The sequence below is a fragment of the Abramis brama genome, assembly GCF_963993115.1.
Source record: "Abramis brama genome assembly, chromosome: 24".
In the NCBI taxonomy this organism is placed as follows: domain Eukaryota; kingdom Metazoa; phylum Chordata; class Actinopteri; order Cypriniformes; family Leuciscidae; genus Abramis; species Abramis brama.
The window spans coordinates 19,589,196-19,707,124 of NC_139986.1; the positions used below are offsets into that span (position 1 = coordinate 19,589,196).

The 117,929-nt window shown below is 36.8% G+C and overlaps 10 protein-coding genes across 12 annotated transcripts; 3 read left to right on the plus strand and 7 right to left on the minus strand.

Moving 5' to 3' along the window:
• Positions 1-3,097: 3,097 nt before the first annotated feature.
• On the minus strand, positions 3,098-15,426 carry plcxd2 (phosphatidylinositol-specific phospholipase C, X domain containing 2). Its single transcript, XM_084103282.1, has 4 exons — positions 15,095-15,426; positions 8,833-9,299; positions 5,569-5,810; positions 3,098-3,701 (listed from the first exon to the last, which is right to left on the minus strand). The coding sequence occupies exons 1-4, from the start codon at positions 15,192-15,194 to the stop codon at positions 3,548-3,550; spliced, it is 963 nt and encodes a 320-aa protein (XP_083959408.1). The 5' UTR covers positions 15,195-15,426; the 3' UTR covers positions 3,098-3,547.
• A 2,924-nt stretch (positions 15,427-18,350) lies between these two features.
• LOC311075846 (SH2 domain-containing protein 1B) lies at positions 18,351-24,923 on the plus strand. Its single transcript, XM_084103483.1, has 4 exons — positions 18,351-18,664; positions 23,477-23,540; positions 23,699-23,879; positions 24,239-24,923. Exons 1-4 carry the CDS (start codon positions 18,531-18,533, stop codon positions 24,322-24,324), a joined length of 465 nt encoding a protein of 154 aa, XP_083959609.1. The 5' UTR covers positions 18,351-18,530; the 3' UTR covers positions 24,325-24,923.
• Positions 24,924-26,034: 1,111 nt separating this feature from the next.
• Positions 26,035-37,945, plus strand: cip2a (cellular inhibitor of PP2A). Of its 3 annotated transcripts, none has more exons than XM_084103481.1 (22): positions 26,035-26,113; positions 26,346-26,476; positions 27,330-27,477; positions 27,576-27,688; positions 28,850-28,944; positions 29,661-29,757; positions 29,857-29,979; positions 30,136-30,281; positions 30,365-30,440; positions 30,866-31,093; positions 32,019-32,178; positions 32,540-32,681; positions 33,197-33,296; positions 33,377-33,495; positions 34,376-34,565; positions 34,780-34,854; positions 34,940-35,050; positions 35,278-35,474; positions 35,591-35,704; positions 36,491-36,573; positions 36,692-36,810; positions 36,965-37,945. In XM_084103481.1, exons 2-22 carry the CDS (start codon positions 26,375-26,377, stop codon positions 37,112-37,114), a joined length of 2,688 nt encoding a protein of 895 aa, XP_083959607.1. In that variant the 5' UTR covers positions 26,035-26,113; positions 26,346-26,374; the 3' UTR covers positions 37,115-37,945. The 3 variants fall into 3 exon arrangements, with proteins under 3 accessions (XP_083959607.1, XP_083959606.1, XP_083959605.1); XM_084103480.1 differs by having other exon boundaries at positions 26,047-26,090; positions 27,573-27,688; XM_084103479.1 differs by having other exon boundaries at positions 26,050-26,113; positions 27,573-27,688.
• Positions 37,946-38,066: 121 nt separating this feature from the next.
• hhla2b.2 (HERV-H LTR-associating 2b, tandem duplicate 2) lies at positions 38,067-42,313 on the minus strand. Its single transcript, XM_084103482.1, has 5 exons — positions 42,118-42,313; positions 41,224-41,529; positions 40,832-41,089; positions 40,056-40,171; positions 38,067-39,818 (listed from the first exon to the last, which is right to left on the minus strand). Exons 1-5 carry the CDS (start codon positions 42,161-42,163, stop codon positions 39,729-39,731), a joined length of 816 nt encoding a protein of 271 aa, XP_083959608.1. The 5' UTR covers positions 42,164-42,313; the 3' UTR covers positions 38,067-39,728.
• Positions 42,314-43,664: 1,351 nt separating this feature from the next.
• hhla2b.1 (HERV-H LTR-associating 2b, tandem duplicate 1) lies at positions 43,665-54,184 on the minus strand (the record flags this gene model as incomplete). Its single annotated transcript, XM_084103484.1, has 7 exons — positions 43,665-49,258; positions 49,341-49,400; positions 49,484-49,588; positions 51,102-51,419; positions 51,618-51,896; positions 53,141-53,440; positions 54,112-54,184. The coding sequence occupies 7 exons, from the start codon at positions 54,182-54,184 to the stop codon at positions 49,185-49,187; spliced, it is 1,209 nt and encodes a 402-aa protein (XP_083959610.1). The 3' UTR covers positions 43,665-49,184.
• Positions 54,185-57,278: 3,094 nt separating this feature from the next.
• Positions 57,279-69,480, plus strand: LOC311075091 (gamma-aminobutyric acid receptor subunit rho-3). The gene is made up of 10 exons (XM_084102189.1): positions 57,279-57,456; positions 57,575-58,291; positions 61,637-61,749; positions 63,478-63,545; positions 64,720-64,943; positions 65,022-65,104; positions 65,892-66,029; positions 66,151-66,303; positions 67,096-67,289; positions 68,749-69,480. The coding sequence occupies exons 2-10, from the start codon at positions 58,152-58,154 to the stop codon at positions 69,049-69,051; spliced, it is 1,416 nt and encodes a 471-aa protein (XP_083958315.1). The 5' UTR covers positions 57,279-57,456; positions 57,575-58,151; the 3' UTR covers positions 69,052-69,480.
• On the minus strand, positions 69,160-76,555 carry LOC311075090 (uncharacterized protein). The gene is made up of 14 exons (XM_084102188.1): positions 74,554-76,555; positions 73,792-74,011; positions 73,545-73,701; positions 73,298-73,459; positions 72,879-73,001; positions 72,745-72,790; positions 72,520-72,626; positions 71,732-71,856; positions 71,293-71,564; positions 71,116-71,212; positions 70,751-71,034; positions 70,505-70,606; positions 70,285-70,422; positions 69,160-70,186 (listed from the first exon to the last, which is right to left on the minus strand). Exons 1-14 carry the CDS (start codon positions 76,523-76,525, stop codon positions 70,083-70,085), a joined length of 3,909 nt encoding a protein of 1,302 aa, XP_083958314.1. The 5' UTR covers positions 76,526-76,555; the 3' UTR covers positions 69,160-70,082.
• A 4,923-nt stretch (positions 76,556-81,478) lies between these two features.
• LOC311075004 (uncharacterized protein) lies at positions 81,479-87,328 on the minus strand (the record flags this gene model as incomplete). Its single annotated transcript, XM_084102057.1, has 16 exons — positions 81,479-81,770; positions 81,873-82,000; positions 82,085-82,119; positions 82,220-82,256; positions 82,602-82,645; positions 82,816-82,883; positions 82,978-83,022; positions 83,113-83,171; positions 83,288-83,405; positions 83,614-83,744; positions 83,840-83,877; positions 83,970-84,062; positions 84,270-84,337; positions 84,444-84,491; positions 84,702-85,160; positions 87,292-87,328. The coding sequence occupies 16 exons, from the start codon at positions 87,326-87,328 to the stop codon at positions 81,652-81,654; spliced, it is 1,527 nt and encodes a 508-aa protein (XP_083958183.1). The 3' UTR covers positions 81,479-81,651.
• A 1,413-nt stretch (positions 87,329-88,741) lies between these two features.
• Positions 88,742-99,411, minus strand: LOC311075759 (adhesion G-protein coupled receptor G6-like). Its single transcript, XM_084103344.1, has 3 exons — positions 99,182-99,411; positions 96,023-96,123; positions 88,742-90,858 (listed from the first exon to the last, which is right to left on the minus strand). Exons 2-3 carry the CDS (start codon positions 96,120-96,122, stop codon positions 90,233-90,235), a joined length of 726 nt encoding a protein of 241 aa, XP_083959470.1. The 5' UTR covers position 96,123; positions 99,182-99,411; the 3' UTR covers positions 88,742-90,232.
• A 3,707-nt stretch (positions 99,412-103,118) lies between these two features.
• ptchd1 (patched domain containing 1) lies at positions 103,119-114,997 on the minus strand. The gene is made up of 4 exons (XM_084102551.1): positions 114,458-114,997; positions 113,357-113,834; positions 110,613-111,276; positions 103,119-107,618 (listed from the first exon to the last, which is right to left on the minus strand). Exons 2-4 carry the CDS (start codon positions 113,702-113,704, stop codon positions 105,967-105,969), a joined length of 2,664 nt encoding a protein of 887 aa, XP_083958677.1. The 5' UTR covers positions 113,705-113,834; positions 114,458-114,997; the 3' UTR covers positions 103,119-105,966.
• Positions 114,998-117,929: the final 2,932 nt, after the last annotated feature.

Genomic DNA, 117,929 nt, shown 5'->3' on the forward strand with positions numbered 1-117,929 from the left:
GACATTGTGTGAGACACCATACATATCAGAAATTATACCATGTGAATGCAGAAACCTCAATACTTGGTAGACATTACACAATGACAGTAACATTTGATGGATCGTTTTTGTGTTTGAATGTGTCATTTTGAGTATAAAATGAACAAAATGTCAAGTTACTAATCCTAACATCAAAAGCAATGATAAAACAGTGTAAATACAAAAAAGCTGGAAAATCAGTGAAAAATCAACCTCATTAATTATTCAAGGTCCAGTGCATTATGGGAACACCAGTACCAGAAAAATTTAGTAATTTTACTTAATTTTATAACGTTGATATTTACGCTTGCATTTCTACACGCTTGAATTGAGTACTAAAATAGAATTTACTTCGTTTTTTTTATTCTTGCTTGAACTAACTTTTTCATGTAAATTACATTGTTTTTTTCTGTAGTATTTACTTGGCCACAAAATCATTTTTATCAGTGCATCACAGAAAACTTTTCTGCATTTAAAAAAACAAAACAAAAAACAAAACACATCAGGAAGTGTCCTCATAAATCCATGTTTACGTGGTAATACCAAAAGTCGTCATAAACCATATTTCATGAAGTGAAAATTAATTACGGTTAATTACAGCTGTCAACTCAAAATATCCACTGAGAAACTATTTGTTTAATTAACATACAGAGTCTACAATGTGTGTCATACATTCTCACCCACCGTCGTTCACACCCTACATCCAATTTGTGATTAGTGGTCATGTGTGGCTGAATTCTTTGGTAAAGAGCTGCTCCAGCGCGCACTCATCCACACTTTTCTTATCTCAGAAATGAGACCCTTTTACTAAATAAATAAGCAAGCTCTCCACGTGAAGGTTGTCTGCAATGGTAGAATAATAAGTGCTTGGAATCACCTGCTCTATGTATGTATATTTTCCTAAAACTCCATCAAACAATCTATCATTACTCTTTACAGTCCCCGAATGAGCTTGACAAACAGAGGGAACAGAGAACTGGATGACCTTTGGTCAGGTCACAGATGGTCAGTGTTGCCCATATAGCCTCCCTTCACCATGGAGCCCAGGAGAACCCTCAAACAAAAAGGCAGAAGCTACGAGTGTTAAGTGAGTTAGAGAAAACATCGCAGCATGTTGTCCACCGTAGCAGTCGTTACCCACAAGGCCACAGTGGCGTGTAATTACACTGTAGTTAGTGTCCCTTTACTTAAGTTACTGCATTGCTGCCGACATGAAAAAAACAACCCCTGACATTCTTTCATGATCTGGAATGAAATAAAGAGGGAGTGAAGAAAGGGAGAGCCCAGAGTGTGAAACAAAGGATGGAGAGAAAGAATTTTGTTTGTCAAGGTCTTAAAAAGACCACTGGTGCACACTTTCATGGAAAGAACAAAGAAGCTCATAGTTTGAAAATGTAGCTGGCCAGGTCACCATGTCTTGAGCTTCTCAAATATTTGGCATGATGTTTTTTAAGGCTTGGAATTACACATCAAATCATTGATATAGAAGGGTCCAAAAGTCTGACCACTAAAATTCACGTATTCAAAATCTAAATTTTGGAACATTTAAAAGAAAGATTTTTTTTTACAAATGAAGCTTCCAAAAGGGCACCATGATGCCATAGAAGAACCATTTTTGGTTCCTCAAAGATCCTTTCAGCGAACATTTCTTAAAAGAACCATTTTTCTTAATTTGAAGAACACTTTAATAATCTAAAGAACCTTTTCCCACTGTATGAACCTTTTGTGGAATGGAACATTTCCATGGATGTTAAAGGTTCTTCCTGGAACCATAGATAAAGAACCTTTGTTTTCAAGAGTGTATGATGTAAAATAAATAAGAAATATGGAGTATTCTGCACTATTTCTAGGAAATTGATCATGTGACTTCTTTGTACAGACAGTCAGATGTTCTTGCTTCAACTAAGCTCATTATTCTCTTTGGGACATCTCAAATCATCCTGGAGAACATGATCATCAGATGTTACGCAAACTTATGTGTTATTTAAGTTCAGAGACATTGAGTGTAACTCCAATGATTGTTACGTTGATAATATAATTTGTGATGAAATTACAAAGAAGTAAATGCATAAGTATTTGCACTTGTAGATGTTTGGACCATGGTATGACTTCTGATTCAAAACTGGACTGCATTTTATGAATATCCAAACTGAAAAACTCAAGGGGAAACATTCCCTTTGCGATAACGGCGGCGAACAAAAACTGATTTTAAAGCCAAAGAGAACGAGAGCAGATGTGCTGATTAGATCTGTCTCCGCTTTCTTTCTCTCTTCCTAAATACCTCCATGCTTTGAGCACATAATTGTTCCTTCATTGGATTCAAATGCTCTGTGTGGACTCGTTCACATGGTCCTGATCATTATCTGATGTCCTTCCCATCCCAGAGTCCACTGGAATGTGGACATGGTCACAGGGAAGGGCAGGTGTGGAAGAACCTCTTGCGCTCTCCAGGGCCCTTTATGTGGAGCCGGTCACACCATTTCTGTGAATACTGGTTGGAACAGTTTTTTTTAAATACTAAGAGCAAAAAAATAAACTGAGATTAACTAAAGATGATTACACCTAATTCTCAGTAAAAAGCATTTAATTTAAAGGGTTAATTGGGTCAATCTCACAAAGCCTGTTATGCTTATTTCACACTAAAATCAAAAATATATTTTTATATTTATAATGTCACAATAAAAAAAAAATTATAAATGTTTGTACCAATAAAAGATTATTTATTATAAATTACATTTTTGAACCAATAAGAAGTTACAGAATCTATTTATTGGTAAAAATGCAAAAAAAAAAAATTCACAACTTTAATGAGAAAAAAACAATGATATATTAATAAAATTATCCATCATGGCAGTATTTGTTATAGTGTTATATATCATTTGTTATATATTTATTATTAATCTGAGCATATCAAGGCAATTACATAAAAAATTGTACCAACAAGAATTTATTGGTAAAAAAAACACCATATTTTCATAACTTTAATGAGAAAAAATAATGATGTATTAATTAAATTCTAAATTGTTATTCATCAAAGCCGTATTTATAGTGCCAAATTTCTGAGAAAATTGAGGCAGCAGAAAATACAAAAACTCTTTATTTTTGTTCTTCACCAACTGTAAAAGAAAAGTGGTTCCTGTCGTGACCGTGGTCCACATCTTCCACTGTTAAGTGCTGAGATCATACAGAACACAGGATGCTTTCTTTTTCATGATGCATCATAAAACTCAATGAGCCTGCTTGTTCTGGCCCTGATATTGTGATTTCATACATTTTTATATGACAGAATAAACATTGAATATGCATTCTAAAATATGAATCATAATTACACACATTTTTTTTCAATGCATAAAGTATGTGAATGTGATGTTGCGGTAAAATTATCAGACTAATGACACTTAAAGCTCTGTTGAATGAAATATAAAAAATGGCCAGTTTAGAGCTTATTTGGTGCATGCAGTGACCTCCATGTGACCTCAGTTCTTCGTGGTCAGTGCAACTCCAGTCTTTGCGGTGGTCAAAGAAAATGTCATGTGCCTGACTGATCTTGAAGGAGGAGGTTATTTAAACTAATGACAGTGCTTGCGAAGTCCACAAGTTCTACGAAGTCTGAAGTGATGATATTGACCCCATCTATGCCTGGCTTTTGTGCTCCCACCCACGTCATTATGGTTGGAAGGTTCCTGTGACAGAAACAACAGAAGTGCATGTAAGAACAGACGGGTTCATTGAATAATGCATATTCTAATAACATGCTGATTAATAGTGCTCATACACAAATTAAGCCTGCATTTACACTCATTTTCCACTTTATCTCTTTAATGAAAGACTGAAAATAGTATGTACACTACCTTTCAAAAGTTTGGAGTCAGGAAGATTTTTTTGTTGTTGTTGAAAGAAATTAATACTTTTATCCAGCAAGAATGCATTTAATTGATAAAAGGTGACGAAATTTATAATATTACAATATATTTCTCTTTCAAATAAATGCTGTTCTTTTGAACTTTCTTCATCAAAGAATTAATTTAAAAAAAAATTCTACAGTTTCCACAAAGCAGCACAACTGTTTTCAACAAAAATGTTTCTTGAGCACCAAATCAGAATATTAGAATGATTTCTGAAGGATCATGCGGCCAAAGAATGAAGTAATTATGCTGAAAATTCAGCTTTGCCATCATAAATTATTACGAATAGAGAACAGTTATTTTAAATTGTAAAAATATTTCGCAATTACCGTTTTTACTGCATTTTTGATCAAATAAATTCAGCCCTGGTAAGCATTAGAGACTTCTTTCAAAACACACTTTCAAGGTTGTATACGTGTAGATTTGCATAAATACTATATGCAATGTTTAATCAACGTTACAAAACCGCACTCGTCTACAGGGAAGTAGTTGAAGTAGTTTTAGCAATCACAGAGTTAGTTCTGCTTCAGGTCAGCTCAGACTAGAAATAAACTTCCCAAGCACCACAGCCATCTACAGCAGCAGCCAGGACAAAACCAGGAAATGGGAAGCTCAGGCTGTATTTTTCCTGGAATAATAAACAATCCAACATCCACACTCAGGCAGATTTAAACAGCTTCCTCCGGGTCGGCTATCTCACTAGGATTTCCGCTAAGACGCAGCACGAGGCTCCATACTTCTGTGTTGGTCGGTATATGTGCCACTATGTCATATTAAATCAGACAGTCTAAGTTCATGTAGGCTATGTTCAAAATAGTATACAAAATGTAGTCTGAATACTATATGTACTGTATGCAAATATTAGGTATGCATTGATCAAAAGCCAGCACTTCATTTTAAGGGGCCTTGGAATTTTTTATGAGGGGTCCCCTTCAGCCAGGGTCCAATAAGTAGGCTGGGACCTTAGCGGACCCCCTCATTGTGATGACAGATTATGTTTGTGCTCAGAAGGGTTCCTCACTCTGGTCCTCTTGACACTTACCAAATATGGGGCTGCCACCTAGTGGATCATTGTTAAATGATTCCAACATTTATTGTTTATTTATTTCAATATATGTGTGAGTGTGTGTGTCATATATATACACAATTATAATTTTTGTAAAAAAAAAAAAAAAAAGAGTTAAGGTTTTAAATGTTGTGTGTTTTTGTCATTTTTATTAGTTTTTGTTTTTAAACATGTTTGAAATATATAGGTTTTATTAAGTTTTAGTTGATTTAGTTTTAGTTATTTTAGGGTGTGTGTTCACACTTGGCATGTTTGGTTCGATTAAAACGAACCCTGGTTTTAGATCAAGATCTCAGCTGGTCAAAATACCATCATACGTACACACACACAACGAGTGCATTTATCCCAGAACACAGCATTGTTTTAGATGTTCGTTAAGTTCCGTCGCAAAACATATATTTTTTTTTGTATCTTTAAGTTCGGTCTTAAAAATGACAGTGTGAACACTAATCGAACTAGGACTAAATGTCTTGTTTTCTGTTTTGGTCCAGACCAGAAGAACCAAGAGAACCAAACTAAAAGTGTGAACACATCCTAAATAATTCATCTTAAAAATGTTTCCTCAACCTAGATACTCACCTCTCCACCAGGTAGTTTCTTAGTCCCCGCACCAGGCCCCTGGCAATGGTCTTGACACGTGGGGTTAAAATGGCCTGAGATACATGAAAGCTGCCGTATTTGGCTCGTTCTCCCAGCGTGGTCTCCAGGAACTGGATGAGCTTGGTAGCGTCTGTGGTATTGGCCCAGGGAGCGGGGATTTTACTACCAGGCCACATTACAGGGCAGCCCTCAGCAGATGGATGATGGTAGAACACTAGGACCTGTGAAACCAAACACAAATGAGTGAGCCATTATTCTGTAACATGATGGGCTCTAATGATGATAATGCTAATATTATGTTCTAATTATGTTCTAGCAAGTGACCACTTAGTAAACACCCAAAACACCATAGAAACCACTTGGTAAAACCACTCAAAAACCTCCTCAATCATATAGAAACCATCCACAACATCCAACAGACCAGTGTTTCTTAAACTTATTTAATGTCCACAACAATATCCGATGGCTCCATGACTTTTCCAGTTTTGTGTGATTTACTGGATAAGGACTAAAGATTATAATAACATTTTTTATGCATTTTCAACCCGATAAAATCTTTTAAATTAAAAAAAATGATAATCGTTAAATACCCATGAAGTTCTAAGATTTTATTTTCCTAAATGAGACTATGACGTTTATGGCGGAGAAATGCAACCTCCGGAGGACGCAGCCTTCGAAATGAGACACAGCTAAATACTCCGAAATCGCATACTTCCCTACTATATAGTAGGCGAAAAACAGTATGTGACAAAATAAGTATGTCCGAGTTCACCATACTCATAAAAGAGCAGGCAAAATGTACCCGGATGACCTACTTCATCCGGCGAGATTCTAAAGAGTGTATACAATGGACAATTTACTATCCCATGAGGCCACGGGAGAGGATTTATGATTAGAGGTGAAACGACGTAACTGACGCTGGTAGGTCACATGATAATGACAGCGTGGCGAATGTAGTGCGTCCGGATTGCATTCATACTATATAGAACATACTTTTTAGCTGTCGTGAAGTAATTACTAATTCAAAATAAGTACATACTCAAGACAGTATGTGATTTTTGGATGCAGTCAACATTTGATAGCGTGTGCAAACAAAGGCAGTCGACACATGCGCTCTAGAAAGGTTAATCTTTGTCCAGCATCTGCACTATTTTTCTCCAGAAGTTATGACCGATACAAATGTCTTTCAATTCTTTTAAACTAAAGTTTCGTCTATCTCATAACCACCTCACACAAGTGCTTGTCAATGCGAGTGTCTGTTATGTTTGCAGTCTCTGGTATTTTGTTGTTGTTGTTCTGTCTCTTTAGTTTCATTTTCTACTGTGAAACAATGACCTGAGCCAAATTCTGTGTGCATTTGCGACCGCAGTTACAAAACTTGAGTGGCGAGCGTACTAGTACGCTCGCCACACAAGTTTTGTAACTGCGGTCGCAAATGCACCGTATATAAAGGCCATATATGGTGACAATTAACAGAAGTAACAAACAGAAGTATACTTTAGGCTTAAGGCTTCCTTATATATCCATGTTTTTCAATAATGTGGGAAAATCTGGGTTCTTCGTAGAAAAATGAAATTAGAGGATGAATTAAAATAAGAAATATCTTGGTTTTTAGATTTTGGCTTATTCTAAAAAGATTTAGTCTTATTCTAATGCTTGTTTTTTTAACACTTTAATTTCAAGTTATCTTGAAGAGGTTTTGAGGTTTGCTGAGGCACTGAACCACTTCCTTCATTCATGGAACTGTTACTACCTGTACAGCACAGGCAAACACCACTCACATTTTGAATTCATACTTGAATATGTAACCAGCAACTCTGCCAGAATATTTCAGATCTTGGTTCACCACCTTTTCTGTTACTAGCAGAATCAGAATCAGTTATGTCCACAAAGACTAACATGAGAATCTGCTAATCTGAATGTGTTCACAAATAGCATAGTGCTTGCAGGGGATGCGAGTGTCCAGTTGTTCCCATTTGTACACCTGTCCTCCTCCATCAGAGTGGAAGTGAGACAGTGATTAGGGTCAGAACACAGCAGGAATAGCTGACCCTTTGGTGCAGCACACCACAGACACAGCACACCACAGACACACGAAGAGTTGGCACATCAGTTCACACATAGTTCACACACAAGTTGCTGTCAAAACAGTCTGAAGTGCAAGTTTAGTATAACAGTAAAATGCAAACCCACACAATTTCCCCTTGTTTCCATAGTCATTAGTTCATGCATTCATGACTAGATTACTAATGCATTACTAGCTGGTTGTCCTTCATCCTCAATAAACAAGCTACAATTAGTCCAAAATGCAGCTGTAATTTCTTACTAGGTAAAGAAAAAAATATTATTTTAAAATTATTAAAAATTATTAATTATTACCTATTAAGTTCTGCATCAATTACAGAGTATTGTTACTGACCTATAAGGCCCTAAATGGTTTAGCTCCTGTGTATTTAACTGATCTTCTATCACCCTACAATCCATCACGCTCTTTAAGGTCACAAAACTCTGGGCTTTTGCTAGTACCTAGAATATCTAAGTCCACTAAAGGAGGGAGAGCGTTTTCACATTTGGCTCTTAAACTCTGGAATAGCCTTTATGGATCCAGCCTATTGTGAAGACTTCAGATGATCATAACACCTTTGAAGAGACGGCGACAACTCCTGCAAAGACTTAAGATGACGCAAACTCTGAATCAACATGTTCCAATGCTACAATTTTCTATATGTCATAATCATTTGTTAACAAACAAGTATTCATTACTTCAATGAGCTCATTGTTTCTGCCTTAAATTATTACAATGTTTAAATTAATACATTTTTACTGTGTGATTTGTTTATGTACATTTCTGAAATGCATAACTTAGACAGTTACCTCTGACAACAGATCACTCTAAATTGTAATGTAGGACATGCATTTTCTGTAAAGCAGTATCAGTATCATTTGTATCAATAACAGGAAAGGCGTTCTATTTTCCATTTTTTTGCCAGTTTTTCAAGTAATTGTAGTGAGTTTCAGTATGACTGATTGCCTAATCTGATCTTTTTTTAAAGCGTTAAAAAAAGTCAACATCCTTAACATCAACATTCTTATTAGTGTACTGATATTATCAGTATTCATTGTTATTGAGTACCAGATTACAAGATTTTGCTGCTTTTTCTTCTCGTCAAATCACATTTTCAAGATTTTTACTTTATGTAAAGCCTTCATTATTATCATCAGATATGTACAACGTGAGCTCACCTGGTACTTGTTCTCCCACAGATAGTTTAGAGTGATCTCCTCCACCACGTCAAGCTTGCAGAGCTTGTGACCAAACACGTCCTTCAACATCTTGATTAGGTATTGATGATGCTCCTCGCTCATTGCATAATGATGATTAAAGTCTAAAAAAACAACCTCTTTCTTGTGCACATTCAGAAAATGGTTAATGTCATTAAGGCCATCACGTACTTTGTGTCCAAACAGCCCATGTATAAAGTATATCTCGTGGCCTGGTTCTCCTGGTTTGGTGGACACACGCAGGTCGAAATAGCGTATTCCTCCCTCAAGCTGTTCCCTGAAGGTGAGGTTCTGAGTCATGGACCACTTCTTCATCACCTTCTTGGCAAGAAAGCGGAATATCGCAGCTAGGTGCTTCACATATGCTTTCTGGTCTGGGCCGACTGGAGCGTGCTCATCCACCCAGAAGCTGAAGGAGTCATGAGACCCTAAAACATGAACACAAAGGCAGAATCAATACAAATTCAAACATTTCAAGTAACAGGCTTGACAGTTCTGCAGTTAATTTAGCCATTATGTCATGACACTATAAGTTGTTTATTAGAAAGATTTATTTAGAAAAATCAAGCTTTCAATAATCAGTTACTGATTGTTAAAAAAAAAATCACAGGAACAGGTTTGACCATTAAGGCATCCTCTAAGGCAGGGTTTCTCAAACTCGGTCCTGGAGGGCCACTGTCCTGCACGGTTTAGCTCCAACCCTGATCAAACACACCTAGCTGTGAGTTTCTAGTGATCCTGAAGACATTGATCAGCTTGCTCAGGTGTGTTTGATCAGGGTTGGAGCTAAACTGTGCAGGACAGTGGCCCTCCAGGACCGAGTTTGAGAAACCCTGCTCTAAGGAAACCCTAAAAAGGGAGACATTTACATCCTGAAAGGATTATGATGTCATAGTGACATTGTTTTTTTTTTTTTTTTTAGATTACAGAATGTGCTTCAAGAAAGCAACCATTCATCTGTGATGTTTTCTTAGTTTTTTTATTTATTCAATTTTCTTTTTATAATCATTAATCATTTATGTGGTGGTCATTTGATTTATCATTTAATCGTTTATTCATATTATTATTAGATTTATATTATTCATCATTTAATTATTTATTCATCATTTTATATTATTATCCTTGTTTTAATATTTCATATTACTTATTTTTACATCCTTGTTCTTGCAATGCTATTTTAATCTTATGGTTGTGTGGTTCAAGAAGAGGAAGTTAAGCTTGCATGAGTAAGAGATAAGATAACCTTCATTTCAAGGTTTTCAACGTCACAGGACGATGCTGTGAAGCAGTATTTTTCCATTGTTTGTGGTCTGATGCTGAGCATGGAAACAAACACAAGTTTATTCAATAAACTCTGCTCTTTTTTTGCAGAGATGGGAAGTAACGAAGTACAAATACTTCGTTACTGTACTCAAGTAGATTTTTGAGATATTTTTATTTTACTATTTGTGCCGACTTTTTACTTTTACTCCTTACATTTTAACACAAATATCGGTACTTTCTACTCCTTACATTTAAAAAAATTGGCTTGTTAGTTTGATCGACAGGCGATCTGACCAATCATAATCCGCCATTTTGTCCGACAAAGCAGTCAGGAGAGTTAGTAGATTAACATTGGTGGATTTAAACTTGAAAAACGAAGTGTACCGACGTCTATTCGCGTAAAAAAGAAAGAAAGACATGGATATCTTGGATGGCATTGGGGTGAGTAAATTATTAGGAAATTTTCATTTTGGGGTGAACTAATCCTTTAACTAGAAGGAAGAGATGATCGGTTCACGAGCAGCTTTAACTGAGGCTCTACAGCGATCTGTCAGACACATTAAAGAGCCACAAAACGGTATTTATTGTTTACATAAAAAAAAAATATATATAAAAATAAAAAAAATTTGAAAGGTGAGAATTAGTTTCATATAAAAAATAACCTGGTCTGTCCTGTCAGCGCCTTACCACTGTCTTCTCTGCTCCGCGATGTATTTTTCACTGCGTGAGAACATGGTGTGGCGTGAGAGTGGCGTCGCTTGTCGGACATAGCAACAAAGGGAACGGAAGGGAATGGTTTGGGACCGTTCGCAAAGACCAGTTTGGATGGGAATATACGTTGCACTTGACCCATCACTACAAGACGACTTGACAGATTCGGCGGCATTCATTCGCGGAAAAATCATTACATAGCCTACATGTAGATTCCTTTAAATGTTAAAGGAGACATATCATGCTTTTAAATCGTTCCTTTTTACATATAAATCATACATTTGTAGTCTATATAAAGCGGAACTGCAATGCTTGGGTCTGAATTCCTCATTATTATAGCTCCACAGGCCCCTTTTCTACCCCTTTTCTGATGTGCGTCTGAGAGCAACTCGAATTGGTGCGGTCTCTTTAAATACAATTGAGACACTTCATACCCCGCCCCCTCTCCAGGTTGCAGAGGTGACACTCGGTTCAACTCCACCCCGTTCGGCCATTTTTGTAGTTTGATAGCAGAGATACGATTATCTAGCGGCACAGAAACGTTTTATTTGCACGATATTAACAAAATGTCAACAACGGAAGACTTGTCCAGCCAGCCTTACATGTTCGAGCCAGAGTCGGAGCCGGAGCGAGATGAAAATGAAGACGACGAACCTGCAGATCAACGTCTTCATATGGATGTATCGCAATGGTGTGTTACTGTATTTACACATGAAACTTTGGTCTTCCGACCTTTTACCACCGTGTCGATTTATTTTGACTAATATGTGCGAGGGAGAGAGGGCAAGACAGCGTCTAGTTTGGAGATGGTGAAGTCTTGTTTACACTTTCGCCTGGCTCCGAAGAGAGAGAGTGCGCGCGCGCGACCGGCTCTCTCTCTCTGCTCGTTCTTTCAGTTAAACATGCTCCCTGTCACAAGCGCGGCAGCTCATCTACATTAGACAGTGTAATGAAGCGTGTGGGTTACTACATCCAACAACCGAACATTTTAATTTACCCTCTCGTAACTTCTGCATCCTTTAGCTTGGACTACAAAATTGCAGCGAGAAATAAAAATGGCGGATTGCTCGAAGTGGTGGGCCGAAGTCAATGTCCTTATTTGGCAGTTCCGCTGCAAATACTGTGACGTAATAGTTCAAAAAACGTCATAGAGAACAGAAAAATCGGAACAGGTTGAAAAATATGACCAAAACAGAATATAAAGATATCAACGAAGCACCTGAAGAGAATAATTTAAACTTTTCTGTACTTCTAAACACTCCAAATATACAACAAAATGCATTTAAGGGCTAAAAAAGTGGATTTAGCATGATATGATCCCCTTTAAGGGGAAGATTCAAAAAGAGAAACTGGATCTGTGAATTCTCACAGAATCACAATTGAATTCACAATTGAATTCATATCTTGCTACTCAGTCAGAATCTCATTAACCTGGATGAGTCTCTGTCACAATAATCATATAGGCTAGGCCTATGTGATGTTTTAGGCCTATACCAGAGAATGTCTAATAGGAAGAGAATTGGCACTCTCTGCTTACTTCCGGTTTCTGGACTGGCTGCAGTAACACGTCTCTGTCCATGCGGGGGCGCTCGCAGGCGAGTGCAGAATGAATGGAGGTCTATGGCGAAATACCCCTCAAAATCCACTTTTCTCAGGATATAATTTTGTGTCTAGTAATTTGAATGTTGTATTCGAAAGGAGATGCAAAGAAATTACACATTGCTGGGTGTTAGATTTTTTAGAGTCACTTATTTGCTTTAAAAAGTCTTTTAAAGGGTTAGTTCACCCAAAAATGAAAATTCTGTCAGTAATTACTCACCCTCATGTTGTTCCAACCGCGTAAGACCTTCGTTCATCTTCGGAACACAAATTAAGATATTTTTGATGAAATCTGAGTGCTGGATCACTTCTCCATAGGCTGCTAGGTGACTGAAACTTGCTGGCCCAGAAAAGTTATTAAAGAGATCGTTAATATAGTCCAAGTGACTACAGTGGCTCAATCTTAAGTATATCAAGCGACAAAAATACTTTTTGTGCGCACAAACAAACAAAAATAACGACTTTATTCCACTATTCATTTCCTTCTCTCTGGGCCTCTAGTTGGTTCACGTAGTGTTTTTGCGCTGCGCGTCTGTGTTACACGTCACCACGTAGGCTCACTATTGGCCGACGCTGGTCATGTGTGTGATGCGTGATGACGTGTAACACAGACGCGCAGCGCAAAAACACTACGAGGCCCAGAGAGATGGAAATGAATAGTGGAATAAAGTCGTTATTTGTTTGTTTTTGCGCACAAAAAGTATTCTCGTCGCTTGATATACTTAAGATTAAGCCACTGTAGTCACTTGGACTATATTAACGATCTCTTTAATAACTTTTCTGGGCCAGCAAGTTTCGGTCACCTAGCAGCCTATGGAGGAGTGATCCAGCACTCAGATTTCATCAAAAATATCTTAATTTATGTTCAGAAGATGAACGAAGGTCTTACGCGGTTGGAACAACATGAGGGTGAGTAATTACTGACAGAATTTTTTGGGTGAACTAACCCTTTAAAATGTCAATGACGTCATACACATCGTACGACCAGACATACAGCTTTACGGCAATCCTTCAGTCACTTTGGTGCTTTCGCACTCTGCACTTTCTTTTCACTTGAGGCATCGACAACACAGCTGACACAGGTAAATACACGTGCTAGAAGAGTTTTTGTTTTGTTTGTTTCTGGTCCCGCTTCGGATGCCACGATGCCATCAAGCGGTATCTCTGGTCGTAATCAGTCCTTCACTGACCAATCAGCGTTCATTAGCAGAATGCTAGCGTGTTATGGGCAACAACAACTCAACCTGTAAGAAATCGAAAGGACATAAGTACTCGTTCATTCAACTTTCGACCTATAACCCATGTTGAACTTGCAAAACCTACAATAAAATCTGAGATTTCTCAACGGCAATCGGGTGAAAGATACACATTTAGCCGTATAGCCCCATAGACTCCCATTCAGTCTGCACTCGCCCGCGATCACCTCCAGTGGAATTCTAATGGAACTGCAACCAAGATCTACAATGGGGCTAATAGGGAGTGCCAAGGCTCTCCGTAGACGGGCTCTGCCTATACGCTGATTTCACGCAGCCGCCATTTTGAAATCGAAAGTGAGGCTCCGGTGGGAAAAACCATAGGGAAAAACCCAGGAAAAACCCCGGAAGTAAAGATAATTACAACAATGCCTTTGGACTACCAACCTGAAGCTGCTGCCGCGATTTACACTATTGGATGTTAATATCCAATATAGGATATGTAAATAGTTCATTCCTGCTTCTTTTTTTACTTTCTGAATTATATATAAAAAAATATTTTATTTATAAATGATTTCACTGAATTTCACTGTATATAGTCTAAAGTATGAAAGAAATGTATGTACAGTTTTAGAATTGACACAACATCATTAAACACAACAATACGCCATCGCATTCACGACTCTCCTGTGATTAAAGGCGACACTTCCGGTTTTCTTCCCACCGGAGCCTCGCTTTCGATTTCAAAATAACGGCTGTGTGAAATCAGCGTATTGGCAGACATCCATTTAAAATGTAGGCAATGGCTTATAAAGAACCTTTTTTCCATATCCACTTAAGTTTCTCAGCTTGCACTCTAGTAGCATTTGTGTGGTCCAGGTAGCTTTGCATAAAAAATGGTTGTCATTCGCAAGGCTACTTTTACTTTTATACTTTAAGTAAATTTCCAAGCCTGTACTTTGTTACTTTTACTTGAGTAAAGAAGTTAAATCAGTACTTCTACTTTTACCAGAGTATTTTTTAACACAAGTATCCGTACTTCTACTTGAGTACGGGAAGTACATTTCTGCTTTTTTTGTCCATGACTTCATCTCCTGCTTCTGCTCTTCTCTGGCTTTCCTGTCAAACTCTCAGGTTGATGGAAGACTGTTAATAGAGTTTTGGGTATCATACTTTTGTCATACATGTTTTGATAGTAACTAGGAAACAACCAGCAATGGGAACTTGCATTTAATCACTCTTTTAACTAAATAAATAAAGTTATACTGTGATAAGGCGTTTATTAGGCTATAATTATTGTTTATTAAATTATTATATAGGCTTACATCTAACTGGAAAATGACCAACTTTTGAATTCGCCACTGAATTAAATATTAAAGGAAAATAATACCTTGTTTCACTTTTGAATTCATTTTAGTATTTAAATTAAATGTCAAAGGTCAGAGAGGTTCTCTCACCAGGAACCGCCAGGTGCTTGAGGGGCAGTGATGTGAGGGCAGGGCACAGGGAGCCCATCCAGTCGGCGTTGGAGGTGCTGCCTTTGGGTCGTGTCTTCATTTCCTCTAGTAAAGCGTTTCAGTGCTAGCATGTACGATGCCAATTCAACACCGATCCAGGCCAAGCTAATCCAGCAAACATCGTTACTCCTCGCAAAATCATTACAGTCAATCGGCATCAACGCGCGATTTAAATCAAGATAACAATGATTTACTCATTATACTAACATCAATATGTGAGGCAAACTGCAGATGGAGAGCGAGCTGTTCTACTAAGTTAATCTTCTTAAACTGAAATTACAATCCTTATCCTCATCCCTGCTTCCCTGCTGGCGTTAAAACGTCTCGTTCAGGGCTGATTACCCCCGCCCTCCCTCTCCCCATTAGACAGGTAACAGATGGGACACTTCACCTCCAGTACTGCAAGTGGATATAGCTTGTAATGTTTGAAGGGCATGGACACTTTTGACTTACTGACCCCACCAATGAGTGTGATCCATTTCAGCATTTGTTGAGGTGAAGAGCTGAAATTGGAGACTTACCACAGAAATTAAATTCTTAAAAGCACTTGAGGTAGTGGTTTTGATTTCCAAGTAACTGGAATATTTTGAATCACTTAACTAAAAAAAGATTAGCTCAGTGACACTTTTTGAAAGTAACATTTGCGCCAAGCGGGAGTCAACAAGACGTGAGTGTAATAAGTGCATTCACTCAATAGATTCGTCTCCAAGTCGACCGAAGCAAATCTATTTTTTCTTTCACTGTTGAACATGACATTATTAAGTTACAGTAAATGATTAAGAGATAAACATAAATAGCCAAAGCCTTCCGCACTTCAAAGGGAAACTTAAAAGGATAGTTCACCCAAAAATGTCAATTCTATCATCAAAAGAAGATATTTTGAAGAATGTCTGTAACCAAACAGTTGATGGGCCCCATTGACTTCCATATTATTATTTTTTTCCATACTATGGAAGTCAATGGTGCCCCACAACTATTTGGTTACCAACATTTTTCAAAATATCTTCGTCTGTGTTCAGCAGAAGAAATTCATATAGGTTTGGAACAAACTGATTTTGGTGAACTATCCATTTAAGGTTGCAGTATGTAATATTGAGAGCTAGCGGTTGAAGTGGGTACTGCAGTCCAAATTCAAAATATTGGAGTAGCCTATGTGGTCTCTGCGGAACAAAAGTGGGCGTTTCTAATTTGTGGGTGTTTTCAAACTGGTGGGTGTTTATTAGCCTGACTACGTCAGACTTTGTACGTCCGCTCAACAGTGTTGCCAGATGTACGATAATTATCGTATTTGTACGATAATTTTGACCTCTGTACGATGTACGATCAATAATGGAAAAAATCGTATAATGTACGATAATTTCAGAACTGTGTGACACTTCAAATGATGGTCGTCGTTGTAATCATAGGGCTTCTCATTGATCTAGCTGTGGATTCTACGTCTACCGGCCGGAAGAACGTGTAGAGAGAGGGAGCGAGCGAGAGACCTTGCGTGTGTGTGTGTGCTAGTGTGCCTCACGAAGCGCATAGAAGGACCCAACCAATCAATTGTAAGTGCGAGAGGGCTTTTATCTATACTCCCGAACTGAATTAATTAGAACCGATTCCCCCCCCCCGTTGGAGATTTCTTGACTGTATTCTGTACAGGTTTGACTCGTGTACGATAATTTTCTTCCAAATACGATAATTTTGAGCTTCTGGTACGATACTTGGACATTTCCAATCTGGCAACACTGCCGCTCAATTTCAGTTTGCTTCTGTACTCAGTCTGAGATAGCGACCTATCTCCCAGTTTTCCTCCGGCCTCAAAACAGCCGGCCAATCAATGAACAGAGGGCGGGCTGAGAGCCGTGACGTAGACGCTAAGCGTTTAGAGGCCCTGATTGTACCGTGGATGCGTAGATACTTCACATAATCTGCAAAAGTCATTCACAGCCATGTTCACTCCGGTATTTCGCTCAATGGTTTTGTTTTCGCATCATACATGTGTTTACAGTGGAAGTTCGATGCGGTAAGCAAACCAATGATTTTAAACTTCAGACAAGCCCCCCCCCCCCCACTGCGAGAAAGAAAACGCTTTTCAATTATGCCCTTTCAGACTCTGTCTACGAAGCAAAGCGAAGTAGCAGAGTTTGGTATTACCAGGCTAGGTGTTTATAACTCAAGCAATGAAAATTATGCCCTTTACCTGACCCCACCCCTAAACCACCCTTACTGTGACGTGGGCAAATCAGGTAACTCGGTCGAAAACGCCCCTCTGTTTATGGCCTCGCCCACTGATTTAGTAACTCATACTACTGTCCTGCAGAGACCTATACTTAAAATATTCGGAGAGTCATTTCCCCCGCCCCCTCCTCCTCAGACTCGACGCTCGCGCTGGTTGCCAAATTGAGGACAATCCGGGTAAATTGGCGGTGCATGGGCGGAATCTTACAGACCAAAACAAAGAGACAGTCTGACGCGGAACACACATTTCAAAGTATTGGCTAGCATTGTTTTTCAGAGAAATGAGTATGTGAACTTAGCATGTTTCCTAAATATCTGCAAACATATGGTATTTTTATGCTTTAGCACTGTCAAAAAATTACATACAGCACCTTCAAGTGAACCAGAACGAACTGTTCACTTAAAAGATTCGTTCAAATTCACCACTATTAGGAAAGCTGAAAGTTAAGGTGCAGACAGTCCCTTTTTTTTTTTTTTTTAATGCATTTAAGGGGTATATAAGGGGGGAAATGTATATAGGCCTAAACTGCGATTGAAAACAAAAGCTACGTCACATGATCATGTGACTGAAAACTTATGATGCCCAGATAGTAGCATACTGGAATCCACATGCAGATGTTGCCTGGATCTGGGCCGGTGTTGAGATGTTTGACAACTCCCCTAAAGCACATTTTTGAAGTTAACATTTTAAATATGCATCCAAATACATATACTGTATATATGCAGCTATATCCTACACTGTAGGCTATATTCTATATGTTTAAATACACAATATTCTCTTATCTTATTTCATGTAAGTTAAATTAAAATTGGAATTTACAATGCTTCAGTCGTGATCTTACTTTTTACTTTGACATACTTTTTGACACTTCCTTGGCTTTGACCACTACTAAGCTCTCTCTCACACACGCGCGCGCAAACCGACTTCCGGTGTGACATTAGTTGGTTAGCGTCTGCATTAGGGTATTCCGTCAGACGGAAAGATGCTCGGACTGCCTTAAAGTGTCTCATGATTTCTGAGTGTGGGCATTAAGGACGTTTCCTTTCGATTCGGTTCACTAAACTGCCCGTGGACTTGCGGAAGAAGACGTATTTTGAGCAAACAGCAGTGACTTGAATTGGCAGCACGCTCCTCATATGTGCGATGTGAAGCATGGACCATCCAGCGTATCATGGTCCGATAAGCAAACAGAGATGCGAGGAGCTGCTTGGCAAGAAAGCAAAGGACGGAACTTACCTCATTCGTGACAGTGAGACCATTCAGGGAGCTCTCTGCCTCTGTGTATAGTAAGTACTGTTTCTTATTCACTATTTTTTTAGGAACTGACTGACAATTGAGTACTTTATCAAGGAAAAGTTTTGGATAATGTAACGTTAGGCCTGTTCTTTTGGGTATAATCTCCTGATTTTTCCATTTCTCTCTACCATCATCATCAGATACAAAAATAACGTCTTGCATTTATTTGAATGAATGAATTGAAACTGCAGGATGGTTCAAGCTGATTTTCTGATTTATCAGTTGAGTTGTCACCACCATCAAATTTGACACATCAGCAATGACAGCTAATAATGTTGACAAAAATAACTAGCCTACATTTTGGATGTCACACAAATGTAGTAGGCCTAGCTGTGTTGCTGACTAAGACCTATTATGGAAATAATGTAAATCCCAGACATTTTCTTCAGACATTCGCCAATTTTGGAACAGAGTTAATATAATAGAAAATATAAGCGTGATTAGCTAAACAAAGAAAAACAACAAACTTCACTCACTAAAGTTTTTTCATTAATCAAATATAGAAAGCAGTCTTTAAGAATGAAGGCTGACTTTGATATTACCTTTTTGAAAGTTTTAATATCTGATGCAGTTGAAAAATGTGTGGTTTTATCCGAAGTGAGTGAAAATGTAAATTCATAATTCATATATATTTTTTATAAAATAAGGAGAAAATCAGTGAGCTCATTGTTTCTGCATTAAATTATTACATTGTTTAAATTAATACCTTTTCCGCTAACTGTGATTTTGTATATGTAGGCTACATTTCTGAAATGCATAACTTAGACAGTTACCTCTGATAACAGATCACTCTAAATTGTATGCGTTTTCTGTAAAGCTGCTTTGAAATGATGTGTTTTGTGAAAAACGCTTTACAAATAAATGTGAATTGAAAATCAAAATTATCTCTAATTAAATTCCAAGTGGAAATGTTATTACTTTCAAAACTAAGGGTACATATATGAATATATTGGAATATTTTGGTAAATTGGAGTATATTTTGTAAATTGGAATATATTTTGTTATAAATATGTTTAAATCTATATCTCTTATAACCAGAATATGTATGAATAATTAAGCAGTGAATCAATGTGTAATTTGTATACAAGTATTTGTAATTCTTTCTTAGAAGTGTATTTTCACCACAGTATTATTTTGAAATTGGTCCAGTTGACGCATTAAACTTTTAGGAAATACTATTAACGGAAATCATTTTGTGGCTTTTTGTCATTTAGAGTAATGAGAATGCCTGCAAAATGTTGACACTGATGTTTTGTGGAACATGCGCTTAAAATTAAAATTACGGGTACCATGTTTGTGGGTCAATTTGATATTTTTCATATTTCATCGTTAAAGGCCACTTCACAGATGCAAAATAGACCCTAGATATAGACCAAAATAGATAGACCAAAATGTCAGATCAAAGATAGAGATAGACCAAAATGTCAGTTTCTCACATCCTCTAAAGGTATTTACATTTTACATTTATACATATTTACAATACTGTTTAGAATATTCACAGTTTATGAAATTCATTGTGGGAAGTTGTCTAATTGGAAAGACACAAACACAATATATAATTAGATATTTATTCCTTAAAATTTTGCTCGACTTCCCAGCTAAGCTTTGCATTCAACAAATGCACATTTACAAAAGGGGAAATTAGCAACTCTTTAGATACAAGCGGTAAAAGGGAAGCGGTAGTTGTAGTTCATAGGCCTGTCTAACTACTTCTTGTTGTGCGATATGTTGTCCCAGAAATAATTGCGATAAACAATATTATTGCCATTTTATGCCACTGAATATAAATCATAATATAGCAGCATAATAATGCAAATAGGCCTACACACTTTCAAATGACAACAATCATTCTTTAGATCATGGAAATAAAGTGTCAAAAAATTTAATATCCTAAATAAAAAACTTGAATAAATAGTAAATATTTTCTAAAAAAGAAAAAATGCACTTGCAAAAGCACAAAAGGCACTTATTGAAATGTTCCATTTACAGATTTTTCCCTGGCTTTCTTTTCTCTGTAAAGTAAAGGTGCTTTAAATTGCAGTGTCCGTATGAATGTCCGTATAAATGTCTGTATGAACAAAGGCACAGATGCCTCAACAGGCCTTATCTGCTGCTAAAACTATTTACGCCGGGACGTTTATATTTGCACCAGAACAGTGGATTGCAGCTTTGAAATCAAGTGCATTTTGAACTTGTTCTTTCAAACTGTCTGTAGTTGTTAGGAAAACTATAACGGCCCAAAGACGCCTTTTTTTCACCTGTCGATGACCGCTCTGTGTATGAATAAAACTATCCATCATGAAGGAACTGCCCGAGCCCCGCTTTTGCCTCTGACACGGAGAACAGACAAGATGACAGCACGATAGGCAAAATGTTGGTGACATTCATTATCATGTAAACATAATGGGCGATATATTGCGTCACCAAAAATGATTGAAGCCATGTACATATATTGTGTGATAAGTCGATATATTGATTATTGCGCCAGGCCTAGTTATTCACAGCAGAGACGCTGCACTGGAAAATATATTCACTGCTCAAATACTTGAAATGGTAATCTTAAAGTGCATGGCTACTAGTACTGCACATTTTGGGGCTTTTCAGAGGGCTGTATCTTGTGATGTTAAAACTGGGAATGACTTCTAAATGTCTAAATCTGTAAAACCTAACCCCAACCCAGAGCAATATAATGTAGTCAGGGGCCCCAGAATACCTAACTTTGTTCCTGGCCGGTCCCAAAGAGTGTTTTCTTGCATTCTGCTTGCACTATTCTTTAATTGTTTGTTTAGGTGGTGCACATTAAATGCAATGAATGACACATATTTAATATGCTGTCAAGTTAGAAAAATGTGTCTGAAGTCCCTTGCGTTCTGTTCCATTCTGTTGCACTTCAAAAAACACATCTTGTGCTATTATCAGTTGCACAACAGCACCGTTTGTTATTTTTTCAGTGTGTTCTTCTGAATGTTTTAGGTGACAGTATATGATAAGACTGAAATTAGCTCCAAGCATAGGCTAATTGCTCTATAGTCATTTTCTCTGTTATTTTCAGTGATGGTAAAGTAGCCTTACATGTTGGCAACATCTTAGCCGTCTGCTTATTTATTGATTCATTGATCATTTATATATGGCAGTGTACAGAATGCACTGTATATAAGATTTTTAACATCAGCTACTAAAATAACTTAATGAAGATAGAACGGAAACGCTTGTCAATGATTCTACCAACCCAAACAGAGCATGACACTTCCTGAAGGTAACTGTACTAAGAAAGTGTCTATCAAGAATATACACAACTATGCAAGAAATGAAGGTGTCAGTTACTATGACTGTTGTCTTTTCATCTAAAAAGCTGTAAAAAGGAGAAATTAAAAAAAGCTAATAATATTTTCAGTGTTTTCATACAGTCAAGGTCATAGTATAAATTCTTACACAATCCTTACATTTAGTCAGCATAAAACTGATGTTGCAATTTTCTTTTCTTCCATTTTGTGATATGTATCCGAGTGAACCAGCTTTTTGAACAAGAAAACATGTAGGGCAGGACTTGATTTTGTCCATCAGGAATTAAATGGATGATTATGGTTTGTTATTGCTGTGATGTGAGTGACCGGTTGTTCTAGCGCCAGTAAACGCGCTATCAGGGGTGTATTCCAGAAAGCAGGTTAAGCGCACATCCTAACCTTTAAACTTTCAGGGCACACAAGTAGCCATTGCAACTTATTCTCTGAACATAACCTGCTCCGGAGCAGCTTATGTTCCAGGGTTAGTTTACTTCAGAGGTGTTCAGCGCATACGTGCCCTATTGATGAGGCTCCACTGGGCTTGACACATTTCGCACAATATTATATTTTATAGTTGTATGTATATAGATAAAACACAGACTGTTTTTTTCATAGTGATAAAAAAAAAAACTGATTAAAGGGATAGTTCACCCCAAAATGTCAAATTTGTCATTACTTACTCACCCTCAATTTGTTCCAAACCTTCTGTTGAACACAAAAGGAGATATTTTCAAGAATGTAATTGTAACCAAACAGTTGACGGCACCCATTGACTTCCATATTATTTTTTTCCTACTATGGAAGTCAATGGGTGCCGTCAACTGTCTGGTTACCATCATTCTTAAAAATATCATATTTTTGGTTCGACAGAAGAAAGAAACTCATACAGGTTTGGAAAAACTTGGAACAAAATTAAAACTTAATTTTTGGGTGAACTATCCCTTTAATGATTTTAATGACAACTGCCCCATATGTGCATGGTGAAATGCACCAAGAATGTAAATCACCATTAAACAAAAGAGGAAGAAGAAGAATGGCTCGATTCTTATTAGCATCCGTTTCCATGCTCAATTTTTATACTCCGTGTTGACTGAACTTTCACCAGACCACGGTTTTGGATCCTGCAAGCAAGCAAGGTTTGGTTTAATCAACCAAGGGTTCAGGGTATACAGCTGTGATAGAGATTATTCAACCACTAAACCACTACCACCGTTGAGCTATTTCAATTACTTTTGTTTGATTTGTTCATTGCAAACAGCTAAAAGTCAGTAAATTTAGCTAATAAACCTGATTTACAATGGGAGTTGAATAATTTCGATTACAACTGTATGTGACCGCAAGTTAACCGTGCTTTCTGGAATACACCCCAAGAGAAGAGAAGTGATGTCGGGGGCGGGTATTTTGATTAAAAGATTAAAAAAAGTATAATGATGTGCACGGATAAATGAAAAAAAAATGTCAATTTTGATTTCATGGTGACTTTAATTACTTACTTTATTTATTTATGCATTTTTACAGTAAACAAAAAGTGGTCTATACTTATAGGATCCTTCAAACCCACTCTGGATCCTACACTCTACAGGTAGGACACACTAAAATAAGATCTCTGTGGTGGATAACTTAGGCATAACAGTAGATCTGAACTGATCGCACAACAGATTTAGCATTAAATGAAATAAATAAATATATGAATAATTTAATTTACAAGTCATTAAAATGTCACAACACTATTTGTTTCAGGCTAGCTCAGGTGTAGAGGAGAAGTTCTTCAAGACGATGAAGGATCTTATTCGTCATTACAAGCAAAAGAATCAAGGACTTGCAACACACTTATACCGTTCGCTGAAAAGAAAAACACTGCTGGAACAGCCTTTGCATTGTCCAGAACCACTAGTGCCTGATGAGCAAAACGAATATGAAAGTGAGTGTCAGCTTTTATAAAATAAGAGATTTAACAATCATGAGACATTACCAATGCCATTACAAGTGTTGGCGGTAACGCATTACAAGTAACATGAGTTATGTAATCAGATTACTTTTTCAAGTAACTAGTAAAGTAATGCATTATTGTTTAATTTACAGCAAAATAACTTTTTAAAATGAGTAACGCAAGTTACTTTTATTGAATTACTTTTAAAAGTGGCTTTCTCCAACACTGGTCATTACAATGACAAAACATCATTAGACAATTACAATAACATTTTAGCAGGAATCATCTTTGAATTAGAACTAAAACTGTTCCCTTACCCTAACTAACTGTGAACCTTTTCTCTCTCTTAGATGTTGATTGCTCAGGGGACTATGTTGTTGTTCTGCCAGATGATTTAGTCACAATGTCAACCAATCAGCCAACACGAAGGACATAGATGTACAGTTCTCCTCGTAATGTTTCCAAGAACTCTCTGGGCTGTTTTACCTCAGATATGGAAATCACATTGCATGTGATCACATTACATGAATAACATTTTATCAATTGTATGATTTTGTGCATGGTAAATGTGTATTTCAATGCTGTAATGTTGTGGATTTTGTAGTCATTATACATTTTCTTTCTATAAATTTGAGTTTAAAGTTTGGTTTGGTTTTCTTAATATTTGTTACATTTTGCTCTAATGATAAATGATTTAATACACAGAGGATTTCACACGGTCAGTGTTTCAAAACCTAGAAATAGTGCTAAATATTGTTTATTTATTTCACAAAACTGTGGCAATTCTATATTTGTAGAATCTATTTGTGTCAAACAGAGTCTATAAGTTATGCAGTGTAAATATTTTGTTCCTAATTAATGTGCTGTCTTGAGGTTTTTACATGTAAATATTTTCCATTTACTTTACCACTTAAATGTGTCCACATAAGAACAGTTTCCTATGCATTGTTCCATATGGTCAAAGACATAACTGATGTCACTGCCTGAATTTAAGTTTGGTTGGTGTCTTTTAATAAATCAGTTTTAAAAAATCAACTTGTTTGCCATATTTCTCCAAGTGCTTAATTTCTTATAGGCTAAATGACCAAAGCTTTTATTTTCTTTAAAAAGAGCAGAGGCCAGTTGCATAAGCCCAGCCATGTTAAGACTGCATCTTAAAAACTAGTCTGACCACAGACTCTTACTTTTTTAGATTTTAACTGATTACATTTTTATGTATTTGTAACTAACTTTAAGTTCACAACCAAAATTAAAGAAATAAATTGATGACTAACTTACAGTTTGACTAGTGAAAGTAGTTTATGCAACTGGTAACAGATTACTAAAGGTTATTAATTAGATTTATTAGATGGGGCATAAAAATAGAGGATTTATATTAATGGTTTAACATCCAACAGGAGTAACTGTCGACGCAATAAGCTTTCTGAAAAGGATGTCTAGGTACTAACCTGGAATGTATTAAAAATAGGCTACATAAAACCACAGCTGCCCAACTCACTGCATATTAAATGTGCAGCTCGACTCAGTTACCTATAGAAGATCCTATTGCTATAGATAGCCAAACCTATGGTCACTCATGCCAATGTCAAATATCGGTTTCATTGGTGCTAACAGTGCAAATCTTGGGCCATGGATAATTTCTAAGCCAAAATGGGGTATTTTGGAGGAGCAAGCAAGAAATGTAAGAAAAGAAATGTCCACCTCCAGCATCATAGTGACAAATTGATGTTGTATTGGCGGCAAAAGGAGGCCCTATATCATACTAATAAATTATTGTGGTCTAAAACCAGGTGTTAGAATTTCATTGTCCAACCTCTGTAAATTCTATGTCTAAATATGTTCTAAAATGAAGAGAACAGCAACCAATGCTTCTGACGTACACGGGTAAATGAACGTAGTTACGTCAGTGCGACGTATTATTCTGGCTCTTTACCATTCTTTCTAGATTGTGGGGTTGTAAGATTTCCTAAGAACATTAAAACAAAGAGATTAATATAAAAATTAAGAGAAAACATCCAATAGTTCATTAATTTATCTTTGTGCTGCTTGGTGAAATGTTTCACCCTATATCTTAAACCTAAATATTTAGACATTTGTAAATTTCGCCAGCAACCCCCCTACCCCTTTCGGATAATGGACTCTTCTCGCGATTCGAAGTGTTAGCGGGAGGAAGTTGCTGTTGTAGCATCGGACAGTGCTGTGGTGAACTTATTATACACTTTTGAGTAAATACTACCTAAAATAAAATACTAGAAAATCTAATTTTAAAATATAATAAACCTCAATGCTTCATGAAAGCGTTGTATGGGAGAGATTAAGATATATCCGTTATTTAATCTCAGTAACATCGTCTATTATCAACTAGCATAGCCGCCACTGTATGTTTACAAAACCTAACGTAACATAGAAAAATATAGATACGTTAATTATTAGAATTTTGTTCTTCTTTTTTTCAAGGCCGCCATTGACCGTCCTTGTGGATAAAGATGGATGTATCGACCTGTTTGAAGTCTCTTCTGTTGGCCATCCGTCAGTACAGGAATAACAAAAGCGCTTTAAATGCATCACAGCTGCAGAAACACATTGAAGTGAGTGAGAGAGAACATTTTTCTACGCTGTAACGTTAATTCAAAACAATCCGTTTTATTTGTGTGATCTATCCAATTCTGTCATCTTTTTGTCACCGACCCACACTTTGTTCCACAGTCGTATGACTTGTTAATACTGTGAAGTACAAAAGGAGTTGTTAGAGAATGACAGTCTCAGTCAACATTCATTTTCATTCATCATGTCCATCCATACAATGAGAGTGAATGGTGACTGAGGCTGTCATCCTTCACCTTTAATGCTTGGACGGACATAAATTATTATATAGTCAATATAATTTTATTCTAGTTATGCTCTAAAAAAAGGGTTTTTAATCTTAGATGCCACAGGCTCCGAAATATTATCATGAGAGAGACCCCCATCCTTAAATTTAACAAGAAATTATATATATTTTTATGTATAAAGACTTGTTTAAAAAAAGAATATTATAAATATGTATGTATTATATATATATATATATTTAAAAAAATATTTAATTTATCTTGTACTTCTAATGTACTTATTGTATTATTTATCTTATTTTATAGTTGCTATAGTACTGTACTCTTAGATGTATTGTTTATATATTTATTTACTTAAATCAAAATTATATTATTTTTATTTATTTTAATCACATTTATATGATTTATTTTTTAGTTTGAAAACAGTTTGATTTTCTATCATTTGTTCTGTGTGAATGCAGTCTCTTTTGTAATAACAAATGAATGGAAAAGCAAGAAGTTCAATCGTCAAACACTCTAACTCAGTGTGGGCAGAAGTGACAAAAACGGTTTAATTTGAAATATAATTTACTTTAATATAAAATATCTAATATATTTCTTTTTAATTCTGCAGGAAGTTTGTGGGCTGAAATGTGGTGGAGTGCTGTTCTCAGGTCAGGTGCTGCCCAGCGAGTGTCTGAGTGGACTCATGGAAGTAGCTGGAGACCCCAACACCAATCACACACTGACAGGGACCATTATATCCCTGCTGGCACAGTTTGGTACTAAACTCTTTAACATAGTTATTCAGTCAGTACATAGTCACAAACACATCCCCAACTGTTTACCCATGCATGTGCTTTTCTTAATGGCCCAGCAGCTTCTGATAGCGAGGCCAGAGAGGCTCTTCACAGCAGCTACAACTTCACCGGCACTCTGGCAGCCATAATCCACTGCAACAGAACCACACCAGAAGAGCCTCTTGTGCTGCAGGTGAGAGTCCTGCAGTTTTTTAAGATGAAGTCTGCAACTTATATGCGTCGGCTTGTTGGTAGCATGGACATGAGGTCTTAACTTAAGATGACCTAATTGTCCATGTTACCAACAAGCCAAGACCAGTTTTTTTAATTCATATTTAATCTGACTTGCACTACCATTTCAAAGTTTTGGGACAGATTTTTAAAAATGTTTTCAAAAGAAGTCTCTTGGCTGCATTCTATTTGATCAAAAATACAGTTAAAACAGTAATATGTTGTTATAAATTTAATTATAATTTAAAATAGCAGTTTTCATTTATTCCTCTTATTGCTAAATTTTCCAGTCTTCAGTGTCACATGATCCTTCAGAAATCATTCTAATATGTGACCCTGGACCATAAAACTAGTCACATGGTTCAATTTTTTTTGGCAAGATTTATACATCATCTGAAAGAATAAATCGTGAATAAATAAGCTTTCCATTGATGTATTGTTTGTTAGGATATGACAATATTTGGCAGAGATACAACTATTTGAAAATCTGGAATCTGAGGGTGCAAAAAAATCTAAGCATTGAGAAAATCGCCTTTAAAGTTGTCCATTTATGTGTGCGATTGTGCTGCATTTACTCACAAAAATAAATGTTTTATATATTTACAGTAGGAAATTTACTAAATATCTTCATGGAACATGATCTTTACTTACTATCCTAATGATTTTTGGCATAAAAGAAAAATCAATACTTTTGACCCATACAATGTGTTGTTGGCTATTGCCACAATTATGAAAGAAACTGGTTTTGTGATCCAAGCTCACATATGCTGATTTAGAAATATTTCTTATCATTATTATATATCAAAATCATTATTTTATTTAGATTATTGGATGAATAGAAAGTTCAAAAGAAATCTTTTGTAACAATGCAAATGTCATTACTGTCACTTTTGATCCATTTAATGCATCCTTGCTGAATAAAAGTATTAATTTCTTTCAACAAAAACCCAAACTTTTGAACAGTGTATGAATTACTTTATTAAATGCCATTTGATTGCACAGATGTTTTTCAAGGTGGGTTGAAGTTATCCAAACTTACTTTTTTGGATTAAAAAAAAAAACAGATTACCCTGGGGATTATTTTATTTGGTCATGTGAATAATGTCTCTGATGGTCTCCACAGTGCCTTAATGTGCTGCAGCGACTGACCTACAACGTGAGGACTCTGCATTGTGTCTCCCACATCCATGAACTCATCAGCTTTCTAATGCAACACGTGTAAGAACCACAACATTCACTTTTCCGCTTTGTGTGTTGATGTTTGTGTGACGTAAATGGCTCAGACACTTTTTAGCAGAGCTTTATGTCTATAAATGTACCGATGGTGTATATAACTACACTACTGTTCAAAAGTTTGGGGTTAATAAAACCAGTGGTGAAATAGACAATTCTAGACAAAAGCAGCAAATGCATTTTTTAGCACAAGAGGCGTTTTTAGAGTTTTAGAGCTTTCAGAGCATTATGGTCAGAGCATTTTTCAGGTTACAAATGATAAAAATCAAACATAAAAGCATTCATGTTTGAGGGACGTGCTGTCACTAAGGGCCACAAATAAAATCATGATATTGACAAGTGGTCACTAGTCTTGTCTATGAAACGCCTTTTGGTTTCTCGTTCAGAGAAAACAGGCATGTGTAGTGGAAAACCACAAAACTGAACTGAAGCGTAGTTCAATCATGGGGGCCTGTCTTTCTAGCAGCACTCTTTTTATAGTGCAAGATGCAATAAACTATTGCGCAGAAATGCTTACATGTGCAAAATTTCACAGAATTGGTGAAGATTAGATTAGAGCAAGTATACTAAGACGAACAGTAATTGTTCCTTTTTACTTGTTTTTAAGTATGCATTTATTAAAAAAAAAAAAAAGAAGATACTGAAATGCTTCAGAACGATTTTATTGTATTAAAATGTAATGCTTTTATGGTTGTCTTTAGCCAGTCAAGTAATGATGACACTGTAAAGGCATGCCTGGGCCTGATGGCCAACCTCTGTCGACATGACATCTCAGTGCAGTCGCACATCAAATCTCAGGTGAGAATCGGCATTAGCTCTGCATATGAACTTTTATCATTTTTGTTAGTGAACTAACCTGCTGATAAATATTATACCTACTTTTCTTTTTATTTGCAGAGTAATGTGAAGGCTTTCTACAGAGCCTTGATTAATTTCCTGGGTCATAACTGTCTGACTGTGGTCGTCTTTGCGCTTTCCATTTTATCAAGTTTGACTCTTAATGAAGAGGTTGGGCAGAAGGTAGGTCAAAAATACTCAACTGTTCGAGACACAGAGAGGTGTTGTTGGTTAGCTCGCTCTTTTTCGTCATCTTATCTTGTGGATGGAAACAGACCTATACTTGTTTCCATGTGTGGTATCGAGGTTGTATTACTTTGATGTTTTTTTCTTTTGCAGCTGTTCAATGCAAAGAACATTCATCAGACCTTTCAGCTAATCTTTAATATCACTGTCAACGGAGATGGGACATTAACCAGGAATTATGCTGTGGACTTGTTAGTGGATCTCCTGAAAAACCCCAAAATAGCTGATTACCTGACCAAGTATGAGTTTATTGGAGTTTGATGGCACTGTTTTAAATGGCTTTCTAGGAGGAGTGTCTGAACATGTTTTTTTCTCACGTTAGGTATAAACACCTATCGGTCTGTCTGTCCGAGGTTCTCGGGCTCTTACACAGCAAAGATCCTGATACTGCATCAAAGGTGAAATACATTGTGTTTTTTTTTTTTGTTATGCAAAATGTATATCAAATTTTCAGTCATCAAACATTAGCTTGTAGATCTAAAGGTCTATGGAGAGGGTGGGGTTTATAACCCCGGTAAGATCCCATTTACAAATCAATAGAAATACCAGTAAACTCAGTGATGTCTCAGACAGAACTTTATGATTGGCCCAAAATAAACTTCTTGCGTCGGTACATCCTGCCATTCTACATACTCATACCAGTAATCTTATTCTTTGTTCACACATAGTTCACATATAGTTCACATAGTGTTAATTTACTGGTAATGCACAACTGCCATTGCCACGAATGACTAATTCACTGGATCTTAATTGACCAATAAAGACTGTATGTGTAAGGGGTTATTGAGAGACAAATTCTAGTCCAAAGTTCTTGTCTGTGCAGGTTATGGAGTTGCTGGTTTCTCTGTGCTCAGTCCCTGTCCTGCGTAAGCTCGTCTGTGAGACGGTGCTCCGACCTCCAGCCCCTCGAATACAGCCTGGTACTAGAAAAGGTGTCCAGGCTCGAGGGTCCGAACCAAGTTTAGCACTCGTCCACTGGGTCACTTCACCTCTGGATGGTCCAGAACAGTGCTACATGCAGGCTCTGTCCCTGCTGACTGAGCTTTTTGAAGTATGCTGGTGTTTCTTTCAATTCAGTTTATTTGCACAATGTTTTCCCAACGCCTAAGTAAATAAGCTCAATGTGAGAAGAGAACTCCCTTGGATGTTTTGTGTACAAAATAGGGATGCGCTGACATCACGCTTCTGTCCATAATTATAAATGATTCATTAATTTTCATATTTTGGCCAAGAACTGATGTTAGATAAATGGATATTAAAAAACGTTATGTCTAAATAAAAAAACAACATTAAAAACTAAAACCAGTCATTTTAAATGCCTAAAATGAATTTAGACATCACAACATTATAATGTATTGGATGAACAATAGATAATCATTTTAAGATTACTTTTTAGTGTTATTAAATTGTTAGTGTTTTTAAAGATTAACTTAATGAGCGTTTAATGTATGATGCACAATTAAATATCCAATTTTGACCAATACTGGTAAATGAAAAAAAATTGTGCATCCCTAATACAAAGAATTTTAATAGATTTAATTTAATTTAATTTAAGATATTCACTTAATAGAATTTAAATATTTTATTAAATTATTTGTTGTATATGAATTATATTTTTCTGATAATTTCTATAATATTTTTCTGTAATAAATTAGGATTCCACACTGAAAAAAATGACTGTTGAATTTAATAAAAAAATGTATGTTAAGTGGTTGCACACAATTGATTTTAGCTACATTTAAACAAATGCATTAAGCTGAACTTAATCAATTTTAGTTCAACTTAATGCATTTGTTTAAATGTAGCTAAAATCAATTGTGTGCAACCACTTACCATAAAAAAATTGATTAAATTCAACAAATAATTTTTTTCAGTGCATGCACAGTTCAAATAGTTTAGATGTAGGTTGGGATGTGCTATCATGTTAGAGACTTTCCGCCTTATTATTCCATTCATTTTTGCTTGTGTTCATCCAGGAGGCGATTGATTCCTCTCTGTGCAGCTCAGCTCAGTCGTTTGTGGAGCTCCTCCTACAGGAAGTGTTGGTTTTGCTGCAGTCTCCAGACTCCACTGAAGGAGACCAGTTGCTTAAGAAACACTGTCTACGTGCAGGCCGTGTGGTTGACCTTCTGCTAGATATCCTCACTTACTCAGCACAAACAATCACACTTCAACACGTCACAGATCCGTTAGTGTTAGTAGCCAATCAAAATGGGCTTTTCAAAGGCCAATGTCAATATCTACACAGCCTATGGCATATATAGTAATGAGACATGCTGAACATTACTGACATTGAATAAAAATGTATTGACAGTTTATAAATAAATTAGACTATGTAGTGAATTAAATAATTACAACCAAAAATGTCAACATAGAACTAACAATATGGGAAGTGTTATTCACCAATATCATATCTCAAAATATCTATAGTCGTATTTGTATTGTATCTGTCTGATTCTACTGTGTGCAATAGTAGAGATATCCTTGACTCTTTCACTGCTTTGCGGCGATGATGCTCTGAGGATGCTGGTGTCTCAGCGGCTCAGTCCTGAGGTGTGTGTGTCACAGGTGGAGCTTCTGCTTTCCTACTGTCAGGACCTTGCTGGGTCCACATGCACGACCTCCAACTACCAGCTCAGGTAATTATATATTTTGGAAGTAATACCTTTTTTGAGAAAATATTGACACACTACTGTTCAAATTTTTTTTTAATACTTTTTAAAGAAATTTCCTATGCTTACCAGGGCTGCATCAGAACAGTAATATTGTGACATTGTTTTCTATTTTAAAATGTTTCAAAATGTAATTTCTTTATGTGATGACAATGCAAAATTCTCACACAATCATTCAGAAATCATTCAAAAATGCTGATTTGCTGCTCAAGAAACATTTCTTATTATTATCAATGGTAAAAAAGTAGTTGTGCTGATGTTTTGTGGAAATTGTGGTGTTTTTTTTCCAGGAATAATTATTTGAAACCGAAATCTTTTTTAGCAATGTAAATGTCTTTACTATCACTTTTGATCAATTTAATGCATCCTTGCTGAATAAAACAAGTAAATTCTTTTTGGAGTAGAAGTGAAAGTTTTCAATAAACACTATAGTAAACACTGGTATTGTGGCTTTTTAAAGTTGTCAACGTATGTGTCTCTAGTCAGCTGTGCTCTGAGGTGGTGTTGAAGACTCTAGAAGTGATGAGCCATCTCAAGCAGCAGATGCCAGACATGGAGACGTCTTTCTACAGGATCCTACAGGTACGAGACTGCCCTCCCTCAGAGTTACTGGTATATTTATAACGCTTCCATATACATGACATATTTTCCATTGCATGCAGGATCAGCGCATGGTGACGCCTCTCTCATTAGCTCTGACCTCGAACTGCAGAGAGCATGTGCAGGTGGCGCTTCGCATACTTTTTGAAGCGGCCCCGCTCCCTGACTTCCCCTCTGTCATGTGAGTCAACAGAATATATCACCAGAGTGTGAACTACTTCTCTAAGGTGTCAAAACATTCAAACCTTTTGTTGTCTTCTGCTGAACACAAAAGAAGACGGCACCCATTGACTTCCATAGTAGGAAAAACTACTATAGAAGTCAATGGGTGCCGTCAACTGTTTGGTTACCGACATTCTTCAAAATATCTTCTTTTGTGTTCAGCAGAAGAAAGAAATTCATACAGGTTTGAAACAACTTGAGGGTGAGTAAATGATGACAGAATGTTCATTTTTAAGTGAACTATTCCTTTAATGATTGAATGTACATAGGAACATGCTTAAAAACACTTAAAAAGTCCTTAAAAGTCGCACCTTGGTAACCACCCACAACACCCTAGCATTGTGGTAGGTAGTTTTTGCACTTTCAAGTACTATGTTTTCGTCTAAAAATGTGTGAATGTTGTTTAGCAACCAAATTGTACTCTACCATTCAAAACGGGGATAAAAGATTTTTTCCTGTAAAGTCTCTAATGCTCACCAAAGCTGCATTTATTTGATCAAAAATACAGTAAAATTGTGAAATATTATTACAAATTAAAATAACTGTTTTCTATTTTAATATGTAATTTATTCCTGTGATGCCAAAGCTGAATTTTCATTATCATTACTCCAGTCTTCAGTGTCACATGATCCTTCAGAAATCATTCTAATATACTGATTTAAAAAAGCATAATATATTTTTTTCAGGATTCACTCATGAGTAGAAAAAAACAGCATTTTTTTTTAAATAGGAAACTTTTGCAACATTGTCTAAATAGTATACTGTTACTTATGATCAATTTAATACATCCTACCTGAATAAAACTATTTTTAATTTCTTCAATCTTTCATTTCTTTAAGTCTAGGGGACAGTATTGCTGCGAATAATGCATATCGTCAGAGGGACGGCGAGTTGTCGATCCGAAGCAGTTCTGCTTGTGATGATGTGTCCTTCGCAGGGAAGAGTTTTTCCATGATGCATGCCGAACCCTCTGGTTCTGCTTACCACAGTATCGACAGCCTCATCAAGAAGCTTCGGAACGGAGTAGAGGTGACTGCATGTGTCTGGATGTGTGCAGCTGGCAATGACTTATTAGGTCTGTGACCACAATGTCTGCAAATGTTCCATCGTGGGTTTAGTCGCATGTATTTCCGAATAGATAAACGTGTCAGCAAGTGGGTGGCATCCTCGAAGAATGAACCAAACATCGTCAAAGGCATTTGAATCAAACTCATATTTTGTTTCTCATGTTGTGGTGGTGTAGTTACAGGAGAAGGTCAAAGATGTACACATGTCAGAGGTCATTGATGTGTATGAGCAGAAGCTTTCTGCACTTGCGGTATGTGACCAAGTTATGCAGTATCTTCCTGTGTATATTTAACTTGTGCTGAAGTTTGTAATTATATGTACTTTTGTCTATGTAGTGTAAAGAGAGCCGTCTGCAGGACCTTTTGGAGGCCAAAGCACTCGCACTGTCACAGGCAGATCGACTTATTGCCCAATACCGCTGCCAGAGAGCTCAGGCGGAAGCTGAGGTTTCACAAAAAGAATATTAGTTTTTTTTTCCCTATCTACAATGCTAACCACTTTCCACACCACTTTTACTTATGCATGTTTCTTGAGTTGCATACATGAGTACATTTATTTTTAACACATTTAAAATGTATATATTCGACTGTATGAGCACATTTATTCTCTTGTTTATTGCTGTTTGCCTCTTTTCAGAGTTTTCATTTCTTTCAATCTTTTTCCCCCATTCTAGGCACGTAAATTAGCCTCTCTGCTGAAAGACACAGAGCGGAGGAAAGAGGATCTGCAGACGGAGTTGAATGATCAGCTGTTGGAGGTGGAGAGGCTGAAATCAGACAGCCAGCAGCTCCTGGAACACAACGGGCGTTTGCAGGCAGTGGCTGACCAGCATCAGGAGCTGAAGGGCACGTACAACCAGCTGCTCAGTAGGTCAGTGTCCCTCTCTCACACACTCGAGACAACTTCTTAGCCCTTCAGGAATGGATCCGTCAAGTGATTTGTTATAGATAAGCAACCTCTTCTTTCTCCTCTTCCCTTTTTTTTAGGTATGACAAGGGTGAAGGGATGCTGAAGGAACTGCAGGCTGCCCATATCTCTCTTACCCAGCAGGCCGAGGGGCTGAAAAAGATCAATGAGGGATTAAAACTCCAACAGGAGAGGTCAGTGTTTGAAACGGTGGTTTGAATGTCAGGAATTTTTTACTCATTCAAGGCTGGCATAAAGCATAACCCCATTCTAATAATAATAATAATAATAATAATCTTAATAATTATATTATTATTATTTTTGTCACTATTATTATTATTATTAATAAAAAGGTTTTATCAAATATTATATTTTTATTATTTGTTATTATTATTAAAGTTATACTATGCTTCATGCCACCCTTAAATGAGTACAATTATTATATTATGATTATTACATAACCCAACTCAAATAATAATAAAAAATAAAATTGTTATTATTATTATTATTATTTATTTATTTATTTTTTCACTGAAGCTGGGTTATGTGGAATGCCACCCTTGAATTAGATATTAATATTATCATTAATAGTTGTAATTCTTAACAATAACAAAACAAACATATAATAATTATTTATTATTTTATTAATAACAATAATTATTATATATACATTATATATAAATATAATTATATATATACTGTATAAATAATTGTTGTTGTTTTTTACTGGAGTTAGTTTACCAACCCTGAATAAGTCAAAAATATTATTATTATTATTATTATTATTATTATTAGTAGTAGTAGTAGGAGTAGTAGTATTGTAAATATATTAATATAACAATAAAACAAACAAACATAAACTTTATTACTACACCCACAATAATAATGAACTTGATAAAACTAAAAAACTTGACTTGATAGAAAATGTATACCTTAAATTATTGAATGATTTTCAAATATTTGGTCTTCTATCTGCTCAGGACTCTTGCAGAGATGGCAGAAAAAGAACAGCAGATAAAGGGCCTAAAATCAGACGTGTTGGAGAAAGACAGAAATATAACAGGTGAGAAAAAAGCTCGTGTCATTTGAGTTTAATGCACTTTTTTGCTGTTTCCGTCATACACACTTGTGTGTTTGGTGTGAAGTATACAGTTATGTGTCTAATTATTGTGCTGTATTAGGTCTTCAGAATGAGCTGAAAAGACAAGAAGAGCAAATCCATGAGATGGAGGAGAATATTTCCATTCTCAGGAAAGAGCTTAATAAGACAGAGCAAGCCAGGAAGGACAGCAGCATCAAGGTACCGTCAACACTCATTCAAACCTCTCAATTCATACGGTCTATTAAACAAAATACTCATAATTTAGCTTTAAATATATTACACCTGCTATATAAACGACAGATAGGCCGCATAATGATCCAGTGTGTTTTCTCTTGTTGCACTCATTTTGTAGGCTTCCTCTCTGGAGCTGCAGAAGTCCCAGCTAGAGGCCAAGGTGGAGAAGATGGAGGAAGATCTGAGCAAACACACACAAATGATCGCCATGATACACAGTCTCAGCAGCGGCAAACTCAAGGACGTCACCGCCAACCTCTCTCTGTGACACACAAACACACATTCTCATTCTCATGAAATACTTCACACGCTTAATGAAGTGAAAATAACTTATTTTATCTGTTTTGTCACTTTTAATCTGTACATTTTTAATCTTTTCAATGTTTTCATACTTTCGTGAGCTTATGTATGAATGAATTGTCGACAGAACATTATTCTGCTTTCATTTTGGATTAAATTAATTTGAAATTATTTCAGACTGAGATTATTCAGCATTTTAAAATATGAATCTTTGGCCACCAGAGGGCGCCGTACAAGCACAGTTTTTAACAGACACGATTTAAACCTTACTCCCCTTTTTGTTTTTCAGTTAACAAGAATAATTGTTAATGCTTCAACAACAACAATAAAAAATCCTTATTGTTTTATCCAGATCATCACAGAATGTCTATCAGAGGCATTCTGGCCAACTGGACATGTTCCTATAAAAGTGGGTTAATGGTCTTGTGCAACAGAGAAAACGTTCAGTGATCATTCTGAAGTTTCACATTGATAAGAATGATATTTTACAGCAGAAAGTGTTTTATTAGGGCCATTCATGTTTAAGGTATGACTTCCTTGTTAAAATGAAATCTTCCTTTAGGCATGGAAAAATCACTGATTTCACATTAAGTTAAGTAATAAGTGTTTTAATTCACAAGTGCACTCTTCCATTTAAATTATGTTTATTAATTATTCATTTAAGTTTGAATTACTAGTTTAGTTTAGAAAATGAGTTTGTAGAAAACAACAATGTACAAATAAACCAGAACAAGAGCAGGTATACTAATGCATAACTCTGAAAAGAAGGACTGAAATAGAATTTTTTTTTGTGTAAAATATTCTCCAATAAATTGTTTAATTTACAACTTTGAAAAATCATTGTGTACAGTGTGTAGAAAAACAAAAAATAACAGTTTATACAGCTCAGAAAATAAAACATTATTAATAAAAAATATTATTTCACACTTAACATTCAAGTTTCAGTGTTGCATTTGACTTTCTGTTTTGTCAGAACCTGATTTGTAACATACTTTCATAGTTTTGACTAGTTGTTTGTCAGCCAATCAGATGTGGCCTTATGCCAGCACACTAGATACCACACATTGGCTCTTTGACGATATTCTGATATCTGAGTGTGAATGTTTCTTCAAGAGACATGTGTTAATCTCCCTTCATCTGAAAATACTCTCAGATTCTCACAGTTTGTCAGATTTAATGCGCTAACTGATAAATCAGTAGCCACAACCAACAGACTAAAAAGGAATGGTTGAACTTAAATGTTAAAGCTGTATTTGGAATAAAAAGCTTCCTGTAAAACGATTTCCTTGACTTTAAATTTAAGAAGAATTATTTTTCCATAACCTAATTCTGATTCATTTGTAACGTTAATGGTATGATGAAGAGTTTTTGTTGTTTTATAGCTGGAGGTGTGTCTCTGTTTCAGGCTAAAGGTATCTTTTCCTTTATGACTTGATTCGTAATGTGACTCGGGAGTTTCACATAGTTTACAGTGACTTACCAAACCCTGTTATGGAATGAGGCAAATTACATTTTCATTTTAGAAATCTATTTATTTACATTATTACCTTCATTGCCAAGTTGATCTTCATTAAATTAAATAATACTGCAATTTAGACTGTAATAAAACAGTTTACAGGTTTACATGTAAAAGAAAAGCAAAAAAAAATAATAATAATTAATTGCACCACGATTCTTCATTAATCAACAGGTGGATAGACAGCTTAAAAGAACAGAAAAAAAAAAAAAAACACAATTGTCCCTATAAAGTGCCTTGTTTAGTGTCTTCATTAATCGACAGGTGGATAGACAGCTTAAATATCATAATCATTGTAGTGTTGGTATGTTGATGTTTCCATGGCCACAGATTAGCACCTATTCAAACAATCAAGCAAAAAATAAAACTTGCTTGTTTGCATATTCTGTGTCAGTCACAGTAATAGTTTACTACAATCCTAACTTGTTATAGAAGGACTGCCTCTGCTGAGTTTTGTTCTCTTAACCCCTTAGCTGTCACCCCCCTTTTTGAGAATGGACATTAAGGTGTTTTCAGGGTTTGGATTAGTGTGGAATCTGCTGAAACCGGTTTCATGCTCGCGTCACGGAACTGAGAACAGTGACTAGAATCTGATCCATCTACTTCTGGAATGTAAAATATTTTTAAAATGGGAAAGAGAAGAAAAAGTCCTTCAGTATGCAGAAAACATTCTAAAACCTCAAAGCTTGAAGGTCTGTAAGCTGGCAGTGAGTTTAGAAGGATTATCGAGTCTGGGCAGTGACCGCTTCAATGATGCTTCAGACTCAAACCAAAGCCAAAACTTGGAAAGTACCACGCGTTTCATAAGCATGTTTTCGGTCTCATTGCGCTCACTGTTTTCTCCTGGCATGTCTTTGCCTTCAATAGTCTTCTTATTTATCTTCAGGCTTTTACTGGTCCTCATTTAATTTAAGTCCTCCTGGATAATAAATATGAATACGCAAGAAAAGGTGCTGGAATTTCTTGTCATTTTGCCATCCACAAGACTTTTCATATAGATTATAAGAATTTGTTAATCCATCTCCAAAGGACTCTGCATAAACTTGATGAGATGTCACATTTCTGGTTATGTATGACCATTTCCCAAATGATTCAACTTGGCACTCTCTTGCGCAAGATTTGATGTTTGTTGTGACGTTCTCTCTCTGGAACCTTTCTGTGTGAAGACACATGGCAGCACAGTTTTAGGTTAGCATATTGAGGTAAAATGCATACAGTTCTGAGTTTAAAAGTTAAAGAGGAAGGCAGATTCATTTTAATGACATGAAAACTGTATATGGTAATGGTCCTATCTCTTTGGACTCAAAGCTCTTTAAATTTTTTTTTTGGTTAAATTTCAAATGTATAAATAAAATCCTTATATAAAATAAAAGAACAAAATAAAATAACTCACATTCTTTCTCTTTATCACAACAGCAATGGCAATGCCAATGCCAATGGCAGCAATAATAACGGCTGCTATAATGCCGTTCCTTGCCGATCCTGATAAGTTGTAGACTGTTCCCGACACTGTAAGGAAAGAAAAGTGGGTTAAATCTCTTTGACTGATACCTCAAGTGCTATGACCATGTTCAACACATTTTTATCTGCTTTATATATATTTTTGGTGTTTGTTTTATCGCTTTACATAAACCAAACCTGAAGCTTTCTATAGTAGAAATGTTGATATACCTCTTGATGAAACTGAGGCTTGCATAATGTATATGTCCTTGTCTGCACTATTGCTGTGTATGTGTATGTATTAATTCAATTCACATTTCTTATTTATTTGCATAGTGCTTTTTACAATACACATCGTTTCAAAGCAGTTCATGATGACTCATCCTGCACTACACAGATTTTTGACCAATCAAACGCTTCAGAATATGAATTCCCCACCCCCTAATACTACTGTGGTGTAAACTAACGCCTATTGGGTATTTAAAAGGGGGCACAGCAGAGTTATTTCATCCTCCATTGAGATTTCTGAAACAGAATATGTTACATTCTGATATTACTAAAAATGTTCTGTGGGCTTTATTTTCACATTGAGAGATTTTTCGTATCTCCTCCTCAGCAGTTATTTCCTTCAGTGGAATTTACAGTAGAGGAAAATGAAACTAAGATAGCGCTGTCTTTATTACTCACCTAATCTTATATATTCTGTTACTCAACAATATTTCAATTTACCTGGCTCTTCCAGAGTAGCTGTTTCTGTCCTGTCCTTACTGGTTATGGAGCAGGTGTATTTGTAGGTACTACTGATGACACCCACTTTAAGTTCACTTGTCACCATAAACAGTTTTTCTTCTGTTTGCTGGAAAGTATTCAATGACTCGTTCGCCAGGGGCTCTGAGGACCACGAGACTTGAGGTTTTGGATAAACTCCACTGGTGTTGCAGATGACAGTATCATTTTTTAAAGTGATATCCACTGATTTAACTGGAGCTAAAAAAAACAATAGTGTCACAGTATTATTTTCTCTTTCTAAATAAGGTCATATTGGTGGTGTAATTTTAAATGACTATTTCTAATGCTTTTTTTTTCTCACTATTCAGAGTTTCCGAAGTTCTTCCTCTCACCTTCTACAGACACAGACACAAACTTCTCATCATTTGTTCTGTCATTGGCAGTGTAGCACCTGTATCGGCCTTCATCTTGGACTCTGATGTTTTTTAGTAAGAGTGATACATTTCCATTTTTGATTTCAGATCCCGGTAACAGGGATGTTCTTCCCTTATAGTCCTCGGACTGATGGTCCAACTGGTCTTGATTGTAATAGAATGAATGCACTGGTTTATTATCCTTGTACCAGTGGATGATGTCAAGGTTGATGGATGTGCAAGGTAACAAACATTCCGCAGAGTAGAGACAAGTGACATAGCTGTCTGTCAAAAACAAAACACAAACATACTGTCATAAGACTATACAGGTGTATTCAACCACTGTCATGTGTGTTGCAAGTCCTTTATGTAAATCATGAATAAAACAACCTCAATAAGGTCATGAAGAATTAAGCTGAAATAGCTTTTGAGAAGCTTTGGGTTCAAGAGAACATCTGATTCCAAAAAGTCAGTAATCATTTACTGATGTTGTATCAAAGTTCAAATCTGAGTAAGGCTTTACTGATGTGTTTACTTTCAGCTGAAAGTGGTTAAAATAGTATTTTTTAAATGAATGATCATAACGTTAGAATAAATAAGAAAAAATATATTCATTTAAAATGTAGATGTATTACATCTGAGATCGATAACAATTATTTATATGTCTGTAAACAATAAAAACAAACACTCTGTTCATGACATTTACATGATAAAAAGTTAAATAAAGATTGATACAGTTAAACATTTAATTAAAGAGGTGCTTATGTGAATGTACAAGGTTGAGTTAGTGAGATGAGACTCTTTTGAGGCTGTATTGATCTGTATACATATCAGACATGGAAATAAATGTCAGTATATATTTTAGTTTCTTACCTCCTAAAGTTACAGGCAGAATCCACAGCAAGATCACCAGCTTCATAATCACATAATATTAAACTATTTGTGTGTCGTGTAGTCTGTCGGCTAGTTTTTTCTTTTGATTTCACACTGACATAATCAGTCTCTGTGCTGACAAACAGGGAGTTACCTACAAAACAAAACTCATGTCAATTACCTGTAATCCCAACTCAACCTGTCCAGGAGTGACACTGAAACCAACAGGTAGTGGTATTATGGCAAGCCGTTTTAACATTTAATCCTTAAAACCTACTAGTATCTATTTTCATGTTACTAGTACTTATTATTTAGATACTAGTATCTTTTCCATTAAGTACTAGTGCTTATTCATTAGCTACTAGTGCTTATTCTTTAGGTACTAGTTCTTATTTATTAGATACTAGTACCTGTTAAAAAGACACTAGTACTTATTCACTAGTGCCTATTAAATTGGTACTAGCACTCATTCATTAGATACTAGTACTTATTCATTAGTTACTAGTATTTATTATTAGATAATAGTACTTATTAATTAGATACTAGTACCTATTAAATAGATACTAGTACTTATTCATTAGATACTAGTACTTATTTTGATAGTGACTAGTAACTATTCTTTTGTTACTAGTAACAAATAAAAATTTTTTGCCATTGACTTCTATGGGATCTGTCATTCAGATATCAACTATTCAGTTCTGACTAGTATGTATTCCAACTGTGACTAGTACGTATTTATTAGATACTAGTAGTTATTTATTAGGTACTAGTACTTATTTTTTAGATAATAGTACCTATTACTAGATACTAGTATTTATTTAATAAATACTAGTACTAAGTCATTAGATACTAGTACCTATTAAATAGATACTAGTAGGCCTACCTATTAAATAGATACTAGTACTTATTCAATAGATACTAGTACTTATTCATTAGATACTAGTAGCCTACCTATTAGTACTTATTAATTAGATACTAGTACTTATTCAATAGATACTAGTACCTATTTATTAGACACTAGTATCTTTTGTAATTGTTACTAGTAACTATTCTTATCTCACTAGTCACAGCTGCTTTTGTACTCGTCTTATGTTATGGCCACTATAGAGTTCAATTAAAAATCTTACTAGTAAAATAAAAAATCTTACTAGTAACATTTGGAATAAATACTAGTATCTAATAAATAGGTACTAGTATCTATTGAATAAGTACTAGTAGCTAATTAATAAGTACTAGTATCTAATGAATAAGTACTAGTATCTATTTAATAGGTACTAGCAGTGTTTTAGTCGAGATCAGCTCACTCGAGTCCGAGTCGAGACCGAGACCAGAGAGAGTCGAGTCCGAGTCGAGTCGAGACCGAGACCGAGACCAGAGAGGTTGGATAACCTAAGGTTGGGTCTAAAAACCAGACCTAAAGATATCTTCAAGAATATGTAAAATATTTGGTGGTAACAATAAAATTGGCACCATACTCAAACAGTAAATCAAATATGCCATGGAATCATGTACACTGTAATGGTAAAAAAGGCCACATAGTAGGTGGTGTAAAGGTCATTTTATTACAATTATTACTTACAATTATTACAATCAGTAAGTGCTCTTGTCCACATAACATTGTTGTATCACTCTATACAGTAAGACCACATTACATTTTCTAGTACAAATAACATTACTGTACCACTATACCTGTATGTTCAACTGTAACAAAACTTTTAGCCTTTAAGCTTATGTGCTCTTGTCCACAAAACATTGTTGTACCACTCTATACAGTAAGACCACATAACGTTTATACCAGTTGAGCTAGAGGCTCCACATCACATCTGACCAGGCTCCTGCTGCATTTGCGTGGCACGAAGGTTAGTCTCAAGTCATGCGCAGTTGCGCACAAGAAAGTCAGCAATCATTGGACGTTTCAATCAAACAACAATTTAAAGAAATATTAACATACAGCAACAATCATGAAATATTTTGAATGGGACTCGAGTGGACTTGGGAATAAGTCCGAGTCCTAATATGTTTGAGTACGAGTCAATTCCGAGTCAAAATGCACACGAGTCCATGACAAGACCGAGACCATTAAAATATGGTCTCGAGACCGAGTCCGAGTCTCGAGTACACAACACTGGGTACTAGTATCTAATGACTTAGTACTAGTATTTATTGAATAAATACTAGTATCTAGTAATAGGTACTAGTATCTAAAAAATAAGTACTAGTACCTAATAAATAACTTCTAGTATCTAATAAATACGTACTAGTCACAGTTGGAATACATACTAGTCAGAACTGAATAGTTGATATCTGAATGACAGATCCCATAGAAGTCAATGGCAAAAAAAATGTTTTGTTACTAGTAACAAAATAATAGTTACTAGTCACTATTGAAATAAGCACTAGAATCTAATGAATACGTACTAGTATCTATTTAATATGTACTAGTATCTAATTAATAAGTACTAGTATCTAATAATAAATACTAGTACCAATTTAATAGGCACTAGTATCTAATTAATAAGTACTAGTGTCTTTTTAATAGGTACTAGTATCTTTAAAAAGGTACTAGTATCTAAAGAATAAGCACTAGTATCTAACGAATAGGCACTAGTACCTAAAGAATAAGCACTAGTAGCTAATGAATAAGCACTAATACTTAATGGAAAAGATATTAGTATCTAAAAAATAAGTACTAGTAGCATGAAAATAGATACTAGTAGCTTTTAAGGATTAAATGTTAAAACGGCTTGCCATAGTGGTGTAGAGTAGATAATCTGTAGACATAAAATATCACAATCATGATTAATGATGTGTCGCCTCCTACTGGATTTTAAAGGAATTAGAATTTTAAATGACTTTTTTTTATGACTGAAAACATCTCTGCATCTCAGATTTTAGTAATGCAACGTACAGATACTACTGGTCAAATATTACTCCGTTACAAATAAAGGTTGTAAAGACCGATTTGTACTTAAGTAAAAGTACAGAAGTAAGCTACTTGTTTTTAAAAGTAGGCTACTTAAGTATCAAAAGTAAAAAGTAAATGTCAATGCATTGTTTAATTAATGTTGCATTGTTGTATGTAATACTTACAGTTAGCCTGGTAATACCAAACTCTGCTACTTCGCTTTGCTTCGTAGACAGAGTCTGGCATGGCATAATTGAAAAGCGTTTTCTTTCTCGCGCTTGTCTGAAGTTTAAAATCATTGGTTACCCGTAAGCCAATCACATAACGTTTGGTTATGGCGTGTGTTATGCGCATGCTCAGCCGCATCTAACTTCCACTGTAAACACATGTATGATGCGAAAACAAAACCATCGAACGAAATACCGGAGTGAACATGGCTGTGAACGACTTTTGCAGATTATGTGAAGTAAATCTACGCATCCACGGTACAATCAGTGTCTACGTCGTCACGGCTCTCAGCCCGCCCTCTGTTCGTTGATTGGCCGGCTGTTTTCAGGCCGGAGGAAAACGGAAAGCTATTACGCTGTCTCAGACTGAGTACAGAAGCGAAATGAAATTGAGCGGAAGTACGAAGTCTGACGTAGTCAGGCTAACTTACAGTACCATATGCCTCTGAATCTATGCCTGCCTACCCATATATCAATATCAAATTTATTTCTAGAACACAGTTTAAGTGGTGGGATTGAATGTGAGATTCAAATGGCTGTTCCCTCAAATAGTGCCCTATTTAAAGTTTTATGGATTTAAGTATGAATATGTTAACCTTACTGTTATCTATAAGCTAATGTGCTCTAAATGTGCTCCAAAACAATGACAAAATTTGCATTTAGAAGACCAAACCCAATGTTGAAAAGGAAAATCAGGTTGATGTCAGAATCCATCAACGGATGACAGACGTGGTATTGTGGTTGAAAATGGAAATCGAGTTGACGTCAGAAACCAACATCAGTCGGGTTCTGACGTCAACCCGACTTTAATTTCCAACCAAAATCCAATGTCAAACTGATTGACGTCAGAACCCGACGTCGGATTGACGTCAATACTTTGCTACTGTCCAACTCTGATTATTGGAGATAAATACAATATGACAAAGCTGTTAAGAGGTAGACTACTTCAATATTACAAATATATGAGCATTTCACATAAAAGTTTAAATGAGTTAAAGTTGAAATTTAAAGGTAGCCTACAGCTACCGCATAACTTTTGACCTTCTCGCCAACATTGTTTGGTTGTGCTTTGGCTCTGCGACTGCGGATGAATATGATTATCCTACTGCTCATAAAACATTCACTACAAGGCTTAAGAGATATAACCAGTTTAGATGGAAAAGATCTCAAGTTGACTAACGTTAGCTGAAGACATTATTGTAGCTACCCATTTAAAGACACAATACTTCCTTGAAAATACGTTCCAGCAAAGTGCTACAACAACCACAAAGAAATGACCCGTCAAAATAATGCTTTGCAATAAACTCTTTTAAAGAGCTACATATGGAAATTTTGTTCAATAAAATAGGCTTACTCACCTGTTGAGTAGCCTAATAAAAACGACATCTCCGTGTCGCTGGGCGATATGAAAAAAAATAAAAGTGATTTTTTAAATGTTTAACTAGTCAACTTAAAAACGTACAGTATGATTCAAGTAACATTCTAGATTCAAGTAACATTAAACATCTGGTTAAAAAAAAAAGTTATATTCCAAGTGCACCACACCTGAAGTGATCTATCAACATGATGTAAATGACAAATGACTTATTTGTTAAATATCTTTGCATGAAATGTGCATGAAATATGAAGACAAATGTTGTACAAACATATCTTAAACATATTCTATATATACACTCAGAATAATAAAAAATGAAATAAAAATGCTAAATATTTCTTAGTCAAAAAGTATTAATAAATAACACCAGTAATATTATTAACAGCAAATGCTTTGTAAAAACAGAAAATAACAGCACCTTTCAGCCTGTCACCATCATGCCAACATGAAATATCAAACATACAGTAGGCCTAGTTCATTACAGGATTTTCCATTCTATTGCGCTTTTGTTCCTATTGTTTTTATGTTTGGCGCACTTGTCGTGTCTCGCGTCCATGAAACGGCATTCTAAAAACGTGGCGCTCGAGTTAAAGGCACAGTATGGCATTTTTTGCCACTAGGGGTCGCTAACCTATTTACAATAACAAAGGCGTAGATTGATGACGCAACATTTGCTAAGAATTATGGATCTTGTCGTCAACGTCAAGCCGACCGATCTAATAATGTTTATGGATGACTGAATACATCGATGTTTTTATCATGACTGTGATATGAAGCAGGTCGGGATTGCTAAGAGACAGCTATCAGCTCCAAACCGCTCCAAACGCGACGCGAGTCCCGCGGATATAAAAGGAATATGGACATTTCATTCTACCGAACTACACGCAGAATTACTACTCACAGGTCAGTTTATTAGACAAATTAAACTTGTGAGGTAACGCAGCGCTGTTTCACTTGGTCTAACATTACACTATCACACTAAACTGCATTTGAATGTGTTGAAATGTATGTGTTAGTCTGTCTGTATGAGACTAGCAGTAAACTAGATCAACATTAGAATAACATACAGATCATATTCTGACATTTTATCATTGTTGAACTATAAAACATTGATTAGTTTTATGTAAATGTGCTCACCTGTTTAATAAAGTACATGTAGGAGCGGTCGAAGTGGAGCTCTCGTTTATATACTGTCTATGGGAGCTCTAGGCATCTCGAAAACACCGCGCTGATATTGATTCTCGTTTTAGTTCTCCTTTTTTTATCCAAAGTCTGCTTGTCATGGTCCATAATGTTTGAACGAAACAACAACAGCGTGCAAATAGACATTGCGAACTACAAAGTTGTCCGCGTCAGTCGCTTTGGTTACTATCAGACGGCTCTGGTTCATAGCTCTGGTTGCCATGGCAGCACGAGCGGAAACCAGGGACAACGCGGATATGACGACATTGGCGGCGACACAACGGAAATAAAGAAACGGGACGTTTCTCGAATTAAATTACAAATTTCTCCTGGTTTAAAAGTTGTTGGAAACAGTCGGGATAATGTAAGTACACAACTAAAAAATATATATAACATAGATATAGTGATTTTTGCTATTTTTAAAGCAAAAGAGTTACATATTGTGCCTTTAAGAAAAACTAACTGTTTTTTCCCATTCCACTGCCAGCGTCTCGTTTTTTTTTCCCCAACGCAATAAGGCATTTCTGAGTGAACAGCCACTTAAAGACTATGTGTTCAGGAGTGCCATGTGGTCGGATCATTTTCTTGTCTTAACTGTTATCATTGCTGAATCGTCAATATTGTAACAATAATGTCTTATTGTAACGTTTGCTAACATTTTTATTCAAAACCGCGATTTCTCGTTTTAAAAATAATAAATTCGTGGCAAAACATTCAATTCGAATTAATCGAAAAAAATATTTCAGCCCTATCCCAGACAGCAACATAGGCTACAGTAGTGTTGGCCCAGATCCGGGCCACATCTGGTAGGCCTACATGTGGATTCAGCACGGCCGGATCTGGGCCAACACTATGTTGCTGCCTGGGATATTGATTCATTATTTGTGGTTAATTCTGAACAAAACAAGTTAGACAGTGTATCTTTAAAAACACATACATAGCCTACATACATTATTTACTGCATTAAGATATTTCACAAATGTTGTCATGCAGATAGAGACATAAAAATAATTTTCATTTGTGAGATTATCATCATGGTCAACAGATAGCATGCATGCAATTGTAAAACGTTTTTTGAGAGAAGCACACGTTAAAAAAAATGTGTACAATTAGTAAAAGTTAACAGAAATTCAACACTGGATTGTTTTTATGTCATACTGTAAGTATTTAGACTTTTCCCTAACAACAACAATTGGAAGAATAAGAAATTATAAATAGCCTATGCTATAATAAAATATAATAGCCTACTTCCTTTCTCTTCTTTTATCCTGACAACAAATCGATCACTTTTCAGGATTTAAAAGAAGGACTGGAAGGTGGTTCAGAGATTGCTGCGTCCCATATACTGTAGGCTAAACAAAATTTTCCTCATGTATTCTCATGCAGTTCTTTTGGCGATCTCTTCTGTTAAGCAGGTATCCTCAGATGGAGCTCCACTGTTTGCATCAGTCACTGTAAAGAATAGAGTGATCTGTGAATGTGATGCAATGAGGAGAATATTTATTAGGCTACTTAACTGTTACCACAAACAAACCTCTGATTGGTCGCATCTCTGCAGCCTCTACATGGGTTTGACTTGATTTTGAACAGCCAACTGGTTTGGAGGACAAATATTTTAAGTATAAGTAGGCTATAGATATTTCAAATAAATGTTTTTGAGATTCTAGTAATCCATACCTTTACATTTTATAGTCACTATTGCTGCGACTGCAGAGACTGCAAGGCCTGTGATGACAGTAGCAGGAATCCACCACTGGGTGGAGCTCTCGGACTGTATTTTAGCTGAAACAATAAACAACTTGTATAGTCAACGAAAGAAAAAAGAAAATACGTTCTTAGTTGAACATAAATCAAAAACAAGTGCTGATTATTTCGTCTTCAAAAAAGATCAATGAAATTTTAACTTTTAAATCACGTCTTGCTATTTTGTTAGATGAAATAATCATCCACCAAAGGCTGTGTTCAAGAGAGTAGGCCTAGGCTACCATGGTATTGCAGTAAAATCATTGTTATTTACAGATTCGAGTTGCTCAGTTATACTTAATATGCAGTATATTAATTTTTTGGTGTTTTGTGGAATTTTATTATTTCACAACCTTGGTTTGAACTCGATGTTTGATCGATTAAAACATATTCCAGGTGTTTCTTTATTTGCCCCCTTTTTCCTAGTCAAAATGCTTCAAACAAAACATGTTTTCATTTGAATTTTGTTTTAATTTAAGTAATTGTTTTTATTTAAAGTGGTTCTTTTATCTTTGATATCACTTTGCATTCTGTTTTGTAATGTCTTTTAACAGATAATTAAGCCACTTCCTTACTGACATCATCATTCAGGAAGTGACATCACAAGCATCTGTAACGTACAAATGGATTTGATTAATTCTGTGATTGTGTGGTGTCAGTTGGTTTGTCTCACTCTAGAAGTAATGTTTGATAAAATTACTGAAATCTTAAGGATACTATCACAATGTTAAAAGTTAAACAAGGTGAAACTCTAATGTAAACTTGCTCTCAGTCACCCACTGAGCAATGACAAAGTTAATCTTTTTATTTTCATCATTTCATTTTCAATAATCAAGTTATGATTAACAAAGTGTAGGTGCCCAAGCTTGACCAGTGCATATTTATTAAAGTCAGATATACTCTAATAAAAAAATAGTTTTTCTTAAATTGCAACACAACATTCCTTAAAGAACAGAGCTTAAAATGTGAGGTATAACAAGAGCAAGCCTTTTATAAAAGAGTAACAATAGCTATAACATATACTAGTCTTCATTAAATAATGATTTATTCATAATATTATTGATATTCTCATTAAATAACTCCTCTTCAAATATTATAGTTCTTTATTAGGCTGTTTACAGCAGCTAAGCAACTGCATATAATAATTTAGTATATTAATATAGTCAAATGCTATTTTACAGTTTGGAATGTGGCTTAACAAATCAGATTTCACAACCCGATCTCATTTTACAAGGTGGCGATTTCATATGAATTTGTATGATTTGGTTATTTGTATGAAATCATATGATTTTTAGAAAAAAAAAAAAAAACAAGCAAGAAGGTCCACCCCTCCCCTTAACCTTACCATCAGTGGGGAGTAAGCAGAGCGTATTACATACTGTACATACAATATGAGATTGTACGAATTCATGCGAATTAACCACCAATGTCAATGGTTACAAATTATGAGAGTGTGTTGGATTTCAGAGATATGCTGTTATTTGTGAAATTAAATTAAATTATTAAAATGAGAAATGTAGAGTTCATGGTGTCGGTTTAAACATGTTCTCACCTTTCGGTGTGATGTTGACCCTAGTACGGACCTCATGCTTGGTCCGGAGAGCAGAGAGGATGCAGGTGTAGAGACCAGCGTGCTCCAGTCTCAGCGGGATGAGGAACTGCAGTGACCCGTCCCCACCCTGACCCCTGGGGGTCACCAGTCGCACCTTGTCCTTCCAAACGCTGGAGCTCAGCTGTGTGAGGCTGTCATAGGTGTAGACGGTTGAAGACTCGTGTCCTTTGGTGAAGGACCATGTCAATGTGAAGTTCTGCAGCTTCCATGGAGCCGCGCAAGAGATGTTTAAATCCTGACCTTCGATGCTAGATATTTCTGTTCAGTTGAAAATTGGTTAAAATTCTAACTAGGTGCTGTTTGAAAAGTGGGAGATAGTACACTACCTCTTATCTGCATGTAATTGTTTGGTCGGCGTTGGAAATATTTGGTGATGCAATTTCATGTAATAATAATGATGATGAAATGCAATGCAACACGTCCAGACATTTATGAATTTACTCTGAGAGATCAAACCTTTCTCCTGCAGTGATGTCCTCCATGTCTGAGACCTGTAGAATGATTGGACGAGGCAGATGTAGATCAGATCTTCCAGCTTCCTGATCTTGCTCTCCACAGAGTACCGGTCTTGTTTGTCGGCCATTTTGCGTGTGAAGGGTTGGAGTGCGTCAGGCAGAACGGCTGGCTCTGTGAACAAGGTTATGCGGGGAGCTGGATAGACGTCTCGGGTGGAGCATATAACTTCCTCAAAACCACTGAGACGTGTTGTCTCGAGGCTCACTGAGTGGATAGGGGCTGGAATGACAGATATTTGTTGTTGTTGCTTATGGTGTAGTTATCATTTTTAAGTCTAGTATGATTGCTGTGGCATAAATTATAAATTAAGAACATTTCAATATTATTTTTTATTTCTGATTACCTTTTTTAAAGTCCCCCTGTGGTGAAAATCAAGCTTTTAATGTTGTTTAAATGTCTGTGTGGTGTTTTTAATATGCTTTAAGACAAACTATGTGCAAATTCATTAGTAACACCATGGCTGAGTATTTTCTCCTTAAAACTGCAGTGAACCAAAGACAGTCTCAAAAACACGGTTTGAAATCACTGGTGTTTCTGACGTCACAAACCTTGTAACCAATCACGTCAATGTGTGATCGTCAACGAGCGGGTCTCCGAACTGGTGCCAGTGAGTGGAGGCGGGGCTAATTAGCAATTTTGCATATTCATAGAACCGTGTATACTAAATGAGGCAAGGGTGTAGGGTTACATTCAAGCAATTTTAAGGCATGAAGACAATTTTTTTTTCAAGGAAAAAACATTAAAATATGTCAATTTGATGATCAAAGATGAGTTTTAAAGGGATCAAATGATTGACTATATGGGGACTTTTTAAAGGCACAGACCACATGTTGTCTATTATAATTCTTGAGTGTGAGTCTATGGCAGTTTGGATAAAAGTTATGAAATTGTGAAAGTTGCACTTACGTTCTGCTTATAAATTTTGATCCGTGTGGTGTACAAATGTAGTTTTAGTACATTTGAGGATATACTAGTTTTACCCTGGTTGGTTATTTTGCCTTCATTTTTAATTTTGTTGTTAAATGTTGTATTACTAACACTTTAACGTATCCAGACTACACTTTTTGTGATTGTCACAATGCCCTGACGTTTTTCTTATTACAATGACAGTGCTGCCTACTGTTTAACTTATAGCTATTGTCACATGTAGATGAACTCGCATAAATCAAAGATAAATAAAGAGTATTTTAATAAGCAAAGAGAACACGTAAGAGTATCAGAGTAACAACTACACAATAACAAACAATACCGGGCAAAGAAACACAGGAAACTCAGGGCTTAAATACATGTAAGAATCAAAGATAAAACTGAACAGGTGTGGGTACAAATTAACAAGCAAGGGAACTAACTAACACAGTAAAAACAAGTATCAAATTGTCACAGTTGAGTGATTGCAAAATAATTTTATATGTCATTTTATTTATGATTGCTAAACTCTTGAACATAAACTTGTGATAACCCACCTTCTACTTTGACAATGATGAAATGCTCACTGGTTTTTCGACTGCTGGTGACAAGACACCTGTACTTCCCCCTGTCCTGTGGGCCGCTCTTCTGGATATGAAGAGATGCATTACCAGAGGAAATCACTTCGGTGAATAGTGTCGTCCTGTTGTTGTATTGTTGATCTAACAGGCCACTCCCCTGTTTATAACTGTGGATCAGGACATTCTGTCTGAACCAGTATATGATCTCATCTCCAACTGCTTCAAAGACACATGGTAGGACACAATCTTCTGAGAACATGCAGGTTACCTGGACATCTAGAGTTGTGGCGAAGGGGAAGATAACAGGTTTTACACTAAAAAGTGTAAAAGAAAGTGATTTCTAAGGAAGTCAAGATATCAGATACTTTGTCTTGTCTAATCTTCAGTCACTCTGAAAGGTTAAGTTATACTATATGTAAACCTATTTATATGGATCATATACTTAATTATCACATTCATGGGGCTGTTCTTGTTTCCTGAGTTGATCTGAGTGCATTTTGAGATTACAAATTGACCTGAAAATATTTAGGTCATAGTTCAAAAACAGAGCTGGAATGCTGGTTTTCCATGTGACTGATAAACATCAGACAATTAATCAGGCCAATGTTTTGCTTGTCAGACAGCTTTCAATGAAGTGCTTGGTTTGATTTTTACAAAAAATTCTGCTCTTACTCTTTTCTTATGACAACGGGCCATTTTAATGTTGTTTTTACAAAATATGTCAAATGGTCACAGATGAAAAATGCTGTGCTAAAAAAACACTGTGCTCAATTTCTTTTAGCTCAGCACTTTGATTCTTGTGGTCATATTTTAAAGCATGTAATGACTTCATGGTGTGTCTGAGACGATGAATTGTTCAATTAAACCAGGGATTCTTATGAAAAATGTTCTAGAGAAGCTGCACTGTTGGCCTACAGAAGCGAGTCTTGTAGTAAAACGAGTATTACCTGGAGTTTTCCCAGTTGTATCAGCAATAATCCACACCAATATCAAACAAGTCCAAGAATGTGCTGCTGCCATCGCTCTCTTTTTTAAAAACTAAATGAATGCACTCTTCATCATCTGTATATAAACAATAAATCATTATTAACCAGATAACTACTTCTTCCTGGCGAAATATCAGAAGGATTGAAACTTTTAAGACTAAATTTAGCTGATGTAGCCAAATGTTTAACTTGGAGAACACTAGCATCAGTTCAGTTTAGAGTTTTGTCAGATATTTGAAGAAGTTTATAAAAATGATTTTGACGTTACCCTTTTTTTTTCTATGACATTTTGCATTAGGTTAGAGCTTAATCCTCATGTTGTTTTTATTTTGTGTCAAATCTGTCGATCACATTCTTTCTTTTGTACAGAATCTTCCGGATCAGGTACACTCTTGCGATTATTCATGATAACAGCGCATTTGAAGACAGAAATTTGCCATATACTAAGAAATTTAATTTAACAAAACAACTCACACACCTCTATATAAGGAGCACACAAAGAAGTAAGATAAAAATTATTCACTTTACACAGACAATTACTCAATTAAACAAATCTCAAAAGCATATAGTAGATAATAATGAAACTGATTCTCATTATTATGTGTTGTGGTTATGATTCAAAAGGCAGACTCACGTGTGTGTGTGTGTGTTTTGATTGTGGATGGAAAGCTCTTCTCTGACGGTGAACTAGACTAGACTGACTTGTTTATTTTAGGAACACACACGTTCATAGTATCAGCATAGGCCTGACACTTTAGGGCTGCTACACATGAATGGGTGGAGTTTTAGAATTTTTCATTGAGCGAAAAATACTTTTTGACTGAAAATATAGAATGTTCTAAAAACAATATACCTGTAAAAGGCATAATCGTTGAACCCCAATTAATTTGTATTTTCTGTAGAGGACATATCAAAATGTTTTGTTGGTAATTTAGTTTTCTTGGTTTTTAGAAATGTAAGGAAAGATGAAAAGATTTATTTGTATTATTTTGTATTTATAATTTGTATTGGATCAATTTAGGCTTTCAAAATAGTCTTTCTTTATGCAACATTAATTTTAATTTAGTTACTAATAAGTTAGTAATTTAGCTCATTTTAGTTAGTTAAAACCTGAACCCAAACTTTCAAACGGTAGTGTACATCTTATGAAACTTTCACAATATTTAATGATTATAACGTGTTTTCACTTGTTGGGACGCCACTACAGGTAAATAGGGTAAAAATGAACAATATTCTTATGAAATATGCAATATTTGATGTTTTATAAGTTGCCCCCAAAACATGCTAATATAAAAATAGGCATCATATTATATATATATGTTATATATTGGGCTCCACAAATATTGGCTCAATGGTAAATATGAGTAAAACTATTTCTCCTCTTATTCTTTCATTCACAATACTCACAAAAATCTAACCTTTAATTAAAGTAAAATAAATCTTCAATAAAAGTCAAATAGTTCAAAAGATTATCTTCTTTCTGAAATATATGTATTCCACAATTATTGGCACACCTTCATTTAATACATTGTGCAACCTCCCTTTGCCAAGTTAACAGCTTTGGATCATCTCCATGTGTAATAAGGTTGATGAACATATGGCAAGAGATTTGAGACCATTCCTCCATACAGAAGAGGTCCATGCTTGTGGACTCTTTTCTTCAGTTCATTTCTTCAGTTCATCATCAGGATTTTTATGGGGTTTGGGAAGAGGACAGCTACAGTATGTTCATTGCAAAACCTTCATTCTGTAGTCAGTGAAGTATTCTATTGATTATTTTGAGATGTACTTCGGATCAGTGTCATGCTGCAAAATCCAACCATGGCCCAGTTTAAGCTTCCTGACAGTAGCTTTCTACATGGCTATGTTTCTGTCTATGCCAATCCTTTATTTTGGTCTCATCTGACTATAAAACCCACTGAAAGTTCCAGTAGCACATGGCATGAGATTGCTGTTTGATGTCACCAAAGGCTTTTTTATTCTAAACTTCCCAAACAAGTTGTGGTTTTATAGGTGAGGTCTGATCATAGTTTTGGAGACTTTTTGACCCCAAAACCCAACTAGCATCTGCAATTCTCCAACTTTGATACTTACAGTTCTTTTGGCGACTCAAGTCAATCCATCTCCTCAGTGCATGTGGGGCCAATATCTTCAGACCATCTCCGGTTGATTTAAGCTTCTTAATTATTGCCCAGATAGTGGAAATTAGTATTTAACAATTAAACTATTAGCAATTTCATGATTTGTGCAGCTCAACAACCTTTTGTCACACATCACCACTGTATCTTAGATATTTCCTATTATGATAAATGGCTATATATAGGAATTTGGCCTGTGTTTCACTTCATATTCAGAGTCCAGTGAAACAGGAAGTCTTGACTTATCACTTAAGTGTTCCTGATCACTAAGGTGAACTTAAAAAACATATCGTATGAATATACTTCAGTTAGATTTTTTCTCATTAGAATTTGTATGGGTGCCAATCATTTTGTCATACCTATTTAGGAGAAAACCATATTTATTTCATTTATTCCACATTTATATTTTGTGTAAATTAACTTCAATTAAAGGTTAGATGTATGTGAATATTCTGAATGAAAGACTAAGAATAGCAAAAGCAAATGTTCACAGCCAGTTTTGCTCATATTTATCAAGGGTGCCAATGTTTGTGGAGCCCATAGGGTTGGTAATCTTCCATTTGCATGTATTTTTTAAAATTGTATTGTTGGGTGTTATGAGACTTAAGATCATTTGTAAGGGTCGATCGTCTTTTTTATTACAGGAAGTGATCTCTCCTTTTTTTCTTCGATATGTTGCCATGGTCCTCTTGTGAAATGATTAACCAGTAGCCTAAAAGTCAATGCAGATACAGTATCTGTGATGATGTCTCTGGTGCCGATCAGGCCGTAATCCGCCAGATTAGGCAATGCACTGGGATTACTGGACACAGGAAGTCCGCGATTGGTTTATGATTTTTTCTCTTTGTATCTGTCCATCCTATGATCTTGCACTCTCTCCCATCCCCCTCTCTCTATGCTTCTGTAATGTAATTGATTGTGTTAATGTGATTTGATTGGTTAGCCCCTGAGCTTTTTATAATAATAACTAATGATGGAATGCCTGAAACTGGAGCACATCATGAGGTGATGCCAGAGCGGCGTTCTACAAAACAGAGCAACACAGATGCAATGTTTTAACCAGGAATACTACCTTCAAAAGTTAATTTGCTGTGATATTTATTCTTAGATGTCTAATCTGACGATTTGCAAATCTTCTCTGGATTGCATGTTGTTTTCTAGAAAAAAGGTGAACAAGAGGACGAGGACAGGATTACATCAATTTACGTTTATGCAATTTGTCAGTCTGATGTTTAGGTTAATCTAATTGTCTTTTCTTTGTTCGTTGTTTGGTTTCCACCTCTCAGCATCAGTGAATGAAGTGTATGAACATGAGTGGACAGGTATGACATGCTTATCTTCAACAGAGACAGAGCAAAGCTATAACGCCTGGCATGAGGAAATCCCGATTAGAGATGGTCCCAGCCAACTGTGTAGGTTAAGAGAAGATCCATCAGCTACAGATAAGAGGATTTGAGAGGAATTAATGCCAGTATTTTATTACTGTAAGAATAAATTCCCATTGATTTATGTTTGGGTGACAAAGCACCACCGAGTCGTCGACAGCGGGACAAACCAGACGCATGATGATACATACAGTCAGCTGAAGTATGCGGTGATGGATGCTGAAAATATGCTGTAAGACCATCCAACAAACTAGTTTCAGATTTACAATTCTTCTGGGAGACGTGTGAACATCAGGAGAGGTCATCAGGACTACCGTACCGTTTCCCAGCGCCCTCTCAGTTGAGGTTTGCTGGGGATGGCCTGGACCCAGGAACCATCCTGCCTTGGCTCCGTCACCGTGGAAGATTTCTGGACCCTAGCTACAGGAGTGTCAGAAGAAGAAGAAGAAGAACAGGTCTTCCGTCATCGTGTTTGGCCATGAAGTTATTCCTGCTGACCCTCAGGCTGTTGTGCCTTGCTTGTCTCTGGCCCGTCACCCTGCTCAACAACCCTTACCCTAACCGGAAGAAAAACAAGGATGTTTACTTGGCTGAGCACGCCAAACACAGATTCAGAGGGTGAGTCATGAATATTTTAACTCTTTAGCTTGTTTGGGGTCAGTATGTTACACTTCATTTTAAGGTGTCTGTGTTACAGTGAAATTAAACATTTAAGTATGAAGTAATAAATATTTACTTACTATATAGGGTTAGGATTAGGGTGTTTAGGTTAGTTGCATGTAATTATGCACAATTTATAATAATTACTATAGTATCTACATGTAACGTGGAACAAGGACACTAAAATAAAGTGTTTTATTTTATATATCGTATAAATTAAAGGTCCCCTATTATGCAAAATTCACTTTTGCATGCTGTTTGGACATAAATGTGTGTTGGCAGTGTGTGTACACAACCAGCCAATAGTGATAAAAATCCACTCACTCCTTTTTTATTAATCCCCATAAATCATCTGCAGTGTCTCCCAACGACCTGTTTTCAGAATGCTGTTTTAGTGACGTCACTAAGCACAGGCCCCGCCCACGAGTGTTGACAGACACTGCCGTTTCAACATAGACCCGCCCTGATCGAGTTCACAGCCATAGATGAGAATGTCTCCCAAGCGTTAGGTGTTGTGTGGCTCGATGTATTAATCCACATAGCTCTCTCTATTTACTCCCGAAATCTGAGGCAGCCGCTGAAGACGAGGTGGAATTATTTTGTTTTTAAAGAAAATGCTCCCTCAACTCTACCGAAATTCGTTTATGTATTTACTGTGTTTATTCAGCTCTTACGGTGATTTTCTGAAGTAAAACTGACGCTTCATCTTTTGTGTGATGTACAATAAACTTTATTAAACTCATCAGTATATGTTTGATCATCATTCGAAACCTGATCCGAAACAGCAGACTTGTAGGCTATTAATAATGGATACATACAAGCAGATGACAAATACGTTATAATAACCGTAATTAAACTACTAAACTATACCTGTTCCATCTCTATACAGCACTCTGACTCTGTAGGCATTATTGTCCAACTCGAAATGAACACTGTTAACTTACTGAGAGTTTCTGATATTATCATCATTCCGTGAGATGAAATTGTCCTGAGAGACTGAGCGCGAGCTCATGAAGCTCCGCCCCCTGGGCCGTGCAGCAGCAGCTCATTTGCATTTAAAGGGCACACACTAAAACAGCGCATTTTTCTGAGCCCCAAAAAATTACAATTTAAACATGCTGTAAAAAATGATCTGTTGGGTATTTTGAGCTGAAACTTCACATACACACTCTGGGGACATCAGAGACTTATTTTACATCTTGTGAAAAGGGGCATAATACGGGACCTTTAATACTTTGTTCAGTAAGGATGCATTAAACTGATCAAAAGTGACAGTAAAGACATTACTATTTCTACTAAAAATGCTATTTCAAATCAGTACTGTTCTTTTCAAACAAATCATGCGGTTTCCACAAAAATATTAAGCAACACTGTAGCGTTTACTACTGTAAAGTTGAGCGAGTGGTAGAGATGCGCGGATGGGCTATTATTTCATCCGCAACCGCATCACAAAACTCATCATCCGTCCGCCATCCAGCCGCACCAACGTTTTTGACCGATTTTCAAAACCGCACCCGCCCGCCATCCGCTGATTGCTGTATACGTAATATTTTTCATTTGATTGGTTCAACCGCCCGCCACCCGCCCGAATTGAATTAAAATATTATTTTTCGTCACGTCATCCGCCCGATCCGCGGTTTATCCGCGGAGTCCACGGCTGTAACTGCCAACCGCGCATCTCTAGCGAGTGGATCTCTGAGCTGGTGTGAGTGAGTGGAGGCGGGGCTAATTTGCATATTCATGGTTCCACATATATTAAATGAAGCCAGGGTGTAGAGTTACACTCAAGCTATTTGAAGGCATGAATGAAAAGGTTTTGCACAGGAAAAACGGTTAAATATGTAATTTTGGAGATCAAAGATGAGTTTTAAAAGATACAATTTTTGACTACAGGAGGACTTTAATTTTAGTTAAAGTTTAAAAAAAAAATGTTTTTATTAGTTTAAAAAAATATCTATGTTGTTTTTATTAATGTGCATTTATTTGTATTAGTGGATTTAGTTTTATTTATTTTAGTATTTTAATTTACAGCCTTCAACTATCTGAAATAAAATAAATTCAGTTAATGTTAATGTTAGTTTGTAAGTGATGAAAATGATTTTTTTTAAAAATGATTTTAGTTTTAGTTAACAATAATAACCCTGAATTGAGACAATAGCAGAATGCATAAAAAAGGGTAGAAAAGAGCTGTAAAGGAACAAATGGTAATAGTTCCATGGATCATTGAATTTCCTCTGTACTATGTGTCTAAATGATAAATAAAGTGAGGTTTTAATCTATTGGTGGTGTCTATGTTACCACAGCGTAATGAGTCACAACAACATCAAGAGTGCCAGTATTCTTTCATTCTGTAATTAAAACCATCCTGGTGCCATCATCTGTTTTTTTGGAGAGCAGCCAAAGTTCTGTTTGGCATTAAAACCATGCATGCAGATTTTCCCTAAAAAGCCTGTGTCAGCCAGGTTTTCCAGGTACAGCATAATGTGTCATTGCATTGAATATTTATAAAAGCCTTTAGAAAGATATTAATAAGAGGTTAATAGGATACATTTTCTATAATGCAGTGCTCTATCCAAGAGAGTTTTTAGTTTTTAAATTTAAAGGTGATTTAAAAAAAAAAAAAAATTATATAACTATGTTTTATATTGTTGTAATTTTAATCACAGCAGTGTACAGCAATCTCGCAGCATGCATTGTGTCATTAGTGCTGTGTTTTTGATTGCGTAATGAGTCTATTACGTAGTCATTAGTGGTTGTATGCTGTATTCAGTTTGAGGTTTAATTTTGTAATTGCTCTTCGGTGTGCAATTAACTTTGCCATGGAATGAGCACAGCGTGATTGACAGTATATTTGGGGTTTCAATTAAAGCACGCAGATGAAAAGTCTATGTTAGGGGAAACATTGTACGTGTATGACTGACCATCGCTAGTTTCTGCCGTGTTTTTGTTCACGTCTCATCTCTTAAGGCACAGAAAATAGCTTGTTTGGAAGGCTTCTGGAAGCGCTCCAAATCACAGTTAATTTTCACAACCTGGCACACACAACCGCCATTGTAGAACAAGCTGCATTTTATAAATCATCCCTTTAATGGCCGAGTAATTATTTTTAAATTACAGATGCTGGAGCACTGAGGCAGATGTTTGATGGTCACGTTCTGGATGGACGTCCAACTGTTTTATTTCTCTGTAATGCAAAGGCCCACCTGCTCACAGGGCCCGGGATAATATTCCTGTTATTTTGAAAAACGACAGAAGTGCGATGATGGCCTGTTTTTATTCTGACCCTTTTTCTCATTCTTTCAGACGGATTGACTACAAATTAAAGCGAAAGGACAGCACCAAGTCCCTCCTCATCAAAACTGAACAGCTGCTAAGGATCGAAGACCACGACTTTGCCATGAGGCCTGGATTTGGAGGTCAGGATGCACTGTTTATTTGCTCCAATTATCAATCACCATCACAATCCGGAAAATCACAATTAGAGTGGTCTTTTTAATAAATCTGATTAAAAATGGGCTGTACCATTTTGTCGTGTCAGAGGGCAGAATGAGGCGGTGTTACCATCTCCCTATTCGGGGGAAAGCGGCCAGTGGTGACTTTGACAGGGAGAATGTGGTCCTAAATTCAAACATGACCCAGATTGTGCAAAACACAAATTAGACAATGGGTGTTGAGGACACTGATGTGCTTTGGTGGACAGTAATCTGGATTACATCCCAGGCCTGTTAAAACAGATGGAAAAGTGTTATCATTTTTACACATATTTGAGACTGAAGACATACAATGCAATATATGAAATATTATAGCAGGTGACTGCGATGGAACAAATGATGAAAAATAATGGAACCGTATATGATTTTAAATTAAGTTTGCTTGGCTTTAAATGATAAAACAATAGATATACTAGGGAAGTTACTTTGTACATCATCTTTTTATTGTTCTGTTATTGTAAAGTTTTTGTTTGAGGTTTTGGTTAAATACTGATATGGAAGTTAAAACCAATTTTAGAGCTTTTCCAGTGCTAAACCTTAAACTGGAGCTCTAATGTCCATGAACATAAAAAAAGAAAGTACACTTTAAAAAGAAGTACACTTCAGAATATACTTGAGTGTGAACTAAATGTAATGTTTTCGGACACGTATTGCATGTTATTTTCAATTAAATGAAAATGTATTATAGTTTAATTAGTTCTATTCTCACTTAAGTACTTTTTTTATTTAATTTCAGAATTTTCTGTTGTCTTTGAAATATGGTTAAAATGTCCTTTCAAATGTAATGACAAACATTTTTGTTAAAGTAATACTTCAATGCAGTTTCTATTGAAGTTTACATTTCATGTATTTAAATATTTTCTTTAAATAATATTGAATAATACATTGTAGTTAAAATTACAATCAAATATTTTACATGTGCTTAATGTTAGTCAACAGATCAAAATAAGTGTACTTCTTTAAAGCATGACAAAAGATTATTAAAACACAATGATTTAAAATGTACCTTAAAGTAACACTTTTTAATCTGACATTATTACAAAGAGCACTTTTTAAAAGTGTGTTAAGAAACAGCCATGAAAGTGTTCTCTTTTTGTGTACAATTAAGCACACTACTTTTTCACAAGGGCCTAAAAAAATTAAAATAAACTCATTCAAGTCTCATCCAAACCTTAAATAAAAACATATTAAACTGTAAACTATTCTTATAAATGCATACATGTACATAAACTAATAGATGAACTAATACACATGACTAATAGAAATTACACCATACACGGCTCACTGTGTGTGGTGGCAACTACATGTAAGCATAAATAATTGTATTGCTTCCTTTCAACCAGCAGGGTGACGCTCTAATCTGCCAGTGCTTTAAAAGAAGAAGAGATGTTTAGATAAAAGAGTAGTTTATTGGTGTGTAGGCTTTCTTTTACATGATTAAAGAAGATCAAGAGGTGGAACCAGGCTTTGAATGGTGTCCTTCAGTCAGTAACCACTGCTAATTAATGATGGGACAAATAGGATTAGAGTAACATTTTGAGCTCCATATGCTCTCTCTGTAGGAGCAAAGGAGGCAGATTCTCTCTAAGTTGATATCAAAAGCAATGCTGTGGTCCTGAACCAATATGCAAATGTATTGTGTCTGCTCTGCAGGATCTGCCATCCCTGTGGGCATTGATGTGCAGGTGGAGAGTATAGACAGCATCTCTGAAGTAAACATGGTAAAAGTGCATATTCTCTTTGTATTTAATAGAGCAATGTTCTGGATCCTTAATGGTTCCTTTAATGAATCTTTTAGTACGGTGGCCGAGAGTGCTCAACGTGCTGCAAATGAAGAAAACGCATGTAAATAGAAAAACACCCGCAAATTAAGAAAACATCTTCAAAAACATATGAACATCCAAACGTGATTTAAATGTCAGTTTAAGCTGCATGTGTTTGATTCACTAGAATGGAACCGCTTATTCATTCGGGACTCGAACACAAGTTGAGCTGCATGCATTTGATTCACTAAAAAGAAATAACTCACATGAGTCAATCCATTAATCAAGCTGAACATCATTTGGTTCCGGTATTGCTTTTACAAATGGATCTGAATACTAATTCTCAGCTTCTAATCTTACACTGAATAAAATTATTTTCATGATTAGTTATCACAACTTTTTTTTCTTTAGTCAGATCAACTTAGATTGAGTTTCTGTTGATTAAACCAATCTTCTGTATTGTATCAACTCAAATTCTGTTAAGGCAAACTCAAAATTTGAAGGCAACTAGGTTACTTACTTTTTTAAGTTAAACCAACAATTATTTTTACAGTGTATATAAATGTATTTTTTGCAAACTTGTTCCATATTTACAAAATGGATCAAATGTTGCTCTTGTAAAAGCAGGCCTTCAGCTTCTTACAAAGTAAATCTCAGCAATATTAAGCGTAGCGTGAGTTCTGGTAGGTCAAACACTGAAGCTCTCATCAGCTGACTCTCAGCTGATACACATCTACCTATATAGGAATACGACGTCAGTATGGCATTCTGATTCCCCTTGAATCAGAATAAATCTCGAATTATGTTGTACTTTAAAATCTTGAATTAATGATATCTGCAATACAGTCATGTTGGTTCTGTTCTGTTTACCCTAAGGGGGGTTATTGCTGCTCTCCCTGCTCTTATCCTGCATGGATGCGCAGGGAGTTCTTGCCCAGAACAGAACCAATCCAAACTGTATGCTAATTGTCAATCGTATTTGACGATAGTGGTCCTGACAGAAATGGGTTTTCTTGGTAAATGTCAAATACTTTTATTTGCACTAAAATGCCAGTCACTGCCCTGCACTGTTGCTCGTAATAAGTTGTCATGTTTATCTATAAGGTCAGTAAAATGTAAAGGTCTCTCTCAGGACTTCACGATGACCCTGTACCTGAGGCATTATTGGAAGGATGAACGCTTGGCTTTTCCCTCCAGTAACAATCTGAGCCGCACATTCGATGGTCGGCTGGTGAAGAAGATCTGGAAGCCTGATGTCTTTTTCGTCCATTCCAAGCGCTCCTTCATCCATGATACCACCATGGAGAACATAATGCTGAGGGTTTACCCAGACGGCAACATCCTTTACAGCGTCAGGTAGAAGCTTATAACCTCTGCTGTTTCATTTCCTTCATATGTAAATGTTTTAATAATGGAATATTCTCTTTATTGTAGGATCACAGTTACTTCTCTGTGCGCAATGGACTTCAGTAGATTCCCGTTGGACACTCAGAATTGTTCCCTGGAACTGGAGAGCTGTGCGTGTCCACCTAGAAACATCCTCAGTTCTTGTGTCATTTTTATTGAGTCCCACATACATTGTTTTTTAGTTAATATTTTACAGGTTGGGAAAATGTGACAGTCGTGGATCATTTCATTAAAGGAATGTGAAGCATTTCTGCCATCATTTAGACACCATTTTAAAAATCGTTGTTGCAGAAAAAGTGCTTGCAATGAAATTATGTGGAGTAATGCAATGAATGTTAAAATATGCACTGTTGCGAACGTATAGCAACACTTTTAAAAATTATATACCGTCATGAGACTAGTGTGGCAAAACTGGATCGTGTCCCATCAAAAGACAAGACCTGACCAAGAAGACTGAAAACACAAGGACTTAAATACACACAGGGTAATTGACTAACAATACAATCAGGGAATGAGAGAAACATAGGAAACAGGAACTGAACCAAATACAAACTAAAAGTCTACAAAACAAGAGCACAGACACAGAATACATTACAGCTAGTGTGCTAAAATCACATCTAAATAGCTATTTGGCTATTGGTTAACTTTATCCAGCCTGCTTTTAAACCTGTGGATGACAAGGAGCCATTTAATTCCAGTTTTAACCGCCAGTCAAAATAGTTTTTTTTTGTAGAAACCAACATTACTCCACAAATGCTGTTGTTATAGATGTTAATAATTGAATCTAGAAAATTCCTCTTCATATTATCCATGTATTTAAGCATGAATTAAACAGGCGCACACTTTCTTTTACCTCTTTTCTATATCTTACGGCTTCCGCTCTTCTGTCCCATTCAGATGCATATAATGAGAATGACCTCATGTTGTACTGGAAAAATGGCAATGACTCTCTAAGGACAGATGAAATTGCCCTCTCTCAGTTCTTCATTGAAGAGTTCCACCCTTCACACGGTCTGGCCTTGTACAGCAGCACAGGTAAGAGGCTATTTCTCCTTCTATGTATTCATGCTACGACAAATCTTTTGTCTTTGTTCTGGTTACAGTAGTAATATACCAGTAGGTCATTAATTACAGGCTTTACACGTGTTTCTGTCAGGCTGGTACAACAGGCTCTACATCAACTTCATCCTCAGAAGACACATATTCTTCTTCATGCTGCAAACGTATTTTCCCACAATGCTGATGGTGGTGCTGTCCTGGGTGTCTTTTTGGATCGACAGGCGGGCGGTACCGGCCCGTGTTTCACTTGGTGCGTAACACTTGTCCACACACATGCACTAGGCGAAATGTTTATATCATAAATGTCTTGTAGTTAATTCACTCTTGTTATGCATGACATTGAGCCTTGTTAGACTGCGGTCCAGTGTGATGAACGGTTTAGTTGCTTAGTGTTCTCGTAATTGCTTAACTAAGTCGTAACCTTTTTCCTAAGATGAAAAGAAACGAGGCTGCACAATGTGATTTAGCCAAGCAGGACTTGGTCCTTGATCAAAATCACCTCAATTAATCATAGGCCAATTTGTCAGAAATTTTGTTAATTTCTTGGTTTCTTATATTTCCGTTCAGACAGCATAGGTTTACTGAAATTATTTACAGTTGTCAGTCTTATTTATAACCATACTATGTGTGAATACAGCTATTTATCACTCAAAAACAGCCTATAGCCTGCTTTTGTGGCGTCATTGTGGGTAGCTCCACCCATTTTGAAATCTCATTGGTACAAAATTCTGCTAAACTTGTTCTGACTGGGTGTGATTGTTTGGTAGTTCTTTCGTTCTCTTTTTTTTTTTTTTATACTTGTTGCTGGTAATGTAACTATACTAGCCCTAAAATCTGATTGGTTGGGAGGAATCAACAAAGATGTTGATCAAGAAAGCACTGCATTTTGTAACAGAAAATGCCACATTAGCAAAATTATGTGGGCAAAAAAGGTCCATTGTCTATTGCCAATATTGTAGAATTGAACAGTTTAGATTACAGTACACTCAGATTATTATTTTTTTTAGCAAAATGGGTGTCTCTGCATGTTTGTTCAATCCAGGCATCACTACAGTGTTGACTATGACCACCATAATTACGGGAGTGTCAGCGTCCATGCCTCAGGTATCATATGTGAAAGCGGTGGACATCTATTTGTGGACCAGCTTCCTGTTTGTGTTTCTGTCCGTCATCGAGTACGCAGCTGTCAACTACTTCACCACCAAGGAGGAAATGAAGAAACTCAAACAATTAAAGGTCAAAGTTTCCTTAAAAATCCTGACATTCTCAGTTCATTGAATTTGGGCTTGATAAAAAATTATATTTTCAGTTTTATGATACTTCTACATATCAAGAGAAGATGACAAAATATCAAAATATTGGTAAAAATATTGTAATAGCTCATTAAATGAATTCTGGGGTTGGCTACACCACGAAGGATCCATCTGTTATATAATTTGCTGTGTCCCAATTCACATACTATCCATCCTAAATAGTATTATCCAAAACATCCAAACATACCCGGATGGTCTACTTTTTCAGATTATAATCCGAAGTGCAGCACTCTAATGGCTAATATTGGCCACAACCTATTGCGCATTAGACAAGGATTTGATTACTACAAAGACGAATAAGATGTGTTAAAAAAAAAACTAAAAACATGGTGGATGTGCGAGACCGACTGTTAAGTAGAGTGGTTTTAATAAAGGGGTTTGAGTGATTAGTAATTAATATCTAACCTGATGAAAAGATATTTATTCAGTGTTATCCACATTTTATTTCATCATCTGCAACAGTATTGTGAACTTTTATAAAGATACGTTTGGTCATTAACTTTTAAATGCATCATGCAAACACTTGTGCAGAGAACTCTCCTCTTAAGACCAACGATTTTTAACGGTGACAAGATGATTGACAGGGCAGTTTAAACGGTGACAGGATGCACATAACTAAGCGACAGAACGGTATGTTAAAGATGCAATTATGACGAAGTAGTATGTCTCATTGCTTGCCTTCTATTCCGCTTCTTTACAAAAACAGTAGCCTACATAATTTTAAAGCATAGTATAAGTAGGCGAATTGGGACGCAGCACTTCATTGCCCAGGAAACGAAGGACGCATTTCAAGGCTGCATTTGAAGGAGCCTTTGAATTGGGACAGCCTTCGTCGTGAAATCAATCGAAACGTTAAATACGGCCTTCGAAGGACACAGCTGCAGTTTTCAAATAAGCCTGAAGGACTTGATTAGTTGGATCAGGTGCGTTTAATTAGGGTGATAGCTAAACTCTGCATGGCTATGGCCCTCCAGGTAGTTTTTTCACCCCTTCCTCAAAGGGAGAGTTCAGCTATAAATGGACAGATGACAGCATAAAAAATTATTAAAGAATCGTATGTATTTTACCTACATTGTCAAGTCCCGAATGGAAAAAAAGAACTTAAAAAGATGTCCATATTATGCATGCACTATATTTTAAAACTTAAGTCATTCAACACATGTCCTGCTCTCAAATCAAATATGGCGCTTGTGGACCTCAATAACATCATTGGTCCTTGATTATGAAACATTATGTCAAACCTGCCATTTTTTTCGAGTAAGAGAATACATTTTTTTGGTGCACAATCTCTTGAACTTCCATAAAATGTGAAATATATTGTACTATATAAAGATCTTACCGCATAAATTCCAGAAAAAGTGAATTGTTTTTGTCTCCTACAGCTCACAGACTACGATGCATCTCAAGCCATGGCATTCGATGGATGTTTCCATGACCAGGACATAGAGCTCAGCTCATTTCCTCGGCTGTCTGACCTAAACACGGACACGTGCGTGTCCTCACGGAACTCCACAACACCTGACCTCCCTCAAATCCTGGGCACGCGCCTCCGTCGACGGCGTTCCATCCGCCAAAGCGTCAACCATATCATGAACAACAGTTACAAGATAGACTCCTATTCAAGAATATTATTTCCTTTAGCATACTTTCTCTTCAATATCATCTACTGGAGCATCTACTCCTGAGCGAGAGAAAACTGGCCTGCTCAGAGTTTATAAGACTATCATGCACTTGATGGCTTGAGTGTGATCACATGCCACAATGACTCGCATACACACAAAAACTGTATCATAGGGTCGAAAAAAGTATAATAAATTATTTATTATGTTAGAATCTCAGATTCCTAACTCTTCCTAAAATGTACAAAAGTGAAATTAACATAAATTCATAAAACTACATACAGTAATTGTTACAAAACAATTATCAAAACATAATACATGTAAATCACATTACTATACTTTGGCTAAACAGAACCCTTATGCTACTCAAAGACAATTTCAGACAACAGAAAACAAATTTGATTACATCTAATTCCTTCTTATGTGAGGATTACAAAACTGAGAATGACTATAAAATGTGGAGAAAAAAAATAAACAACTATATGGACAACTGGACCCACAGTGAAATTTTCAGTCTTTTTTCAACACATCTAACAGATTAATATGGATTTTAAGACAGAATTTCAGGTAAAAAAGATAAAAGATAAAAACAAACAAACTTGTTATTCTTCATTTTAAATTAATTATAAAGCATTTTTAAGTACCATGTAATGCACTGGCATAATCTGAGCTCAAAATTATTATTGTTATTATTATTATTTTGCAGAAGAGTTGTTTAATACTGTTCTCTGAAAATATATAGGACTTTAAAACCCTTGACGCTGTAAAAGTGGGGCGTAATATAACGTTTCCGCACTTGGAGATATTTTTACGCATTGACTCCCATAGGTCCTTGCTCTTCATATTCATTCCTCAGCCGTGAGCAGCCTAGTTCAATAACAAATCACAAAATGCCTGGCTATAAAGCTGAAAGCTGTAAGCTTCACTGCATGTAACACTCATTCAGAGAAACTGATGACAGAAGACATTTTTTTTTTAGCACAGTCACTAGATTCTCATCTTGGTATTACATTTTTCAGGCCTGCTAGAAACAGAATATTTAATGGTCTGTTTCTTCACCTATTTTCCAATTTGGGTTTATAATCCTCTTCCAAAAACTACACAGATCTGAGTCGTGAACTGAGTTGACTGTTGATCTCATTGAGGACCACATCATCATTCACTTCCCCTGACATGATCTGACTGTCGTCGATTGGTGAGCCTGTAACATAAAGTTAAAGAGTTAAAAATATTCTTGACTTGTATGAAACACATTTGTACATTTCTTGCCAGTTTTTTGCACAAGTGAGCAGAACTGACCGATGCTAAGGGATGGCACAGATTCATTGCTGCTCACTGAGCTTCGCAGTGCACTGTTGGCCCTTGAATTAGACGAAAGTGCCGTCAGAATCGAACTCTTCTTATTGTTGTTGCTCTGTGTGGCTGTCCGACTCCACTCTGGAGAAAAACGTTTGAGAGGTAAAACGGAGATGCCCGTAAAATATCATGCAGCTAGGTTTTAGTTTGGTTAAAGATATACCTGAATTTTCAGCCAATCGTAACCTGCCACAGCAGAGGTACATTCTCCACTGTTTACGGACATTTTCCTTCAGAGCGCAGTGGAAAACAAAAATAAAAAATCCTGAGAGAGAAAGAGAACAAGAAAAAAAGACCCCTTTTTCATCAAGCGCTCAAGGTAATTGCATTATTGCATTGAAAAAATATACTTCTAACTGTATTATGCTGACTTTATACATAAAACTAATTATATAATATTGTTTCTCACCCTGTAGGGAATTTAAGATGCAAAACAGGTACATGAAGGCCAACTTGACAGGACCCCAGGCGAAGAAGGCAAAGCCCCATGTGAGCCCCAGCAGGAAAGTGAGTCCCGCAATGCTACGAAGGTCCTGCAAGCTGCTGCGGTACTGATTATTGTGGGGGTTTTGCCGCTTAATTCGTCTCAGATGGACCATCACCACCACAAACATGGACAGGTTCAACACAAATATGATGCAGAAGTATGCCACAACGGATACGTAGAATGCTATAGTATTCTTCAGCCAACAACTAGAAGAGAGAAATATAGAAACATCAAGAGCAAAGTCATAATGAAGACTGATGCCTTTAAATTACAAGTTGAATACTTACAAATCCGTACTTCCGTCAGAAATGTTCCCATAGCCAATGGGGCCATAGTTATCTTTGTTTACCGCAATCACAATAATGACAACAACCAAAGGGATTCCTGCAAAAACACATCACAGAATTAAATTAGCAATCACCTACAGCCACAAACCACAAGGCTAATGTAGCAGCTGAACTCACCCCAGCCTGCCAGAGAAAACTTCAGCATGTATCTGGTCATGTAGTTGTTGAAGACTTTGACAATGGCCAGATACATATGCAGAGCCTCCAGTCCCATCCAGGTGAAGGAGACCAACAGGAAGTAGTGCAGGAAGAATGCTGTAGAAATGCACAGGCCTACTGCATTTGTATACAAAGCTAGCCATGAGTCCAACAAGAATACCAGGTTCAGGAACAGCAGGGCGAAACACAAATGAATCAAGATCTTCGAAGGGATGTCCCGGCGGATTTTGCTGGAATTAAAAGGAAGAATTGGGTAAATAAATGCTTCTTTTGGGAATGAAAGATGGAAGTTAATTTTTGTCACATTTTGTAAGATGCATCATAGTGGTTTTTGAGGGACCAATTGTGATTAATCTCATATTAGGGCTTATTCACTGAGAAGGAGGATGTTACTCACTCAAACGCGAGGTAAGTGAGCAGAGTAACTGAGAGAAAGATGGCGGACACCCCACATCCGATGTAAGTGATATAGGTAAGGATGGTGTCCTGTAGAAGGTCAGATGTGCCTTGACGGCTAATGTCCTTTGAAAACAAGATTAATGAAAGCATTATATGACAATCCCAGAGATGTGTGTAATGCATACCTAACTGAGGACTCAACAATACGGATGGTCCAGGTCCAGTGTAAGAGAGTTTTGGGCCAGTTAAAAGTATAGGCCACACACTTTATTAAAAATAAAATTATTTGTGTAAATTATTATTATTTGCAAAAGTTAATTCATTAAAATCATGTGACACTGAAGACTGAAGTAATGATGCTAAAAATTTAGTTTTGCATCACAGGAATAAATTATATTTTAAAACAGAAAAGTGTTAAATTATAATGATATTTCACAATATTGCTGTTTTTACTGAATATTTGATCAAATACATTTTTGATCACCTTGGTGAGCATAAGAGACTTCTTTCTAAAACATTTTACCGACCCCAAATCCTTGAACTGTAGTGTATACAGATCTGCATGTATATTCCTGACATTTATAAAAATAAGATAAGAAAAATGATAAAAATTTATTTAAAAGAAACAATTTTTCATTAATGTTTGTGAAAATGTGAAAAATGAATTGTTGAAGCCTGTGGTTATGACTCTCGATTTTATTATAATCATATTAATTTGAGCCATTATAAATTTCTGAAGAGGATGGATGTGGACATTTCTGGGAACAATCCCACACACTGACATACCAGCAGCACAGCAAAGCTGGTCAGGTGATCGCAGCTACAGATGGTTTCGTTCTCGGTACTGCTGTTCTTGACATAGCAGCCGTTGGGATTCCAGCCTCCTGAACCTCCTAGAAAATCCAAAACACATAGGAATTACAAGACATTAATTAAGAAATTAGACAGATCACACATTTCATAAGGCCTAATAGCAATTTCTCGGGAATTCTGGGAGGTGTGCAATCTCACCGTTTTTGTCAAAGTCCCAGAAAACACAGGAAGCTACATAGTTCCCCTGTGGGAGAGAAGTTAAGAGATAAATCAGAAAGCTTTCAGCTGGCAGTGACATATGATGTACGATTTATATGTGAACACACACACACCGCAACGGGCTGCTTATTCCTCAGAGTAAACTCGACACCCTCCCTCAGGTTTTTGATTGACAGGTTAGCCAGACTAGAGCCCAGAATGTGGCTGTTCAGCATCTGTTGAGCCATGTTTTTATCCTGTCGATACATGAAAATCCAAAGAATAAACTGAAGAAAAGTGGCAGAATCAAATCTGACATCAGCTTTATTTCTGAAAATGTTATCTGGTCAGGGTTGGGTGTCTTTTATGGTGATTTTGTATCCTTTTTGAAGCTTAAGTGCATGTTAATTGAATGGAAAAGACATTAAGGATATAAGGGTGAGCAAATTTTCAATCTGAGGGGAACTGCAAAGGTTATGTACAAACATCTTCATCTTGTTCTTGATGTCTGATGGTGCTTTTATTATATGAAAATAAATCAACCCAGTTTTACCTGAAAAAAAGTGCTTTTCTGAAAGAAGGTGAACTGGGCTCTTGAGGCTAACTTCTGTTGTTCTGGAGAGAGGTTCTCTGTCAGGGATGCAGGTAGTGTTATTTTGCCCATTGAGGAGGAACTTTCCACTGCCCTGACTTGTCTTTGAAATCCTTTTGTGATCTATATAATCAGACATTTTGAGTCATTGCACTTCCAAAAACATCCAAACTGTTAATGAATTGCTTTGGACTTCAGTTGTCATTACCTGTGGGTTCAAGGGATCTACAATTGAGAATGACGTTGCCCCAAAGTTGGTGCCATCAGCTTTGGTCACAGTCAAAGCGAGTGAATCAAATGCAATGTTCTCAGTCTGGTCCCGAATCACAAGTTTTAGAGCCAAATTATCCACAGCTTTGATTAATCTACAAAACACAATATAATATTTACATCCGCTATTTCAAGTTTGACAGTGTCAGACTGTTTTGAATGTGCGTGTTACACATGTATCTCACCGATTAGAAGAGGCAGCAAGAGTATCTGCAGAGCTGTTTAGAAAGTTGTTGATGACGGACAGCACTGTTCGGCCCAGATCCACACTAATATTCGGTGCAGAGAGAATATTCTCTAGCTGGCTGACCAGCTGATTCACCTGAGTTGAATTTAGAGATGCCACATTCTGTGTTTGATTCAGAAGATTGCTAGCCACTGAGTCTGGGCTTTTAGTTGTTGCTTCTGAAAAATTAACAAATCAAACGATCTGTTGTTATAAATACACATATTATGGCCTGAAAACAAATTTGGACACTTAAATCACACTGCCTGCATTTCATTGCATACAAAATATCAAGTGGCATCTGCAAACTAAAGCCTTTTTTGTTATAGTTAAAGTAAATGCTACTTGTGTTGATATTTCATAATGCAATAGGATTGATACATTTAATGTAAGTCAGTGGGATCCAATGCTGTTAAGACCCCACTGATTTTCATTACATGAACAATAAAAAACACTGAGACACAAGACATTGTTCAAAAAAAATATATATATCTTTTGTGTTCCACAGAAGAAGAAAAAAATACAGGTTTGGAACAACATGAGAGTAAGATGACTAAATTATTCATTTTTGGGTTAACCATCCCTTTTAAGAGTGACTTAAGTGTCTCAGTACTTTTTGATACCACTGTTGTGTACGCATGAACCTAGAAAAAACACTTATATTCGGAATGTCAAGAAGCTAGTCAGTTTTGGAATGTTGAGTCAAGAAGCATAGTCAAACCTGAAGTGGCTGCCATGGTAATGGAGGGTGTTGTTGGCACAGCTGGAACGGGTCTTGTGGTGACTTCAGTTGTATTAGTTGGAGCAACAATTAGAGCTGCTGTTGTGGAATTGGAGCTGTTCTGAGGAGAGCTTGGAAGTATGGCTGACAGAGCAGTTGTGGGAACTGTACTGCTATTTGTGACAGTGCTAATAAAGGTAGTATTTGTTGTTAAGTTGTTTGGAATACTAATTGGATTGAATGTTGTAGTTGTATTACTGATTGTATTTTCAGTAAAGGCTTTTTCTATTGTGCCATTTGACTGTGTTGTGTTAAGGAGACTAACTGTTGTGACAGGCTCTGAAGTGGAGTCAGTTGGCCCACTGGTAATATTTTCTGTTGTTGGAAAGGTTGTTATATATATCTGTGTTGTGTTTGTGATGTCAAATTGTGTTGTATTGACTGTAGGGCTTACTGTTGTGTTAAATTCTGATGTGTTATTGGAGGTCTCGGTTGTGTTGATGCTACGATTGATATCAGTCCCGTTGAAGATGGTTACATTCAGTGGAATATATGTTGTGTTAAACAAGGTTGTGTTCATTGTAAAGGCTGTTGTATTTGATTGTGTTGTATTGACTGTAGGGCTTACTGTTGTGTTAAATTCTGATGTGTTATTGGAGGTCTCGGTTGTGTTGATGCTATGATTGATATCAGTCCCGTTGAAGTTGGTTACATTCAGTGGAATATATGTTGTGTTAAACAAGGTTGTGTTCATTGTAAAGGCTGATGTATTTGATTGTGTTGTATTGACTGTAGGGCTTACTGTTGTGTTAAATTCTGATGTGTTATTGGAGGTCTCGGTTGTGTTGTCGCTACGATTGATATCAGTCCCGTTGAAGATGGTTACATTCAGTGGAATATATGTTGTGTTAAACAAGGTTGTGTTCATTGTAAAGGCTGTTGTATTTGATTGTGTTGTATTGACTGTAGGGCCTACTGTTGTGTTAAATTCTGATGTGTTATTGGAGGTCTCGGTTGTGTTGTCGCTACGATTGATATCAGTCCCGTTGAAGATGGTTACATTCAGTGGAATATATGTTGTGTTAAACAAGGTTGTGTTCATTGTAAAGGCTGTTGTATTTGATTGTGTTGTATTGACTGTAGGGCCTACTGTTGTGTTAAATTCTGATGTGTTATTGGAGGTCTCGGTTGTGTTGTCGCTACGATTGATATCAGTCCCGTTGAAGATGGTTACATTCAGTGGAATATATGTTGTGTTAAACAAGGTTGTGTTCATTGTAAAGGCTGTTGTATTTGATTGTGTTGTACTGACTGTAGGGCCTACTGTTGTGTTAAATTCTGATGTGTTATTGGAGGTCTCGGTTGTGTTGTCGCTACGATTGATATCAGTCCCGTTGAAGATGGTTACATTCAGTGGAATATATGTTGTGTTAAACAAGGTTGTGTTCATTGTAAAGGCTGTTGTATTTGATTGTGTTGTACTGACTGTAGGGCCTACTGTTGTGTTAAATTCTGATGTGTTATTGGAGGTCTCGGTTGTGTTGTCGCTACGATTGATATCAGTCCCGTTGAAGATGGTTACATTCAGTGGAATATATGTTGTGTTAAACAAGGTTGTGTTCATTGTAAAGGCTGTTGTATTTGATTGTGTTGTACTGACTGTAGGGCCTACTGTTGTGTTAAATTCTGATGTGTTATTGGAGGTCTCGGTTGTGTTGTCGCTACGATTGATATCAGTCCCGTTGAAGATGGTTACATTCAGTGGAATATATGTTGTGTTAAACAAGGTTGTGTTCATTGTAAAGGCTGTTGTATTTGATTGTGTTGTATTGACTGTAGGGCCTACTGTTGTGTTAAATTCTGATGTGTTATTGGAGGTCTCGGTTGTGTTGATGCTATGATTGATATCAGTCCCGTTGAAGATGGTTACATTCAGTGGAATATATGTTGTGTTAAACAAGGTTGTGTTCATTGTAAAGGCTGTTGTATTTGATTGTGTTGTACTGACTGTAGGGCCTACTGTTGTGTTAAATTCTGATGTGTTATTGGAGGTCTCGGTTGTGTTGTCGCTACGACTGATATCAGTCCCGTTGAAGATGGTTACATTCAGTGGAATATATGTTGTGTTAAACAAGGTTGTGTTCATTGTAAAGGCTGTTGTATTTGATTGTGTTGTATTGAACAGGGGATCTGTTATGTTGGAATAAGTTACATCAGGAAAAAAAGTTGTATTAAAAGTTGTGAAGTTAAGTGTATACATTGTAGTATTGATTTGTGGTGTATATGTTGTGGTATCAGTTCCAGCATCTGTGGTCTCCAGTGTAGAATTATTCAGAAGTTGTGTTGTCTCATACGGAATGGCGGTTGTATTGAATTCAGTTGTATTGTCAAGTGGTTGAGTTGTGTTTGATTCATATGTGTTAATTGGTGATTCTGTTGTGTTTGCTAGGATTGTATTATTTGAGATTTTTGTAATTGTGCCGTTGTGTTGTATTGTGTTTATTGGGGGTGTTGTTGTATTTAAGTGTAATGTGGTTTGTGATGGTATTGTAAAGTTAAACAGTGTTGTATTTGGCGGAAAGGTTGTGTTGGTGAACTCTGCACCAGAGAATTGAGAACTACTTGTGTAAGATTGTCTCTCATTTTCAGAAGTGGCCGTTGTCGTGGCTGATGTATAATTTAGTGCAGTTGAGTTGAGTGGTATGACAGTTGTAATAAGTGTCATTCTTGTTGTATTAATTGTAGTGATGGATGAATTGACAGTTGTTATGTTTTTATCAAGTGTTGTGTCTGTCACATCAGTTGTATTAAATGATGTGACTGTTGTACTGACTTGAGGGATTGTTGAATTGAGACTTGTGACAGTTAATCTGAGTGTTGTACCTGTTGTATTAATGTGTGGTGTTGTTATATTGAGTGGTGTGACTGTTGTATAGACTGGTGAGGTTGTTATATTTAGTGTTGTATCACTTATACTGACTGGTAAGGTTATATTGTGTGGTGTACTTGTTGTACTTACCAGTGATGATATTATATTGTGTGTTGTATCTGTTGTACTGACCGATGAGGTTGCTATATTGTGTGTTGTATCTGTTGTACTGATTGTTGAGGTTGCTATATTGTGTGTTGTATCTGTTGTACTGATCGTTGCAGTTGTTATATTGTGTAATGTACCTGCTGTATTGAGCGGTGGGGCTGTTATATTGTGTGTTGTATCTGTTGTACTGACCAGTGAGGTTGTCATATTTTGTGTTGTATCTGTTGTACTGACCAGTGAGATTGTTATATTTTGTGTTGTATCTGTTGTACTGACTGGTGAAGTTGTTATAGTGTGTGTTGTATCTGTTGTACTGACCAGTGAGGTTGTTATATTTTGTGTTGCATCTGTTGTACTGACTGGTGAAGTTGTTATAGTGTGTGTTGTATCTGTTGTACTGACCGGTGAGGTTATTATATTGTGTGTTGTATCTGATGTACTGACCAGTGAAGTTGTTATATCGTGTGTTGTATCTGTTGTACTGACCAGTGAGGTTGTCATATTTTGTGTTGTATCTGTTGTACTGACCAGTGAGATTGTTATATTTTGTGTTGTATCTGTTGTACTGACTGGTGAAGTTGTTATAGTGTGTGTTGTATCTGTTGTACTGACCAGTGAGGTTGTTATATTTTGTGTTGCATCTGTTGTACTGACTGGTGAAGTTGTTATAGTGTGTGTTGTATCTGTTGTACTGACCGGTGAGGTTATTATATTGTGTGTTGTATCTGATGTACTGACCAGTGAGGTTGTTATATTGTGTGTTGTATCTGTTGTACTGACTGGTGAAGTTGTTATAGTGTGTGTTGTATCTGTTGTACTGACTGGTGAAGTTGTTATAGTGTGTGTTGTATCTGTTGTACTGACTGGTGAAGTTGTTATAGTGTGTGTTGTATCTGTTGTACTGACTGGTGAAGTTGTTATAGTGTGTGTTGTGTCTGCTCTACTGACCAGTGACGTTGTTATTTTTTGTGTTGTATCTGTTGTACTGACTGGTGAAGTTGTTATAGTGTGTGTTGTATCTGTTGTACTGACTGGTGAAGTTGTTATAGTGTGTGTTGTATCTGTTGTACTGACTGGTGAAGTTGTTATATTGTGTGTTGTGTCTGCTCTACTGACCAGTGACGTTGTTATTTTTTGTGTTGTATCTGTTGTACTGACTGGTGAAGTTGTTATAGTGTGTGTTGTATCTGTTGTACTGACCAGTGAGGTTGTTATATTTTGTGTTGTATCTGTTGTACTGACTGGTGAAGTTGTTATAGTGTGTGTTGTGTCTGTTGTACTGACTGGTGAAGTTGTTATATTGTGTGTTGTATCTGTTGTACTGACTGGTGTTGTATCTGTTGTACTGACTGGTGAAGTTGTTATAGTGTGTGCTGTATCTGTTGTACTGATCAGTGAAGTTGTTATATTGTGTGTTGTATCTGTTGTACTGACCGGTGAAGTTGTTATAGTGTGTGTTGTATCTGTTGTACTGACCGGTGAGGTTGTTATATTTTGTGTTGTGTCTGCTCTACTGACCGGTGACACTGTTATTTTTTGTGTTGTATCTGTTGTACTGACTGGTGAGGTTGTTATAGTGTGTGTTGTATCTGTTGTACTGACTGGTGAGGTTGTTATAGTGTGTGTTGTATCTGTTGTACTGACTGGTGAAGTTGTTATAGTGTGTGTTGTATCTGTTGTACTGACTGGTGAAGTTGTTATATTGTGTGTTGTGTCTCTTGTACTGACTGGTGACACTGTTATTTTTTGTGTTGTATCTGTTGTACTGACTGGTGAAGTTGTTATAGTGTGTGTTGTATCTGTTGTACTGACTGGTGAGGTTGTTATAGTGTGTGTTGTATCTGTTGTACTGGCTGGTGAAGTTGTTATAGTGTGTGTTGTATCTGTTGTACTGACTGGTGAGGTTGTTATAGTGTGTGTTGTATCTGTTGTACTGACTGGTGAGGTTGTTATAGTGTGTGTTGTATCTGTTGTACTGACTGGTGAGGTTGTTATAGTGTGTGTTGTATCTGTTGTACTGACCGGTGAGGTTGTTATATTTTGTGTTGTATCTGTTGTACTGACTGGTGAAGTTGTTATAGTGTGTGTTGTATCTGTTGTACTGACTGGTAAAGTTGTTATAGTGTGTGTTGTATCTGTTGTACTGGCTGGTGAAGTTGTTATAGTGTGTGTTGTATCTGTTGTACTGACTGGTGAAGTTGTTATAGTGTGTGTTGTACCAACCATTGAGATTGTTATACTGTGTGGTGTAACTGCTGTATTGACTGGAGGGCTTGTTATATTGTGTGTTGTATCTGTTGTACTGACCGGTAAGGTTGTTATATTGTTTTGTGTACTTGTGCTGACTGGTGATGTTGTTATTTTTTGTGTTGTATCTGTTGTACTGACTGGTGAAGTTGTTATAGTGTGTGTTGCATCTGTTGTACTGACTGGTGAAGTTGTTATAGTGTGTGTTGTGTCTGCTCTACTGACCAGTGACGTTGTTATATTTTGTGTTGTATCTGTTGTACTGACCAGTGAGATTGTTATATTTTGTGTTGTATCTGTTGTACTGACTGGTGAGGTTGTTATATTTTGTGTTGTATCTGTTGTACTGACTGGTGAAGTTGTTATAGTGTGTGTTGCATCTGTTGTACTGACTGGTGAAGTTGTTATAGTGTGTGTTGTGTCTGCTCTACTGACCAGTGACGTTGTTATATTTTGTGTTGTATCTGTTGTACTGACTGGTGAAGTTGTTATAGTGTGTGTTGCATCTGTTGTACTGACTGGTGAGGTTGTTATTTTTTGTGTTGTATCTGTTGTACTGACTGGTGAAGTTGTTATAGTGTGTGTTGCATCTGTTGTACTGACTGGTGAGGTTGTTATGTTTTGTGTTGTATCTGTTGTACTGACCAGTAAGTTTGTTATATTGGGTGTCATTTCTGTTGTTTTGACTTGCAAGTTTGTCATATTGTCTGTTGTACCAACCATTGAAATTGTAATATTGTGTGTTGTACCTGCTGTACTGACCGGTGAGGTTGTTATATCGGGTGTTGTATCTGTTGTTCTAACCAGTGAGGTTGTTATATTGTTTTGTGTACTTGTGCTGACTGGTGGGGTACTTATATTGTGTTTCGCATTTGTTGTACTGACCGGAGATGATGTTACATTGTTTTGAGTACCTGTTGTATGGATCTGTGAAGTTGTTATATTATTTGGTGTATCTGTTGTAGCAACCGGTGATGTTATTATATCCAGTGTTGTATCTATTGTACTGATTGTTGAGGTCGTTATATCGTTTGGTGTACCTGTTGTATTGACTGGTTGGGTTGTTATATCAAGTGTTGGATTGAGTGGCAGGCTTGCCGTATTATGTGAAACAGTGTTTGATTGAGTGGCTATACTGTTGATGGATGTATTAGATATTAGGACTGTAGGTGTATCAGAAGTGTTGATGATATTTCTGGACGGTGTGACTGCAGGGTGGGTTTGGTTGGTCAGTGACCAGTCTGTAGTTACTGATGGAGAGGAAATCTCTGGAAATGTAGCACTGCTCTCAGAGATTGTTCTAGGAGGGACAGTTGTGTAGGATATAGAAGGTGAGATCCCACAGCTCTCATTTAAAAGAACAGCAAACGTCTGACCCTGTGCACTGGAAAACAGAGCAGGATTGGAAAGTTTGTTTGGAAAGTGCTCTTGTTAGTAATGGGACAATATTCTTGTCAAACAAAAAATCCTAACCATTAAAAACAGCTAAAATAAGGACAAAATGATAGGGTGATAAGAATGTTCAATTCACAAATCTAAGACCAACAAGGATGTTGATCTAGACACACCTACAGCACTTGGTGAAATCGTGTTAAATGGCTGTGTTCACACCACCAACAATTCTTTCTTTTTTCTTATTTTGAATAATTCTGTTTGGAATGTGATTTGAATGTTTAAGCATAAAATTTGGTTTAAATTTGAAATTCCCGAAATTTAGTTTTACAGTGTGATTATAGCCCATTAGACATATATAATTAAATAATTGAAATTTGACACAAATGTGCACAGTGTAAAATCTGGACTGAATACAAGATTTACCATTTCAATTGATCTTTGATATCCTCGTTCTGGCTGGCACTGAGATTTACAGCAACCCATGTAAATGTTGAGTTCAAAGGAATGGTTTCTGAATCAGTGGGCGAACGACATATGGCTATATAGTAGAGAGATAGAAAAAAAATTTGTATTTTTAGTGTTTACACCACTTGGATAAGCTGTAAATGTGAAATACCAGTACATACAGTTCAACACTCACCTATTCTACTTAGAGGTCCATCGAAACTAATGTTGGTACTGTTCTTCATAAGAACGGCAATAGCAGTACTAACAGTACACACATCCAGCTGTTTTGACAGCTGCAGAATCAACATACATGTGTAGAGCCTGAGGAATAATAGATGTGTTAATCTGACATAAATGCATGCTGAGTCAAACACTCAAAAACACACACATGATAGCACAACTTACCTTGTTCCTTCTCCAAAACATTCCAAGTGTATTCCCTGTAAAGCATCAAACATAGCCTTTCAGAGCAGATACAGAAAACATGATGTGATGTAACAAGATTATTTTGCTAAAGATGGAAAACAAATGGATGTTTACCTGATACAAATTGGATACTTCAGATTTACACAGAGACCTATGAACATGGAACATCACCAACAATAAAGAAATTATATTCACCAACATATAATATTCATTGACTTACTCTACTAGTGTCGCATGATCCTTCAAAAATCATTATAATATGCTGATTTGGTGCTCAAGAAACATTTCTCATTATTATCAATGTTGGAAACAGCTGTGCAGCGTAATATTTTTGTGGAAAATTCTTCATTGAATAGAAAAATCAACAGGACACATATTTTGTAATATTATGAACGTCTTTACTGTCACTTTTGATCAATTTAATGCATCCCTGTACACACACACACACACACACACACATACATGTATGTGTTATATTTGGAAATTGCAGACATACCTTAGCATTATGGATTCGTTGCAGGGAATGCTCAACTGTACAACCTATTAGATGGAGCAAGAGAACTAATAAGACTATCTATATTGTCACTTACTGTAAGTCACTTACGGTAAGCCATAGATGTACCTTGAAAATCTTTACTAGATGGCAATGTTTTTAAACTTTCTATAGCCATTTTACCTGTTCACTAAAACCTTTGCTCTGAGACACTCACCAAGTTCTGTACGTCGGTGAAATTCACATCTGGGCTTGTAATATTTAGACGAACAGCATAATATGTCTCTAAAAGAGAGGTAGGGGAGAGAGCTTGGAGTCTGATTGGTCCACAACACGTACTTGAACATACTCATACATGGATTCATTGTGTTTCACTCACCGTTGTTGTTAGAGACGTGACACTCACAATGTTGTTGTTTCTCAACTAAAAAAGAACAACATTTAAATTTTGAACATCATACTGGTATTAGTCAGAAAATTATGTCCAAAGAGTCCAAAGAGTTATAACACTCACCATTGCAGGACTGATTAGCAACCAAGACTTTAGGAACAAAGCCATTCTCCGTATAAGAGCTAATGCAAGAAAGAGGGAACTTTGGGAAATGAATAATGCAATCTCAAATTTAAACAAATTGCATGCAGGACTATTGTAAGAGTGTGACAAGCCTATAATCAGTAGCATATCGTACCATGTGACATTTACAGGTCCCTTGTTCTTGCAGATCCCATTGTAAGACATTGGAGATGTGCAGTGCACAAAACCATCTCCAGGGGGCGTAATACTCTTCTCTGGGCACAGGCCTTTTCCTATTAACACAAGCCATTTTGTGAGATTTAAAAAATGATCAATTAATCATGCATTATCTTTTAAACTGCTGTTTTTGGTTGTCATATGGACCACTTTTATGATGCTTTTAAGGTTCTTAACAGACCCATAACAGAATTCTATATTCTATATAGAAGTCACTATTTATGTCTATATTTTGATATATATGATATATTTTGTTTCACTCACCCACTCTTTCTACTTCTCCCAGAAGCTGGATCTGGATTGATTGGTCGATAGTCCCGTTTTCCACCCGCTTGCGGAGGATGCATGTATTCACAGGCTGGCTCAGCTGTAAAAGCACAGTGCAGTTTGTCCACCTGTAAGAAAGGGGGCAGTAGTTACTTGTTACTTAATGTTGAATTACAACGAGATCATGTTTTTCGTGTAGCTTAGAGATTTGGGATTGACTCACTGGATGTTCTGCTTCACTTCACATCTAACCTCAGCAGTCTATATTAATGAAAAATAAATTTTATAATGATGTAATGTTGGACAACATCAAAGTTCAGCCCTGACCTTTGAATACAAATAATACTACTTACCACAAAGATTATGCCATTTTGACATGATGTGGTATTGATTTCTGTTGTTGACACTCCAGCAGAGCAGATGCTCATGTTAAAACGATCTGAAAACTGATTATAATGGGGGGAAGCATCAGAAATACACACACACACAAAATATCATTGTTATTATTTCTTAAATGGTTCCTTATGATACTAACAATACCTATATTATTATTATTATTATTATTATTGATAGTACACATGAAATGTTTTTTTTTAATAACTTTTATTATTATTTCTAAGAAAGTATTATTAATAAAAAAAATCTGTTCATACCCAAATTTGAATATCTCTTTCAGTCATATTAGAGCCATGTACCTCCACAAGCATCCAGTAGTACGATGCTGTGATGTAAGAAGAGAGATATTATTACACATTCTCAGGAATCACCATATTGGATCTTAATTATGTCTTCAGAGAATAAAATAGGCTTCATCTAAACATTCTTACATTCATTAGCGCAGTATTGGGAAAAGTTACACTGTACCACCAATGGCGCTGAAACAAATGAAAAGGCACATCAAAGAATTGAAACATTAAGAGTAATTTTATAATGTATAAATTATGTAATATGTGGCAGAATGAGAGAATGAGGGTAAGGAATTTGATTTAATATCCTGTAATTATCACCGAAATAGAAGCCATCTGTCTTTTTCCAAAAAAAAGAAAAAAAAAAAGACAATCAGAACGCAGTGATAATAGCTGTACCTGTGAATAATGCATTGGACGTCGTTGTTCGTAGAACTGCTGTCTGATTGGTTACTTGAGTCATGACAGTTGGTTCAGTGGGAGAGCTTGCTGTCGTGTTATTGGCTGTTGTTTCAGACGTGCTGAAGCCACTGACTGGATGGCTAATGTGATTGCTTGAAAGTGTCTGGGCAGATATTGACGTACTCTGGGTCGTTTGAGTGGTTACGTAAGACAAAGGTGAGGCCGGTGTTGAAGGCAATGTGTTTAAGTCATCAGTATTTGACATAGTAGTTGTGTTATTAAGAGCTGATCCAGTCAGAGCTTGAGTGGGGGGTGTAACAGCGGTGTTTGATGTGGTAGTTGATGTGAGAGGAATTTGTATTGGTATAGTTGTTGTAGCGAGTCCTGCAGGATTCGATGTGGTTCTGCCTTGAGAGGTTGAAGCAGAGGCCTGACTCGAAGTTGGCAGGTTCTGTCCTGTGGGAAAGAAATTAAATGAATTAGTTTTGAGTAAGAGGAATGTTCAAAGGTAATGTAGCGGAAGTACCCCCTTTTTGGCATTTTTTAGGTAATTAATAATTAATAATTTAGTTATAGGAATGTCTTTTGGGGGAACTAAATTAGCTCCTACTTTAGAGTAGGGTCTAACCCAGCACAATAGGAACTACCAGTGACGTATGCCAAACGAAACACCGACACCACACAATTTACATATACTGTACTTGTACATATAGTTTATACTGTATCTATATAATGCGACCAGGAAAAAGGCCCTAGGGGAAAATGTAGTTTCCTGGTGCGAAAGCCCCTGTAATACTACAGATTATGCATCAAATTTTGAACATTGTGATTTGAAATCCGACAAGTCTAACTGTCTTGAAATTTATTGTTGAAGGTGGTAAATGTAACAAATCTAAGTTTTGATGACTGTAGCATTAGTACTTTAACAGGAATGAATTAATGCACATTTCTGTAGGTTAAAAAACACGTCAAACCCCCCTCAGAGAATATCCATTTCTAGATTCATCCCCTTTTAGCATTATTGATAAAATCTACCTCACTAATCTTGTTGGATGAATAGTCAACCATGCTGACCCATCCAACACCAAAACAACTCAAAGTAAATGGGTCACTGACTGAAGGCGCGTTGGCACTCTGATGCACACTCCAGCTTTTGATATTTAGCAGCATCTTCTAGCATCTGTTTACTGACCTTCGGTTGTGTTTATCTGTGCACTGGTAAATATTGAATTCAAAACTGGGTAGAGCGGACCTTAGAGGGAGGAAGAGACAAACTGTCATTCAACGCAGCACCAAACAAATTCCATGTAAATCCAAAATGCAAATATACACGAAGTACAATGTTGTTTATAAACTCTGGCGGTCAACAATAATTAAGGAATAATTAACTAATTGGAATAATTAAGACTTTTTATTGTTTTTGAAACAAGTATATTCTGCTCACCAAGGCTCATATATACAGTAAAGCATTAATATTGTGAAATATTACTACATTAAAAAACTGTTTTCTATTTTATAAAATGTAATGTCTTCCAGTGATGGCAAAGCAGAATTTTCAGCATCATTACTTAGGTCTTCAGTTTCACATCATCCTTCAGAAATCAATATGCTGATTTGGCGATCAATTATTATTGGTGCTCAATTATTAATAATGGTTCTTATAATCAATGTTGAAAACAGTTTCTGCTGCTTAATATTTGTGTGTAAAACATTGTAATAATAATAATAATAATAAAAATTTATTGAGCAGCAAATCAATATTACAATATTACTGATTTACTGTATTTTTCATCAAATGAATGCAGCCTTCAGTAAAAAAGTATTTTATGCAACAACAAACTTTTTTTTATTCCAAACTTTTGACATCCAGTGTATATAATTCTTAAAATATTAATAATAATAAAAAATTTAATTATACTGTATATAAAAACCTACACACACACACACACACACACACATATATATATGTGTGTGTGTGTGTGTGTGTGTATTATGATTAATCAGATACATAGGTCTATGTACAGTATGAATGAATTGTATTGTATTTTATTATTTTTTATATTATAATTAATAAAATGTATATGTGTATATGGAACACTTACTTTGAGAAGTTGAACTAAACTCTCGGCCAGTGGCTTCACCTTGGGATGCTGTAAGGGTTAAATATATATATATATAATTATATATAATTCATATATATAATTTAACCTTTAAACCTTAAAATACAGATTTGGTTCTAGGGTTTCTCAAAAGCACCTATGCATTTAATTCACTAGTGAAAGAAGAGGACACAAAAAACTAAGTTTAATTATAACCTATATACCTATATTTTTTTGTTGTTACACTTTGTAATTATTAAGCACTTTTTTCACGAAAGTTGTGTTTTTTTTAAATGTTTATTTTACAGGACTCTACATGACTACACATTTCAGTTCACTACATGGACCTGCGCATGTGTCAATTCATTTCATTTCAAAAAGTGAAATAGTGATTCTTTTCAGATGGACGTGTTTCCTAATCTTTGATGATTAAAATTATATTTATGTGCAGATCCAGTTGATTTACACTCAACAAAACCCTACCTAACCTGCCCACTGTTCAAAACAGTAGTTGGCGTCATGCATGCCTGGAACATGCGTGTCTATTTAGTGCAGCATTCCAATGAGATCGAGGACAAAGGAAGAGCTGCCTTTGCAGAGCAATGGAAATGACAGTATATATACAGTATGACGTTAAGGATAAGCACCGTCATACATTCACTAGAAGTACTGATTCCTGATTCCTAAACTATCCTAATTATGTAAATTTACTTGTAAACTATCAGCTTGATGCCTTCTAAATCTAAATATATAATACAGGTTTGGTTAATAACTTTCTGTTTAGAGATTTTTTATTATTATAAATATTTCACTGTCATTCAGATATTTCATTAATTTTGTTTCTTTGTGCCCCGTCTAGCTTATCCAAGCTGTTTTCTAAAGATGGAAATGTATGATGAATTACTGTTAATCTCCAAGCACTTTTAAGGTAGTTCTCTTTGACTCATGTACTATATTCCAGATCTTATAAAGCTGTATAAATCCTTTGCATGTGGAAAATCCTGCAAATGTTCTCAAATCTCCTCAAATCTCATTTGCATACATTCAGTGTGCAAATGGGGGGAGGCCCCAGGAAGGAACCATTTGAAAACCCCTGATGTAAATGAACTGATTCACTGTCTGATTCTTTTTCTTAGAAATGTTAAGTTAAATATGTTTTTATAAGTCATAATTAAAGGTGTATAATTATTTTTTAATGGAATATGTACAGTATCTGTTAAAATTTTAGAGGCCCTGATACACTTCAAGCTAAATCATAACTTACTGTGACATAATTTCGAACTAAATCAGGCCAAAACCAAGTTCTTTTGGTGTTTGTCAGACGTCCGCGAATAAAAACATGAACATTAACTGGAGCGCTGCTTTATAGTAGAAAATTAAGTTGTAATTCTAATTGAAATTGGCACTGTTTTTGTGTTAGAAAATAGGCAACTTTAAATTATAAATAGCTTATTGGGAAGTAACTTACCCAAGACAGTTACCCACCACCAAACTACAATAGTACTCAGTGAAGTGAATTCACACTTGCACTGCACTTACTGGTGAATGGTCTTGTAGGATTTCCTGCATTACGTTTCATACGTAGATGCCCTAGGCCTAGAAGATGAAATATAGAAATAGAATTGGCATGCACAGATGATAGACAGTCAAGAGTGAGCGAGTGTCGTTACTACAGTCTTTCTTGTACCCTGCATCAAAATCTGATCCAATCATTTCAATCAAGACATCCAAGGTTTTCAATCTAACCTTGGCATCTGGATGTGTTTTGAAATGTTTCAAATATCCTGTAGGATATTTGAAATTGATTTGACATCATAATTTCCTGTGGAGGAGAAAAGACCTGTGTCTTACATGGTGAGCTCATTCACTTCTAGAACAGAGAAGCCAGATTTGATCTGATGTATATCGGTTTTTATTGATTTATTTTTTTTTTTTTTTAAGTTGACCAAAGGCAAGTATAAATTCTTTATTCAAATGATACTTCTTGAGAGATTGTTTACTGCAGTTAAAAAAAAAACAATAAAATTAAGGCAGATTTCCTGTATACATTATGCAGATTTCACACGAAAAATGGATACCTTCTGATGCAGGGAACAGGCAAGGCTTGTGATTCCCCTGTTGGAAAATCCATTCTTAACTGTGTTTCAGAACATGATAACTGGTTTCTATATGGTTCAAGATGGTCATTAAGCTAGTCATTAGGTGGTCTAAATTGGTCATTAACTGGTCCAAGTTGGTAATAAGCTGGGCTTGCTCATCCATTGGTTCTCTTTAGCTGATCCTATAGTTATTGAGGATGTTCAAGACTATTCGACTAAACAATACTGCTGCTACTAGTCGCCATTGGAAATACTAGTTGTTTACTTTTTTTTTTGCACAGTTATGTTTTGCTTTATATTTTTTACACATTTATTTGAGGAAATCAGTTTATAATATTGAGTTTGTACTTATTGGTCATGTATTGCCTATTATTTCAGTTGATTTTAATAGATATGTCTATATTAACTAATTAAACAACAGTCAATATAGTCATATTGTCAAAATACAGTCAATATAATTGTTGACAGTATATGACCTATTTTTCAGCGGCATTCAGTATGGAATTTGACTGTTTGATTCATAGATGAAGTAGCCTATTTGAAATGAATCACTTATTATATGTTTTTTGGCCATTTTCTTGTGGTTTCTGGGACTAGTCGACAAGCCAGTTACAAAATTTCAGTTTAAACATTATAGAAATTAGTTGTGGCGCACATCCCTAGATGTTAGGGCGTCCAAAGTGGTAATTAAGTAGTCCTAGCTAGTCATTACTTGGTCATAAGCTGGTCATAGCTAGTTATTCTTCAAGTTTGTCATTAGCTACTAGTACAAGCTGGTACGTAGATCATCATGGACCAGCAACAAACTGGTTACCAGCTTTTCAAGCTGGTTTTTGGAACATTGCTAGTCAATCAGCTAATGAACACTTTAGACCAGCTAGAAACCAGCTACCATGTTCTAAAATACAACTACCAGCTAACACTGGATTTTCCAACAAGATCATTATTTTATCCATAAATAATACTGTACATGCATGAAAGTGAGTTTTCTTGAGGAGTTGAAGTGAAATCATCATGCAACATATCAAAGCATCATGCATCATTTTCATCATGCATGTATTATATGATGACACTACACAACCAAACATGTCCCAACTAATCCACATGCTGTTCGTTACAAGCAAGACATTTGTTTGGATAGTTGACAAATAGTTTAAAGATGTTACACACACACAAAAAAAACAAACATACTGTGCATACTTTCAGTTCAGAGAGAGAATGTGCTTCAGGCTGTTTACAGTTTGCCTAGTTGATCTGACGCTGGCTTTTACACAGTCATTAAGCAAATTGTCACTGCTATTTTCAACCCGCCTATCGTATCCTTTACCGGTTAAACAGGCTCCCCTCTTGTCAATCCCCTGTACTTACCACATTGAAGCGTGTTATCTTGGACTCTGGCCTGGGCTCGTGTGAAGCCCCAATTTCGCGAGTCCCAGCCAATCACAGTCCCGTCCTCACATATCCTGTGCTCTCCTACATCGTCCCATATGCGGAAAAGGTAGAGCTCCACCGAAGCCATTTTTACCTTAGGTGAGGCCTCATTTGGTTGGCAACCCAGCAGAAGACGTCCATTAGGGGGAATTGCTCGGGCAATGGCTGTCCGCTGATATACTTCCGAGCTCCCACCTATTGTCAGGCTGAAGCTTTTCTGAGGGGCGTCCCACCGAATACATATGTGGTACCAGCGACGAGCAGTCAGCTGGACAGTGAACTGGTGGCGGACGCCCAACAGCCAGGCGTACAGGTTGTTTTCATCACCTTGCAGGGCCAGTTCATAGCGGGGTGCGGGGGCCGAGACATAGCTAAATGCAGTCCACCCGCCTGGGGAAAGGACCTTTACGTCCACGCATACAGTCGTTTGAAAGAGCACAGGTATACGACCCTGCCCTTGGAAAGTCCAGTGGTCATTACATGCTTGCAGGACAGCCTTAGCATCCGACATAAAGAAGCCATTTACTTGGGAGAGAGAGAGAGAAAGAGAATTATTTTTGTAAATATGAGTCATTTTTTCTTGGTAATTTTAATGTTATTGGTATCAGGCCAATAAGTAAACAGGCTGATGTATTCAATAAATACAATAAATTATAAATTCTAGCCTACCTAATGTTAAATATAAATAAAATAAAATGTTTCTCTGAGCCACTAAGATTTTTTGGTAACACTTAATAAGGTTCATTAGTTAACATCAGTTAACTGCATTAGTTAGCATGAACTAATAATGAACTGCACTTATACAGCATTTATTAATCTTTGTTAATGTTAATTTCAACATTTACTAATACTTTATTAAAATCCTGTTTACATTAGTTAATGTACCGTGAACTAACATGAACAAACAATGAACAGCTGTATTTTTATTACTAAACTAACAAATATACAAATACAGTAACAAATGTACTGCTCATGGTTAGTTCATGTTAATACATTATGTTAACTAATGAACCTTATTGTAAAGTGTTACCGATTTTTTTAATCCATTGCACACATGCAGTTTCCAGTATACATGATGTTTGGTGTCATTTTATCTTCTAATCAGATTCACAAAATATTGACTGATACTGGCCGATATTACCAGTTATTGTATTCAATATATAAATAATCATTGGTTATTGTGTTTGCCAAAATGTTCGTTTCGTGGATCCCTAGAAAATAACAATGTCCATAAGATAAAATTTAGATTTACAACCCGTTTTATTTTAAATAAATGCAGCTGGAGATAATAAGAGTTCTTGATGATATCGCTTGAAAAAAAAAGACTTGATTTTGATTAAACATTACAGACTTCTTTGGAAAAAAGGTGGAGTCATATTTACCATTGTACTGATGTTTGTAGGCAAAATCAAGTCATATAAATAGGCAATAGACAATGGACCTTTTTTGCCTGCAAAACTTCGCTGGAATTTTGCTAATGCGACTGCACATTACCATGCACTACAAATTGTTCACATTAAGACCTGGAACATGTACTAAGAAAGTAAATGGGGTCAATTGAGTTTAACTTGGTTATTTTTTAAGAGAAAAGGCTGTATGGCCACTAACATTTATATAACCTATTAAGACTCTGCTGCAAATTTATAAAGACAATGTAACCTTTGGTCTTTTCAAGACACTGAAAATATTCTGCTCTGTTAAATCTTCACAAAACTTGCACACCTTCACATTAACTTTTAATTCTAAATCCCTCAGGCCTGTCCAGTTTCACAATGCTTGTGTTTGGTGCTTTGACAAGCAAACAACCAGTTAAAACAGGCTGGCCCAGATTTGGCCTGAAAGAAACACCTTTAGCTCCACTGTGTCTTTTCAGTAACACTGACAGTCATATGTTGATAATGTGTGTGTGCGCATTCCATGAATACTCTTAAAGGTGTGAGGTGCACCAAAATAATACTAGCTGTAGCTGATAACTCTAAATGAAAATTTACTGGATATTGAATTATAATAGATAGCCTAGATCTACATTCTGTTCTATATTTGTCTTAGGTCACATCTAAATTGTTTGTCTACTGTAAACTTTTTGTGAATCCTTATTTTCAGTGTTATTTCATAAACAAAAAACTAAACGGATTATATTTAAAACCCTCTCATTTTTGTTTTGATGTGTGTCAAATATGGTGTCTAACCTGTTCAGTCTTTAAAATACTAATGTTGCAAGCTTTTGTTATTCTGACCATGTTTACCTTAGCTAGCTAAGGAATAGCTAGCTAAAAGTACTGATGAAACTAACTAAACAACATTTTTTCATTGTATAGTTAGTAGGGTTTCTCTTTTTTTATGGTCCCTTTAACACATTCTGTTGACTATAAGTAATGTGGCACCTACATGTCTACTAACTCTCATTAGAATGTTAGTAGAGTATTAGTAGACTGGTAGGGTTAGGCTTAGAATGAGTTAACATGTACAGTAGTTGCAAAGTTACTTATAGTCAGAATGTCTGTTGGAGGACCGTCACAATAAAGAGCTAGCAGATATTAAGCAGACAGTCTACTAATACTCTTATGAAAGTTAGTTGCAATGTAGTTGCAAACTTACTTATAGTCAACAGAATGTTGAAAAGGACAATTACCATTAGTAAAAGTATAGTATGGCCTTTCCAGTCAACCTACTGGAACCTAGTGTGACCACCATTACTGTTTTTATAGCTAACCGCTTAGTGATCTGAAGGGGTGGAAAAAGCCTTCTCTCTCTTATATAGGGGAGAGCAGGGTACAACCTAACACTTTTTGACTTTCTCAGTTTGTGTAAATTCAATTAGGGCTCAGAGTATTTCTTCCCACATTAATTTCACACGTCTAGTACATTTATGTAGTTTTGTGTCATTAATACTTTGTGTATACTTTTTTCTTTATTTACCCCGAAAGAATGGAAGTAAAATGTGACAACATGCCCCATACAATAGGTGTGAGAGGCACATCGTAACATGACCATATGACAGCTGACAAAAATATGTTGTCGTTAAAATACAATTATTAACTTTTTCATATAAAATAATGGAATTTTTTAATAATTAAGAATAAACAAATTTTGAGTTTGACAACAAAAACACCACAAAACACAGCTAAACAGCATAGATCAAAATATAAAAATTAATATCTGAACATTGAATTTATTCACCTCTTTCTCATGGTTTCTCAATAGAATTCATAAAAGTTGTTAAAGGTCCCATATTGTACACCTTTCTGAAGTTTTATTTTAGGTTTTGATGTCCTTAAGAATATATATTTGTGGTATAAGTACCAAAACCATCTAAATATATTTTTACAGCTCCTTTCTCAGGAGCTCTGCCAAGAACAGGTCGATTTTCGCCTGTCTACTTAATATTCATGAGCCTCTCTTCTAATTGGCCTGTTGTTTCTGAGTGACGCACGACCAAGCCAACCACAGGTAACTAGGGTCAGGTATGCTGTAGCCTGCTGTGGCTTGGTGATGCTCACAACAAGGAAGGTAAATAAAACACCTGTAATGATGGTGATAAATAATTTGTTATTACACATTAACAAACCACTGTTAATTTAACAAGCAAGCATAGGCTAACGTTACTACGTGCATTGTTTGGCATGACAGAAATAGCGCAAAGTGCGCTCCCTTAATAGTTCCTAAAAAGCAGACATCTCAGTTCATCGCGATTTCACAAAGCTCCGTTATCAATGAAGCTGACAGCACAATACATCTTTCATAATGTCAACACTTCGTTTTTTATTATCAGGATTTGCCAGCATGCACAATTCAGCACTGAACAAAAACTCAGTTTTGAGCGGTGAGTGGATTCTATCTTAAATGCATCTCATTGGCCATTGCGTTCAAGAAATCAACGCATTTGTCTGTGATTGGCTACATTGGTCAACGCTGCAAACATGTTATAAATAGAAACTCGTTCTGACCTGTATATAGTTTTTATTTAGTTTTGGTTATTCTTGTTGCTTTTGTGCAACATATGAATAACATTTTTTTTTAGATGTTTTATTTTTTAGATATTTCTATTTTGCGGGAGTCCCGCGAATCGTTTTATTCTCCCGCAACCCGCACACACACGAGTAGGCTACCTTACGCAAACACATACAACTGTCATAAGAGGGTGAGAGGGGAGAAAGGACAGAGAAGGGAACAGAGAAATCTGGAATGAATACCACCTCTCCTGTAACCTTCCTCTTATATGCCTGTTTGTCTCGTACGTCTGACACATTAAATAATAAATAAAAGATCTCTTGGCAAAATAACTGGTGTTGCTTCCGTGATTCAACAATAACGGGGAAAAGCGTAATTTTCAAATCTACAGGCTGAATAACCATTATAAATTATAAGTAGGCTAGCTTCACTAGTTAAATTCAACAAGTTAGCTTGACAAGCAGTTTTTAGCTTGACAATCTAGTTTTAAAGTTGCTTCTCCAACTCTGTCATCCATTTCTGACTAAACATTTTGCAGAACCATTATCCTCTAAGGTTCACAGTGTAACCGTGGAGGTTCTTCCCCATTTAGCACACTTCTGCACTTTTCTGTATCTTGTAGTATAAGCAGTGTATTCATGCAGTGAGTGCACTGCGGCTACCAGCACGATGTAGCCTATGTTTTGAACCGGAAAAAAAAGTATGGAATGTTGCACTTTATTATATAGCAGAAAGTGGAGTGACTAAACATACCATTGTGGCGTTGCCATGCCATTGTGGGGGGTACAGAGAGCCAAGATAAATATGACATCAAATTCCATTCATAACATGCATTTGAAACTTAATTTCCTGGAAATAGTAAATGTGTAATAAAAAAGACCTTCGAAAGAACAGCATTTATTTTGAAAAAAAAAAATTTGGAACATTTTTAGTGTCTTTACTGTCGCTTTTGATCATTTTAATGTGTCCTTGCTGAATAAAAGTATTCTTAATTTGACTCCAAACCTTTAAAAGGTAGTGTATAGTGCATCATTTGAAAGGCATCAGTGATTAGGCACTTTTCACCCTCTGGTCTGTGTTGTGTTGGTGGTTTCTTTAGTCTAAAGGAATGAGGCGTGAAATGCTCTAAATCCCTTTGTCTTCACTGTGAACGCTAATAATTAATGCATTAAGGTTAGGACCGTCATGCTGTGGGCAACTGGACTCTTTCTCTTGCCCTCCTTCAGCTAGACGCCCTCTGGGTGTGTGAATTCTCCTGGTAATATTAGTGATCAGATTTCATAATGTGATTAAAATACGCTGCCCCCTAAAAATGTTGCGAGTTTGTCTTCTGCATTGATTGACTCTACTACACAGCTGACTCAGTACTTCCCGTTCACAGTTTACAGCCTCCTTCCATTCTTATTAATCTTTACTGCTTGAAGCAGTTTTATAGACCTGTATGGGAGTGCTGGCAAGCAATTAAGCAAATGCTGTCTTAGGAGGATATTTGGACTTGATGCTCAGCCAAATTTTAGACTCTCTCTACTCTGTACTTTGCTCAATACAGAAACAATACAAACAGCTTAGTATCTGTTTACATCACCTGTCAAGATGAAATATAATAATCTTCATATCACCTTTTTCTGTTTGTCTCTCCCCTAAATAGCATTTTTTGACTTTCGTAGCCTCATAAGTCCAGTTTTTCTCTGTGTTTTCTAACAAATAAAGATTGGTAAAATTGCAGTATTGTACTAACCTTGAGGCAGGAGTTGAACCCAAAGACAGAGAAGCCAGATAAAGTGATGTGCAGACTTCTTGTATCGTCCACTCAGGTGCTTGTTGTGCTTGTAAAGCATCCTTCACAGAAAAACAAAGAAATGCTTTTGTTCAAAGAAAGAAAGGAAAAAGTGTGTTCATCTAACACAATAACAGGGTGTAACTGAGTGAAGCTTATTACTGCTATAAAGCTCTTCCAGTGCATTGAAATTAAAATGACCCTGTTTATGTTCTGAACCCACATTTATGTCATTAAACCTGTCCTCGGAGTCTTTTATCAAAATAATAACAATTTATATATTAGGTTTTGGCGTTTTATTTAGTTAAATATCCGTTTCACAGAAGTTCAATGATTTTCACAGACTTTCAATGATTTGACTTTTGTTGTGATATGTGTTGACTTTTTAATGCTTTATTTTTAACTTTAACAAGTTGTAATGTATATTATATAAAATCCGAAAGTTTTTGTGTTTGTATATGTTCTGTGTATTCAATATTGATTTTTCAATTTTTTAGTAACATCGGTATTTTAGGTTTATTCTTCATGAAAAAAGCAATGCTGGCTTTATCTTCTGCATTGTAAAAAAAAAATAGGGTAACAGATATATTATATTGTATATTTCTTTAAAGGTCAGTCATAAAAAGATATTCAGGTTGGTAATTAAAGGTGCACTCATGTCCTGTCTAAAATGGTACTTCGGGTAGAAGTTCGCAAAAGTCTGTGGTGATTCACATCTCTATAAAAGGGGATAAAAGCCCAACTTGATTTAAAGATAGAAAAGACAGGAAACGGTAAATGTCTGCGGCTGGTTTACAGTAATAAGACAGACTGAGATACTGAGAGTGATTGAATGGCTGTGTGGGGATGTTTGAATAAGACTGATGAAATACTCCTGGTTTACTGTCTGGACAAAAGCAGACAGGCATCACTATCTGTGTGCGAGAAAGCAGTAATTCTGTCTAATGTAAAGTGGCAGTCAACTTTCAGCAGTCCCTTTCATCAAATCTGTCTGGCTGCTTATTCATTCAGCCACTCTCTTTCTCATGTCCTCTATCTCTATTTTAATTTTTTCTCTTTCTAAACTTTAGCATTATAGTAGGCGTAATTTCCAATTTCCAGGTCTAATATACCTGGTTATGCATTAGCTTTCCCATTTACAGTATCGTAATGCAATTGCTCTGTTGCTGAATGCACACATGGAATTATTATGCACTTAGACATGGCTACTTTTGAATAACTGTCAATGATTAAACATCTTTTTTGCCAACATAATGGTATAGTTATGGCATACCAGGAGTGACTAACCAGCAAAACCGATGATTTTGGCTATGTTTAAACTTGTTTTGACACAAACTGTGAATTCGTTGAACATTTTGTGATACAATTCTATGTAGAAATCAGCTCAGAAAGGCAGAGGTTAAGAGGCTGTACCGTGTGCCTCATTTAGTAAGCACTTGCATTCAGTAATTGTGATAACATCACAACCTGAGCTCAATTAAAAAACATTTCTCAACATGAAAACAATAAATAGATCAAGTGTTCCCACTCCAATTAGAATCTCAGGATGTATAAAAGGGCCACAGATGAGGTCATTTGCAGTGGAACAATGAAACTGAACAACAAAGAAGAGAGCTGATCAAAGTTCAAGTTATATACATTCTTTTAATCAGTTTTTGCCTCAGGGTTTTTTTTACACAAATATGTGGTGTGGAGTGTTGCAACATTTATTCTGTTCATGAGTATCAGGATTTAGAGTTGTTAAAGTGTTAATGTTTGCTGATTTGTGATGGCCAAAGACCCTAAATTGCAAGGTTTTAAGCAGGTTTTTCCACAGTCCTGGAAATATCAAGTAAACATAAATTTGTCTGGATAAGATACAATCTGAAGCATGTTATTCATTTACATGAACTTCCTTGAAACTCACATGGATGTGTTATTTATTTGCATAAATTTGTTATTCAACATTAAGAAACATATCTCTTTGTTTAGACGAGTAATAATAGGAGGGGAAATATTATGATCTATATGCTGTTTTGCCCGTGAAACATTTTGGTTATTGCAAGAGCTCTATGAAAAGCAATGCAAACGAGTAATTTTGAAAACCAGTACACTTCATGCATAATGTGTCATGTTTATTGTGGATATTATTATTAATCAACCAACAGGTTTAGACATTCTTTTATATTTTAAAATCTAGAAGTAAAACAAATCAGATTAAGGAGTCTGTTGGCCAAAGAAGTCAAATTAATACAGTGTGTTATTGTAATTTTTTGGAATGCAAGCAGGTTGGACAGGATTTAAACGTGCTGATAATCTCCAGTTATGTATTTGTTTCTTAAAAGGCAGTGGAAAGAAAATCTGGCCCAGACTTTTGATAATTTCCTGACAATCTGGGGGGGGGGGGGAAATGCTGATAATTTCCTGACAATCTGGGGGGGGGGGGGGGAAATGCTGTTCTTATCAAATTCCATTCATAGCTGAAAGAATAGTCTGGAATGCTTTACACCTGTCCCATAACCTCAGAAAACCCCACACATCACATCTATCCATCTATCTATTTATCCGTCTAAGCAAACTATTTGTCTGTCCAAAACAAAACAGTATAGTGCGGTTAGGCTATAACTGTAGATTTATATAAACTCAGTAATGTCTAAAAGTCTAATTGTTGTCCATTGTCTCATTACCTGAACCAAAGTGATCCTCCATCTCTGCACCATCAGCTAGCATATCCATTGACCATTTGATATTTAAATTTATATTGATGTATAAGGGACACTGTACAGACGACCATTTTCCAATTTAGTAATTGAACAATTGAACTATTCATTCATTTAGTCTCCCAATTAATACGAGTTTATAGAGGATAGTAAATATAATGGTAAAAAACAACATCCAGCTAAATATTGTTTAAGATAATTTTAGCCTAGGCTACTGACCAGAACATCACTGAACCCGTCAATCAATCACAAAGCGCATGGCTTTCTTCTTCTGACTTTATGTTTTACTTCTTTTTGAGCTTAATTTATGAAATAGCATCTCTATTGCAACTGCAAATCTATCTATTAAATACATTCATTTTTTATTGTCTGACTTGTGTAAGACAGCTGCCAGGATTTGCTCATGAAGTCTCGCGCTCACCTGGTATTGTCACGCGTGATGCGCCTCGAGACATCCTAAATTCGCGGCACTGTTCCCGCTCTTAACTCCATCCAACCCGATCCGAGTGAATCAAATCCCACTGTTGGTCGACGTGGGCTTCTGTTGTCGAGAATTATCACGAACAGGTAACAAAAAAATAACAAAGCAACGCAGTTTCAAGTGAAGAGAAAGTTAAAAAGACAGCTTCTTTGGTTGAACAAAAATGTTGTGACACTCCCATTACTGTGAGAACTTCATGTTTCCAAAAAGAGGATGACACACCTTCCTCTATTCTACACTGAGTGACTTTTCAGTCACCAACTACAATACTGACGCTTTTCTAAAGTTATGATGACATTATCTGGCTTTTCTGTTATTATTATCTGACATTGTTGCTTAAGTAAATTATCTCATTATTACGGTTTTAAATCAACAATTCTAGGTTGTTTTCTCAAGTCCCTGATCAAATTAATTATGGCTATGAATGAAATTACTTGTATGAGTTAAATAATGTGAGATGATTTGTCTGTTTTTAAAAAGCACTCTTATTGTCTTTTACCATGGTTACTCCAGAAAAGTGATCTGGTGGCAACTGGTTCTTCTTTTAGGCACAGCGGGGACCAGGATGTGGACTCAGACATTTCCTGGACCCTCGGCAGCCTGTCAGTGGAGGTAAAACATGACCATCTGTGCATGCCTTGTGTCGGCCCATCAGGGTTCTTCTCACTCTTTCTCAAGGGTCAGACACCCTCGTTGGTTTCAGGATTCCTTGTTGCGAGCGATGCTAACGTCACACAGACAGCTCAAATATTCCATGACTTAGCTTTTGTCTTTGCATAGTGTGCCTTTCACCTGACTATGTGAAATGCGTCAGATGTGAAGACAGAAAATAATGATCTTTTTAAGCAGGAGAAATTTTAGTTCACCCAAAAAATATTATGTACTTCCTCCATGCTGTATCATTTTATTTTCGATATCAAAAGATGTTATGCAGAATGTACAATGAAAGTGAATATGGACCAGGGGCTGTATAGCTCCAAATATGGCAAAATCTCAGTAGTCTGTATGACATTTATATCTGCATAAGTCCTGATAAGCCACATGACATCTTTTTTTTTTTTTTTTTTTGAAGAAGAAAATAACTAAATTTGTTGCTATGAAATTAGGTTAATGACACAACACAGGTATGTTTAATTTTCATCAATCTGAATGAATCCAATACTATTTTAGATTCTGAAAGTTCTCAACTTTGCAATTAGATTCACAAATTCGTTTGCTCCATTGTATCGACTGAGTGGTTACATGAAGGCTTTTCAGTCCGATTGAGGCATCAATCTGATTACTAGATTATTTGGTTGCAATGTAGCTAATGAGACCAAGGAATATTGGTATATTCCTTATAATTATTGTATTTGTATATAGTTATTTTATTTACCTTTACATTTATTCATTTAGCAAACGCTTTTATCCAAAGCGACTTACAATTGAGGAATACAAGTGATTCATCTAAAGATGCAATAAACACAAGAAGTGCTAATAATACAAAGTTTCAGACATCGCTCAGAATAGTATAAACTAAAATAGGTAGGGATTAAGAATTGTGAGAGCACAGGTGAGGAATGAGGATTTTTTTCCCCCAGCAGGATGCAGTTAAGTGCTCACGGAAGAGATGTGAAAATTGTCAGGGATTTGGCTGTCTGGATAGGGTTGGGAAGGTCATTTCACCAGCAAGGAACAGTGAATGAAAACATCCTTGAGACTTTGTGCCTCTCTGTGATGGTACAGACCGGAGGCTCCTTGAGGGCACCTTTATAAGAGAGAGTGGAGGTAGGAGGGTGCAGAGCCCGTTGTTGTCCTGTTGGCAAACACCAATGTCTCGAAATTGATGCGAGACACAACCGGAAGGCAGTGCAGAGAGATAAACAGCCGTGTGACGTGGGCTCTCTTGGGTTCCTTGAAGACCATTTGAGTCACTGCATTGCGGATCATGATTTGATTGCACATGTTGGAGGTCCAGCCAGAAGAGCATTGCTGTAGTCCAGCCTAAATTACAAGGGCCTGGATGAAAAGTTGTATTGAACGCTCAGTTAGGAAGGGCCTGATCTTGCTGATGTTGTATGGCATCACAAAACTTAATGCATGAAAATGAGGTTGAGTAAATGATTACAGAACTTTCATTTTGGATGAACTACTCTTTAGATAAGTATGATAAGTATGCATTTTCATGTGAATAGAATGTGATGTGGGTTGGTTGAAAAACGGACCTTGAAAATGTAGGAAACAATGGTGTTTATGTCTTTGTGGGTGAAAGTGACAGAGATAAATGAAGTACAGAGGAGCACAGAACAGTTTAACATCTATTTCTCTCTCCCCCTCAACTCTCCACTGTGTAGTAGCACACACACACACACACACACACACACACACAGACAAACAAAGAAACGTGTGAAAATAGCCCTCACACTTACAGCGGATCACCTTTTCAATTTCACAGGGTGTGGATCCCTGGGGCCCCTTTATCTCTTTTTACCTCTTTCTTTTGTCAAGTTGTGCAATAAGCTTAGCATATTGTTAGTTGTGTAAAAAGTTTACACTATTAAGTTTATTTTTATTGACTGATTCTGTTTTATATTGTTAATTTCTTTAAGTTATTTGTTTGCAGTTTGGTTTTATGTAATTGTTCTAGTTAGCTTTCATTTATTTTGATTTCAGTTTGAATTTGAGTAATTGTACAGTTTTTCATTATTATTATTTTTTATTTTGAATTTAGCTTAATAACAGTTAATAAAAACAATAGCTTTAGTTAACAATAAAAAAATTGCCTGGAAACAATGAATCTTGAATATTATACTTCTTTTCAAAATTTCTTGGTTTAAATATAATAAATAAATAACAAGTATGTAGGAAGTGAGATGAATCGTCAACAGAAGTGTGCGTATTGAATAATGTCTTCCTTTTTATGACTTCCTCCTGATGGAGTTAAGCTTTTCAGCAGACCACGTTTCCATGGTTACGGTACGGATCACGCCTGAGAAAATGCAGAAACATAAAGAGTAGTGATGCACCTCTATTGTCTCATACCTACCTGTCTGTTCTCCTTTTTTTAGCTTTCTTTTGAAAAATAAATGGTTGAGTTAATTTAGCATATAACCACTTTTTTTTAAAAATATACCACCCTATGAGAATATACTGTGGAAGTTTCTCTTATCTGATGCATTTTGTAAGCTGTGGTTGCATTACATGATAATGGTATTGTGATGGAGACAAACTGACCTGCACAAAACAGTATTAGATTACTTTGGTGAGGAGGCACACCCTTCCAGAATGGTGTCCTCTTCTGTAATCTCTGCTCATGATCTGTGTCTGGGACTGATTGGATCCCACCCACAGCCAACTAGGATTTAAGTTTGGGAATGCCACAGCATCTGCGTGACTGCCAGTGGGGTTAGACAGAATGAATTGGTGTCATGTGAAATGCAACACTCTTTGTGTAATATTTGTCTCAAAGAAGGGAAAACTCCCTTATCCTTGTGCCTTTTTTGCACATACACTCACACAGTCATATTGCTGCTCATATGGCTCTTGTTGCTGTAGTAATGAACCCTTTACTTATGGGAATGACAGAGTAGCAATTTTCACAGCTCTCTATGCTAAAGAAGTCCTCTGAGAATCTGAGCACTTTCAATTTGTAGAGGTAATGTCACACTGTGAGTCATTCCCAATTATGTCTGTGGATTCCTTTGGTTATACTGTAACACTATTAACCCTCATATAAAAGTTTCACATGGCATTGTCTTTCATGCACCCTTTTTTCCAAACAATAACAATATCTACAAGTGGCCACTAGATGGCAGCATGCTGCAAAACTAAAAATAGAGCAGAACAATTGATTCGATTTACTGTTTAATAAGGAATAAAACAAACAAATGATGCGTCATCGTTCACTTTTCATTTCAACCTCTTTTTATTTTTATTCTTCTGAAATTCATAGAAACATAAAAAAACAACAATCATCTCCAGAGGCATATCAGTCAGGTAGAATGCATGTACTCTAGGCTAAATTTGTGTGTGTATTTATGTGTGTGCAAGCCAGTGTGGGTGTACAGTAAATACTTTTCCCCCTCATTCTTCCCACTGGCTTTGACATCTTCAAAGGGCCTTGTGCCAATACTGCTTCAGAGCAATCATATTTGGGCTGAGTAAAATAATGGAGGTGTTGTACAAACAAAATGAAAGGATGTAAGCCTGAGTGGATCTGTAAAGCAGAGGTATGTGAAGGACTGTGCATTGAATGTTCATATCCAGCAATTCTGACAAAGGAGGCAAATAAGAGATTGTAATGATCATGAACTTTTAAACTTCATTTATAAAATGAAGATCATTTTAAGTCCATGGTATTTCTCTTAAAGGGTACACGCTTTCAAGTACATTCAAGTACATATACATAACTGGACCATTGTACTCACATAAAACCACACTGCTGATCCTACAAAATGAAGGCTGATAGATAGATAGATAGATAGATAGATAGATAGATAGATAGATAGATAGATAGATAGATAGATAGATAGATAGATAGATAGATAGATATTTTGGAAAATGATTACACTGCACACATTTTTTTCTTAATTTTGTTATTGGGTCTTAATTTACTTAACCAAAATTGCACTACATAATTAAGATAAAACTACTATTTGTCAAAGAAATAAACTGAATGCAAGGTTTATTCTCTGAAAACAAGCCTTATTATTTTATGCAGTTTTGATAAACAAAAGTACTGATTAAAAAAAAATATATTCAGTATAGGGCCTGTCAACAAAAGTGCTGAACAAACAGGATGCATTTCAGTGCTTTTCAGAGACCAGTAAGTTTTATTTACAGTGCAGTTCTGAGATCAGTCAGAGTTGAGTGCTCCACTGAGATCAACAGCATGCTGAGATCAGTGAAAGCAGCAGTTGGGTTGCTGGTCTGAGATCACTCAGAGATCTTAGAACACTTTAATTAAATTGTTGAGAGATTCATTCAGAGCACTACTTGGATTAGTCTGAGAGAGTATTGAATACTGGCTACTGCACTGAGATCAGTAAAATCCGCTGTGAGAGGCTCTAGCACTGAAAATATATAGGGGCAGATTAAATTAGCCATATGTGTATGTCTCATCCAAATGCTTGTGGGCTGCGCAGCGATTCAGAAGTACTACTTAGGAAGAGAATGGAGTAGGTGAGGACTGGTGGTCAAGTAGGAAGGGAATGGCCAAAAAAACTATTTTACAGCCGCCACATTAAGTTTGAGTGCAAATGTGTCCAATCATGTACATGTCTAACTGTTTTTTTTCCTTTTCTTGTCCTTTATATGATTATCTGGTGCATGCTATGCATTCAGCAACATTTCACAAGCTGCAACATAACCTTTCTATTCTGCCACAGACATAATAAATGTCATTGTCATAGCCAACGTGGGTGCTTGAGAAAGAGAGACTTGAAAAAATAAAAAACCATATGCCCCCCAGCTGCACTAAAGCTAAAGGGGACGCTGTTTTACCTCATGATTGATTTGACATCAGTTGCTTTTGGGACCAAGGGGAATTTGAAAAGTAAGTGGATTTGATTGGCCAGATGCTCCTTTCCTACGCTCTCTTTATGCCCCAGGTCTCTCTATATCTCTTTTTTTGAAGCCTCTCATACACAGAGGGCAAAGTAGGGTGAAAATGAAGGGACTCATGCATATTGATGAAGAGCGTTGTCTGTGACAAGGTGATTTTCAGCATTTTTAGAGGCAAACAAAATAAGCAAGGAGCAGCAGGGATAAATCCTTCATAGATTATACTCCCACTGCAGTGCAACTTAATTGGTAACCATTGCCCTTATTGAACTTAGGGGGTAGGAAATTATACAGACACTATGCAACTAAACTGTGCCCAGAGTTACCATGGAAGCAATGCACTGCATACCAACCTGTCAGCAGAGTCTTGCTTCTGTGTATCTCTCCAGCACATACCCCCTTCAGTCCTTCTCTTTTCCCCCACCCATTTTTCTTCTCTCTTATAGATTCCTTTATACAAGATCAGCCTTAAATGCCTCTGAGACATTGGTTATGGTGGGGGAGGTGACTTTCACCATGGTCAGACGGTGAAAATATTACAAACCTTCTGATATTTTCAAACGCTTTGCAGATTGAATAACACTATATCCCAAAAATATGGTCTCACCAAAACCTCTAAGAGGGGCACATTAAAGTCATGGCTATCAGCAGATATGAATATGGCTGATTGGTCTTTAGCTTAGTGCCCTTGAAAGTCTTGTTATGGTTCTTGGGGCATCAGAAATATTCTAAGTCTCTATCTATGCTTTGTCAAAGCAATAGCTTGTTACTGTTTCCGCTCTACTGCTGCTGTAATGTTGCAGACCAGAGGAGCCCCCCTCTGTGATTATCTGCAACTGTGCAGCAGTGTGGTTCATCTGGCCTTCCTCGCTCTCATTGAGCTGCAGCAAACCTGCTTAGGGCTTTTACCATGAAAACGATACACATACTGTAGCACTAACGGCTTAACCTCAAACTCATGTATTGTTTTAACCATCAAACAAAATCCATACTTGTTTATGCTAAAGTACACCCATAAAGTACTTAAAAGCCACCTCTGGCTTAATTAAGTATGGGAACTGGAAGCCCAGCTGCACAAAGGCTAACTCTCATATCTCAGGTCTCCCTCTGTCACCCCCTTGGGGTGTTTTGTTTTTTTCTCTCTTGTACATCCTCCAGCCTGCCTCTCTTTTTCGGGCATGTGGTCAGACAGTGGTAATCTGATCAACCACACGTGTGCTGTCCCCCATCTCCACGCACTCAATTTCTTCACTGTTTTCCGCAGCATCCTTTCTCTCATGTCGATCTTTCTTGGAGGGAGGAAGGAAGGTGAGCAGGACCGGGACAATGGCCAAACAGTGGAAGGCGGTGATGATGGCGGTGAGAAAGAGGCACCTGAAGAGTGTGCGGGTAAGGTTTGAGGGCACGGCCGCAAGGGGGAGCAGAGCTGCCCCATAACACAAGTAGCTCTGAAGGGCAGGAACTCCATGTCGCTCCAGAGCCAGTTTCACCCAGCGTGTACGAGTGGATTCCCGGCCTAGAGCAAATGCAGATACTAGCGGAGCGCTGGAGTCCACAGCATAGTTCACCCCGTAGATCAGACACAGCACTGAGACGCAATCCAACTCCACCCGCCACAGAGTCATGAAACCCACCAGCCCGAACTCAACAGAGGCTACCGTCACAGTCAACCAGGCGTTCACCAGTGGGTCAGCTGCCAAGAAGGTGGAAAAGAAAAGCAGAAAGAGAGCAGCGATGCAAGAGTTCTTCAGCGGTGCTCCAACCGATGAGGCATAGCGGTCCAAATACACAAAGGATGGATTGAAGATGATGAACTTCACCCTGGAGGTCAGCGACAACTTCCTCAGTGTGTCCAGTAGGATCGACATCTCTTCTCGTTTGTTTTCTGTCGTCTTGGCCACGAGAAACATACGCGAGGCCACCACATCAAATTCCCCATCCGCACGTTTGGCAAAGATGATATCGTCCGAGAAATGCACATAGCAGGGTTGGCTTAGAAAGCCAGACCGCAGGTGCTCTGTGAAGTTGCTGCGTGACAGGCTAGTGGTAATGTTCAGCCCGTGAAGGTAGTTTAGGTAACTCTCGAACCAGGAGATGCGTTCAAAACCTTTGGTGTACTCTAGTAGATCCTCTTGCACGCTGGTGTTCCAGTACTCAATGGACTCATAGATGTAGAAGCCAATCACGGGGCTATAACTGCTGAAATAACGCTGTTGGGCACGGGTGTATGCTATAGTGCTTGTTTCTGTGGCAACCACATTACTAAGATCGGACCCTTCACTGACCTGAAGGTAGCCCATGAGGGCGAAGGAAACATAGACCAAGTAGAAAAGAACCACAAATGGTTTGACATAGGTGTTGGTGATCCAGTCACAGTAGTACCGTTTCATAAAGGCTAGCAGCAGGTGACTCTCGTAAGCACGCAGGGGTCCTGCATCTGTGGCCTCCTCATTGTAATGTGTGTACATGAGGAAGCGGTACCATGCCGGCTTCTGCTGCAGCAACTCAGGCTTTGGTACGCGCCTGCAGAATAGACTGTGACGGTAGTTGTTTTCCAGGTAGCCGGCAAACACCAGGTTGGAGCCATAGAAGGTGAGGATGTAGAGGTAGTTGAAGATAACTGAGATACAGGCGTTCTGACAGAAGAGACGCACAGCCTCAATGTTTGTGAACGGACTTGCCCCAATGCCGAAGGTTACCACGTGCAAGGCCGTGCTAGCTGTGAAGGGCAGCATACAGTCTGAGAATACAGCAGCAACCCGCTCCTTCACATGCTGGTCCTCGCGTGTCCGTCGCCAAGACGACAGCATCTCAAATGTGCCAAACAAGCCATGACCTGGAAGAGATGAAGAGAGAAAATATGTCTTTCAGCGATTTATAAACCTTTATATATAAAACGTGAAGTGGAATGGTCTAAGCGACGCTTGGAATGATTTTAGCAGGCAGCTCTTTCAAGTGACATAAATGGCTGCTGGGAAAAGAGGAGACGTAAATAATTGAACAAAACGGTGACAAGACAGTCACTCTGCAGCTGCATCACAACAATGGATATCTAAGAAAAAACAGATGCTCTCTTTCTTCTGTTCTGGCACTGCTGTCAAAAAGTGTTTACATGTGTAGCATTTGCACATTCATCAATGAAATCAAATTCTTATCAAATTCAATTCAATCTAATATATAGGCTTTTCAGCCAATGAAAAAAACACCATTTCTAATTTATTGCTCATCATCATCACCACCAGTGAAATTTAAAGGAAAATCCATCAAAATAAAGAAAGGATCCAGTCTGGAAAGCAGAGGGAAGGAAGCCTCTTGGCCATCACCACCTTTATTTACAGAGCATGATCTAACTATAGCCCACTCTGTTCTCCTCCATCTTCACAGCTGATGAATTTGTAGCTAAATAAATCTCAGTCACACTCCCACATGATAGCCACATGCCATGCAAAATTGATCTGATGTAAGGAGAGAGCCTTACGGATGTGAGGAAGGCTGACAGCCCCTGAAGCCTTGGGACTTCATAGAAGCACAGAAGCCCAAGACATTAGACAAACTGGGTCAGCCTACTTTTAGAAATTGACATAAAGGAACCCAGGGTCCTACGATTGAACATCAACTTCTGTATCATGATGAAGCTAACAATCTTATACTACAACATTTATTTCCACGTTTATCTCAAGCAATCATATATATATATATATATATTTTTTTTTTTTTTTGCTTCCGTGTTTTTAGCTTTCTACATAACTCTCTCGTGCAGGCAGAGTGAGCAGATGGCTCTCACCTACAGTTTTGCCACGGCATCAGTGACTCATCATTCATGACGGAGGTTCCCTCAGTCAGATATTACCAGTACTGCCTCTCTCACAAAGACCTGGGATGTGTGCCTGGCACAAAATCTAGCAGTCACCAGACAGTGCTGTCTTGAGGTCGTGGCCTTCACGATTGGACTCTAGTGTACTGATTTCCGGCAGAGCTAAAGATCTCAACTTAAATTAATACGTACGTGTAGACGGTTGCTAAACTACACAATCAAGATCTGTCAGTTCGAGTAAACAAAGTGAAAGAGAGAATGAATTCCTATTCTCATGCTGGTTTTTCCTGTTTTCTAACACTTTTGCCTTCGATCTCTCTCTCTCTCTCTCTCTTTTAGTCGTTTTCCTCCATTCTAAAAGAACCAACAATTTAATTTCCACACATCTCAAAATAAAATAAAAAATACCAATATGACACACAGACTGATTCTCAATATGCAAGTCCTTTATCTCCTGAACATCTTCACTCATCTCCCCCTTTTCCTCTTAATAAACATGACAATCTTAGCAATTATGGCCTATGATATCTCCTCCTTCCATCTTTCCATTATCATCAGAGGACTGTCAGATGATTCCAGTTGACAGCTAATATCCTTGTAATGGAATTTGTTTTAAATAAAAGGCCGGTGGCTTACAGAGATAAGGGCTATTGTTTTGTCAGACATCCGTTATGATGTAATTATTACATATATCCCTGCTTTTCTTTGAACCTTATTCAATCCAGTAAGAGCAGCCTGGAATGACATTTATATGCAGCGACACTGGGCGGCTCTAGCAAGTTCTGTTTTTACACTAAGAAAGTGCTCTGCAGGAGAACTCTGCAAGGAGACGCTGTCACTCCCAGGCTGCAATTGGAAACCAGCGGGGCGAATTCTGAGATTGCTGACGTGGATTGGCACAATTGCCAAGGTTAGGATTGAACTGTTGGAGTGTTATAAGAAGGACACAGATGTCAGTCGTCTTGAGATAGAAATGCATTATTAATTTTTTGGAGTGGGTGGCACAGGGTCAATCCAAACGCATAGTCTCGTCTCAGCCTTCGTCTATTTTTCCAAGCCTTCGTTTTTCTTTTCCATTTTTTCTTTTCATTTCTCTGTCTTTTGCCCCAGCCTGTTATTTTCTCAACAGAAGCCTCCTCCCACATGTGGCACTAATTGCTGTGTAAGAGATGGCCAACAAGAGCGAGCGAGATGGATGTGATCTGTCAGGATGCATGTATGCGTGTTGGTAATTATCGCAAGATATCTGCTTGTGTGAATCTGAAGCACACAGTTGATTCACCCAGAAGACAAAATAAGGGGTTGGAATTCCTCTAAAGGTTGTCTGTTGGGCTCTATTAGGAATTCCTTTGATGTGGAGCGTTTCATTTTTAATGATACACCTCGACAAAAGAGCAGTGCAGAGCTTTGCGGTCAGTCAGAAGGTGTACTCGTTTAACCTGACAGTCACAGTAAGTAAATGGAAGATCAAAAGAACGGAGCGAACATGCAAACCGCAAAGACGACTAGCAACTAAAGAGAAAAGAGCACACATCACTGGGATGATAAATATACCATTAAAAAATATTGGGAGGATGCTTTAAATTGATGAACATTAAAGACTTTTACACTCTTACAAAATCTATTTCAAATACACGCTGCTCTTTTGAACATTCTATTTATCAAGGAATCCTGTAAAAAAAAAAAAAAAAAAGTTTCCTCAGAAATATTAAACAGCATACCTGTGTTCAATATTAGTAATAAGAAGAAACTTTTCTTCTTAAATGTTTTCTGACGGATAATGTGACACTGAATACTGGAGTAATGGCTACAGAAAATTCAGCTTTGCAATCACAGGAATAAATTACATTTTAAATATTATAAAATAGAAAACAGTTATTTTAAATTGTAATCCAATTTCACAGTATTGCTGTTTTAATGTATTCCTGATCAAATAAATGCAGCCTTGGTGAGCGCAAGATACTTCTTTTAAAGCTTAAAAAATTTGCATAACAGGGAGAAATAATATAATCTCACCTAACATGACAAAAGGGATGCCCAGGTATGTTGAATTGTATTTCCCTCCTGTGAGGTTGAAGATGCCCGCAGAGGTGAGTGTAGCAAGGCTGACGGTCACCAGAGCCAGAAGGCCCAGCCAGGGCTTTGTACGCACACAGTCTCGCATTGAGCAGCACAGCATGGCCAGTGTGAGACACGCGGCCAGGCTAAAGAGCAGCGGCCGCTCTGATACACGACTGGTCCTTTGGAAGTCCCTCTGAAGAGAAGAAGAGGTAAAGGGGTTGAGACTAAGCTCCGGATGAGCCTCTCCAAAGTTCTCCAGCTCCCTGCAGAACAGCAGCTCCCAGCTGGCCGCCACCACTTCGTTCAGTGGGCTGGCCGCTTGCAGGTAGTACGTGAGTTGAAGGGCTCGAGCAGAACGCACCCCGTCTCTCCCTCCACCTGCCAGGACTCCGCCCAGTTGGTGCCCAATGTAGGCCTCCCGCCCATCTTTGAGTTTGGTGATGGGATAACGCAGAGGGGATACTGAATGGTTGGATGCACGTGCCGATCTCATCTCTTCCAGAACCCGCAGGATGTCGTCCACGATGCAGCTCTTGCTATCATCCAGCAGGCAGAGGTGGGCAAAAGTGTAGTTGAATCCCAGCATTGGAACCTGGATCTGAGTGATTGTGTTGTGTAGCTTGAGGTGGAAAAAGAGAAGGATAAAATGTTTTACTAATACAGACAGGTAATAGATAAAAGTTTTTTTTATGTTTTTGTAAGAAGTCTACTATGCTCAACAAGGCAGAATTTATTTGATCAAATGTTAAATGTAATTCATTACTGTGATGACAAAGCTGAATTTTAAGCATTACGCCAGTCTTCAGTGTCACATGGTCCATCAAAATCTTTATAATATGCTGATTTGGTGCTCAAGAAACATTTATCATTATCAACGTTGAAAACAGTTGTGCTGCTTAATATTTTTGTGGAAAACGTGATGCAGTTTTGATGAAGAGAAAGTTCAAAAGAACAACATTTATTTGAAATTAATTAATTTTTGTAACAAGGTAAAGTCTTTACTGTCATTGATCAAATGAATGTGTCCTTGCTGAATAAAAGTATTATTTTCTTAATTTCTTTTAACAAAAAGTTTTGAATGGTAGTGTCTGTTCATGCACACATTAGGAATAAATTAAAAATAAAACCTTTAATACTCAAGAGTAAACTTTAAGTATTTGATTATGTCACATTTCATCGCATTCAGTTGCTACTATCTTGTTGCCAGGCAACAAGAAAGCATGTTGCTGCAGAAAGAGTGTGCCAACAAGACAAACAGAACATAAAAGAAAAACTTTTTAGACTTTCTTCAACAGGAATCCATGCGAGAAGCGGATTTATTGTCCTCTGAGGTCAGTGTCTCTGCGTTGTTAATGTCAGACTGATTAGACTGTGTCAGACTCAGATCACCGGGGGAGGCTACCTCCTCCAATCCTCCAGCCTCCTTGAGCAGCAAAGAAATGTCAGACACACACCGATCAGGCCTCTAATTGCTCAAGCTTGATAATTAACCCTCAGTTGGAGACTAAAGCATGACATTGCATGCCCACAGTCTTTATGCATATCAACAGAAAAAAACACACACAAAAAAACACATATATTGCACAGAATATAATCACCTCAAATCCTTTGAACCATGATTTTTCCCTCTTTCAGAATCAGATCAGATCTTGACATACACAATTGTCACACTCTTTTAAATCGTGGATCAGCAGAGGAGAGCTCACCAAAGGTGGTCTATGATACAGTGAACAAGGTAATACTGAGACCTGTTGTGTTGTGTGTGTGCAGGGAGAATATAAAGAAGGTTTTATTTCTGGAAAATGCAATGCTGTGTGCATTTTAAAAAGGTCTAAAGATGTGGTTGCTGCTCACGGCTCAGGCTTAGTTCAATTAGTTTAAATTGAAATGAATGTTTTGAGTTAGAAAGGATGAGCCTAAATGCATAAGAAGTACTTTGCATTAAATAATAAACACTCTATGCTAGCAGAATGTCACTTTATGTAAAGCCCACAATTTCAAAATTTCACAAAAAGAGATCAAGTGCTCATTTGATTTTTGCCTGAAGTTAAGATCTCTTGCCAGTACAGTATAAGCAGAAATTGCTAGCATCATATTTCATGTTGGGGAGTGAATTTGGGATATGAATTGGGAAGCTGTGTTACAGGAAGAAAAAGTAGGCCACAAAATAAAACTCTGACTGGCACATTGCATTACATATTTCTAATATTAAAAATATATCTGCCGGAGAGCAAACAGTTTTTTATTTGAAATACAGTTAATATGATAGCACCGGTTCCACAGAAGAGTTAAAATTACAGATTTGTTCAATTTTGAAGGCTTTTGTCAGTTATTCTCCCACTGATTCCTGAAAAAAGGGACTCATCAAAATAAGTCAAGCAATTTTCAGCTTTTTTATAAGTTATACAAGATTTTGTTTTATAAGTAATTTTAATATAATTTAATTTAATGACTTAAACATCCAAGTTGATTGTAGCCTACTTAAAAAATTTAAGGCAGAATTATAATTCTTTTTTTAAGTGTATCCACTGGATTTCCTTGACATGTTTTACCTCTGAAAAATGAGAAAGACTAAGCTTCAAAGAAAAATGTTGTTGGACGTGCCAAAAAGTAGCCAAATCAACAAAATGTTCATTCATGGAGTTTTGACAAAACTGTAGCCGTTCAAACGTGTGAAACAAAGCAAATTTGTTGCTCACCTTTAGGACTGTGTTGACGTGGTGAGGGTCCAACACGCTCCCCCTGCGCGAAGTCACGATGACCCGGCCATATCTCCCGGGTGTTTGCAAGTCCGAGTACAGCGTGTGTTTGGACCGGTTCACGGGGAACAAACTATCCACCAAGTTCCCCTCGATCTTCGCCAGGCTGTGTTTGGGGGCTAACAGGTACTCCACGTTTTCCTCTATGCGGTATCTGCTGAAGCTCGCGCCCAGCAGGATAGAGATCAGCACGGGCGCGGAGGCGAAAAACACCGGGTGATTGGCGACAAAGTGGCCCAGTTTGTGGAATGATGTCCTAAGCCCTTCGTGCAACACTTGTCGCAACATCCTAGAATGCAGCAACAGCGCAAGGGCGATGAACCAGCATCAGCATCAGAGATCCGGAGCATCAGTGTTCAACCCACGCAGCTGGATCACTGAAATGATGAAGCGTTGCGTTGAATATCATCAGGTCCTGCTGGGTCAGAGACATCTTGTTAGTACTGCTTTGTTATTTACTTAAAAAGAGAATTCAGAATCAAAATGCATTCGAAACTCTACAACGTAGCCTAGAGGCATGTGGCAACATCAGTGTGCGATTTAGCCTAATCAGTGACTTTCAAAGCTGACGACTTTTCTTTCAGTATTCTGTCAGTTCATTTTGGGGCGCAGTCGGCTGAGGTTCGTCTCACGCAACCCAAATGGTCTTTTGCGCCGCCAGTACAGTAGCTCAATTATAGCCTACCTCAAAGACATTTTAAACAAAACGTTAAAACGGTTTGGGATATGTAAAACTACAACGAAACGATACATAATGGAACTATTATGATTTAGCATCCCACATCGATCGAGTAGTGAACCCCTCAATTGATTTGTTTTGACGTCCTTTGAGGTTCAAGCCTTGGGGGTCAACATCCAGTCTCCATCCCCACCCCATAATTCGCACTCGTGGGTAGTGGTCACTTTCTAAGGGAGTGACAGGTTATATTCCTAGTAAAAAAAGAAAAACCCTTAAACCAGCCTGATCTGAAAAGTGGCCAAAACCTGACTGGTTTAATTGTTATTTTCGACAGGGAAATAAATGTGGTTCTGAATTATTACCAGTCACGTCTTGCAGTTTCATGCCATCTGAGAGACCCAATTTCCATAACTGCGTCGTTGATCCGAGTGCCAGAGGTGATATGCTCAATTCTCGTAGACTAATAGAAACGAATCACTTTTCTCTTTGAATATGTCCACAGCGTCTTGGAAAGGATGAATCCTGTACGGTACCTATAACAGTGAACTGGTCATGCAGCCTACTTACAAACAGTTTCAAATGCGCAAATACAGTTTTGTATATTCCATTATCTATGAGGTGCGTGTCATTGATCCATATTAATCCCGTACCGCGCCCAGCACAACCGCTATCCGCTGTTACCAGTCTGAAAACACGAATCTCCACCACCGACCCGCGGCGCAGAATGCGTGCGAGCTCCGCGCAGATCCAGCTCGGCCACTTGTGTGCATTTCCTTACCGACTTAAGACATTCGTTACTGCGCTGAACACAAGACACAGGTCCGCGCAAAAAATATTCACGAACGAACGAGATGCGGCACTTAAATGCTCAGTTACGGAGCTGATTCAGAAGTTCCAGTTTCCCGAAGAGCCGACCGGTAAATGCCGCCGGTGCCCCCACCCCCATTACACTTAATCACGGGAAGCTGTTTGTGGAAAGGAAAGCTTTTCTGATTGGTCTGTAAACGTTAGACCATACAACACGCAGAGATAACGACTATGTGACGGAATTGTATTTTGTGTGACAGCCTGTTATGGAAACGGTTAGCAATTACCCTACTACTATAGGCTACTGATTTACACGTACAATTATTGTCTCAGTACGCACATACTTTAACTGATCATCTGATGAGCGCTTTACACTCTAAAAATAAAGGTTTCTAAAAGAGGTGCTTTTCACAGCGATGCAACAGAAGAACCATTTTGGCTTCCCCAAAGAATCTTTCAGTGAAAAGTTCTTAAAAGTGCAAAGTGCAAAGAACAATTTAGAAAAGCTAAAATAATCATTTGTGCAACACAAAGGTTCCATTTATTTTTAAGAGTGTGTGAAAGACATAACACATCTTTATACCATGCAAAAACAGTTTGCCATAATGAAGTAAAAACATTTAGCATTTGCCCTCTATACTTTTTGTCAACACCCAGAAAAGTATTACAGATGCAACAGACTTTGTACCAATATTTGCCTACAGAGGAGAAAAAAAGTGCTCATAAATGAAAGCCAGTCATAGGCTTGATTCAGCACCATGGACAGAGACGATTACAGTACCAGTAATAGTTTGGTCTTTTTGGATCTTGAAGATGAAATTGAGGCCCATTACGTCAATGCACTTGAGAGTTTACCATAATCTTCTGACGTGCTACTGACATTATTCCAACAATTTTGACCATTTTTACAGATTGTATTTTTATTTATCCAGAGGAAGTTCAATCACGGACGGTTAAACTGTCCCAGCTCTCTCTGAATTCCTCAGACAGACAGACAGACTGGCCAACAGATCATTTAATAACAGTGGAACAGACTGCTGAAGTGCAGGGGCACGGCTCTGGATTTACCCATGCATGTCTAATCAATTACTGAGCCCGTGATTCAGCATGGCTCCCCTACCTGGACCGCTCCAGTGCCTTTTGCTCTCCTCTGAGAGTTATTTGATATTGAACATTTCCATTTTACACTTCCAAAAGGGTTTTTTGGAACAATGCCATAGAAGAACCATTTTGGGTTCCCCAAAGAACCTTTCAGTGAAACAGTTCTCAAAAGAACCATTTTTTCTTAGAGTGAAGAACATTAGAAAAATCTAAAAAACCTTTTCCCACTATAAATAACCTTTTGTGCAATGTAATGTTTTCATAGATGTTAAAGGTGTTGGAACCATCGATGCCAATATAGAACCTTTGTAGCACAACTAGATTTTGTATGCGGTTTATTTTAATCCACTGTGAGGTTGTTTAAATAGAAATATGTTTTTATCTTCCTGCATCTAACCTTTGACCATGCTGTAGACATAAAAGCAGGGCTTGTAATGATCATCACTGTTTTATATGGTTATTGCCATGGCAACGATGCCTCCTGTAGCCCATGCTTTGCCATAACGTTCCAGCAAACTGACAAAGAGTGGTTTCCATGGTTACAGCTTTAGGGCACCATTGTGACTTCACAGCTGAAAGTGCTGGTTGTGTTTAATGTCTGTAATACCTGTCTGAGTAAATATTTGGACTCATATTGTATTATTGCTTCTACAGTATATTGTGCTGGCCTGGCATTATATGGACTAGCAACATCAAAGTAATGGGTTTGATTCCTAGGGAAAACAGATACCGGTAAAATGTGAATAAATGTAAATCTATAAATGTTCCTGTAATTGACACAAAAAAAGCTGAGTTTATTTTAGGAGGCAAGAGAAGAACTGAAGTTTATAACCATAAAAAGGTATAGAAGATTCAGTTTTCAGTTTGGTCTCCTGCAGTAGAACTTTACAATAGGTTCTGGAAAGAGTCAAAGATCAGAGATCAAATCTCACTTGAGCTGTACGATGTTCAGAGAAAACCTGAACTGAGTAAAGCTCTGTTTGCTTGCTGTGCAGTGGAGTCTGGGGAAAAGTTGATGTGAGAGGAAGGAGGAGACCTGGATTGAGAGAAGAGGAGAAATAGAGACAGAGTTAGTGGGAAAGAGAGTAAGAGTGATGGAAGGGAGAGGGAGAGGAGAGAGGTGCAGAGAAAGGAAGGGAGGAGAGAAAATGTGAGCTGAATGTCAATGATGTAATTTTCCTTCCCGTAATCTTTATCCTCATTTTACCTCAAACTTTTTTGAATCATTTTCTTAATCAGACATGTTTTCTTAGATTCTTGGATACATTCACATTTGATCAAAACTGTAAAAGATAATAACAGTTTTTGTCAGATAATGTCTTTGGTTCTATGTTTAAGCTTGGTTTAAATTGTTTTCCCCCTTTTAAGCATAAACTTAACCAAATGTTGTAAATACAAACAAACACATAAACAAACATTAAGATTTAATCCCTGAAAACAAGTCTTAAAGGTATAGTTCACCCAAAAATGAGAACTCTGACATAATTTACTAACCTTCACATCATTTCAAACCTGTATGACTTTCTCTCTTCTGCAGAACACAAAAGAAGATATTTTAAAGAATATTGGTGACTAAACAGTTGACAGTAGCCAATGACTTCCATAGTAGGGGAAAAATACTATGGAAGTCAATGGTTGCCGTCAACTGTCTGGTTACCAACATTCTTTAAAATATCTTCTTTTGTGTTCAACAGAAGAAAGAAACTCATACAGGTTGTGAACAAAATGAGGGTGAGTAAATGATGTCAGAATTGAACTATCCCTTACATTGCGACTTTGTAGTTTATTTTGAGCATTTTTCTTTCTCCGAACAGATTTTATTGTCTTAGCTCTTGCTCTATCTGCCAGGATCTCTGTTCCCATAAACCATAAGTGTTGCTAGACCCTAGTGAAACCAGCAGTTGCAGTAAGCTATTTGTGTTTTTT

Coding starts and splice junctions, on each gene's coding strand:
- plcxd2 (XM_084103282.1), bottom strand. CDS start 15,194: ATGAAGACACGACCCAAAGGCAGCACCTCCAACGCCGACTGGATGGGC. Junction 9,300..15,094: donor CAAGCACCTGGCGGTTCCTG/GTGAGAGAACCT, acceptor TTCATGTTTTAG/GGTCTCATGACTCCTTCAGC. Junction 3,702..5,568: donor AGAAACTACCTGGTGGAGAG/GTGAGTATCTAG, acceptor TTTCTGTCACAG/GAACCTTCCAACCATAATGA.
- LOC311075846 (XM_084103483.1), top strand. CDS start 18,531: ATGGACCATCCAGCGTATCATGGTCCGATAAGCAAACAGAGATGCGAG. Junction 23,541..23,698: donor CTGGATCCTACACTCTACAG/GTAGGACACACT, acceptor TATTTGTTTCAG/GCTAGCTCAGGTGTAGAGGA. Junction 23,880..24,238: donor TGAGCAAAACGAATATGAAA/GTGAGTGTCAGC, acceptor TCTCTCTCTTAG/ATGTTGATTGCTCAGGGGAC.
- cip2a (XM_084103480.1), top strand. CDS start 26,375: ATGGATGTATCGACCTGTTTGAAGTCTCTTCTGTTGGCCATCCGTCAG. Junction 35,475..35,590: donor TACAACCAGCTGCTCAGTAG/GTCAGTGTCCCT, acceptor CCTTTTTTTTAG/GTATGACAAGGGTGAAGGGA. Junction 36,811..36,964: donor GGAAGGACAGCAGCATCAAG/GTACCGTCAACA, acceptor CTCATTTTGTAG/GCTTCCTCTCTGGAGCTGCA.
- hhla2b.2 (XM_084103482.1), bottom strand. CDS start 42,163: ATGAAGCTGGTGATCTTGCTGTGGATTCTGCCTGTAACTTTAGGAG. Junction 41,530..42,117: donor TCTGCCTGTAACTTTAGGAG/GTAAGAAACTAA, acceptor TGTTTTTGACAG/ACAGCTATGTCACTTGTCTC. Junction 40,172..40,831: donor AGCTACTCTGGAAGAGCCAG/GTAAATTGAAAT, acceptor CTTTCCTTACAG/TGTCGGGAACAGTCTACAAC.
- LOC311075091 (XM_084102189.1), top strand. CDS start 58,152: ATGAAGTTATTCCTGCTGACCCTCAGGCTGTTGTGCCTTGCTTGTCTC. Junction 61,750..63,477: donor CATGAGGCCTGGATTTGGAG/GTCAGGATGCAC, acceptor TCTGCTCTGCAG/GATCTGCCATCCCTGTGGGC. Junction 63,546..64,719: donor GCATCTCTGAAGTAAACATG/GTAAAAGTGCAT, acceptor GGTCTCTCTCAG/GACTTCACGATGACCCTGTA.
- LOC311075090 (XM_084102188.1), bottom strand. CDS start 76,525: ATGAACACAACCTTGTTTAACACAACATATATTCCACTGAATGTAACC. Junction 71,565..71,731: donor CTCACTTACCTCGCGTTTGA/GTGAGTAACATC, acceptor TTTTAATTCCAG/CAAAATCCGCCGGGACATCC. Junction 70,607..70,750: donor CATCTTAAATTCCCTACAGG/GTGAGAAACAAT, acceptor TTTCTCTCTCAG/GATTTTTTATTTTTGTTTTC.
- LOC311075759 (XM_084103344.1), bottom strand. CDS start 96,122: ATGCTTTACAAGCACAACAAGCACCTGAGTGGACGATACAAGAAGTCT. Junction 90,859..96,022: donor GGTTCAACTCCTGCCTCAAG/GTTAGTACAATA, acceptor CTCTCTCCCAAG/TAAATGGCTTCTTTATGTCG.
- ptchd1 (XM_084102551.1), bottom strand. CDS start 113,704: ATGTTGCGACAAGTGTTGCACGAAGGGCTTAGGACATCATTCCACAAA. Junction 111,277..113,356: donor ACGTCAACACAGTCCTAAAG/GTGAGCAACAAA, acceptor TTCCACCTCAAG/CTACACAACACAATCACTCA. Junction 107,619..110,612: donor CATCCCTTTTGTCATGTTAG/GTGAGATTATAT, acceptor CATCTCTTCCAG/GTCATGGCTTGTTTGGCACA.